A 144,179-nucleotide genomic window follows, 5' to 3' on the forward strand; every position below is an offset into this window, starting at 1 on the left:
TTTGATGCATTGTCTTTGTGGGTATGTTTGATGCATTGTCCTTGTGGGTATGTTTGATGCATGGTCCTTGTGCGTATGTTTGATGCTTGGTCCTTGTGGGTATGTTTGATGCATTGTCCTTGTGGGTATGTTTGATGCATTGTCCTTGTGCGTATGTTTGATGCTTGGTCCTTGTGGGTATGTTTGATGCATGGTCCTTGTGGGTATGTTTGATGCATTGTCCTTGTCGGTATGTTTGATGCATGGTCCTTGTCGGTATGTTTGATGCATGGTCCTTGTGCGTATGTTTGATGCGTTGTCCTTGTGGGTATGTTTGATGCATTGTCCTTGTGGGTATGTTTGATGCATTGTCTTTGTGGGTATGTTTGATGCGTTGTCCTTGTGCGTATGTTTGATGCTTGGTCCTTGTGGGTATGTTTGTTGCATGGTCCTTGTGGGTATGTTTGATGCATTGTCCTTGTGGGTATGTTTGATGCATTGTCCTTGTGGGTATGTTTGATGCATGGTCCTTGTGGGTATGTTTTATGCATTGTCCTTGTGGGTATGTTTGATGCATTGTCCTTGTGGGTATGTTTGATGCATGGTCCTTGTGGGTATGTTTGATGAATTGTCCTTGTGGGTATGTTTGATGCATTGTCCTTGTGGGTATGTTTGATGCGTTGTTCTTGTGGGTATGTTTGATGCATTGACCTTGTGGGTATGTTTGATGCGTTGTCCTTGTGGGTATGTTTGATGCATTGTCCTTGTGCGTATGTTTGATGCGTTGTCCTTGTGGGTATGTTTGATGCATTGACCTTGTGGGTATGTTTGATGCGTTGTCCTTGTGGGTATGTTTGATGCGTTGTCCTTGTGGGTATGTTTGATGCGTTGTCCTTGTGGGTATGTTTGATGCTTGGTCCTTGTGGGTATGTTTGATGCGTTGTCCTTGTGGGTATGTTTGATGCGTTGTCCTTGTGCGTATGTTTGATGCTTGGTCCTTGTGGGTATGTTTGATGCGTTGTCCTTGTGGGTATGTTTGATGCATTGTCCTTGTCGGTATGTTTGATGCATGGTCCTTGTGCGTATGTTTGATGCGTTGTCCTTGTGGGTATGTTTGATGCGTTGTCCTTGTGCGTATGTTTGATGCTTGGTCCTTGTGGGTATGTTTGATGCATTGACCTTGTGGGTATGTTTGATGCGTTGTCCTTGTGGGTATGTTTGATGCATTGTCCTTGTCGGTATGTTTGATGCATGGTCCTTGTGCGTATGTTTGATGCATTGTCCTTGTGGGTATGCTCATGTAATTTGAAATTTGAAATCTTTGCTCTGTGGTGATAATGTTTTTTCCCTGATGTTTCCCAAGATCCATGCAATGAATGTGAGTTGTGCTCGTACACGATTTGATGTTGGTGAAGAATCGAATCCGGTTCTGTATCCCTGAGTTTTTAAATGTTTCAATTGATTATTCACCCTTGAGAGATAAGGCTGATATAGCGATATATAGGATGATATCTCCAAAGGTTGTGGACGGATTTTGACTAAACTAGGTGGAAGAGTTTGTTTGGTGACAAGAACAAGCCGATTCGATTTCAGTTCAGATCCGAATCCAGATCCGACCTATCGGTGAGATACAAAACGTAAACTGTTCACAGGTGGAGGTGTGCGCCCTACCGAGTGTCGTTCTTGTTGTTGTTGTGAAATGTTCTGTAAAAGTATCAGGGGTATAAAAAAAGTCAATGTTATGGTTGGAAATCTGAGGCAGGCAAATGGATAAACAGCTTGAGGTTGTCTTGGTCGTGTCGGTCTGTCTCGTGTTCCCTTCTGAACCCAAGGCTCATGGAGTTGGGGTCCAAGGGTCAAACCCCATGATATACCGATTTGTCCATTGTCGACGAATGTCTTAGCAATGCAGTTAAATATACCATGATGTTACTCTAGTCCATGGAACATATGTCAAGGTGCACTATGACGTCTCCTAACGTCTTTGTCCTGCATATTACTTGTACACAAACTCAAACTCAACCATGATTAAGATTTAAAATCACTGAAACGTCCTTACATCACACAAGGTATGTAAGCAGTTTAGAACGTTCATGGTAATTGCAGTCACAAACGAACATGGTAAGCAACCACAAACGTAAGTGGTAACCGTTACAAACGTACATGGTCAGTAGTTACAAACGTACATGGTAATTGCAGTCACAAACGAACATGGTAAGTCACAAATGTACACGGTAAGCTACAAACGTTACAACGCACTTACAAACGTACTTGGTAAGCAGTTGCAACCGTAAGTAGTAGCAATTTCAAATGTACACGGCAAGCAGGTACAAACGTAAGTAGTAAGCAGTTACAAATGAACATGGTAAGCAGCTACAAATGTACGTGGCAAGCAGTTACAAATGTACGTGGTAAGCAGTTACAAATGTACGTGGTAAGCAGTTACAAATGTACGTGGCAAGCAGTTACAAATGTACGTGGTAAGCAGTTACAAATGTACGTGGTAAGCAGTTACAAATGTACGTGGTAAGCAGTTACAAATGCACGTGGTAAGCAGTTACAAATGCACGTGGTAAGCAGTTACAAATGAACATGGTAAGCAGCTACAAATGTACGTGGCAAGCAGTTACAAATGTACGTGGTAAGCAGTTACAAATGTACGTGGTAAGCAGTTACAAATGTACGTGGTAAGCAGTTACAAATGCACGTTGTAAGCAGTTACAAATGTACACGGTAAACCGTTGCAAACGTACATGGTAAACCGTTGCAAACGTACATGGTAAACAGTTGCAAAGGTACACGGTAAACAGTTACAAACGTACACGGCAAACAGTTACAAACGTACACGGTAAACAGTTGCAAATGTACATGGTAAGCAGTTGCAAACATCCATGGTAAACAGTTACAAATAAACATGGTAAACCGTTACAAACATACACGGTAAACAGTTACAAACATACACGGTAAACAGTTACAATCATACACAGTAAACAGTTATAAAGGTACATGGTAAGCAGTTACAAATGTACACGGTAAACAGTTGCAAATGTGCACGGTAAGCAGTTGCAAACGTCCACGGTAAGCGGTTGCAAACGTACACAGTAAGCAGTTGCAAACGTCCACGGTAAACAGTTACAAACGTACACGGCAAACAGTTACAAATGTACACAGTAGACAGTTATAAATGTACACGGAAAACAGTTACAAACGTACGCCGTAAGCAGTTACAAACGTACACGGTAAACCGTTACAATTGTACATGGTAAACAGTTACAAATGTACACGGTAAACAGTTGCAAACGTACGTGGTAAGCAGTTGCAAACATCCACGGTAAACAGTTACAAATGTACATGGTAAACAGTTATAAATGTACATGGTAAGCAGTTACAAACGTACACAGTGAACAGTTATACATGTACACAGTAAACAGTTACAAATGTACATGGTAAGCAGTTACAAATGTACACGGTAAGCAGTTACAAACGTCTACGGTAAGCAGTTGCAAACGTCCACGGTAAACAGTTACAAACGTACATGGTAAACAGTTATAAATGTACACCGTAAACAGTTACAAAAGTACATGGTAAACAGTTATACATGTACACAGTAAACAGTTACAAATGTACATGGTAAGCAGTTGCAAACGTCCACGGTAAACAGTTATAAATGTACACGTTAAACAGTTACAAACGTACACGGTAAGCAGTTACAAACATACACGGTAAGCAGTTACAAACGTACACGGTAAACCGTTACAAATGTACACGGTAAACAGTTCCAAACATACACTAACGAGTTGCAAACGTACATGGTAAACAGTTCCAAACATACACAGTAACGAGTTGCAAACGTACACAGTAAACCGTTACAAATGTACACGGTAAGCCGTTACAAACGTACACTGTAAAGTTACAAATGTGCACGGTAATCAGTTACAACCATGAATGGTAAGCTGTTACAAGTGTACACGGTAAGCAGTTACAAACATACACGGTAAATAGTTACAAACGTACATGGTAAGTTACAAATGTACATGGTAAGCAGTTACAAACGTGCACGGTAAGCAGTTACAAATGTGCATGGTTAGCAGTTGTAAACGTCCACGGCAAACAGTTACAAATGTGCACGGTAAACAGTTATAAACGTACACAGGAAACAGTTATACATGTACACAGTAAACAGTTACAAATGTACATGGTAAGCAGTTGCAAACGTCCATGGCAAACAGTTACAAATGTACACAGTAAACAGTTACAAACGCACACGGTAAACAGTTACAAACGCACACGGTAAGCAGTTACAAACGTACATGGTAAACAGTTATAAATGTACATGGTAAACAGTTACAAATGTACGTGGTAATCAGTTGCAAACGTACATGGTAAACAGTCACAAACGTGCACAGTAAACAGTTACAAATGTACACGGTAAACAGTTACAAACGCACATGGTAAGAAGTTACAAACGTACATGGTAAACAGTTACAAATATACATGGTAAACAGTTACAAATGTACGTGGTAATCAGTTGCAAACGTACATGGTAAACAGTCACAAACGTGCACAGTAAACAGTTATAAATGTACACGGTAAGCCGTTACAAACGTACACGGTACACAGTTACAAATGTGAACGGTAAGGAGTTGCAAACGTGCATGGTAAGCTGTTACAAATGTACATGGAAAGCAGTTACAAACATACACGGTAAACAGTTACAAATGTACACAGTAAGAAGTTTCAATCGTACACAGTAAACAGTTAGTAATGTACACAGTAAGCAGTTACAAACATACACGGCAAACAGTTACAAACGTACATGGTAAACAGTTACAAACCTAGGTGAGGTTTTCCTCCACCCGATCTCAACACCGACTGGTACTGATCCACATTCCTTTCCATTTCAAAGCCTGAGACATTGATTGAGTTGCTCCAATGATTTCCACATGTTGTTTATTACACAATTTACATAATTAACCTTCGGAGTGGAGCTTCCTGCTCTGAACACTCATGGAAATCAGGGTTACCAAACGGGAAGGGCCGCCTTAACGTGTTTCGTGTCAGCGTGCTTCGTGATGCAGCACCCCGCGTTCACAACAATGGGTGACTGAGAACGTTGCCGATTGCGATCCTATAAAACTTCCTTAAATACTGCACATCGTACATCATTAAATGGGAAACGAGTGTTCGTGAAGGACGCGGGATCAGAATGAGAAGTTGAATACACTGAACGTGCACAGCCATCCAAGTCCAGTGAGCCGTTTGCACAGATCTCCCCTGTTCTGTTCCTGTCAGGTTTCCACGGTTTTTCGGCGCTCGTCGTGGAGATCTCCCGCTTCGTCATCCACAGACCTCTTCACCACCCCCACCGAGTCCCCAATTCTTGTCCGATCCTCCCATTCATCACACCATCCCCTCGACACCTCGCTCTTCCTCTCAGTGCGCATGCGCACAAAGTCGCCATCTTGTGCGTCGCTCCCTTCCTTGGCCTGCCGGCGGCGCATATGTCCGGCCTGAACGGAACGTATCGCCAACTTCATCTTTCTGAGCGAATATTCAAGCGCCGAAATTAACGTCGCCACACTCGGAAGGCTCCGGGGTTTTAGCATTGGCTTGTTCGGCGCCCGAGGAAACTGCGTCTTCGGCTGCGGTACCAAGTGGAACGTTGTTGTATCGAAGAGTTGAAGACGGGAAAAGCGAGTGAAGAGCCCGCAGTGCGGTGAGTAATAAGAGCGAGAGAAGACAGGCACAAGGAAAGGGACAAATACGAGATGAAGGGGAAGAGAAAGGAAAACAGGAATGAGAAAGAGAGATGGTGTGAGGGACAATATACATGATGGGAGAGACATTGCAATGTAGATGATGGGACAGAGAGACAAACTGATCATGGGAAAGAGAGACGATGGAAGAGTTGGAAACAAAGATGATGAGAGATGAGTAGAGGGAGACAGACAAGATGATGCAAAGACATACCGAGACAGAGACATCGGATATGACGGGACAGTGAGATGATGTGAGAGACGGACAGTGAGATGATGTGAGAGACAGACAGTGAGATGACATGAGAGACAGACAGTGAGATGATGTGAGAGACAAACAGTGAGGTGATGTGAGAGACAAACAGTGAGGTGATGTGAGAGACAGACAGTGAGATGATGTGAGAGACAGACAGTGAGATGATGTGAGAGACAGACAGTGAGGTGATGTGAGAGACAGACAGTAAGATGACGTGAGAGACAGACAGTGAGATGACGTGAGAGACAGACAGTGAGATGACGTGAAAGACAGACAGTGAGATGACATGAGAGACAGACAGTGAGATGACGTGAGAGACAAACAGTGAGGTGATGTGAGAGACAGACAGTGAGATGATGTGAGAGACAGACAGTGAGATGACGTGAGAGACAGACAGTGAGATGACGTGAGAGACAGACAGTGAGATGACGTGAGAGACAGACAGTGAGGTGACGTGAGAGACAGACAGTGAGATGACGTGAGAGACAGACAGTGAGATGATGTGAGAGACAGACAGTGAGATGATGTGAGAGACAGACAGTGAGGTGATGTGAGAGACAGACAGTGAGGTGATGTGAGAGACAGACAGTGAGATGATGTGAGAGACAGACAGTGAGATTATGTGAGAGACAGACAGTGAGATGATGTGAGAGACAGACAGTGAGGTGATGTGAGAGACAGACAGTGAGATGACGTGAGAGACAGACAGTGAAATGACGAGAGAGACAGATAGTGAGATGACGTGAGAGACAGACAGTGAGATGACGTGAGAGACAGACAGTGAGATGACGTGAGAGACAGACAGTGAGATGACGTGAGAGACAGACAGTGAGATGACGTGAGAGACAGACAGTGAGATGACGTGAGACAGACAGTGAGATGACGTGAGAGACAGACAGTGAGATGACGTGAGAGACAGACAGTGAGATGACGTGAGAGACAGACAGTGAGATGACGTGAGAGACAGACAGTGAGATGACGTGAGACAGACAGTGAGATGACGTGAGAGACAGACAGTGAGATGACGTGAGAGACAGACAGTGAGATGACGTGAGAGACAGACAGTGAGATGACGTGAGAGACAGACAGTGAGATGACGTGAGAGACAGACAGTGAGATGACGTGAGAGACAGACAGTGAGGTGACGTGAGAGACAGACAGTGAGGTGATGTGAGAGACAGACAGTGAGATGATGTGAGAGACAGACATTGAGATGATGTGAGAGACAGACAGTGAGATGATGTGAGAGACAGACAGTGAGGTGATGTGAGAGACAGACAGTGAGGTGATGTGAGAGACAGACAGTGAGATGATGTGAGAGACAGACAGTGAGATGATGTGAGAGACAGACAGTGAGGTGATGTGAGAGACAGACAGTGAGGTGACGTGAGAGACAGACAGTGAGATGACGTGAGAGACAGACAGTGAGATGACGTGAGAGACAGACAGTGAGATGACGTGAGAGACAGACAGTGATATGACGTGAGAGACAGACAGTGAGATGACGTGAGAGACAGACAGTGAGATGACGTGAGAGACAGACAGTGAGATGACGTGAGAGACAGACAGTGAGATGACGTGAGAGACAGACAGTGAGATGACGTGAGAGACAGACAGTGAGATGACGTGAGAGACAGACAGTGAGATGACGTGAGAGACGGACAGTGAGATGACGTGAGAGACGGACAGTGAGATGACGTGAGAGACGGACAGTGAGATGACGTGAGAGACGGACAGTGAGATGATGTGAGAGACAGTGAGATGACGTGAGAGACAGACAGTGAGATGACGGGAGAGACAGACAGTAGGATGACGGGAGAGACAGACAGTGAGATGACGTGAGAGACAGACAGTGAGATGACGGGAGAGACAGACAGTGAGATGATGTGAGAGACAGACAGTGAGATGACGGGAGAGAGACAGACAGTGAGATGACGGGAGAGACAAACGAAACAGTGAGATGACCGGGAGAGAGACAGACAGTGAGATAACGGGAGAGAGACAGACGACAGTGAGATGACGGGAGAGAGACAGACAGTGAGATGATGGGAGAGAGACAGTCAGTGAGATAACGGGAGAGACAGACAGTGAGATGACGTGAGACAGACAGTGAGATGACGTGAGAGACAGACAGTGAGATGACGTGAGAGACAGACAGTGAGATGACGTGAGAGACAGACAGTGAGATGACGTGAGACAGACAGTGAGATGACGTGAGAGACAGACAGTGAGATGACGTGAGAGACAGACAGTGAGATGACGTGAGAGACAGACAGTGAGATGACGTGAGAGACAGACAGTGAGATGACGTGAGAGACAGACAGTGAGATGACGTGAGAGACAGACAGTGAGATGACGTGAGAGACAGACAGTGAGGTGACGTGAGAGACAGACAGTGAGGTGACGTGAGAGACAGACAGTGAGATGATGTGAGAGACAGACATTGAGATGATGTGAGAGACAGACAGTGAGATGATGTGAGAGACAGACAGTGAGGTGATGTGAGAGACAGACAGTGAGATGATGTGAGAGACAGACAGTGAGATGATGTGAGAGACAGACAGTGAGGTGATGTGAGAGACAGACAGTGAGATGACGTGAGAGACAGACAGTGAGATGACGTGAGAGACAGACAGTGAGATGACGTGAGAGACAGACAGTGATATGACGTGAGAGACAGACAGTGATATGACGTGAGAGACAGACAGTGAGATGACGTGAGAGACAGACAGTGAGATGACGTGAGAGACAGACAGTGAGATGACGTGAGAGACAGACAGTGAGATGACGTGAGAGACAGACAGTGAGATGACGTGAGAGACAGACAGTGAGATGACGTGAGAGACAGACAGTGAGATGACGTGAGAGACGGACAGTGAGATGACGTGAGAGACGGACAGTGAGATGACGTGAGAGACGGACAGTGAGATGATGTGAGAGACAGTGAGATGACGTGAGAGACAGACAGTGAGATGACGGGAGAGACAGACAGTAGGATGACGGGAGAGACAGACAGTGAGATGACGTGAGAGACAGACAGTGAGATGACGGGAGAGACAGACAGTGAGATGATGTGAGAGACAGACAGTGAGATGACGGGAGAGAGACAGACAGTGAGATGACGGGAGAGACAAACGAAACAGTGAGATGACGGGAGAGAGACAGACAGTGAGATAACGGGAGAGAGACAGACGACAGTGAGATGACGGGAGAGAGACAGACAGTGAGATGATGGGAGAGAGACAGTCAGTGAGATAACGGGAGAGAGAGAGACAGTGAGATGACGGGAGAGACAGACAGACAGTGAGATGACGAGAGAGACAGTGAGATGACGAGAGAGATAGTGAGATGACGGGAGAGACAGACAGTGAGATGACGGGAGAGACAGACAGTGAGATGACGGGAGAGACAGACAGTGAGATGATGGGAGAGAGACAGACAGTGAGATAACGGGAGAGAGAGAGACAGTGAGATGACGAGAAAGACAGTGAGATGACGAGAGAGACAGTGAGATGACGGGAGAGACAGTGAGTTGACGGGAGAGACACAGACAGTGAGATGACGGGAGAGACACCGACAGTGAAATGACTGGAGGGAGACAGACTGTGCGATGACTGGAGGGAGACAGACAGTGAGATGACGAGAGAGAGATAGGCAGTGAGATGAGGGGAGAGAGGGAGACAGACAGTGAGATGACTGGAGGGAGACAGACAGTGAGATGACTGGAGGGAGACAGACTGTGAGATGACTGGAGAGACACAGACAGTGAGATGACTGGAGGGAGACAGACAGTGAGATGACTGGAGGGAGACAGACAGTGAGATGACTGGAGAGAGACAGACTGTGAGATTACTGGAGGGAGACAGACAGTGAGATGACTGGAGAGAGACAGACCCGGAGATGACGGAAGAGACACAGACAGAGGGATGACTGGAGGGAGACAGACAGTGAGATGACTGGAGAGAGACAGACAGTGAGATGACTGGAGGGAGACAGACAGTGAGATGACTGCAGAGAGACAGACAGTGAGCTCACGGGAGGGAGACGGACAGTGAGATGACGAGAGAGACAGACAGTGAGATGACAGGAGAGACACAGTGAGATGACTGGAGGGAGGCAGACAGTGAGATGATGAGAGAGACAGACAGTGAGATGACGGGAGAGACACAGTGAGATGACTGGAGGGAGACAGATTGTGAGATGGCTGGAGGGAGACAGTCAGTGAGATGACGAGAGAGACAGACAGTGAGACAGACAGAGAAATGACAAGAGAGACAGACAGTGAGATGACGGGAGGGAGACAGACAGTGAGATGACGGGAGGGAGACAGACAGTGAGATGACGGGAGGGAGACATACAGTGAGATGACTGTCGAGACAGTGCGATGACTGCACAGACATGACAGTGCGATGACTGTAGAGACAGTGAGATGATTGCGGAGACATTGAGATGATTGCGGAGACAGTGAGATGACTGGAGGGAGACAGACAGTGAGATGACGGTAGGGAGACAGACAGTGAGATGACGGGAGGGAGACAGACAGTGAGATGACGGGAGGGAGACAGACAGTGAGATGACGGGAGGGAGACAGACAGTGAGATGACGGGAGGGAGACAGACAGTGAGATGACGGGAGGGAGACAGACAGTGAGATGACGGGAGGGAGACAGACAGTGAGATGACGGGAGGGAGACAGACAGTGAGATGACTGAAGGGAGATAGAGTGAGATGATGAGAGAGACAGACAGTGAGATGACGTGAGAGACGGACAGTCAGATGACGTCAGAGACGGACAGTGAGATTGTGAGAGAGAGACAGACAGTGAGATGACGTGAGAGACAGACAGTGAGATGACGTGAGAGACAGACAGTGAGATGACGTGAGAGACAGACAGTGAGATGACGTGAGAGACAGACAGTGAGATGACGTGAGAGACAGACAGTGAGATGACGTGAGAGACAGACAGTGAGATGACGTGAGAGACAGACAGTGAGATTACGTGAGAGACAGACAGTGAGATGATGTGAGAGACAGTGAGATGACGGCAGAGACGACGGCAGAGACAGTGAGATGATTGCAGAGACAGTGAGATGATTGCAGAGACAGTGAGATGATTGCAGGGACAGTGAGATGACTGTAGATACGGTGCGATGACTGTAGAGACAGTGAGATGATTGCAGACAGTGAGATGATTGCAGAGACAGTGAGATGATTGCAGAGACAGTGAGATGATTGCAGAGACAGTGAGATGACTGTAGAGACAGTGCGATGACTGTAGAGACAGTGAGATGATTGCAGAGACAGTGAGATGACTGTGGAGACAGTGACATGACTGTGGAGACAGTGACATGACTGGAGGGAGACAGACAGTGAGATGACGGGAGGGAGACAGATAGTGAGATGATGGGAGGGAGACAGACAGCAAGATGACGGGAGGGAGATAGAGTGAGATGATGAGAGAGACAGACAGTGAGAGGACGTGAGAGACGGACAGTGAGATGACGTGAGAGACGGACAGTGAGAGACGGACAGTGAGATGACGTGAGAGACGGACAGTGAGATGACGTGAGAGACAGACAGTGAGATGACGTGAGAGACGGACAGTGAGATGACGTGAGAGACAGACAGTGAGATGACGGGAGGGATCAAAGAGGTTACAGGAGAGAAGATGAGGTGAGGTGAAGGCGAAGCTGGAGTGGTTGAGGTGCGGCAGTGGTTTAGGTGGAGGCGATTGGGGAAGGGGTTCGGTGGAAACTGTGGGGGAAGATGTTTATATGGTGACGACAGGGGAGAAACGGATGTTGGGGGACAGAAATTGGGGGGTTGGGGAGAAGGAAAGAAATTTATAAGAATGTAGATGTTTCCTCCTCATATCTGACATGCTGTTTGCGTTTGTAACCAAGTTTCAGTAAAGTTGTTCTTCGTTGCGTTCTCTTCTCCTTCCGCTCTCGTACACCTGTCTGCTGTTTCCTCCATCAATCTGTCCACGTAACTATTTTCACTTTTGTTGTTTAACCACATTTCTCACTCCTTTAATTTGTTTTTAAAACGTGGTAGTTGAGCAGTGTAATCTGCTTGTGGTTCTGTTGTCGTCAGTTGTTGTTATACAGGTGTGGAAAATCTGAGGAATTCATTGTTTTGTTTTGTTTTCCGTGTGCCTATTTTAGCCTTTGCCCCCTTCTCTGTTCCCTTTATCTTTATTTATTTATTTTGTCCATGCCCATTGTCCTATTCACGATGTCATGTTGTGAGTTTGGTTCCCTTCTGCTCATTGAACGAGTGTATTGCTGCTGCAGTCACAGATTGTGTTGTTGTTTTGGTCATTGACGCAGCTCCTGCATCGCTTGTCAGATATCGAAGGTTGTTCATCTCTATTTTTTTTTTCTCTTTTTTTTTTGTCATTGCAAACATGCGTTTTGATGAATAATGGGAAACAACAAGCCTGAGGTTGTCTTTTGCAAGAAGCCATTTGTCGACTTTTCTTTGTTGGCCTCTTGAACTATTGTTCACGGGAATCCATCTTGCAAGGTAATGCAAATGATGTCACAGCTTGTTTTCCAACTGTTTCTAACTTGGAAGTTGCAACATGTGCTCCGATGTGTGACTTTATGTTGATGCAGTGACGGTTCTAGAAAGCAATGTTGAAAATTGCTCGCTCTTAATATATATTCACTGTCGTGGTATTTTCCCTCCCTGTATTTTATTTACTTCAGTAGGGAGGTTATTGAGCTGGAAGTTTGGACCTGGAGGTACACACACTCAGTGTTTCACAAGCAGGTGTATATACACACAACAACAACAGGCATTTTAAGGCCATTTTCCCTGCTAGAGTGGGGAAAGCATCTTCACATGCTCTTCACAGCATCCATCACAGGCTCTATTCCCATCATCTTTCGCAATTCATCATTTGTCTTCTTCTCTCTCAATGATACTCCGCACATCCACCGAACCATTCGCATTTCCACCCTTTCCAGCCTTCGTTGCTGCTCTACGTTCATTACCCATGTCTCGCTCCCATAAATCATAACACTTCTCACACATGCAGCATACACCTTTCCCTTCAGCTTCAACGACACTCCCCTCCTCGTCAGCACGCCACTCAGTTCCCGAAACTTCTTCCATGCACATCTCACTCGAGCAACCGTTGCCGAGTCTGATCCACCTTCTCCAGTCAACATGTCTCCTAGGTAGCAAAATGTTTTCACACCTTCCAGATTCATGCTGTCTCCAAGATCCAACTCAACATTTCCTTCATCTGCAGCTCCCTCTGTGCACACTTTACACTTGAATGTAGCTGCCACACTGGTTAATGACCCTCTCAGACCACTACATTTTTGATGAACCCACTCAGCGCACATTGTACATTGAATGGAGTTCACTCCGACACCCTTCCTGCACACAGCACACGGCCACTTCCCAGTTCTTTCCACCTCACCACATGCTTTACCACTTGCCATCACCTTCGTCTTTCCGATATTCACCTTCAGACCTTTTGTCTCCATACATTCCTTCCACTTGTTCATCTTCTCCTTCAGTCCATCCATACTTTCTGCAATCAACACCAGATCATCTGCATACAACAACTCTCACGGTAAACCCTCCTTTACGTTCCGAGCCAGCACCTCCAACACAGCTACAAACAAGTACACAGACATTCAGCGCGGCAGCGCGGCATATCCTACAGCGCGCGGCATTGCCGGGGCACCTCTGGCGCCCGGCAATACCGCAATGCAGCTCATAGAGGCTGCATTGGGAGGGAGAGGTGTACACTAATTGATTGATTAATTGTATAATTAAAATCAATAGAAGATTATCACAAAATATTTTTGTACACCGCACCTTTCCTGTGCCATCTCCAGGCATTGCAAATCGTCATTGCCGGGCACCGAAGGGGGCTCGGCAGTGACGCACGCTGAAAGGGAGTACTCAGTTTTCACTCTGGTTGTTTGTTTGTTTTCTTGCTTTCTTGTTTGTTTGTCCGGACGATATCTCAACCATCCTTTGAGCTAGGATGCTGAAATTTCGGCACAGTAGTGAGCAAGTCCTTTGTCAAAAACGGTACGTTTTGTTTTTTGAATAATCAATTAATTGAGGAGTTATTTAATTATTAGCGATTAATTAAGTACTTATTTAATTAATCAAATTTCCTTTCTCTTCTGACCATTAACTCAGGCACCTTTTGAGTTAGGAAGCTGATATTTGGACATGCCAATGACCAGGTGATTTGGCTGCAAAGGCTAGTTTTGATTTATTAATTTTTTTTTTTTTTTTTTTTTTTTTTTTTGTACACAAGATCGAGGCTCGTGAAAGAGCTAACATTAATCACACAAAAAGACAAACCGACACACAAAACACAAAAAACAAGGGGAGCGGCAGACAAGATTGGGAGAGAGGGGGAAGGACACAAACACAACGTTTGAGAGCAGGGACATTGGGGGGAGGTGGGAGAGGAATAAAACATATGAACACTGCAAGGACTCTGGGGTGAATTACCGGGGGTAGAAAAGATCAAGGTTTTCGATGGGGGAAGATAAGAGATGGTGGTGAACAGCTGTTTTAAAGACCTGGAGGGAGGAGTGGGATTGAAGGGAGTGGGGGATATTGTTCCAGAGGCGGGAGAAAAGGGGAATGAAAGAGTGAAGGTGAGCAGAGAGCCTAGACTTTGGCAGTTTAACCATAAGAGGGTTGCAGGCAGATCTTGTGCGACCTGAAGGAATATTGGGGGGACAGAGCACAGAGAGAGCTGGGGGCGCAAGGCCGGAGAGGAGTCGGTAGAAGACAGAAAGACCACCAACCTGCCTGCGGTGAGTGAGTGAAAGGCCCTCGGAGTTGACTACATCGCAGGAGATTCCAATGATTCTGAAAGCTTTGGCCTCAACAGCGTGAAGCCGAGCAAGGTGTGAGGCAGGAGCACCAGCCCAGAGGGGGGAACAGTATTCCATTGAGCTGCGGATGAAAGCCTTGTATGTGGTGAGGAGCTCAGGTGTGCCAAGGAAGGACTTCGCACGACGGAGGATGCCCAGTCGGCGACTGGCTTTGGAGGCCAGCTTGGAAATGTGGTTTTCCCAAGAAAGATCATGGCAGATAGTGAGACCCAAAAGCTTGAGCGACAGAACTTCTTGGAGAGGATTGTTGAGAAAGTAGATGGGAGGGTTGTCCAGTCGGTCCTTTCGGAGAGACATTGTAAGAGTGTGAGATTTGTCAGGATTGAAAGACATGTTCCACTTGTTTGACCAGTCTGTGATTTTGTCCAGGTCTGCAGAGAGTGAGGAGGCTGCAGACTGCCGATCTGAGGGATGAGGAATGGAGCGGCAGATAGTGGAGTCATCAGCAAAGAGATAGAGAGGATTTTCCAGAGAGTCGGAGAGGTCATTGATGAAGACCAGAAATAGCACAGGGCCCAGAACACTACCTTGGGGAACTCCAGACAGAACAGTAAGGGAAGATGAGAGAAATCCATTCAGGGCCAGACGTTGCCTACGACAAGAGAGGAAATCCGCAAGCCATGAGTGGAGATTTCCCTGAATACCATAGGAGGTGAGTTTGGTGAGAAGAGCTGGGTGCCAGACCGTATCGAAGGCACGTGATATGTCAAGTGAGACAGCTCTGATTTCCTGTTTGGCATTGAGGACCTCCATCCATTGTTGAGACAGCAGAAGCAACATGTCCAGCGTAGAATGACCTGGTCTGAATCCAAATTGATGATCAGAGATCAAGCCATTGGAGAAGAGGAAGGATTTGATATCTGAAGCAATGATGGATTCCATGACTTTGCTGATAATTGGGAGCAGGCTGATTGGTCTGTAGTTGCAAGGATCTGTTTTTGCACCTTTTTTGTGTAAAGCGGTAATGTTTGCTGATTTCCAAGATGCTGGCAGATGACCTTGAGCAAAAGAGAGGGTGAAAAGAACAGAGAGAGGGTGAGATAGAGCGGCAGAGCAGGATTTTAGGACCCGAGGGCTGATGCCATCTGGTCCAGTTGCAGAATCAGAGTCGAGGTTTGATAAAAACTTCTCCACCTTGTCAGGAGAGAAGGACACAGAGTCAAGGAGCAGTTGGGTTCGACTGGGAAAGGTGGGAACAGAGAGAGATGGGTTTGGGACACAAGATTTTGAGGCAAACACAGAGTTGAGGCATTCGGCTTTGTCGCGTGCGGTGTCAACTGTGTAGCCATTTGAGGTAAGGGAGGGGATGGAGGGGGAACAAACACCAGAAACGGATTTTACCAGACGCCACCAGGATTTGGAGGAAGGAGACAGGTTTGAGAGTTAAATCTTGAGTGTGGAGAGATAGTGCTTCCTGGCACTCCTGAGGGTAGAAACACACCTGTTTCGAGCTTGGTGGAAGGAACTGAGATTGCCTTCAGTTGGATTTGCCTTCCAAGACGCAAAGGCAAGTTGTTTCAGGGCAACTGCCTCACCACAAGATGCAGTGTACCATGGACGGGAGGAAGGGTAAGACAACTGAAGACGAGTTGGGATAAATCTGTGCATGAGACTGAGAGAGAGCAGTTTGCTTTGGAAGAATTCCCAGGAAGAATTGATGTCAGAGGCATTAGAGATGGGAGACCAGTCCAGTTGATTGATGGCTGCTTGCAGACCGTGCCAGTCGGCCTGAGTGAAATGCCAGACTCGTCGGCGCTGAGGAGGCTCTCTGAGAATGGCCAGTGAGATGTCCACTTTAACAAGCACATGATCAGAAGAACCGATTGGAGCAGAAGAAGAGCAGCAGACATTTGCAGGGAAGTTAGTCATAACCAAGTCCAGAAGAGAAGATACTCCATTGACTGAGATCCGGGTCGGGAAATTGACAGATTGTGTCAGTCCCAATGAGTCGCAGAAGTCCTTTGCTGAGGTGCCATGGCTGGTGAGAGATGAACCCACACCCAGCCAGCTGGCATGATGACAGTTGAAGTCGCCACATATGAGGAAGAGAGAGTTTGGATGAGTTGATAGAAGTTGGTCCATGTTGTCCGACAGAGAAATGTAAATGGAGTCATCACTGTTTGGACGACGGTACAGAACACATATGAACAAAAGGTGGGAGCGGAGAGGAAGCCGTAGCCAGAGGTACTCCTGTGGGTGGGGTGGAGAGAGGGCAGTGCAGGGAGAGTGAGGAAGAGAGTTTTTGATAAAGATAGCCACCCCACCACCAGGACGACGATCAGGTCTATCGTACCGGAGGAGGGAGTAACCAGGAAGAGATATTAAGGAATCAGAGACATCTTGAAGGAGGAAAGTTTCTGTTAAGCAGATCAAGTCTGGATTTTCAGAAGCAACCTGAATGGAGAGATCAATCAGGTTTGAGCGAAGGCCCCGGATGTTTGAGGTCCATACCTTTAGTGAGGAGAGAGGGGGAGCATCGGGTGCAGGACAGGGGAGGGGAGGGGTACGGTCAGATGAAGGGTGAGAGGGGGATGTAGGAAGAGTAGTTGATAGTGTGTCAGAGATTACAGAAGAGTTGCAAGAAAGGGAAGGATGAGGAGGACGAAAGGTTTGATGGTGATGGAATGAGGCACAGTGAGAGTTTGTTTGAGGGGGGGGCAGAGGAAAGTAGAAGGTTGGGGGAGGTGGAGGTATGACATAGGAGGGAGAGGAAGTGGGGAGGAGGCAGCTTTGAGAAGGAGGTGGGAGGAGGGAGAATTTGGGAGGGATGGTTGGGGGGGGGAGATTTGAAGGGGAGGGGCAAGGGGGGAGTTTAGAAAGTGGATGATTAATGAAAGATGAACATATATAACAAATTGGATTTGTTGTGATTTTCAAGTTCGCGATTCGTTTAAGAACGATGGAGGAGGGATGGAATGAATGAGAATTTAGAGCATGGAGTGATTTGGAATCATAAGAGATTGAATATTTTTTTGAAATGGAATGAGTTTAAGAGGAAATTGAAAGGAGCCTTTTAAATAAGAAGAAAAACAGCGTGTTGTAATAAACCACTGAATAAAACACTGAAGGGGATAGTTGAAACATATTTAAACAGAACTGTGAAGAACAATCTTGTATTCACAAAAATACCAATGGGGAGAGGAAGCCTAGAGCGACGACCACGAGTCACTTGAACAGGGCAAAAGGTGGAAGGCAAGGGGAAAATGGGGACGGGGCGAGACAGCGCACGTGGGCAGAGGCGCACACGAGGAGAAAGGGAAATAAAAGTTTTTTTTGTTTGTTTTGGGGGGGGGTGGGGGGTGGTGTGGGGGTTACAACGTTAGACAAATAGTAGATGTTTGGTGAAGCTTGGTGGAGAAGGGGAAATCAAAAAAGCTAGCAAAACAGCGAAGGAAGGAACAACCTTCGACAGGGGAAGCCTGAGGCTGCAAGGCCTTGCTCTCGACGCAGCAAACAAACGATTAATTTATGAAAGATAAACACCGAGAAACTTCCAAGGGGGACACTATAAGTTCACACACCGAACGATAAATACAGTTTCGACAAAATACAATTGTGAACAGACTTAACTTTGAAAAACGTGGAGACCGTGTGGACCGTCGTGTAATTATTCAATTAATAAGTTAATCGATTAATTATTTAATTATTCGATTAATGACTAATTTTTTTAATTTTTATTACAGATTCTGATGAAATGGTGGTGGTTTATGTGTTCTCTGACCGAATTGATTAATAATTTAATTTTTTATGATTATATTATTTATTTATTTTCATTATTAATCATTTATTTATTTTCTTTCATTTGGCCAATATCTCAGGCACCTTTTGAGCTCGGAAGCTAATATTTGGACATGAGTGACCAAGTGATGTGGCTATCAAGGATATTTTTCATTTATTGAAAACCGCAGTGCAGCTCGGCAATACCGCAGTGCAGCTCATTGAGGCTGCATTGGGAGGGAGAGGTGTACACTAATTGATTGATTAATTGTATAATTAAAATCAATGAAAGATTATTACAAAATATTTTCATAATCAATTGGCTAATAGCATAACTAAACCACTTGTGCTTCATCCGAAGATGTATCTTTTAGAAATGTAATTAAATAAGTCATTAATAAAAAATTAAATAATTAATTGATTAATCAATAAATAATTAATCGATTAAATGATTAATCAATAAATCAAAAATATCCTTGATAGCCACATCACTTGGTCACTGTCATGTCCAAATATTAGCTTCCCAGCTCAAAAGGTGCCTGAGATATTGGCCAAATAAGAAAGAAAATAAAGAAATAATTAAAAATGAAAAAAAAAAAAAAAACATTAAAAAATTAAATTATTAAACAATTCGGTCACAGAACACATAAACCACCACCATTTCATGAGAATCTGTAACTGATTTTTTTTTTTTTTTTTTAGTAATTAATCAAATAATTAAATAATTAATTGATACATTGATTAATTGATTAATCAATAAATCACTCGGCCTCTCCGGCCTCTCCGGCCTTGCTCCCCCAGCTCTCTCTGTGCTCTGTCCCCCCAATATTCCTTCAGGTCGCACAAGATCTGCCTGCAACCCTCTTCTGGTTAAACTGCCAAAGTCTAGGCTCTCTGCTCACCTTCACTCTTTCATTCCCCTTTTCTCCCGCCTCTGGAACAAACTCCCCCACTCCCTTCAATCCCTATCCTCCCTCCAGGTCTTTAAAACAGCTGTTCACCACCATCTCTTATCTTCCCCCATCGAAAACCTTGATCTTTTCTACCCCCGGTAATTCACCCCAGAGTCCTTGCAGTGTTCATATGTTTTAATCCTCTCCCACCTCCCCCCAAGTCCTCCCGATGTCCCTGCTCTCAAATGTTGTGTTTGTGTCCTTCCCCCTCTCTTTTGTGTCCTTCCCCCTCTCTCCCCATCTTGTCTACCGCTCCCCTTGTTTTTTGTGTTTTGTGTGTCGGTTTGTCTTTTTGTGTGATTAATGTTAGCTCTTTCACGAGCCTCGATCTTGTATACAAAAAACAAAAAACAAAAAACAAAAAAAAAATCCTTGATAGCCACATCACTTGGTCACTCATGTCCAAATATTAGCTTCTGAGCTCAAACGGTGCCTGAGATATTGGCAAAATGAGAAAGAAGACAAATAAATGATTAATAATGAAAATAAATAAATAATAATCATAAAAAAATTAAATTATTAATCAATTCGGTCAGAGAACACATAAACCACCACCATTTCATCAGAATCTGTAACTTAAAAAAAAAATAAAAAATTGTCATTAATCAAATAATTAAATAATTACTCGATTAATTGATTAATTGATTAATTCATAAATCAAAAATAGCCTTTGCAGCCAAATCACCTGGTCATTGGCATGTCCAAATATCAGCTTCCTAACTCAAAAGGTGCCTGAGTTAATGGTCAGAAGAGAAAGGAAATTTGATTAATTAAACATGTACTTAATTAATCGCTAATAATTAAATAACTCCTCAATTAATTGATTAATCAAAAAACAAAAAATACCGTTTTTGACAAACGACTTGCTCACTATTGTGCCGAAATTTCAGCTTCCTAGCTCAAAGGATGGTTGAGATATCGCCCGGACAAACAAACAAGAAAGAAAGAAAGAAAGAAAACAAACAAGCAAACAAACAAACAAGTACACATACATTCAAAGTACACCGCCCCCATGCCAAATAATTAAATATCCTACAGCGCGGCATTGCCGGGGCGCCTCAGGCGCCCGGCAATACCGCAGTGCAGCTCATAGAGGCTGCATTGGGAGGGAGAGGTGTCCACTAATTGATTGATTAATTGTATAATTAAAATCAATAAAAGACTATCACAAAATATTTTCTTAATCAATTGGCTAATACCATAACAAAACCACTCGTGCTTCATCCGAAGATGTATCTTTTAGAAATTTAATCAAATAAGTCATTAATACAAAATTTAATAATTAATTGATTAATCAATAAGTAATTCATCGATTAATCAATAAATAATGAATTGATTAAATGATTAATCAATTAATCAAAAATATCCTTGATAGCCACATCACTTGGTCACTGTCATGTCCAAATATTAGCTTCCCAGCTCAAAAGGTGCCTGAGATATTGGCCAAATGAGAAAGAAAATAAATCAATGATTAATTATGAAAATAAATAAATAATAATCATTAAAAAATTAAATTATCAATCAATTCGGTCACAGAACACATAAATCACCACCATTTCATCAGAATCTGTAACTGGGGGAAATTTTTTTTTTTTTGTAATTTAGCGAATAATGAAATAATTAATCGATACATTGATTAATTGATTAATCAATAAATCAAAACTATCCTTGATAGCCACATCACTTGGTCACTCATGTCCAAATATTAGCTTCTGAGCTCAAAAGGTGCCTGAGATATTGGCCAAATGAGAAAGAAGATAAATAAATGATTAATAATGAAAATAAATAAATAATAATCATAAAAAAATTAAATTATTAATCAATTCGGTCAGAGAACACATAAACCACCACCATTTCATCAGAATCTGTAAGTAAAAAAATAATAATTTTTTTTGTCATTAATCAAATAATTAAATAATTAATCGATTAATTAATTAATTAATTAATTAATAAATCAAAAATAGCCTTTGCAGCCAAATCACCTGGTCATTGGCATGTCCAAATATCAGCTTCCTAACTCAAAAGGTGCCTGAGTTAATGGTCAGAAGAGAAATGAAATTTAATTAATTAAATAAGTACTTAATTAATCGCTAATAATTAAATAACTCATCAATTAATTGATTAATCAAAAAACAAAACATACCGTTTTTGACAAAGGACTTGCTCACTATTGTGCCGAAATTTCAGCTTCCTAGCTCAAAGGATGGCTGAGATATCGCCCAGACAAACAACCAAGAAAACAAACAACCAGAGTGAAAACTGAGTACTCCCTTTCAGCGTGCGTCACTGCCGAGCCCCCTTCGGTGCCCAGCAATGACGATTTGCAATGCCTGGAGATGGCATAGGAAAGGTGCGATGTACAACAAGAAAGCAAAAAAAAACAAAACAACCAGAGTGAAAACTGAGTACTCCCTTTCAGCGTGCGTCACTGCCAAGCCCCCTTCGGTGCCCGGCAATGACGATTTGCAATGCCTGCGGATGGCATAGGAAAGGTGCGGTGTACAATAGTAGTGGACTTAGTACCGAACCCTGATGCACTCCCACCTTCACCTCAAACTCACCACTGTTCCCATCCTTCGTCATTCCAGCTGTGCGTATATATATGTATTTATTCATCAATGTGTGTGCCGTCCCTCGGATGGACATTAAACTGGGCGTCCCGTCTGCCGGCTTTAGGTGGACATTAAAGATCCCACGGTGTCCTCCGCAAAGAGTAGGCAAGCTATTGCTGGCACCCTGACCAAATTCAGAATTACTGCCCGAACTACTTAGTCGACCATCGGGCATGGTCAGCCAGTTCATGAAAGACTTTGGCCAAAAACTTATCGGCCAACCCCACAAGAACGTGCGAGTAATTGTGACCTTTAGAGAAAGAAAAAGAGGAGTAGGCAGGTTATTGAAGGCAGTAGTTTAAGCTGTAGTTTGTCTGAATTGGTATTACATACACACACTCACATCTGGGGTCTGCCTAGCAGGCACGTAAGACATCGTGCCTGCTAGGCAGACCCCACAGGCATCCGCGTTATCAACGGAGGTCCGTTGTTCGAGCCCCGCATTGATTCAGAATTTTTTCACACTTAGCCCCTCGCAGGAATTTGATTCCTGTTTATAAAAAAAATATATATATATATATATGTATATATATATATATAATTATATTGTTTTATATATATATATGTTACAGTATATATAATATATATATCGTTACAGTATATATATATATATATATATATATATATATATATATATATATATATATATATATATATGTATATGTATATATATATATATGTATATGTATATATATATATATGTATATGTATATATATATATATGTATATGTATATATATATATATGTATATGTATATATATATATATGTATATGTATATATATATATATGTATATATATATATATATATATATATATATATATATATATATATATATATATATATATATATATATATATATATATATATATATATACATATATATACATACATATACACATATACATATACATATATATATATACATATACATATATATATATATATATATTGTTACGGACGCGGTTAAAGATGTTATATTTGCCGAGCGGAGGCTCCGCGACCGAACAGTTATTCCCCGACTCTAAAACCCGATTTACCCCAAACTTTGGCCGGATCGCGCCACCGCTATTCAATCGGGAAAACTCTAAAGCGACCGAATGCAAAGAGGAAAAGGAATAAGACGAGAAAAGGGTTGAAAATACAACTAAATTTATTTACTATTTACAGGCTCAAAATAACCAAGGAAGAAGGAAAGATAAGAAAATAATTTACAGAAGATATTAGAGACACAGTGCAACGCTAGCTTACCTACAGTCTTAATTAACCCAGGGACAGAACAAACAAGGACAGACTCACGCGGGGAATGATGATAGGACTGGCAGGAGGTGAATGGCTGGAGGGAGAGGAAGGTCCACGGGTACGGCAGCACAATCGGCGCGTTTAGCAGCCGTCGTTCTTTCGCGGCCCTGCTCAAGAACTGCCGTCAAGGCCCCAAGCTGCTGTGGCTGCTGCTGTGGCTCGAGCTGCTGTAAATGCAGTTTCGGTGGCTCGAGCTGCAGCTCAACTCTGGACTTCTCTCGGACTCAACTCAAAGCGCCTCTCTTGGACTCAACTCAAAGCGCATCTCTTGGACCCAACTCAAAGCGCATCTCTTGGACCCAACTGCTTGGACTCCCTCTCGTCTGCACGGCTTGGACTCCCTCTCGTCTGCACGGCTTGGACTCCCTCTCGTCTGCACGGCTTGGACTCCCTCTCGTCTGCACGGCTTGGACTCCCTCTCGTCTGCACGGCTTGGACTCCCTCTCGTCTGCGCTTGGGAACGCCCCGCCGGCGGGTTATATAGGCCCCGCCCCTCAACCTTTTCGGACCTCCCCCAAACGTTCTCTCTCCGCCCTCTCAAGCCAAACCCCTGGCTCATGGTTGGTCGAGTGGGGCTGGCTCACTCCTCCCCTCTATGACGAGGTGGAGACACGCCTTTCTTCTCCGACCCTGCCTCGTGGTCAATGGCGGCAATTGGAGGGGAGGTAATTGCCAATCGATGAAAGGGGGAATGGAGGTTTTGGGAATGGGAATGAAGGGAATCTACCTCTTTCACTTGGTGCAATGGAGTATTTAAGTTAATGGGAGACACAGCCTTACTCTAAGACACATAATAAGATATAAGCTACTGAACAGGGGTATTCTATGATTGGCTGACGTGTATGCTTTTGGACTAATTATGGGACGCCCTTTGACCTTTACACAACTCCGGAGGCAGGAGGCGCAGAATAAACAATAATAATAATAATAAAACACACAATAAAAAAAATACAGTCCTCATATCCGCAACAATATTATATATATATATATATATATATATATATATATATATATATATATATATATATATATATATATATATATATATATACAGTGGAACCTTGACTTACGAGTTTAATTCGTTCTGTGACCGAGCTCGTAACTCAAATTGCTCGTTTCTCAAATCAAATTTCCCCATTAAAATGCATTGAAATGCTATTAATCCGTTCCAGCCCGCCAAAAACCACACCAATTTTTTTTTAAATATACAGTATATATAAAAATATCTCGCGCTTTATATTTCACCTGTATCCAGCATACAAGTTGGCAGGATGGCCTGGACTGGAGGTACGCACACTTGACTCTAAAGTCTAAACTGTCCAGCCTGGGTTTGAATCCCGACCCAGCTATAACCTGTCATGGGTGAATCACAGGCAGGGTGATTCATCAATGTGTGTACCGCTAAACTGGGCGCCCCGTTTGCGTCCCATTAGTTGTTGGATGTTAAGGATCTCACCGTGTTTTCCACAAAGAGAAGGCGAGCTATCGCCGGCACTCTGAACAAGTTGTGGCCTGGCATGCTCTTCTCCTCTGCCGTTATATACGTCCTCCTCGGCACCTCGCTCATGTTTTTCGACGATTGCGTGTTTTATATCCAAGCACAAGTTTTATATAAAACACGACGATTGCGTGTTTTATATCCACAAGTTGTGGCCTGGCATGCTCTTCTCCTCTGCCGTTATATACGTCCTCCTCGACACCTCGCTCATGTTTTTCGACGATTGCGTGTTTTATATCCAAGCACATCATCTTCTTCTTCTCAGTACCGTGTTTTCCACAAAGAGAAGGCGAGCTATCGCCGGCACTCTGAACAAGTTGACGGCAGAGATACTGTACTTGCACGGCAAGATAACCACGTGACCGGAACCCACCTGGTGGCGTAAACTCAAAATAACCAACATGCGAAAACAAAAATGCAGCGCTATACGACAGAGATACTGTACTTGCACGGCAAGATAACCACGTGACCGGGTGGCGAAAGCTCATAACTCAGATCTCGGCTCGCATCTCAAAGCAATAAACCGCCCGAGCGACGGCTCGTATCTCGAAAAACTCGTAAGTTGGGGCACTCGTAAGTCAAGGTTCCACTGTATATATATATATTTATATATATATATATATATATATATATATATATATATATATTTATATATATATATATATATATATATATATATATATATATATATATATATATATATATATATATATATATATATATATATATGTATGTATATATATATGTATGTATATATATATGTATGTATATATATATGTATGTATATATATATATACGTATATATATATATACGTATATATATATATATATATATATATATATATTGCTACGGAACCCAACGTCGGCCTCTGTTCCCCTTACCGAGGGGGGATTAATCCCCTCGTCTCTGACTGACCGACGGGGTCCCTGACGCTGCCCAGCTAACTCCGGAAAGGCAGGTGCACAGCCCCGTTCGTACCGCGGACAGATGTTAATTGCCGAGCGGTTTTAGCAACCGCGGCACGAACTATTAACAAGGACTAGACCCGATCCTTGAACGTTGGCCAAATCGTGCCACAGGTTTTCAATGGGGAAAAGACAAAGACGAAGGATGTGAAGAAGAGGAAGACAGCAGAAGGAAATACGAATATGATTTATTTCAACCTATTATGTGCACAATGAAAAGTAACCAAGGAGGAGGAAAGATAATAAAATAAAATACAGAAGAAGAAGAGACACAGTGCAAATTAGCTTACCTACGACAGTCTTACTTAACCCCAAGGACAAGACACACAGAACAAACTCACATGCACAGAAGGATGGAATGGAGGCAGGAACGAAGGACTGGAAGGAGAGAGGAAGGTTCAGCTGGAGCAGATGGTTCAGGCTTGATCCCGCACGGGACGTCGGGCTGGACCTCGACGGCCACCGATCCTGGTTCCCGCGTGGTAACGGGTCGAAGCTGCCTGGTGGAGCCAACGCTGCCTGGTGGAGTCAAAGCTGCCTGGTGGAGTCAACGCTGCCTGGTGGTACTGCTCGTGGGGCTCCGTCACTTTTCTCGCTCTGGACTCATCTTTTCCTGGTCTTCATCAATGATCTCTCTGACTCTCTTGAAAATCCTCTCTATCTCTTTGCTGACGACTCTACTCTCTGTCGCTCCATTCCTCATCCCTCAGATCGGAAGACTGCAGCCTCCTCACTCTCTGCAGACCTGGACAAAATCACAGACTGGGCAAACAAATGGAACATGTCTTTCAATCCTGATAAATCTCACACTCTTACGATGTCTCTCCGAAAAGACCGACTGGAAAACCCTCCCATCCACTTTCTGAATAATCCTCTCCAAGAAGTTCTGTCACTCAAGCTTTTGGGTCTCACTATTTGCCATGATCTTTCCTGGGAAAACCACATTTCAAATCTGGCCTCCAAAGCCAGTCGCCGACTGGGCAGCCTCCGTCGTGTGAAGTCCTTCCTTGACACACCTGAGCTCCTCACCACATACAAGGCTTTCATCCGCAGCTCTATGGAATACTGCTCTCCCCTCTGGTCTGGTGCTCCTGCCTCACACCTAGCCCGTCTTCACGCTGTTGAAACCAAAGCGTTCAGAATCATTGGAATCTCCCGCGATGAAGCTAACTCCAAGGGCCTTTCACTCACTCACCGCAGGCAGGTTGGTGGTCTTTCCGTCTTCTACCGACTCCTCTCTGGCCTTGCCCCCCCAGCCCTCTCTGGGCTCTGTCCCCCAAATATTCCTACAGGTCGCACAAGATCTGCCTGCAACCCTCTTATGGTTAAACTGCCAAAATCAAGACTTTCTGCTCACCTTCACTCCTTCATGCCTCTTTTCTCCCGCCTCTGGAACAAATTCCCTCACTCTCTTCAATCCCACTCTACCCTCCAGGTCTTTAAAACAGCTGTTCACCACCATCTCTTATCCTCCCCCATCCAAAACCTTGATCTTTTCTACCCCGCTAATTTCGGTCCCCATGTGTTTTATACCTCTCCCCTCCCCCCCCCCCTCCCCTTCCCACGCCTCCTGCCCCCAAGCTCTCTCCCTCCCACACTTCTCCCTGCTCTCAAATGTTGTGGTTGTGTGCTTCCCCTTCTCTCCCCATCTTGGCTTCCGCTCCCTCTTTTGTATATTTTGTTTGTCTGGTTGATTTGTTTGTGAAATAAATGTTAGCTCTTTCACGAGCCTCGATTCAGTATACAAAACAAAACAAAACAAAACAAAAAAAAAAAAAAAAAAAAAAAAAGAAAAAAAAAAAAAGAAAAAAAAGAAAAAAAAGAAAAAAAAAGTCTGCCGCATCTCTCTCTCCGACAACCTCAAAGGCTTCCGCGCACGCTTTTATAGCTCGCCTCCAGATCAACCCGCGCCACGCCTGAGCTGGCCTCTCACCGGGCCTGATTGGCGGGTCGGGGCTCGCTGGCTCCACCTTGTGATGACGATCGGCGGCCAACGCCCTGGATTCGGCGACTCCTCCCCCTTCTTCTCCGATCTGACCGCGGGTTCAATGGAGTTTTGCGGCGAAAACCACAAAGCAGCAGCGGCGAATGCAGAAAACCGCACGCCGAAAACCGCCCAATGCAGTTGGCAATTGATGACAAAAGGGGAATGCGAAGGGAATCTACCTTATTTGAATTCGGTGCAATGGAGTGTCAGCAATTTCTTCCCCTTCTCTCCCCATCTTGTCTTCCGCTCCCTCTTTTTGTATATTTTGTTTGTCTGGTTGATTTGTTTGTGAAATAAATGTTAGCTCTTTCACGAGCCTCGATTCAGTATACAAAAAAAATAAAAATAAAATAAAATAATGGAAGACAAAGCCTTAAACTAATACACATAATAAGGAGATAACTACTGAACAGGGAGAGCTATGATTTGCTACGTGATTGTAAATGGAATAACTACGGGAACGACCTTTGACCTTTATACACAACAAATGGAGGAAGGAGGGTGATATTTACAACAATTTCATTACACTTACAACGATAATAAAAACTACAACACCATTCTCAAATCCACAACAATATATATATATATATATATATATATATATATATATATATATATATATATATATATATATATATATATATATATATATATATATATTGTTACAGATCGCGGTTTAGATGTTATGATGACCGAGCGGTGGTGTATGACCGCGACCTAACAGGATCCCTGACTCACCCGATTCACCCAGAACTTTGGCCGTATCGCACCACAACTAGTCAATCGGGAAAAGACAAAGGCGACACGGATGTGAAGAAGAAGAAGTAGAAGACAAAAAGGTTGGAAATACCACTAAATTTATTCCTACTATTTACATGCTCAAAGTAACCAAGGAGAAGGAAAGATAATAAAATAATATACAGAAGGATTAGAGACACAGTGCAATTATTAACTTATACAGCTTAATTAACCCATGACAGAACAAACAAAACAAACTCACGTATACAAGAAGGGTGGAAAGGCAGGAGGTGGATGGTTGGAGGGAGAGGGAGGTCCAAGGGGGTCCCGCAGCACCACCGGCGTGTTTAGCAGCCGCCGTTCCTCTTCGGCCTTGCTCCAAACCGCCGTTCAGGCCCCCTTTGGCTGTTGGGTGCTCTTGCTGCTGCGGCCTCCGTCCGCTGCGTTCCCAGGACTTGTCTGGTCCAAACCCTCAACTCTTTCTTGTTTCTCTCACTCCTCACCACCGACTCCTCACCGTCACCAACTGACCACCGACTCCTTACCAACGCAACCACTGACCCTCCTCTGGCAACCGACTCAGACCAACTCAGACCAACTCCTTGTGACCAACTCAAAGTGCATCTCCGACCAACTCACTGTGACCACTTCCGTTTGCGCCTTTTATAGCGCCTCCAGCGATTACGCCGCCGGCGTTTTGGACACGCCCATCGGGGTGCTCACCTCGGCCCTGGTTGGTCGCGCGACCCTCGGGCTCCGCCCTGGATGACGACGGGCGGGCACGCCCCTCCTCCCCTCTGACGAGGTGGAGACACGCCTTTCTTCTCCGACTCAAAGCACATGGTCAATGGCGGTTATTGGAGGGGAGGTGATTGGGAATCGAGGGCTCAGCAGTGACGAGAGGGGATGTAATATGGAAATGGAGGTTTTGGGGATGGGAAGGAAAGGGAGATTTTTGGGGATGGGAAGGAAAGGGGATCTAGGGTCATTCCATGTCAAATCATCAAAGAATCTGCCGTCATCTCTCAGATTTTTGTAAAACTTTGGGAACCAATTGGGACCCATGAAAAACAGCTAGAACTCAAATATTTTTGCTAACAGCCTCTTAATTAGTGAGATACAGGTTAACGAACTTTGGACTAATTAGCGCGATGTCGCGAATTCAAATGGCCATATCTCTAAAAGTATAACACCTAGAGAGCTGGTTTTGGTGTCATTTTAAAGGTATTTTCATGCCCTATAAATTTGTCTGGGCAACATTTTCCTACCTCCAATCACAAAAAAGTTATCACAAAATATAAACTTCAATCGTGAATCCAAAAAAAATGTATCCTTCAAATTTCCTCAAATTCATCCCAGATGTACCTTATGATGTCAAGAAGCTTCCACATAAGTTTTGTGATGGGCACTCCAATAGTTTCTGAGATATGAGCAATAATGTACATGTACGTATGGCATATAGGTTCGAAAATCAGCATTTGTAATGTATTATACAATCATTCTAACCTAGCCATGACAGGGAACACAGGGAACAACCATCAATTGCTTTGAAGTATCATATACTTTCATTTTCAACTGGGCCTGAGGGGAATTCTCATCTGGGGAATTCCAACTGGGATTTCCCATGTGGGTAATTCGAGGTGATGCAACTTTCACAGTCTAAGATCCCCAGGGAAAGTCCAAGTTGGCTTAGTGTAATGCTTAGGCCTGCCACCAACAGAAATTGGCAGTTCACTTCTGAAGGAGCTGCAGAAAAATGACGACTGCCAAGGAAAAGTTCATCTTGAAGCAGAAATCCTGCTGCAATCCCTTTGGAGCTCATGAAAAACCAAAGTCGTCTGGCTTGAGAGCTGTTAGCCAAAAAGCCATAGCCGCTCATCCAAGCCTCAAACTGCAAAGTGCACAGAAAATCTGTACCCAGTGTCGTAAGAAACTGGCAAAAAGACAACCAGGTGTGGTAGAGACTCAGAGTGAAATACCATTACCAGTGACCAGCAGCGCTATTAGCAGTAGTGAGGACAATGATGGTGGAGGTGAATCACCAATACCAGGCAGTTCAGGGGAGTTTGAATTTCATTCTCCTGAAATGGAACTGAATACACTGAATGAGTCTTTGGGATTGATTGGAGAATCACCTATTCCAAAAAAGAGACTTGCTGCAGATAAATATGTGAAATCCAAAACCAAGAAAATCGGTGACACTGTGAAGAAAAAATTGGAAATCGCGACAGGATTGCCATCTAACAAACTCCAGGATGCAGGACAGGAGATGATAGAACAACTCAAGCACAAGTTTGAATCAAGTTTGAATCAAGTTTGAAACTTACACCTGGGATGATCGATCACAATGTCTCAGCCACAACTGGTTATGTTACAGTGGATTATGATGGTCACTGGTGGGTTGCATGTGTCATGGAACATACCCCAGAGAGGCATGAGGTGGATGTTAAGTTCCTCCATCCACATGGACCATCCCCATCATATACATTTCCGGAACCAGCAGACCCTCTCACTATTGACTACCAGGATGTGCTTACTACTGTTGAACCAACCACTGCAACTGGAAGGACATATTGTATTTCCAAGAAAGAAACAAGTGCTGCTGTTGCTGCATTGAAGAGGAAATTGAAAGCCTAAGTCAGGTTAGTGAACACTGTGTACTTGAACTCACTTATTGATTGTATAATACATTACAAATGCTGATTTTCGAACCTATATGCCATACGTACATGTACATTATTGCTCATATCTCAGAAACTATTGGAGTGCCCATCACAAAATTTATGTGGAAGCTTCTTGACATCATAAGGTACCTCTGGGATGAATTTGAGGAAATTTGAAGGATACATTTTTTGGGGATTCACAATTGAAGTTTATATTTTGTGATAACTTTTTTGTGGTTGGAGGTAGGAAAATGTTGCCCAGACAAATTCATAGGGCATGAAAATACCTTTAAAATGACACCAAAACCAGCTCTCTAGGTGTTATACTTTTAGAGATATGGCCATTTGAATTCGCGACGTCGCGCTAATTAGTCCAAAGTTCGTTAGTCTGTATCTCACTAATTAAGAGGCTGTTAGCAAAAATATTTGAGTTCTTGCCGTTTTTCATGGGTCCCAATTGGTTCCCAAAGTTTTACAAAAATCTGAGAGATGACGGCAGATTCTTTGATGATTTGACATGGAATGACCCTCTATTCTCTTTCACTGGTGCAATGGAGTATTTCAATTAATGGAAGACACAGCCTTACACTAATACACATAATAAGGATATAACTGTCAAAAAAAGATATATCGTGTCCTGCATGTATGTTTTATGGACTAACTATGGGAACGCCCTTTGACCTTTATACAACCACAAACGGAGGGAGGAGGGGTGATATTTTACAACAACCTTTTACAACAACATTTTACCACAACAATAAAATAAAAAAACATTCTCATATCCACAACACTGCACCCTCCTCCCCTTAGGCACGTACCGGGCCTATAACTTTTACCTTAGTGTGGCACGTAGGTGTAGTTCCCTCTACTTTTAACCTGACCCTGAGTGCGACTGTTTTAAAACATAAATAAATGTGTCCCGCTGCTCCATTGCACCCTGCCTAACAGACTTACGCCCACAGTTAACCGAATTGCGGAATGGTCTTCAAACTACACACTGACGGTGGGAAGCATTATTTACAATTGACGCTATTTTTATTTACAAAACTAACCCAGGACCTGTAATTGTTCTTTCTGGGGGGGAGACAGTCTGCTCTGCATCGACGCACCATGAACGCACCCAAAAACGCACCAAAGCACCCTCAAGCACCAATCGGTGCAGTCATCACTGTTCAACAATGTTCAATAAAAATAAAATCAACAACCCCTAACCCTGCAGGTGTCTCTTGCTCTTCGGCTCCCTCTGCTGGTGATTATTATTTGTCTTCCAGATGTTGTCATTTTCATTTTGCTTTGCTTACTGGCGGCCTATTTTCAATAAAGTGTGCCCAATGTGTCCTTTTTTATTTGCTTTATTTATGGCCCACAGGGCCGACTATGTGTGGTTCACCTGTGGGGCATCGGTGCCCTGTGGCCAAGGTCCGCCAGCAAGATTTCGGGCCCTCATGGCCGGTTCCAGCAGAGGGGCCATGCCCCAACCCATGGGGTCCATAAGTGGTGCTCGGCCACAGGCATGTGGTCCATAATGTGGTGCATCGATGCAGACAGCTGGTTCTGGGAATTTCGGGCGCACAATGGCCGACCCACGCACGCTCCCCTCGGCGCCCAACGGCGCACAGGTCATGTGGGAGACAAAAGGGGAAAGACAATTGAGCGAGGGGTAAGGTCACAAGGGTACACATCAATAAGGCAATGCAAGGCGAAATGCGTACGGAGGGCGAAGTGAGAAAGCTCGTCCCTACCGTACGTCACCCCCCTGTCACCTACCCTACCCTTGCCCTTACCCCATATGTACAAAAATCTACACATTTACAAATTCGTCACTACTGTCACGTCTTCCCCATATTCCCCTATACCAAATTCGTCTCTACAATCCCTCTACTTCAAAATTTGCCATCACCAATTCATCATCAATCCTCATAAGGAGGGAGAGATGGAATTACGCACAATGCCACACCCACGTCATGATGCGTCTCACAATCCAAACATTTGCATCATAAAAAATAATCAAAACATGGCATGGTGTGGAGTACCTGTCACCTCAGGTGAGTGGATGCAGATGGTGCGAGGAGATCCTTCATCCTAACTATCCTCTAAATGATTTTAACACACTTTACACTACCCGGGGTCTTTCCCTGCCAATCCATTGGCCAACTTACACTATGGGTTCTAAAAACCAATTCCCATTGACCAAACGGTGGTGCTTCTCAATTTGGGGTCTCACTCCCCCGATTCCTCTCCCGGTGCCTCGCACAATTTCTGGGCTGCGACGTGTAGCTCTCCCTGCAGGTCTACCCACCTGCACACCTCCACCACTGCAGTTGCCACCCGAGCTTACCTGCTCCTCACCCTAACCTATCTAACTGGGGACAGCCCCTCCTGGCTCTGTCACCCCACTCGGTGCCCTCTGGCACTGGGCTACCCGGGTCCGTCCTCCGGATCCTCGGGCCCCATCCACAACAACTACTACCGGCTCCCAGAGCCCACCTGCGGCCTCACCTGGCCGACATCCTCACAGTGGTGGAGTGCCCAAACCAACTACACACCCTAACAGGCTACACGCCCAGCCATTTCCACAACACTAATGCACCCATCCACATACCATTCTGCATCCGCACCACAGATGCCAATATCCAACCACAATTTACCTGTACCCTCTACCTAACACTTACACTACCCGCCCCGGGTATCCGTGATGGGGGTCCACTCTTCCCCCATTCACACCTTCGCACCATCCACTCCACTCCACAATTTCCACCATTCTCACTCCACGACCATCCATTCCAATCCTCCAGACCATTTATTCCATACACCTGTCTTTCATTCACCTGTCGTTGCACACCTGTGCAATCCTACCTGGTGCCACCTGCACCCTCCTCCTCTTCCTGGACCATTTGGTCAACACAACACGCAATCACCACAACTCCCTCATACACTGCTCCACACACCTGTTCAGTTGCACACCTGTGCAATCACACCTATTCAATTCTCAAACACACGGCATCATCTCAGCTAACTACTCCCCTCTGAAACTTGCGCTTCCCAGTCGTCCCTTTAAACTATTGCGCTCCCACGTCATTATAATCCACACTAATCTACCTGCGTCCCCACTACAGGTATCAGTCACTAACTAAACTTAACGTTACCTAATGTCATCTTCGCTAGATCCCTACAATTATCCAAGCCCTCCCTGGCTCGGTTGTCATAGCCACCCCATAAACTATTGCGCATTTGCCCCACTTCTGTGAGGGATGGTGGATTTGCCATCCCACCACATCGGGGGTCTCTCTATCAATTTTGCTCGTCCACATTCCAACCAATTCAAAAATTTTCCATTTACTGCCAATTCTACCCACTATTACAAATTTCGTATCGAATCACTACCATTATCACTATCACCCGTCTACTTATTACATCCTCTCGGTGTGCCAATTCACGTCTACAGCCCGGCTTCGTACAGCCGAGCAATGAACGCGGTTTCTTTTGTGCCGGCGGCTGGATGCGTCCCGCATTCGGGGCAGGGGCGGGGGCTTACCCGGGCCGAGATCCCACGCACCACCTCGGCGTGGAGCCATCCAATGTCCCGATCTCGACCTGCCGGCACGTCTCAATAGAAAGTGGTCGCCATGACGACCCGTCCTATCGGGCTGCCCGCTCCGCCTCGTGGAGCCCGGACGCGGCCGTTCCATGCGAGGCCCAGCGTGGATCGCGCACGGCGGTCCTTTCGAACCCGCCGTGGCTCGGATCCCCGCTGGTTCTCGCGGCACGCGAAGCCCGGCACGCACCGAGGGCCCGATTCGGCTATAAGTCGCCCTAACTGCTAAACCGGTTACCGTCGACGCCTCACCTGGATGCTTACAAGCATACGCTACCCCTTTCTTGCTCATACATGCAGCCGTCTCCATGCTCCTCGTCGTACCGTTTCTTACACACCTCGGTACACTCATTCCGCTCACCGACTTGGTCACACACCTGACCTCCGAACACCTTGGCACACATTCGTCGCTCGCACACCTCACCAACACACCTCTTCGCGCCCCTTTCTCGGTCACCTCCTTTGTGACAATCACAGGTGTGCTCTCACCCGCACACCCAACCACGTGCCTCACTACCAATTCCAGCGTGCATTCCCACTCACGCTCTACCATTCCAGGTGTGCATCCTTCCATTCCAGGTGTACATCCTCGCTCACCTGTCACAACCAACTCACGCTCCGTTTCACTCTCACTACTTCCACCTCCATTCTTGACAGCGCACTCACCCTTACTCTCGACGGCACACTCTTTCCTCATGCACCCGTCCGTTACACACCTTTCTCGCGCACACTCTCCCGTTACATCCTCTGTAACACTCACCACAGGCGTACACTTCCTCGTTACATCCTCTGTAACACTCACCACACCGCGCTTCCATGTACCCCCTCGCACACGCGCTTCGACCAACTCACTCTTGACGGCACACTCACTCCTCGGCGTGCACTTTTTTCCTCACACACCCCATGGTCGGACATTCTCGCACACCTCTTTTTTCGCACACCAGACCTGTCGCACACTTCACCAACGGCCTCTCACGAACACCCGGATCCAAACCAATCCCCAAGCCGACTGAAGTTTTCCTCACATCATATACATTGCCACTCACCTCCGTACCTCGTCTCCGCTCCTCCTTTGCCACCTGCAAACTCTTTATTTGGTTAGTGAGCATCACATTATGAGTTGAGCACCGACCTTGTACATATTCCGCTATCTCCTCCTTTATTTCTCTCTTAGTTTCTGTCCGTCTCTTCTTAATTTCACTCACCTCTTCTTCCACTTCCTCTAATTTTTGTTTAACCTCTTTTATTTCTCGGTGCGTCTCCTCAAGTTCGTCCTCTAAGGCTACCGTGACCGTCTCTATGTGCATCCTCACCTGCCAGTCCTTTGTCTCCATTATCTCTGTCACCTCGTCCACCCTCATTGTCAGTTCCTCCCGTACCATCTGACATTGCCTCTGCGTCGCTATTAATTCGTTTTTAATTTCTTTTTGTGTCGCCTTTAACCCTCCGAGTACTGCAGTGTTCCTTTGAACCTGCTCCACTAACTTCGTTTGTCCCTCTGTCAGCTGTTCCACCTCCTCCGTCAGATCTTCTATTCCCCCTTGTAACTTTGCCGTATTATTTCTCACCTCTTTCTCTATACGCTTTTCGCCTCGCTTTACCTCCTCGCGTAGCCCCGAGACCTCCTCACCTACACCTCGTCGTATCTCCTCCTTCATCTCCTCTCTCTCTTTTGTAGATGCCACCCTCATCTGTCCCAATTCATCCCTCTGAGCATCCAGTTTGGTTTCTACCCCTATTTTCACCTCCTCTATCTGCTCTCCCATTTGTTTAATTTCTCGGGCGGATTGCTCCCCTATTTCCCGCAATTTGCTTTCCATCCTATTTTCTAACCCCATTAACCCATTTTTCACCCCCTCTATCTGATTCTCCTGGGCAGCCATTCTATTTTCCACCCCCGTTAACCCATGTTTCACCCCTTCTATCCCATTGTCTAACCCCTCAAATTTCTTGTCTAATCCCTCAAATTTCTTGTCTAATCCCTCACCGGTACCCCTCGCTTCGTCCCTCATTACCCCCAATTGCTCACCCTGAGCATCCATCCGGTTCCCCATTTGTCCCATTTGGCCCTCCAATCGCTCACCCAGTCGCTCAATTTGGCTCCCCATACTCATCTGTACAGCTGCCTGTAGCTGCGCAATGAGGGCCTGCATGTCAATCCCTCCCACTTGTGCAGCGGGCGCGGCCGCCGTAGCCATGTGCGAGGCGCCATTTTGCGCGCCTGAAACCTCCTCAACCACCTCCTCATTGCCCTCTTCCACATACATTTCCCCGAGGTCCTGGGTCGATTCTACCCCGTCTATCTCTCCCACCGACATCCCATCGCCTTGACCAGCCATGGCGCGATTTCAAAATTCGGGTTTTGTAAAACAAACCAAATTTCGGCCGCTTCAAATTTTGACCAAATTTTTTTTTTTTTAGCTGTTTTAAAAATTTGGTTCGGGCCTCGTATCTCACTCCCTGACACCAATTGTTACAGATCGCGGTTTAGATGTTATGATGACCGAGCGGTGGTGTATGACCGCGACCTAACAGGATCCCTGACTCACCCGATTCACCCAGAACTTTGGCCGTATCGCACCACAACTAGTCAATCGGGAAAAGACAAAGGCGACACGGATGTGAAGAAGAAGAAGTAGAAGACAAAAAGGTTGGAAATACCACTAAATTTATTCCTACTATTTACATGCTCAAAGTAACCAAGGAGAAGGAAAGATAATAAAATAATATACAGAAGGATTAGAGACACAGTGCAATTATTAACTTATACAGCTTAATTAACCCATGACAGAACAAACAAAACAAACTCACGTATACAAGAAGGGTGGAAAGGCAGGAGGTGGATGGTTGGAGGGAGAGGGAGGTCCAAGGGGGTCCCGCAGCACCACCGGCGCGTTTAGCAGCCGCCGTTCCTCTTCGGCCCTGCTCCAAACCGCCGTTCAGGCCCCCTTTGGCTGTTGGGTGCTCTTGCTGCTGCGGCCTCCGTCCGCTGCGTTCCCAGGACTTGTCTGGTCCAAACCCTCAACTCTTTCTTGTTTCTCTCACTCCTCACCACCGACTCCTCACCGTCACCAACTGACCACCGACTCCTTACCAACGCAACCACTGACCCTCCTCTGGCAACCGACTCAGACCAACTCAGACCAACTCCTTGTGACCAACTCAAAGTGCATCTCCGACCAACTCACTGTGACCACTTCCGTTTGCGCCTTTTATAGCGCCTCCAGCGATTACGCCGCCGGCGTTTTGGACACGCCCATCGGGGTGCTCACCTCGGCCCTGGTTGGTCGCGCGACCCTCGGGCTCCGCCCTGGATGACGACGGGCGGGCACGCCCCTCCTCCCCTCTGACGAGGTGGAGACACGCCTTTCTTCTCCGACTCAAAGCACATGGTCAATGGCGGTTATTGGAGGGGAGGTGATTGGGAATCGAGGGCTCAGCAGTGACGAGAGGGGATGTAATATGGAAATGGAGGTTTTGGGGATGGGAAGGAAAGGGAGATTTTTGGGGATGGGAAGGAAAGGGGATCTATTCTCTTTCACTGGTGCAATGGAGTATTTCAATTAATGGAAGACACAGCCTTACACTAATACACATAATAAGGATATAACTGTCAAAAAAAGATATATCGTGTCCTGCATGTATGTTTTATGGACTAACTACGGGAACGCCCTTTGACCTTTATACAACCACAAACGGAGGGAGGAGGGGTGATATTTTACAACAACCTTTTACAACAACATTTTACCACAACAATAAAATAAAAAAACATTCTCATATCCACAACAATATATATATATATATATATATATATATATATATATATATATATATATATATATATATATATATATATATATGTATATTGTTACGGATACGGGGGACGGTTCTCCCATTAGCAAGGGGTGATTAGCCCCTTGTCCTGTTAAGCTGGCCGTCTCCCCGGTCCTGGTACTTGTAACGCTCTCCCGCGGGATGGAACGGATCAGGGTTATGGGTCCAGGGTTTATCCCGAATACCTTTATCCGTCCCTCCGCAGACTAGGGAGACAAGTACCGCTCAAACCCCGGTTTTAGATGTTATATTTGCCGAGCGGTGTTAGCAACCCGACGTTCGAGCCATTAGCAAAGACTAAACCCGATCCTGCAACGTTGGCCAAATCGTGCCACAGGTGTCTAATGAGGGAAAATCACAACGACGACGGATGTAAGGGAAAGAAAGGCAAGGTAGGAAGAACAAATCTAATTTATTATTATTATTTACAACTCATCAAAATAACCAAGGAGAAAGAAGGATAAGAAAATAACGACAGAAGGGAGCAAGGAGACACAGTGCAATTATTAGCTTAACTATACAAGCTTAATTAATACCCCAGGACAACGTGAAAGACAGACGAACGATCACACTTACATGGGGAATGCAGGCAGGAATGAATGGCTGAAGGTGGATTGCTTGGAGAGGCAAGGAAGGTCCAGCGGGGACTGGGCACGGTCGGGCCGGAAGGCACCGCCGTCAAAAAGCCGAGCCGCGGTCGTGCGAACTCCCGCGGTTCCAAACTGCGCGGGCGAAGTTCCTTTTTCCGCACCGCTGCGTCGCGCGCTCCTTGAGTTGCCTCCTGCCGTATCTCCTCTGCAGCGCGGCATGTATCTCATCTCCATAGCTCATCTGCTTGGACTCATCTGATCTCATCTGAGGTGGTGGCGTCTAAGCCCCACCCTTGAACCTTCGCGAACCTCCCAGATCGTTCTCTCTCCGCCCGCTCAAGCCAAACCCCTTCGTGCTGGGTTGGTTGAGCGGGGCAGACTCACTCCTCCTTTCTATGATGAGGTGCGGAGACACGCCTTTCTTCTCCCAACCGACCGCGTGCTCAATGGAGTCCATTTGCGGCGAAAACCATCCAAACCCGGCACTTTGAAGATGGGACCTAATCTTATTTAATTCGGTGCAATGGAGAGTCGACTATTGGGAAACACAGCCTTAAACTACATAGAATAAGGGAATAACTATTTAAAAGGATATATGGTGCCCTGCGTGTATGTTTATGGAATTAACTAAGAGGACGACCTTCGACCTTTCTTTACATTACGGAGGGTGACATTTACACACAACAAAACCATAATTCTCACATTCGTTACACTTTCTCAAATTCGTTACAATATATATATATATACATATACATATACACACAAGTTCAAAACACACCTGGTCAGTCGAGGTCCTCAGCATCATCCCGTTTCGGCCCTTCAACCTCGATACGGTCAGCTAAGGTGGGCCAGCAGGGGCACATACACATCCACATGCAGCAACTACACCTGGATGCGTACATACCCCCCCCCCCCCAGCCAGTGCGAATGCAGATTACAACAGCAACACCTCCACATCCAGAATCCACAGCACCAAACAAACATGGTGGAACACTCAAACACCCACCTTTATACCCTTCACCACTCACCAACAAAACACACCAGATTATTCATACACACATCCACACACATACACACACAACACCAACCAACCACCTACACACACAACACCAACCAACCACCTACCCTTACAACCTACACCACTCAACATACAAAAACACACACACACACTCGTGCAAAAATTCATTCATGCAAAAACACACACCCTCACCCACTCACTCACTCACATACACAAAATAAGAAATAATAATAGTAACAAAAACAAACAAACAAACAAACAAAAAAAACCACACACAACCAACCACCTACCCTTACCAACATGCACCATTCATGCAAAACCACACCCACTCATGACCCACTCCTGCAACACACACACACACACACACACACACACACACACACACACACACACACACACACACACACACACACACACACACCTCCATTTCTATTCTGTAACCTAAACCGGCACCGTTCGACGTGCCTCCCTCCATAAACTTCCTCGAATATATATATTGACTGTAACATATATATATATATATATATATATATATATATACGTATATATATATATATATATATATATATATATACGTATATATATATATATATATATATATATATATATATATATATATATATATATATATATATATATATATATATATATATATTAGTCAGGTCAAAATACAGTTTAACCCCCAAAAAATTGCTACAAAAGGTTTCTCAACTGATTCTGGTAGGGTTTAGCGTACGTTATAACATACTAAAAGTTTACCAAAGTAGGACCCCTGGAAAAGTGTTTTTTTCAAGATGGCGTCCAAGATGGCCGCCGAAACCTCTTAATGATCATAACTATGTAACTATCAACTCAAATTTGATGATCTTGGTGTCTATCCCTAGGTTTTTGGGGGCAAGGAACACATTAAGACCATTAAAAATGAAAGTGGGCCATTATATGTAACACAAAAATCCAATATGGCGTCAATAATGGCCGCCAACACCTCCAAATGACCGCAAGTCCATAACTATTGACTCAAATTTGATGATCTTGGTGTCTATCCCTAGGTTTTTGGGGGCAATGAACACATTAAGACAACTTTGGATATTACTGAGCTGTTGAATCATTATGAAATTGAACTCATGACCTTCAGCTGTCACCTAATGCACAAACACCTTTGTCCATAGAATAAGTTTCAGAGCGTTCAGTTTTGAGTGTCATCCTCCTCCTCAGTATCGACCTCTTGAGTGTTGTTTGGATTGTCAGTTTTCAGTTTGGCAAGGGCCACATGCAGCAGTGCAGCGGAGTCCATAGCGTCTGCAGCTGCATCGAGAGGATTTGCATCCCCCCAAACAGTTGCAATGGATAATGTTCAAGAGTTCGTCAGGCGCAGCATTGTTTTGGGTCATAATTGGAATTAACTGATCATTTTCCTGTTTCCATTCCCATTCAGTTGGGTTCATTTCATTTGCCATCCCCATCCATACCATAATTTTAAAGTACACACGTTGGCTATGGAATATTGTTGCAGGTGATGTTGGGGGGAGCCGTTCAGAAGTGACAAATGCTTGAGCAGTTGCCACTTTTTTGGTGAAAATGATATGGCGCAGTGATGATAGCGTATCATTAGACTTGCCACCAAAGAGATCAACCATCAGGTCTTTGCCAAGATCTGATATGTCCTCTTGAGATTTGTTTTGAAGGATGAATGCACTAGCACAGGACTTCATGACAGGATCAGATTTCACTAATTTCCGGAAGGCTGACTTTTTTCCGATGCCGAAAATCCTTGAAGTAGAATCACATCCTGAGTAGGCATGTACAAAGAGCAACTCATTGCACACATCGTCTCCTAAAGTTTCTTTCAACAGGTTAATGTTATACACTCTGTGTTCTTTTGACTGCTTGTTTGCATCAGAACGGAAGTAGATGATCTCATTGTCTGTTCTGGAGTAATGAAGGAGCAAGATCAGCAAATCTGTATCCTCACCGACCAACGTTGTGGTGCAATGACGGGATCGTTCAACAGTTGCCTTAACGATATCAACGTCTGCATCCCCTGGTGACTGAATGACATGGCATCCCCTTTTAGTTAGTGCTGTGCTGATGAGAGCAATCATGTCTGCCTTGTTTTTGTCACGAGACAAAAAGTCGTCCTTTTTGCCTGCAAACTCTGTTTCTGCAGTGAAACTAACAATAGGGTGCAGGTTTTTTCCTCGTCTCTGATGTGTGTTGTCTTTTATGGAGGGACCTTCACCATAGCCATCGAACACCACTGTCGCTTGTCCGTAATGTCTCACAGTGAAGTCTGCATAAGACTCAGCTATTGCATTATATGAGTCGCCTTTGTTCCACGGTAAACGATGGAGCAAAGAGCCACCATCAAGCACGTAACAATCTGTTTTGGGAATAGAGTTCATCACAGCCTCACTTGATAAGTCCGCAGCATGGTCTCGAATTGCCTGAGCAAGCTGAGGTTTGTCTGCTTTTCGAAGAATGTTCCTGGTGTCAAAGAGGGCTGGAGGGTAGGGGCTTAGTTCATACGTCAAAACCTCTTCAAGGGAAAGATCTCCTGACCTTGACACCAGAAGGAAACGCTGGAACAGAAGGGCAGGATCAATGGTACGATCAGGAGCAATCTTCACAGCAGAGATATTCCCAAGGGTTTTGGCTCTGTCTTTCCGCTTGAATTTGTAAGTAAATGCCGACTTTCCGATTATATCTTCAATGATCTTGTTTCCAACCGATTCAAAGTCATGTACATTCACATCTGGCCCAGCCACTATCCCGTTGACAATGTTTCTCAGAGTAGGATCAGATGTGAAGGGTGAGCAGGCTGCAAGCTTTATCCGAATTTTCTCGAGATCAGATGCATCTCTTTTGATGCGCGCCTCAGTTGAGTCTTTGTGTTGCGGACTTGTAGTATAGGTTAGGTTTGTGAAATCCTGCATCGCAATGTTGTACTCGGATGTTACAGGTGCAGATAAGGTCCAAAGGTTTCGCATGTCCTCGGTCATCCCACTGCCGCGAGTTAGACCACCAGTGCTCTTCAGAGACCTCATCAACGTTTGTTCGATGACAAGATCACTACTATGACAGCTCGTGGGCAATGACAGCTCGTGGGCGAACTGCCTGAATTATGGCATGACCAACTGCCGCAACCTTGCGTCTTGTGTCTTTCCCAACGAACAATGTTTCCAGTGCTGTCCGCAGACTAGTCGGAATGAACGATAGGGCTGAATCAAGTTTTAAATCATCACTACTTGGATACTGATTTGTCACGGTAGAAACCTGAGATTTTATATCACTTCTGATTAACCTAGCAGCAGTTTCAATAATAGCACGTTTTTGGGACTCTTCATCGCCTTCCTGACACGTTTGCTTGTAGTATGATCTCAGAATCTGCGACGTTTGTTCTCTCATCGTAACAATATCGTCCAAGCCTTCTCTTTCACCAAAAAAAATTGAGTCCTTAAAGCGTTCTTTAAGACGCTTTTTCAAACTGTAATTGTCATACGGTTCCGAATCAGGATTACAAAGATACCCTTTCATTATGAGGCTCAAAGATGTAACAGTTAGTTGTTCCTCACTGTTCAGTTCTAGGTAAGCACACATTTTCTGAAATGCTTCATACTTATCTTCATCTTTAGGACGACCACACTTTCTGCGCTTGGCTTCGGGGGCTTTCTGGAACTCTAAAGGCACAGACTTGAAGGACCGGAAATTTCCACTACACGAATGATGATAAAGTCCGTCTGCTGCATGTAAATCTCGTAAATAGTATTCAATCCGACCCTTTACAGTATGTCCCCAATCATCTGAACGGGATTCACAGACCTCCACAATTGTCTCCACAAATTTGTCAGTCCGTACCCAGCTAAAGTGTCCCTTGTCCAAATCAATTGTACATCCACAGAATACGCAATCCTTTTCACTGTCAAAACCTCCACTTGATTGTCTTGTGGTTCTCTTTGGTGGCACAGAACCACTACTTTTCTTTGCAACATGGCTTTTAATGTTTTTATCATTTATGTACTGTTGACGACAGCTTTTATGCACTTTAGTACTGGCTTCAACTACAAGATCGTCCTTCCGCTTTACACTGGCTTCATTTATTCCCTTCGCCCCCTTCCACTGAATTGCAACCCAGTTATCACTGGAATCCTCGATCTCCTCCTTACAGATTGGACAAAAAGCTTGACTGGCTGTGCTTGCACTCATTGTTGAATCATGTCTGAAAAAGAGAAAGATGAGAATTAGTTATTCAGTTAGATCCAATTCGACACATTCTTCAGGTCAATATATGGAAAATGCCCCCTCAACCTGTTAGATAATGGCCCACTTTCATTTTTAATGGTCTTAATGTGTTCCTTGCCCCCAAAAACCTAGGGATAGACACCAAGATCATCAAATTTGAGTTGATAGTTACATAGTTATGATCATTAAGAGGTTTCGGCGGCCATCTTGGACGCCATCTTGAAAAAAACACTTTTCCGGGGGTCCTCCTTTGGTAAACTTTTAGTATGTTATAAAGTACACTAAACCCTACCAGATTCAGTTGAGAAACCTTTTGTAGCAATTTTTTGGGGGTTGAGGGGGTATTTTCCATATATCGACCTTACTATATATATATATTGTTACGGAACCCAACGTCGGCCTATGGTTCCCCTTTGAGGGGGGATTAGTCCCCTCGATTATTGCTGACCGACGTGGTCCCTGAAGCTGCACCGCGACCTCCGAAAAGGCCGGTGAGCAGCTTCGTTCGTGACCGCGGATAAGATGTTAATTTGCCGAGCGGATGGCAGCCGCGGCCCGAACCGTTAACAATGACTAGACCCGATTCTGAACGTTGGCCAAATCGTGCCACAGGTATTCAATTTGGAAAAGAAAAAGACGACGGATGTGAAGAAGAAGAAGACAAGAGGTAGGAAATACGAATATGATTTATTATTACTATTTACAACCAAAAGAAACCAAGGAGAAGGAAGGATAATAAAATAAAGGCAGAAAGAGGGACGGACCAGAAGGACACAGTGAAACTTAGCTTACCTATGCAGTCTTACTTAACCCAGGACAGAACAAACAAAGATGGACTCACACGAATGGGGAATGGAGGCAGGAACGATTGGCTGGAATGGTTTGGGACGGCAGAGAAGGGGAGGAAGGCACGGAGCTGGCTGGAGCTTGATCCCGCACGGGACATCGGGCTGGACCTCGACGGCCACCGATGCCACCGCAATCTGGCTCCCGCGGGGTAACAGGTCGAAGCTGCCTGGTGGAGCCCACGCTGCCTGGTGGAGTCAACGCTGCTTGTGGAGCCAAAGCTGCTGGTGGAGCCAAAACTATGGGTGGAGCCAAAACTGCTGGTGGAGCCAAAGCTGCTTCTCTGGCTCACCTCAGGACGCGTCTCCCTTCTCTCTCCGAGGGCTCGTCTCGACTCATCTGCCGTCTCTAGCGCAACTCTCGGTGGGGGCTGATGCAACGGGTTTTATAACCCCGCCCTCTTGAGCCATACCCACTCATTCTTGGTTGGTCGTAGGGGCTTCTTGGCTCCACCTCTTGATGCCGATGGGCGGGCCACGCCCTTCTTCTCCGAGTTGGAGCACATGGGCAATGGCGGCGAATGCAGTTGGCAATAGAGGCTTTGGGAATGGGGCTTTGGGAATGAAAATGAAAGGGGATCTACCTTATTTCACTTGGTGCAATGGAGAATGTCAACTAGTGGGAACAGAGCCTTAACCTACACAGAATAAGGAAATAACTACCAACAAGGAGGAAATCTATGATTGGTTAACGTGATGGTATATGACCTAACTAAGGGACGCCCTTTGACCTTTATACACAGAATGGAGGCAGGAGGGTGGTCTTTACAATTCATTACACAATAAAAAAACACAATTCTCATATCCACAACAATATATATATATATATATATATATATATATATATATATATATATATATATATATATATATATATATATATATATATATATATATATATATATATATATATATATATATATATATAGTTATGTCTGGTGGGTAGTGATATGTAGAGCAGATAGAGCTGAGTAGGTAACATGCTTTGAGGTGTCGCGGTAAGGAAAACTACCTGTAATAAGTTCATGTGTAGGTGTTTTGTCGGGTTAAGATGTATAATTGTCAATCTACCAGGAGGTTCGAGTGATAGGTAGTGTAGGGATTAAGAATAAGCCCCTGTGTGTCCTCACCTGGTTAGCCAAACCTTTGTCCTTTTTGGCAGTGCACACCACATAGACATTCCGACAAGTCCTTAGTGCAACACTAAATAACACCCTCCCCCTGACATGATTTAGGAAGAAACCAGGCCTGGACACCGCCGCATGGCCGCCGCCATGTACACCTCCGACAGGCCTATCCACCTCGAATAGCACGCGCTATGACACCAGGAGCAAGGAGCGCGAGTGGGAGTGACGCAGTGGGCGTGCACCTGAGCGAGCCGGCGAGTCGGTGGAGGAGACTGATTGGTTGGCAGTGCGCCAAGGCTGACGTCAACGGCCAGCAGATATTAACGAGGGCCGAACGCCATTTTCGGGCAGTAGAGGGCAGTTGGATTTTCGAGTGGAGTTGAGCTGAGTTGGATTTTCGAGTTAGTTGGGTTCGCACAGGAGAGAGTTCGTTTTGAGCAGTTGGGTTTGAGATGCGGCAGGACTTTGGTCCGAGTGAGTGAGTTGCGTGCAGATCCCTGGCCCTGGCAGTCTCTAGCGGCGCTCAGTCGTCTTCGTCTTGCCTAGGCCGAGTGGAGTTCGCTGCTTCTGACACGTTCCTTTCTGTTGCTTGGACGTCCTTTTGCTTGGCTGGAAGCGTGCAGTCGCACCTGCGTTCTCTCCGTTCCTGTCTTTTTGTGCTTCGTGTGGAGATCGACCTCGTGTGGAGCCGCTGGCCTGCGTCGGACGTGTGGTGCTTGGAGCGAGGCCTTGTGGCACTTGGAGCGAGGGACCTCGTGGTGTGCGATCGGGGCTTGTGGAGCTTGGAGCGAGGCCTCGTGGGTACATCGGGGCCGAACGGAGCGGTGTTGGACGGCAGCCAAGAACAGGACGACAAAGACGAGATAAGGCCGCATCCTCGATTACATTTTACACAACGAACGTGTTTCTTTTCCTTAATTCATCCTCCTTTGTTCGTTTCTGAGTCCGGTGTGTGTGGGATCCCAATTTAGCTACCTTATTTTATTATCGGCGCATATTTTCTTTCCTGTCCTTGCTTTTATTTTAACTAGGGCATGCCCGTACTATATATATATCTAAAATTATATCCCCCCCCTCTATTTACATGAAATGGTTTGGTCCAAAGCGAACGGCCTGCGAGTACGGTGACAATCCCCCCCCTCTATTTACATGAAATGGTTTGGTCCAAAGCGAACGGCTTGCGAGTACGGTGACAATCCCCCCCCTCTATTTACATGAAATGGTTTGGTCCAAAGCGAACGGCTTGCGAGTACGGTGACAATCCCCCCCCCCCTCTATTTACATGCAATGGTTTGGTCCAAAGCGAACGGCTTGCGGAGTTTGGTAAAGAAATCGCCATAGCTCGGTAACTACTTGTCCGAATAATATGAAACCTTGAAAAGGCACATCCTCGGGTCCCCAGCAATATACCTGGCAAGTTTCAAGTATATCGGACCCGTGGTTGTCGAGAAACAGCGGTCACAGACAAACACACAGACACACACACAGACACACAGAGATTACTGGAATTATAGATAGATAAACCCTTGTATTATTTTGCATCCCCTGTTAAACCTGTGCTCGCTTGAGTTAATTTCCTCTTGCAGGATCGAAGCTATGCCAGTGCGCTGCAGTTAAGCGCTTCTGCAGCCTCCATTTTCCTTCTTCCTCCCGCACGGCCATACCAGAATCCGTGTTTGGGTAGTTGCCTGTTTGGGTAGTATCGGCGTTTGACATAAGACTGTTTAGGCCATCCGCGACTCTAGTGTTAATCGGAGTTGCGCGACAATATGTTACAGTCGATCTGAGAATGCAAGATCGATATTAATGTATGTCTGCATGCGGACTCTCACACTCGCTGTCGTGTAGACCGATTACAATAGCCTCTCCCAGCCCTTCCAAAGGATTACCAAGTTGTTGTTTTTTTTGAGAATTTTAATCTATGCACACCCTGTTGTTTGTTTTCTTGCCTTGCACATTTCATCCTCACATTGTTTAATAACCAATTTTGGTTTCATATTTTAAAAGCACCTTTAGTTCTTGCATGGTTCTTAAAGATGCCAATTGATGGGTTGATACCGTTTATATCGATCGATACTTCGTGTAATCAGAAAGCTGATGTGATAGCTCTCTAGTCGTTGAAATCCAAAAGTGCAGTTATACTTTATTACTATAATCCAGAAGTGTATCAATGCTTCAAAAACAGGTGATGTATTGGTTTATGTTACATTTGTGTTTACAGGTGTTTTTCTTTTCCTCTTTTATGCAGAAAGAAAAGTTGAACACCACAACATTTGAAGACTTGTGAACATGGATAATTTTTCGTGAAAAGCACATTGCAAGACACGGCTGCTGAAAACTGATAGACATATATGGAGATACCATTCTGGTAGTGCGTGTTTCCTCCTTGCAGAAAGATGGGATAATAATTATGGCCAAAAACACTCGCACGGTCAACATTGCCGTTGTGGGACTATCAGGCACCGAAAAGGAGAAAGGCACGAGTGGCGTTGGAAAGTCGTGTCTGTGCAACCGATTTATTCGCCAAAATGCCGACGATTTCTATGAAGTACACACTTCACTGATCAGCCAAAGTGATTTTGGTGGCCGTGTTGTAAACAATGATCACTTTCTTTATTGGGGCGAAGCTCAAAGAATCGACGAAGGGTGCGTGTACACATTCCGGGTGGTGGAGCAAACCGAATTCATTGATGATGCCACTTTCCAACCACACAGAAGTACGAACTTGCAGCCGTATTTCAAGCGGGCTGCGGCAACGAAGCTTTGCTCGGCTGAAAAGCTCATGTACATTTGCACAGATCAATTGGGCATTGAGCAAGACTTTGAACAAAAGCAAATGCCTGATGGGAAACTGAACATCGATGGTTTTCTGCTTTGCTGTGATGTCAGTCTGGTCCCTAGCAGGAAACTGGATTGCCAGCTGAATTTTATTAGCAACCTTCAGAAGCAGCTTCTCAAGACAAAGAAGCCAGTTCTACTTGTCGCGACAAAATGTGATGTAGTCGTGGAACAGTTTATTCGGGATTTGCAGCACTGTTTGTCCAGGGGTAAAATGACGATTCCGATCATCGAAATATCGGCGTTTGACAACATCAATGTTGAGTTGGCATTTGTTGCGTTGGCACAAATGATCGACAAAACAAGGGGGAAGCCCAAGATCATTCCGTTTGCCGAAGCGGCAAGGCAACAGAAAGAGATAGTTGCGGCTGCTGCGGAAAAGTTTTCTGAGCTTCTCGCTGAGAAAGTGCTCGATTTGAACGCTGAGTGGAGGAAGGAAAAAATGACGATAGAAGCTAATAAAGATTTTCAAGAGTATGTGTTTTTGAAAGGTGAGAAGTATGCAAAGGATTTATTCAGGAAACATATTAAACATCTTAGGGATGAATTTGTTTTTAGGAAGAAGAGAGAATACAAGAAGTCATTTTCCAAAGCATGTGAAGTTCTCATTCCTGATCTGGATGAAGTTGAAGGTTTATCTCGGGAAGAGGTACAGAAGGTCTTGCAGAGTCGACAGAAATTTGACACGTATTTCATGGTGCTTGGCAGGGATGAGCAATGGTACCAAATTGAGCGTATCAAAAATGGCGAAGAACAGAGAATTCCTTGTGACTTTCTGAGGGATAAAGAAGCCGAGGATGTTTATCAGGAACATTTACGTATTCTTAAAGCCTTGAGGTGGAAAGAGGAGATGAAAGTGCGTTTCAAGAAAGTGCTCGCTGAGTGCAATCAGGTATCACCAGGAAAAATGATGGAAGAGGTCAATGTCTTCCTCCTTGGTGATGAATCCTACCAGCATCTGACTGAAGCAGAACGTTTGGAAATTTATACGACACATGAACGGGAGATTTTTGAAAAAGCTAAAGATGAATTTCAGGAAATGTTACTCGAGCATTCAGACTTGTTTGTGGACCTGGACTTGAATGCCACTCCAAGTAAAGAGAAAATGGGAGAAATCAATAGAGAGCTCAATGATGATCTGAGATTCCAGGCTTTAAGGCGATTACCTGGTGAGAGCCACACTTTGCTTCTTCGACACATAGGCTTTATTTACCATCCTACCATTCAAACGTGTTTTAGTGGCAAGAACTGCATGGACATTCAAATTAAGAATCAGTTGTCCTGCAGGTCGGCTGAAGAAGCTTTACGGCCAAAGTTGATGGTTGGGAATAGCAGCCAAATCGACAAGATAAACATCGTTTTGCTGGGTCGAGATGGCCTTGCGGATGAACTTGCGAAGGAAATCTTGGCCCAGTCTTCTGACAACGAATACACATTGGATGGACGGATATATGAGCTTGACCTCAAAGCCATAGACGACGATATGCTTCCCGCAAAGTTTTTTCGAGGCACAGATTTCAAGCCTCACGGTTGCTTTTGTGTATATAATTCACCTGACTCTCTGAACTACATTGAGCACAGCCTCCAAAAACATTCGGAGTGGTTGCATGGAGGTAAAAAAGAAAAATCGCTGTTGCCAGTGATTTTGATCATGGGTCCAAGCGAAAAGAAGATAAAAAACGTTGTGATGGCAAGCCTACGGATACAGGGCAAACAGTTTGCAAGTAAGCTGCAATACCACTTTGTCGACTTGCCTTTGGAGGAATGCCCAAGCCAAAGCCGTTTTCATGAACACCAGATCAAGCAGGCTCTGCAGCAATTGTTGGAAGCACGAAAACGCCGCCCGGCTGTGGTCAGCCCAAGTGCAATATTGAAGGAGCCCACAGAAGCAGATCTCTGCATTCAAATGTGCGTCATGTGTGGCGATTCATTCAGTGGGTCTCAGATTCTTGCACCTTTCGTGGAGTCCCAATTCTGTAGCATCACCAAGAGAGAGGAATGTTACTGTGCCGCTTTGGATGTGTTCCTTGGAGCACATAGGAGGCGTGTTGAAGTGTCTGTACTGTCTTACCACTCTGCAATGTTGCAGAGAGACCAAGGGGTCCATGGCTACGTGCTGGTTTACTTCGCAAAACGACGTGCCTCACTCGCCATGCTTCGTGCTTTCCTCGGAAATGTTCCTGATGTAATTCCTGTCCACTTTCTAGCGATGACAAACACTGACAACGACCTTTTCAATTGTCCAGTCACAAAGGAACTGGTCACCGAAGGCGAGCAAATTGCCACCGATATTGGCGCAAAGTTCAAAATGACATCTCGACTCGATAAACAACCAGAGATCTTCACTTTTTTTTTCCAAGAAGTGTTTGAACAGAAGTCATTGATTAATGAGTCAATTGCCTTGTGGGAAAGGAGCAAATCGGATCCTCTGCTTGCCAGTGATTTGTTTGGGAGTCTTAGTTCCAGCACCTCTGGGCTTTTGGAAGAAATGACAGGATCGATGCCAGCTTTGGCATTATCTAACAACGGTCGACTACAATGCCCTTCCTTAGAATCGCCATTCATCAATGAATTTGAATCCTTTTTCAGCCCACAAGACACGACCACTCAAAGCCGACCGGGCCTGTATGGAACATCCCGGTTGTGTCCCACCACTTTAGCACTTGAGTTTGAGGATAGGCCGCAACATCGACGGTTACCTCTGAGCCCATCCAATGATCACGACTCCATGCCATATGCTGAGCCGATGGATGTAATAGTCTCAAAGAAGCATCAAGAGGAAACCATCTACTCTGACCCTGTTGACAGCAGGACAGGGAGGATTGTAAAAATTAAGGCACGGAGCTTCGATGATAGCATAGGGAATGGAGTTGATCCCACTGCTACAGAGAACAGGTTGCAGCAGGTGAGGATTCCACAACTATACAAGCTACGCTCTGAACGTTTACGCCCCCGCAGAACTGCCATCCACGGTATGGTAACCATATCTCCTGACACCACTCATCGGCCACGCAAGGAATCCGAAGACACCGAAGATAAAACGAAGAAGTCCAAATGGGACAGATCATTGAGGAGTAAAAAAAAGGTGATGATTATTATTATTATTTTTGTATAAAAGACGGAGGCTCGTGTAAGAGCTAACATTAATCACACAAAAAAAGGACACACACAAGTACAACAGTAGAGCACAGGGACATCAGGAGATCTGTGGGAGGGAGAGGGCTTGGGGAAGGGGAGGGGGGTGGGGGGTGGGAGAGGTATAAAACACATGGACACTGCTCGGAGTTCCAGGAAAGAAGTTGGTATTTCAAAAAAGTGGATCTGGGGTGAATTAATGGGGGTAGAAAAGATCAAAGCTTTGGATAGGGGAAGAGAAGAGAAGAGATGGTGGTGAACAGTTGTTTTAAAGACCTGGAGGGAGGAGTGGGATTGAAGAGAGTGAGGGAGTTTGTTCCAGAGGCTGGAGTAAAGAGGAATGAAAGAGTGAAGTTGAGCAGAGAGTCTTGTTTTTGGCCATTTCACCAGAAGAGGGTTACTGGCAGATGTTCTGTGACCTGTAGGAATATTTGGGGGACAGCGCAGATAGTGCTGGGGGAGCTAGGCCAGATAGGAGTCGGTAGAAGACAAAAATACCACCTACCTGCCTGCGGTGAGTGAGTGAAAGGCCTTCACAATCAGCTTCATCGCGGGGGATTCCAATGATTCTGTTGTATTCCATTGAGCTGCGGATGAAAGCCTTGTGTGTGGTGAGGAGCTCTGTTGTGCCAAGGAAGGACTTCGCACGACGGAGGATGCCCAGTCGGCGACTGGCTTTGGAGGCCAGCTTGGAAATGTGGTTTTCTCAGGAAAGATCATGGCAGATAGTGAGACCCAAAAGCTTGAGTGACAGAACTTCTTGGAGAGGATTGTTGAGAAAGTAGATGGGAGGGTTGTCCAGCAGTCTTTTCTGAGAGACATAGTAAGAGTGTGAGATTTGTCAGGATTGAAAGACATGTTCCACTTGTTTGACCAGTCTTTGATTTTGTCCAGGTCTGCAGAGAGTGAGGAGGCTGCAGACTGCCGATCTGAGGGATGAGGAATGCAGCGGCAGGGAGTGGAGTCATCAGCAAAGAGACAGAGAGGATTTTCCAGAGAGTCGGAGAGATCTTTGATGAAGACCAGAAAAAGCTCAGGGCCCAGAACACTGCCTTGGGGAACTCCAGGCTGAACAAGAAGGGGAGATGAGAGAAATCCATTCAGGGCCACACGTTGACTCTGACCAGTGAGGAAATCCGCAAGCCATGCGTGGAGATTTCCATGGATACCATAGGAGGAGAGTTTGGTGAGCAGGGCGAGGTGCCAGACTGTATCTAAGGCACGTGATATGTCGAGGGAGACAGCTCTGATTTCCTGTTTGGCATTGAGGACCTCCATCCATTGTTGAGACAGCAGAAGCAGCATGTCCAGAGTAGAATGACCTGGTCTGAAACCAAATTGATGATCAGAGGTCAAGCCATTGGAGAAGAGGAAGGATTTGATATCCAAAGCAATGATGGATTCCCCGACTTTGCTGATAATTGGAAGCAGGCTGATTGGTCTGTTGTTGCAAGGATCTGTTTTTGCACTTTTTTGAGTAAAGCGGTAATGTTGGCTGATTTCCAAGCTGATGGCAGATGACCTTGAGCAAAAGAGAGGGCGAAGAGAATAGAGAGAGAGGGTGTGAAAGAGCGGCAGAGCAGGATTTTAGGACCCGTGGGCTGATGCCGTCTGGTCCATTTGCAGAATCAGAGTCGAGGTTTGACAGAAACTTCTCCACCTTGTCAGGAGAGAAGGACACAGAGTCCAGGAGCAGTTGGGTTCGACTGGGTAAGGTGGGTACAGAGAGAGATGGTTTGGGACACAAGATTTTGAGGCAAACACAGAGTTGAGGCATTCGGCTTTGTCACATGCGGTGTCAACTGTGTAGCCGTTTGAGGTAAGGGAGGGGATGGAGGGGGAACAACCAGCAGAAACAGATTTTTGACCAGACACCACCAGGATTTGGAGGAAGGAGACAGGTTTGAGAGTTCAGTCTTGAGAGTGGAGAGATAGTGCTTCCGGGCTCTCCTGAGGGTAGACACACACTTGTTCCGAGCTTGGTGGAAGGAACTGAGATTGCCTTCAGTTGGATTAGCCTTCCAGGAGGCAAAGGCAAGTTGTTTCAGGGCAACTGCCTCACCACAAGATTCAGTGTACCATGGATGGGAGGAAGGGTATGACAACTGAAGATGAGATGGGATAAATCTGTGCATGAGAGAGAGCAGTTTACTTTGGAAGAATTCCCAGGAAGAGTTGATGTCAGAGGCAGTAGAGATGGGAGACCAGTCCAGATGATTGATGGCTGCTTGAAGACCGTGCCAGTCGGCCTGAGTGAAATGCCAGACCCGTCAACGATGAGGAGGCTCTCTGAGAATGGCCAGAGATATCCACTTTAACAAGCACATGATCAGAAGAATCGATTGGAGCAGAAGAGCATCAGACGTTTTCAGGGAAGTTTGTCATAACCAAGTATGGAAGAGAAGATGCTCCGTTGACTGAGAACCGGTTCGGGAAATTGAAAGATTGTGTCAGTCCCAATGAGTCGAAGAAGTCCTTTGCTGATATCCCATGGCTGGTGAGAGAGGAGCCCACACACAGCCAGCTGGCATGATGACAGTTGAAGTCTCCACATATGAGGAATAGAGAGTTGGGGTGAGTGGATAGAAGTTGGTCCATGTTGTCAGACAGCGAAATGTAAATGGAGTCGTCACTGTTTGGAGGACGGTACAAAACACATGTGAACAAAAGGTGGGAGCGGAGAGGAAGCCATAGCCAGAGGTACTCCTGTGGGTGGGGTTGTGAGAGGGCAGTGCAAGGAGAGTGAGGAAGAGAGTTTTTCATAAAGATAGCAACCCCACCTCCAGGACGAGGCTCAGGTGTATCATCCCGGAGGAGGGAGTAACCAGGAAGAGATATTAAGGAATCAGAGACATCTTGAAGGAGGAAAGTTTCTGTTAAGCAGATTTTCATGTCAGAGATCAGTTTTAAAACGATAGAGGAGAGGTGGAATGAAGATGAGTTTAGAGAATGTAGGGATGAAGTACTGTAAGAGATTGAATTTTTTTTTGAAGAGGAAATTGAAAAAAGCCTTTTAAATAGGAAAAAAACGGCATGTTGTAATAAACCACTGAATAAAACACGGCAGTGGAAAGTTTAAACATATTTAAATAATATTTAAACAAAACCGTGACAAACAATCTGGGGAAAGTCCCTGAAGTGAGGATGTGGATTTGAGAAAGAAGGAGAATGGGTTGAATGAGTATGGTGGAAACTCGAGTTGGAAAGGAGAGTATCGGCTGGAGAGGTGGAAGAAAAACGGGATAAGGGGGTGAGGCACAACGCGAGACATGGGGGCGAGGCACAAGGCGAGACAAGGGGGCGAGAGAACAAGCACGTGTCCGCGAGGAGACAAGGAAATATTCTAAGGATTTTTTGGATTTGGATTTTTGGAATCCTTTTTGGATTTAAAACAGACAAAGGGTAAGATGTTCGTGGGAGGTAGTGGGGAGAAAAGACAATCAAAGAAACAAGTAAATACAGCGAAGGAAAGAACTTGTTTTCACAAAATACCGACGGGGGGAGGGAGCCTAGAGGGACCAGAACGCGCACGAGGTGCGAACAAAAAACGACTAATTACACACAAGTTTGCAATAATTACAAAACCAAAACGAACTAGAAACACAGAATAACACATACACAATAAAATAACCAGTGGAAATTTGACAAAGACACGAATGGGAAAATACTTTAACTTTGATGCCGTGGAGAGATCGAAGTAAGCTTCCTCGCTCGAGGGACTGGAAAGAAATCTATATATAAAATACGGTATGTATAAAAAAAAAAAAAAAAAAGTTATATACGGTATATAAAAAATATTTATATATATAAATGTATATACTGAGTTGTATATTTATTTTTGATGATCTATTTAATGGTGGCATTAATACTGTTAAAACTTTTTCAACATTCATTTTTGTGGCTTTGTCTTTTTCTTGTAGTCTATGAAAAAGCAAGAGAAAAAGGAAAGCAATTACTTTGGACATCCACTGAATGAATTGGTTCAGTCAGAACAACCAATTCCTTTGTTTGTCGAAAAATGTGTGCACTACATTGAGGCCAAAGGTAAGCTTATTGGACATTTTGTGAATGTGTGGTTGGCTTTCAACAGTTTCCCAATCCAAGGATTTCCAGGTTTATTTTTAGCTCTTAAATTATCTAACTTATTTGCAGGCATTAGGTCATATAATGTTGTTCTTGAAGTTTATTATTTTTCTTTTTAAGCTTAAAAAAATGTTCTTGCTTTTATGACACTGGAAAGAAGTGTTGGCACCAATATGCTATTATCGTGAGGTGGCCCCTTTGTTGTCATAGTATTTGTGCTAATTGCTTTGTTATGGTTTTGTGGTTTCAAACTGCAGGGACTTGCAATATATGTGGATCACTGCTCTTGTAGAGTTGAGTTTTATGAACACAGATGGGACTGTGTAATGGGTTCAAGAGACTTCCTCCCTCTCTCTAAGGAGTTCTGCAGCCATTTCCGTACAAAGCAAGTGATGCGAAGAAAGAACCAAGAAGAGTTGGAAACACTTTTACCATGTTCTATTTTTATTATTTCTCCAACATTTTGGTGGCATGTCATAGTGGTGTGTGTGTGTGTGTGTGTGTGTGTGTGTGTGTGTGTGTGTGTGTGTGTGTGTGTGTGTGTGTGTGTGTGTGTGTGTGTGTGTGTGTGAGAGAGAGTGTGAGAGAGTGTGAGAGAGTGTGAGAGAGTGTGTGAGAGTGTGTGAGAGTGTGTGAGAGGGATGGAATTGTAAGGAACAGAAATGAAAAAACGAGATGTGTGTGTGTGTGTGTGTGTGTGTGTGTGTGTGTGTGTGTGTGTGTGTGTGTGTGTGTGTGTGTGTGTGTGTGTGTGTGTCCAAGATATCCATATTGAAGGCTAACCCCCGCTCTTGCAGGGAAAATGGCCTTTAAAATGCCTGTTGTTGTATATATATTGTTGCGGTTTTAGAACCCACACTCTTGTAAATACGACATTATTAAAAGGTTAAAGGTTGCACCCCATAGTTAGGCCACAAGCAACACGTAGGTCACCATAGAACTTCAGTTATTTCATTAATATGTGTTTTAGATAAGGCCGTGTTTCCAATAGTTGAATCTGCGTTGTGTCAATCAAATAAGAAGAAGGCCCTTTCATTCATTTTAACCAACCTCTCTCTCCAAGCGACGCCATTACGCGCCCTCCAGTCTGCCCATGGCCCCTCCCAATTTGTTACGCGCCTTTGTTAGCAGCGTTCGCTGCCTTAGCGCTCGCTCAACGCCGCGGTGAGGCCCGAGAAAGGAGGCGGAGCGCCAAGAAGAAGGTGTGGCCACGTCATCCAGTCGTCAAAGACGTGGCCGGTAAGCCCTCACCAGCCAACCAGGGCTGAGGTAACATCACCGACAGGCGTGGCTTTGGGGCCCGCGGAGTGATTGCGCGGAGAGATATAAAAAGCGAGTGCAAAGCCCTTTCACAGGACTGCGCGGGGGACTTTGAGGGGAGAGCGCTTGATGTACGAGACTTGTTGGAGGCGCGCGCACGTTGTAAGAGGACTCTTTGGGAAATGCGCATTGAACAGGACTGAGAAGAAGAAGGGCGCGCTTGATTAAGAGAACATTGGAGAGAGGGCGTTTGGCACAAGTGTGCGTCTATTACGTATGCCGTAGGACACAAGCAAGGTCCGGTCGCGTTCAACTATACGCGGAACTGCCTGTCGGGCTTCGCCGCTGGACCGGAGCCTGGACTGGAGCCGACTGAAGCCTGGACAAGCCGGTGACCATCTACAATCCAGCTACAATCCCCGTGTGAGTGTGTACGTTTGTCTGGGATATTAAGCATAAGACTGTTTTAAGACTGCCATGTGTTCTGCTTCTTCCTCTTCCTATCTTGTACATTCTTTCATTTCCTCTTCTTTCTTGTAAATAATTAATAAACCCATCTTTGTTCTTCCTATACTCTGGTTTCCTCTAATCCGATCGCATCCGTCCTTTCTTCCAATGGGTAAACGTGGCACGACAGGAACCGCTATCATCGGGTTTAGCGTCATTGTTAACGGCCCGAGTCGCGGCTCGCTTCGCTCGGCGTATCCACTAACGCTGCGGCTCGGGTGGGAGGTTATCTCCTTGCTTCACGGTCGGTGTTGGTAATTAGGTAACAGGACCAAATTGACCAGCAACCCTACCTAATACCGACCGGGAGGAACGGGGTAACTTCAGGATCACGTCGGTCAGTAATAGTCAAGAGGATTAACCCCCTCTTGGTAAGGGGAAAAGGCCGACGTTTGAGATCCGTAACAATATATATATAATTATATATATATATATATATATATATATATATATATATATATATATATATATAGATAGATATATATATATATATATATAGTTACGGAACCCAACGTCGGCCTATGGGTCCCCTTTGAGGGGGGATTAGTCCCCTCGATTATTGCTGACCGACGTGGTCCCTGAAGCTGCACCGCGACCTCCGAAAAGGCCGGTGAGCAGCTTCGTTCGTGACCGCGGATTGGGATGTTAATTTGCCGAGCGGATGGCAGCCGCGGCCCGAACCGTTAACAAGGACTAACCCGATTCTGAACGTTGGCCAAATCGTGCCGCAGGTATTCAATTGGGAAAAGACAAAGACGACGGATGTGAAGAAGAAGAAGACAAGAGGTAGGAAATACGAATATGATTTATTTACTATTTACAATCAAAAGAAACCAAGGAGAAGGAAAGATAATAAAATAAAGGCAGAAAGAGGGACGGACCAGAAGGACACAGTGAAACTTAGCTTACCTATGCAGTCTTAATTAATACCCAGGACAGAACAAACAAAGACGGACTCACACGAATGGGGAATTTGCAGGCAGGAATGATTGGAAGGAGGAATGGGAAGGTTCAGCTGGGGCAGATGGTTCGGGCTTGATCCCGCACGGGACGTCGGGCTGGACCTCGACGGCCACCGATGCCACCGCAATCTGGTTCCCGCGGGGCAACGGGTCGAAGCTGCCTGGTGGAGTCAACGCTGCTTGTGGAGCCAAACTGCTGGTGGAGCCAAAACTGCTGGTGGAGCCAAACTGATGGTGGAGCCAAAGCTGCTGGTGGAGCCAAAGCTGCTTCTCTGGCTCACCTCAGGACGCGTCTCCCTTCTTTCTCCGAGGGCTCGTCTGGGATCATCTGCCGTCTCTGGCGCAACTCTTTCTTGGAACTTCCGGCGCAACTCTTTCTTGGAACTTCCAGCGCAACTCCTTAGAACTCCCAGCGCAACTCCTTAGAACTCTCAGCGCAACTCCTTAGAACTCCCAGCGCAACTCCTTAGAACTCTCAGCGCAACTCCTTAGAACTCTCAGCGCAACTCCTTAGAACTCCCAGCGCAACTCCTTAGAACTCTCAGCGCAACTCCTTAGAACTTCCAGCGCAACTCCTTAGAACTCAGAACTCCTCTGCCTTTACCAAGCTCGTCTGGACTCTTTTTCCAAAGGCTTCCGCGCACGTTTTTATAACGCCGCGGGCGATCAAGCCGCCGGCCTCCAGGACACGCCCATCGGTGAGCTCACCTCGGCCCTGATTGGTGGGCACGGGCTCTCTGGCTCCACCCTCGATGACGATGGGCGGGCACACCCTTCTTCCCCGAGTTGGAGCACATGGGCAATGGCGGCGAATGCAGTTGGCAATAGAGGCTTTGGGAATGGGGATGAAAGGGGATCTATCTATTTTAATTCGGTGCAATGGAGTGTCAATTAATGGAAGACACAGCCTTAACCTACATAGAATAAGGAAATAAACTACCAACAAGGAGGAAATCTATGATTGGCTAACGTGATTGTTTATGACCTAATTACGGGACGCACTTTGACCTTTATACACAACTGGAGGAAGGAGGGTGATATTTTACAATGTACTACACAATAATAAAAACACAATTCTCATATCCACAACAATATATATATATATATATATATATATATATATATATATATTAGGGTGGGCTTCAAAAAATCAAAATGCAGATTTTCTCCGGGACATGGTCTATTTTTGTTCCTTTTGGTGTCAAAGGAAACCACACCAAATTTGAATGGAATCCAATAATATTTAGGGGTGCCACATCAGTGATGAATTTTCCCCCATGCAAAAATAGGAATTCCCATTTTTTGGGCTGTATATACACAAAATAAATACATAAATATATATATACATTAAATATAATATTAAAAATAAATATATAGTAAATATACATTAAATAATAATAATATATATTATATTATACATTATATATACAATTATACGATAGACAATTATACAAATATAGACAAATATAATACATTAAATAATATATTAAAAATAAATATAATATATTAAAATTTAAATATAATAAATAAATATATAGTTATACAATATATATACATTATAATTAAATATACATTAAATTTATACATAAAATATACATTAAATAATAAATATACATAAATACACATTATACATTATATATATAGTTATATACAATATATTATACATACAGTTTTGAGACTTCCTATGATCACTATCTGGGCAATTTTCATGCATGTTTTGTACAGGTTCCCGGGGTCAGGGGTACACTTTTTTAGTGTGTAATATGTTGGCCTAACTTATTGACTGTGGCTCTTTTGTAGAGAGTGACCCTGTGGAGTAAGAATTAACAGGATTTTACCCACATTCTTGCGTATTTTGTAGATATGGCATGTGCTAGTACCAGTGTTTCATTGAAAACTCGGGCTCAGGATAATGTGTATCTCATTGGGTCCACTTCTGGAGATGCCATCAAAGGTGCCAAGCTCCCGACTGTGCATCAATCTCTTGTCCTGTTTTTCCATCACCTGAAGAAGGAGAATCGCACTGCCCGGGAGAGTGCAACCCTCACCATTGAAGAGGTTGTGAAGTTCTGGGAAAAAGCTCACCTACCTACAACGACGAAGCAGCACTGCATCCATCGTTTGGAGAGGCTATATGAAGAATGGAGGAGCCTCCAAAAACGTGCAAAGCGGGGTGGTGCGACCCAAGAGAAAAAGGAAGCATCCTTCAAGGCCTCCTTGGAGAAGACGTTTGATCTTAGGCATGCAGATTCGGAGGCCATAATCACCAACCCCGAGGACAGGAAGTTTCTTCACGATCAATTCTCAGAGAGGAAGGCTTCAATGGGATCTGTAGACACTGTGTTGGAAGCAAAAACGAAGCGAAAGAAAGAAAGGGAAGAAAAGGAGAAGACTAAGGCAGAGAAGGAAAATAAGAGACAGGAAATGGTCATGAAGGGTGCTACTGCTATGGAAGTCACAGACTCTGACTCTGAGACCACGGCACAGGCTGGTTCTTCATCATCTGATGGTGGGATATCTCGTCCCAAGAAAAGAAGGCCTATCAACATTGTCACTCCTGAAGTCGCAGCTTCTTTGGATCGTACGAAAACAAGTGACCGAATGGCTGTCCACAACTTGGCATCCATTTGTAGAGCAGTAGGATGGGATCCTGCAGAGCTGGCACTGAACCGATGGACAGTGTGGTGGAATCGCATGATGCATCGATGCAAAACCATGGACGAAATAAAAGAAGCATTTCATCATAATGTGCAGGGTCCTTTAGTGGTCCATTGGGATGGAAAGCTTCTTCCCGATGTCACTGGAGATTTTGTGCATGTGAAGGTGGATCATCTTCCAATCCTTGTGTCCAACCAGTACCATGGAATGGAGCAGCTGTTGAATGTTCCCAAGTTACCTGACGGGGGAGGAGAAGCTATGGCAACCGCTGTAGTGGACACATTGAAGAGCTGGAACCTTGTGGGCAAGGTGAAGGCTTTGTCTTTTGACACAACGGCCAGCAATTCAGGTGTTCGTGGAGGGGCTGCTGTCCTCATTGAAAAGAAGCTATAGACTGAACTACTTCATTTGGCTTGCCGCCATCATGCGCACGAAATCATTCTGGGAGATGTTTTCACCACTCTTTTCGGTCCTTCATCAGGCCCTGACATCCAGCTTTTTAAGCGGTTTCAGGCGGAGTGGCCGTCCATTGCCCATCACCAACCAAAAAATGGATTCACAGATCCTGATACGGCAGCTGAGTTTGCACAGAACAATGACATGATGGATGAAGCTCTGGAATTTGCTCTTGTGTGTTTGAAAGATCAGCAGCCACGAGATGATTATCGTGAACTCCTAGAACTGACTGTCATCTACATGGGAGGAATCCCACCTCGTGGAATCCGGATCATGGCTCCAGGAGCAATGCACAGAGCCAGATGGATGGCAAAAGCACTATATTCACTACAGGTGTTTCGGTCAGAGTTCCACTTGACACTTTGAGAGGTGAGAGAACTCCGAGCCTTCAACATTTTTGTCTGCCTTGTGTATGTACAGGCTTGGTTTCGGGCTCCACAAGCTATTGAGGCTCTCCTGAATGACATTAACCTCTTCAAGAAGTTGGAAAGGTTTGAACAAATCAATCAGAAGATGGCTCAGGCAGCCTTGAAGGCACTTGGCCGCCACACGTGGTACATGAGCCCAGTACTAGTGGCATTTGCATTCTTTGACACCAGAATTGACAAAGAAAGCAAGATCAATATGATTGAAGCATTGAAAAATGACGGTGAAAACCCCTCTCCAAAGAGACCAGCTATCAAACGAGGAACCGCCCTGTCAATCGCTGGCCTCATAACAAAACACACCAAGCATTTCTTCAGCATCCTAGGGACCCCAACTGATTGGATGGATAAGGATCCTGGTTCATGGGAGCAAGAAACCAGCTTTCAGGAAGCAAAGAAAGCCGCCAGTGGCTTAGTCATGGTGAACGACAGGGCAGAAAGGGGTGTCGCATTGATACAAGACTACAATAAGCTCCTTACAAAGGATGAAGAGCAAAAGCAAGCTCTGCTCCAAGTTGTTGCTGCTCACAGGAAGATGTACCCCGATGCCAAGAAGGCAACAGTGGTGAAACAGGCCCAGAAATAGGAGTTACATTTCTCATTATATTTGGGTTTTTTAATATTATGTGATATGGTGTCTCTTCATTTTATGAACTGAACATTTGGATTGTTATCATTGAATTTGAGTTTTCATAGCAATATAGTGCTATTTGTGCAGCTATTGTAACTTGTGTTTGCTAGAATACAAAGAAAGTGAGTGGAGGGTGGATTTTCATAAAACAAACTTCTGGTTTTGCTTTCGATCCATATATAGAAAAGTTTTGTAGACACCTTTAGTTTGAAGGCTGATGTGGCACCCCTAAATAAAATCAGATTGCTTTCATATTTGGTGTCTTTTCATTTTGGAACAAAAGGAACAACATAAAGCCATGTCCCAGGAAATATTTAAAAAAAAATTATTTTGAGCACCACCCTAATATATATATATATATATATATATATATATATATATATATATACATAAAAAAAAATATATATATACAGACTTGGCATTTAATATGGAATATTTTTTTTCTTGACTTGGGTTTACTTTCTTAACTCAGTATATCAATCTGGTGAGTTTCTTTTACACTTTGGTGATTTATTTGTTAAAAGACCCATGTCACTGATTGTCTGTCGCAGCAAGAAGTCAACAACAGGATTATATCACAGGTGGCGTGGCAAAATGTACGGACAGGTGCATTTGATGATTGGCTTCACAGTCGGGTATACAAGGGTTGTTGCGTTCTGTATTAGTGGAAAACAACTGCTGCACGTCTCCAAAAGTTATTGCCACTTCCTCTGAAGATGGTCCGTCAACTCGACAATGCTGTTTGTCATGGAGTGGTGGTTTTACGAAATTACGGCATGAAACAGCGTGCTATTACTCGGCAGCATGGCATCACTCAAGGTCAAGTGTCAAAGATCCTGAAACGAAATGCTCAGAGGGGTGTCCCTACTCCAATACCGAGGCCAGGACGTCCCCGCAGAACCCCAAGGAGGGATGATCGCCAGCTGAACCGGTTAGTCCGCAATGGCCGAACCAAGTCAGCTAATCGGCTTAGGGATGAGTGGCAGCAACTGACAAATGTGCCTATATCCAGAAGGCTAGTCAACCAACGACTGGTTCAAGCAGGCTATCGTGCCAGGCGTCCCCTGAGAAAGCCACGCCTGACCAGACAACACAGCCAGCGCCGATTGCAGTGGGCCAGAGAGCACCGTCAATGGCAGCCAGGACACTGGAATCATGTGACCTTCAGTGACGAGTCTAGATTTCTGGTCTGTTGTCAAGATGGCCGCGTCCGAGTGCGCAGACAAGTGCATGAAGCCCACAAGGAAGATTGTATAGTGCCAAGAGTCCAACCTGGAGGTGGTGGGGTGACCGTTTGGGCTGCTTTTCATGCAGGGGGCAAAACTGACCTGGTTGTTCTGAATGGAAACCTGAACCAGTTCAAGTACAGGGCCATTCTGGAAGAAACATTGCTTCCATTTGCTCGTGCAGCCTTTCGAGGAAACTTTGTCTTCCAAGATGACAATGCACGGCCTCATCGTGCTCGCATGATCCAACACTTTCTTGCTGACCGTGGTGTAGAGCATATGGAGTGGCCTGCCATGTCCCCGGATATGAATCCGATAGAGAACTTGTGGGCAGAATTAACGCGGCAAATCGACCACTTGGACCAGCAGCCGACCTCTGTGCGTGAATTGCAGCAGGCTATTGTCACTGCATGGCAAGCGATTCCTGTCCAAACCTTGGCAAATCTCGTGAACAATGTGTGCGTGCTCTCCTGAATGCTCGTGGGGGTTACACGAAGTACTGAACTGTAATTTTACTGTCCGTAATCCCAGTCGTAATTTAACTTTTGTTTTTGTTAAAAAAGAATTTGGCTAATGTGCAAAATAAAGAGATACTTCTGGAAAACGTACAGAAGTTTAACACAGTACTGTCCATGAATTGAGTTCGATATCAGTTTCCATCACTTTCAAGGATCAATTTATTTGTTTCGAAATGTCAAATGTGGTTTTTGTTTCTTTTAAAGGTCACATTAACAAAATCTAGAATAATTTCAACATAATTCCAATGAACTTTTGGTTCTAAGACATCTTGAAAAGTAAGTTCACCCCCACAAAAAAAATATTCCATATTAAATGCCAAGTCTGTATATACAGTATATACACTATACAGTGCCTATAGAAAATCTACACCCGCTTTCAAAATTTTCACCTTTACTTGCCTTATAGCCTGGAATTAAATTGCATTAAATGAGACTTTTTCCACCTTTATTTACACATCGTAACCCACAACTTCCAAGTGAGAAACAAATTCGACAAATTTCAGGGAGTTAATTAAAAATAAAAAAGTAGAATATCTTGGTTAGATAGGTGTCCACTCTCCTGAGTTAATACTTGGTGGAAGCACCTTTGACAGCAATTACAACTGTCAGTCTGTTGGGATAAGTCTCTACCAACTTTGCACACATTGATTGGGCAATATTTACCCATTCTTCTTGCCAAAACTGTTCAAGCTCAGTCAAGTTGCGTGGGGAACGTTGATGGTCAGCAATCTTCAAGTCATGCCACATATTCAGTTGGATTTAGGTCGATTTTCTATTGGATTAGGATTTACAGTCACGTGAAAAAGTAAGTACACCCCATGTAAAGTTTTGACTTTTTCAACATATTTCAACATACAGCTATTTGATCTTCATTTCAACAATATTGATAGATAAAGGTGATATAATATAACAAATATCACGAAACATTTACATTTTGTCGTCCATTGTATAATTATTTAAATAAACATAAATGCAAATTTCACATGTGGAAAAAGTAAGTACACCCCTACATTTATCACTACTTCAAATACCTAAAATTAGAATCAGGTGCACCAGCTCAGGTGCAAATGATTAGAACATCGTTAGAGAGGATCTTGGAGGAACCTGTCTTATTTAAACCTCAGACATTTCGTTTGGTTTGCTCTTTGTTGTTGAAGTGTGCGGCATCACCATGCCTCGATCAAAAGAGCTCTCTGAGGCCTTCAGAAAGAACGTTATAGATGCCTACGAGTCTGGGAAGGGATTTAAAAAGATCTCCAAACATTTGAAATCGATCATTCGACTGTCCGGAAGATCATCTACAAGTGGAGAAGATTCCAAACAACTGCCAACTTGTTCAGGCCAGACCGCCCCAGCAAGTTCAGCCCGAGAGCAGACCGCAAGATGCTGAAAGAAGTCTCTAAGAACCCCAGAATGTCATCACGGGACCTACAGGTAGCTCTTGCCACTGTTGATGTCAAAGTGCACAAGTCTACCATTAGAAAGAGAATGCACAAATTTGATCTACATGGGAGGTGTGCCAGGAGGAAACCTTTTCTGTCCAGAAAGAACATCAGGGCAAGACTAAAGTTTGCCAATGAACACCTAGGCAAAGACCAGCACTTCTGGAACAATGTGCTCTGGACAGATAAGTCGAAGGTAGAGTTATTTGGCCACAGTACCAGCAGACATGTTTGGCGAAAACCAAAGACAGCATTTGACCACAAGATCCTGATACCAACTGTAAAGCATGGTGGTGGAAATATTATGGTTTGGGGCAGCTTTGCTGCATCAGGGCCTGGGCAGCTCACCATCATAGAATCCACTATGAATTCTTCATTGTACCAGAGGGTGCGTGAGGATAATGTGAGGCCATCTGGCAGAAAGTTGAAGCTCAACCGAAGGTGGACCTTGCAACATGACAATGACCCTAAACATACCATTAAATCCACCAAGGAATGGCTGAAAAGAAAGAAATGGAGGGTTCTGGAATGGCCAAGTCAAAGCCCGGATCTAAATTCCATCGAGATGTTGTGGGGGAATTTGAAATGAGCTGTGCATGCAAGAAACCCCTCAAACATCGCACAGCTGAAAGAATTCTGCATGGAGGAGTGGGCAAAAATTTCTCCCAGTCGATGTCAGAGACTGGTAGACAGTTATAAGAAACGCCTACTTGAGGTTGTTTCTGACAAAGGGGGCAATACCACCTATTAGAGCCAAGGGTGTACTTACTTTTTCCACATGCGAAATTGGCATTGATGTTTATTTAAATTATACAATGGACGACAAAATGTAAATGTTTCATGATATTGGTTATATTATATCACCTTTATCTATCAATATTGTTGAAAGGAAGATCAAATAGCTGTATGTTGAAATATGTTGAAAAAGTCAAAACTTTACATGTGGTGTACTTACTTTTTCACGTGACTGTAGCTCTGACCTGGCCACTCAAGGACATTTATCTTTTGTTCTGTAGCCACTCTAGTTTCACTTTGGCTGTTTGCTTCTGGTCGTTGCCATGCTGAAAGGTAAATTTCCCTCCAAATTTCAGCTTTTTGCAGAGGTCAGCAGGTTTTCCTCTAGGATTTTTCTGTGTTTTGCTCTATTCACTTTCCCTTCTATAATGACAAGTGCCACAGTCCTTGGTGATGATAAACATCCCCATAACATGATGCTGCCACCACCATGCTTCACAGTAGGGATGGTGTTCTTTGGGTGATGTGCTGTGTTGGGTTTGTGCCAAATGTAACGTTTTGCATTTAGACCAAAGTTTCCATCTTGGTTTCGTCAGACCACAAAACTTTTTGCCACATGGCTTCAGAATCTGTGGAGTAATTTTTTTTGCATACCTCAAATTTGCCTCAAGGTGGGCTTTTTTGAGGATTGGCTTCCTTTTTGCCTCCCTACCGTACATACCAGCGTTATGGAATGCTTGGGATATTGTTGTCCAATCACACAGTGACCAATCCTTGCCATAAAGGCATGTAGCTCTTTCAAAGTTGCCATTGGTCTCTTGGTGGCCACTCTGATCAGTCTCCTCCTTGCTTGGTCCTCCAGTTTGGAGGGACGGCCTGATCTAGTTAGGGTGTTGGTGGTATCATACGCCTTCTACTTCTTAATGATTGTCTTGACTGTGCTCCAAGGGATATTCAAGGCTTTTGAAATGTATTTATACCCATCGCCTGATCTGTGCCTTTCCACAAATTTATCCCAGAGAGCTTTTAAAAGCTCATTGGTGCTCATAGTTGAGTCTTTGCTGTGAAATGCACTACCCAGTAGAGGAAACCTACAGGAACAGCTGATTTTATTCTGAAATAATCGGAATCGCTACAATTTAACACAGGTGGAGGCCAATTAACTTGGTGTGCAATTTTGAAGGTGATCGGTTACACCTGAGCTAATTTACAATTGCTATTATAAGGGGGGTTGACACTTATCCAACCAAGATATTCTCGTTACCTCCACCACCAAAGGCGAATGGAGGTTATGTTTTCACCCCTGTCTGTCGTTTTCACTGTGAACAAAATATCTCAAAAGGTTGTGGACGGATTCGGACGAAATTTCGCAGAGAGGTAGCGTATGTGACAAGGAGGAAATTATTAGATTTTGGTGAAGATCCGGATTTGCATCTGGCTATTATCATTTTTTAAGTGGTTCTTCACCATTGGGAGACGGGGCCAAAAACGATATATAGCAGGATATCTCAAAACGTTGTGGATGGATGATTCTGATTAAATGTGATTCTGTATTGTGATTTTCTGGTTTACTCTGGGATACAAAGTGTCAACTGTTCACCTGGCGGAGGTCTACTCTCTATTTAGGGGCCGTTCTAGTTTTGTATTTTTACATTATTTTTCTGAAATTTGTTGAAGTTGGTTTTCACTTGGAAGTTGTGGGTGACGATGTCTAAATGAAGTTGGATTTAATGCATTTTTTTTCCAGGCTCTAAGGCAACTAAAGTTGAAATTTTTTAAAGAGGTGTGGACTTTTTTTAGGCATTTTATATATATATATATATATATATATATATATATATATATATATATATATATATATATATATATATATATATAATCGGGAGGTTAAATCAGACGCGGACGGAGCTAAAGCTACGTCCGCGTCTGATTTAACCTCCCGATTATTTATTTAATGCAAATGAGACGCCCTGCTCGTACTGTGGAGTTTCTACTATTTCTCACAGTTATATATATATATATATATATATATATATATATATATATATATATATATATATATATATTGTGGATATGAGAATGTTTTTTTATTTTGTTGTTGTGGTAAAATGTTGTTGTAAAAGGTTGTTGTAAAATATCACCCCTCCTCCCTCCGTTTGTGGTTGTATAAAGGTCAAAGGGCGTTTCCGTAGTTAGTCCATAAAACATACATGCAGGACACGATATATCTTTTTTGACAGTTATATCCTTATTATGTGTATTAGTGTAAGGCTGTGTCTTCCATTAATTGAAATACTCCATTGCACCAGTGAAAGAGAATAGATTCCCTTTCCTTCCCATCCCCAAAACCTCCATTTCCATATTACATCCCCTCTCGTCACTGCTGAGCCCTCGATTCCCAATCACCTCCCCTCCAATAACCGCCATTGACCAAGTGCTTTGAGTCGGAGAAGAAAGGCGTGTCTCCACCTCGTCAGAGGGGAGGAGGGGCGTGCCCGCCCGTCGTCATCCAAGGCGGAGCCCGAGGGTCGCGCGACCAACCAGGGCCGAGGTGAGCACCCCGATGGGCGTGTCCAAAAACGCCGGGGGCGTAATCGCTGGAGGCGCTATAAAAGGCGCAAAACGGAAGTGGTCACGGGAGGAGTTGGTCGGAGATGCGTTTTTACAGAGGAGTTGGTGAGAGATGCACTCTGAGTTGGTCTGAGTCGGTTGCCAGTAGAGGGTCTGAGTCGGTTGGTCACAAAGGGTTGGTCTTGGTGAGAGAGGTCTGAGTTGGTCTGAGTTGGTCGTCAAGAGAGTGGTGGTAAAGAGTGAGGGACCAAGAAAGAGTTGAGGGTTTAGACGAGTGGGACAAGGCCTGGCAAGGCAAGTGGAGGCGGCAGCAGCAGCGACACCCGGCAGCCGCTTGGGGCCTGGGCGGCGGTTTGGAGCAGGGCCGAAAAGGAACGGCGGCTGCTAAACGCGCCGATCGTGCTGCATGACCCCCCTTTGGACCTCCCTCTCCCTCCAGCCCTCCACATCCTGCGATTCCTGCAATTCCCCGCGTGAGTCAGTGTCTTTTGTTTGTTCTGTCCTGGGATAAGTTAAGCCTGTAGATAAGCTAGTATTTGCACTGTGTCACCTGCGTCTTATGTGTTGTAAATAAACTTAATTGCTCCTTTTTGCTTGTGTGTGTAAATAATAAACCCCATTACTCGTCTGTACGTCTTCTCGTTTTAATTCCTTTTCCTCTTTGCATTCGTCGTTTTTGTCTTTTCCCTCATTGAGCAGCTACGGTGCGATACGGCCAAAGTTCTGGGTGAATCGGGTGAGTTTTGTTAGGTCGCGGTCTTACACCACCGCTCGGTCTATAACATCTGTCCGCGACCTGTAACAATATACACAGTGAAACCTTGACTTACGAGTGCAACAACTTACGAGTTTTCCGAGATACGAGCCGTCGCTCGGGCGGTTTTTTGCTTTGAGATGCGAGCCGAGATCTGAGTTACGAGCTTACGCCACCCGCCACCAGGTGGCCCAACGAGCGTTCCGGTCACGTGGTTATCTTGCCGTGCAAGCATCTCTGCCGTATATCGCTGCTGCTTTGTTTTCGCATGTTGGTTATTTTGGAAAATTTCTTAGTTTTAACCATGGGTCCTAAGAAATTGAGTGCCAAGGGCAGTACTGAGAAGAAGAAGAGGATGATGTGCTTGGATATAAAACACGCAATCGTCGAAAAACATGAGCGAGGTGTGCGTGTTGTCGACTTGGCGAGGCAGTACGATCGTAGTACTTCTACGATATGTACGATTTTGAAGCAGAAGGAGTCGATAAAGGCTATAACGCCAGCCAAGGGCGTTACGATTATTTCAAAGCTCCGGACCTCTATCCATGAAGAGATGGAGAATTTTCGAAACATTTTGAAAGGGAGGAAGAAACAAACCTCGTTGGACAGGTTTTTATTGAAACGCCCTGCAAGTGAAAGCGAGGAAAGTGTGGCGAAAAGGGCAAAAGTTATCTCCTCCACCTCCGCCAGCATCTTCATCTGATCTTCAAGGTAAATACACTGTAGCGCGATGCTGCGCGCGCTAATGCTTACGCAAGGAGCAAGCGGACAACGCGGTTCATACAAGTCTTTATTCAAACTGCAGCACTAAGCTGCTCAAGGCTGCGCGCCCCGTCTATATCCTGAGGCCACGCCTCTCTCCCCGGCGTGGCCCACCCCCACTTGGTGTGCGGGGTGATGTCACCACGTCAGTGCTTTCGCGTCCGCCACAACACTTAATAAAACCAGTTTATTTCTTTACATTGAAGGAGTCTGGACTCCAGCAGAATACGGATAAAAGGATGGCAAGGCACAAACTCGTCCGAGAAGATGTTTATTCGTAAAACCAACTCGGGAACACTAAAAAGCCCGTTTATCGGGCTGCCTTATAAAGCAAAACCAAGAACCCAAACCGAAACCGAAAGCCACGCCTCTCAAGCGAGGCGTGCTTCGGTGGTCACGTGATCCACAGGTGTAGCTCATTATACCCGCACGCGCGGGACGCTTTGGCGGTCACGTGACCAGCCACTAGCGCCGGGGATCCCCGCCGGTGACGTCACCGGCGGGAGCAAGGAGATTCTGATGCCGGTCTTGCTTGGGGGACCCATGGGTCGCTACAACATTCTCTTTTATTATGAACAGTATATACGAGGTCGTGCTTGTTTATACATTATTTGTTATTTATAAAGTACATTTTTCTTATTTAAAAACACGTAACAAAAAGAATTGTTGTGGTTTTTTGGGGGCTGGAACGGATTCATAGCATTTCAATGCCTTTTAATGGGGAAATTTAATTTGAGAAACGAGCAAATTGAGTTACGAGCTCGGTCACAGAACGAATTAAACTCGTAAGTCAAGGTTTCACTGTATATACATACATATATATATATATATATATATATATATATATATATATATATATATATATATATATATATATATATATATATATATATATATATATATATTTACATACATATATATACATATATATACATATATATATATATATATATATATATATGTATATATATATATATATATATATTGTTACGGTCCGCAGATTAGGATGTTATTTTTACTGAGCGGTGGTGTAACCGCGGCCGAACAGTTTGTTCCCTGACTAAAACCCGATTTACCCAAACGTTGGCCGTATCGCGCCACAGCTACTCAATCGAGAAAACTCTAAAGCGACCGAATGCAAAGAGGAAGAAGACGTACAGAAGAGTAACGGGATTTATTATTATTTACACACATAAGCAAAAAGAGCAGTCACGATTATTTACAGGGGACATGAGACGCAGGTGACACAGTGAAAATTACTAACTTATACAGACTTAGTTACTACCCAGGACAGAACAAACAAAGACGACTCACACGGGGAATTGCAGAGTGGATTGGCTGGAAGGAGGTGTGTGGCTGGAGGGGGAGGACGGCACGGAGCTGGCTGGAGCTTGATCCCGCACCGGACGTCGGGCTGGACCTCGACGGCCGCTGATGCCACTGATCCTGTCGTGTGCGCGGGATCACGGGTCGGATCACGGGTCGGACCACGGTCGGAGCCGACGCGCTGGTGGGGGGTCTGGCGTGACGGGTTCTCTCCTCTCTCTTTCTTGGTCCAACCACTCTTTCTCCACCGACAACTCAACACAACCAACGCAACCACTCAACGCAACCACTGACCACCCCTGACGACCAACTCAGCTCTGACCAAAACCACACAACTCAGCTCTTGTCATGGACCTCTCTTTTCAGACTCATCTCCTTGTCTCAGTAAAAGCGCATCTCTCTTGGGGGCGTCTCCGCGGCGGATTATATAGGTCCCGCCCCTCAACCTTTGCGAACCTCCCCCAAACGCTCTTCCTCCGCCCTCTCAAACCAAACCCCTCGTGCTCGGTTGGTTGTTCGGGGCTGGCTCACTCCTCCCCTCTATGACGAGGTGGAGACACGCCTTTCTTCCCCAACCCTGCCTCGTGGCCAATGGTGGTTGAAGAAAACCGCCCAAAATGCAGTTGGCCATTGAAATGAAATGAAAGGGGACCTATTCTTATTTCACTTGGTGCAAGGGAGTATTTAAATTAATGGGAGACACAGCCTTACCCTAAGACACATAATAAGGAAATAAACTACTGAACAGGGGTATTATCGGGTCCTGCAATGTGGTGTTTATGGAATAACTACCGAGACGCCCTTTGACCTTTACACTACGGAGGTATTTACAAGGAATCATTACATTTTACAGAGGGTGATATTTACAACAATTTACTATACAATACAACACAATAAAAAAAACACAATCCTCATATCCGCAACACTGCACCCTCCTCCTCTTAGGCACGTTCCGGGCCTACAACTTTAATTTAGTGTGACACGTAGGTGTAGTTCCCTCTACTTTTAACCTGACCCTGAGTGCGACAGTTTTAAAACATAAATAAATGTGTCCCGCTGCTCCATTGCACCCTGCCTAACAGACTTACGCCCACAGTTAACCGAATTGCGGAATGGTCTTCAAACTACACACTGACGGTGGGGAGCATTATTTACAGTTGACACTACTTTTATTTACAAAACTAACCCAGGACCTGTAATTGTTCTTTCTGGGGGGGAGACAGTCTGCTCTGCATCGACGCACCATGAAAGCACCCATAACGCACCAACACACCCTCAAGCACCAATCGGTGCAGTCACCACAGTTCATCAATGTTCATGAATAAAAATAAAATCAACAACCCCTAACCCTGCAGGTGATCTCTTGCTCTTCGGCTCCCTCTGCTGGCTATTATTATTTTCTTCCTGTTGTCATTTTCTTTGCTGGCGGCCTATTTGTATTAAAACTTGCACCCAACGTGTCCCTTTTATTTATTTATGGCCCACCAGGCCGACTACGTGTGGTTCACCTGTGGGGCATCGGTGCCCTGTGGCCAAGGTCCGCCAGCAAGATTTCGGGCCCTCATGGCCGGTTCCAGCAGAGGGGCCACGCCCCAACCCATGGGGTCCATAAGTGGTGCTCGGCCACAGACATGTGGTCCATAATGTGGTGCATCGATGCAGACAGCTGGTTCTGGGAGTTCCGGGCGCACAATGGCCGACTCACACACGCTCCCCTCGGCGCCCAATGGCGCACAGGTCATGTGGGAGACAAAAGGGGGAAGACAAATGAGCGAGGGGTAAGGTCACAAGGGTACACATCAATAAGGCAATGCAAGGCGAAATGCGTACGGAGAGCGAAATGAGAAAGCTCGTCCCTACCGTACGTCACCCCCCCTGTCACCTACACTACCCTTGCCCTCACCCCATATTTACAAAATCTACACATTTACAAATTCATCACTACTGTCACGTCTTCCCCATATTTCCCCGAAACCAAATTCGTCTCCACAATCCCTCTAGCCAAAATTTGCCATCACCCAATTTATCATCAATCCTCATAAGGAGGAAGAGATGGAACAACAAAGCACAATGTCACACCCACGTCATGATGCGTCTCACAATCCAAAACATTTGCACATAAAAAATAATCAAAACATGGCATGGTGTGGAGGTACGTCATCTCAGGTGAGTGGATGCAGATGGTGCGAGGAGACTTCATCCTAACTACTTTCTAAATGACTTTAACACACTTTACACTACCAGGGGTCTCTCCCTGCCAATCCATTGGCCAACTTACACTATGGGTTCTAAAAACCAATTCCCATTGACCAAACTGTGGTGCTTCTCAATTTGGGGTCTCACTCCCCCGATTCATCTCCCGGTGCCCTTGCACAATTTCTGGGCTGAGACGTGTAACTCTCCCAGCAGGTCTACCCACCTGCACACCTCCACCACTGCAGTTGCCACCCGAGCTTACCTAGCTCCTTAACCTAACCTATCTACTGGGGAAGGCCCCTCCTGGCTCTGTCACCCCTTGGTGCCCTCTGGCACTGGGCTACCCGGGTCCGTCCTCCGGATCCTCGGGCCCCATCCACAACTACCGGCTCCCAGAGCCCACCTGCGGCCTCACCTGGCCGACATCCTCACAGTGGTGGAGTGCCCAAACCAACTACACACACTAACAGGCTACACGCCCAACCATTTCCACAACACTAATGCACCCATCCAATCACCATTCTTCCACCCGCACCACAGATGCCAATATCCAACCACAATTTACCTATACCCTCTACCTAACACTTACACTACCCGCCCCGGGTATTCGTGATGGGGGTCCATCCTTCCCCCATTCACACCTTCGCACCATCCACTCCACTCCATAGCTTCCATCATACTCACTCCAGGACCATCCATTCCAATACTCCATATACTCCACACTACCATTTATTCCATACACCTGTTCCTCATACCTGTTGTTGCACACCTGTGCACTCACACCTGGTGCCACCTGCACCCTCCCCCTTTTCCTGGACCAGTTGGTCAACACAACACACCTCACTCCTTGGCCATCACTCAAACACTGCTCCATTCACCTGTTCAGTTGCACACCTGTGCAATCACACCTGTTCAATCACACCTGTTCAATCCTCACACACTGCTCAATACACTTGAATACACCTCCAACACTCACACGGCATCATCTGAACTACCTGTTGCCCTGCTAACTTAGTGCTCCCCATCTTCCCTTTAAACTAAGCACATACCACGTCATTATCATCCACACTAATCTACCTGCGTCCCCACTACAGGTATCCTTGTCAATAACTAACCTTAACGTTACCTAATGTCATCTTCGCTAGATCCCTACACACGATATATCCTAACCCACCCGGGCTAGTTTTCACTGCCATCAACCCCATAAAACTAGTGCTCCTTTGCCCCCCCGCTGTGAGGGATGGTGGATTGGCCATCCCATCACATGGGGCATCTCTTACTATTAATTTTGCTCGTCCAATTTCCACAAATCAAAAATTTGCCAATCATCTGCCAATCACTGTACCATTACCAATCATCACTCTGCCAATCCTTTGCCAATCTTCAAATTTTGTTTTTCTAATTTCGGGGCCAAAACACTATTCTCGTCATCAGTCTTCTCAATAGTGCCTCTCGGTGCGCCAATTCACTTCCACAGCCCGGCTTCGTAAAGCCGAGCAATGAATGCGGGTTGTTTGGTGCCAGCGGCTGGATACGTCCCGCATTCGGTGCAGGGACGGGGGCTTACCCGGGCCGAGATCCCACGCACCACCTCGGCACGGAGCCATCCCATGGCCCGATCTCGACCTGCCGGAACGTCTCAACAAAAAGGGGTCGCCATGACGACCCTTCCTATTGGGCTGCCCGCTCCGCCTAGTGGAGCACGGACGCGGCCGTTCAAAGCGAGGCACAGCGTGGATCACGGACGGCGGTCCTTTCAAACCCGCCGTGGTTCGGATCCCCGCTGGTCCTCGCGGCACGCGAAGCTGCCCGACGCGCACCGAGGGCCCGATTCGGCTAAATGTCGTTCTAACCGCTAACCCGGTTACCGTCGATGCCTCACCTGCATGCTTACACCCCGCAGCCCGTTCCTTGCTCATACATCCAGCTGTTCCCATGCTCCTCGTCATTGGACCTTCTCTTACACACCCAGGTGCACTCATTCCGCTCACAGACTTGGTCACACACCTGACCACCGAACACCTTGGCACACATTCGTCGCTCGCACACCTCACCAACACACCTCTTCGCGCCCCCTCCTCGGTCACCTCCTCTGTGACAACCACCGGTGTGCTCTCACTCGCACACCCAACCACGTGCCTCACTACCAACTCAAGTGTGCATTCCCACACACGCTCTACCATTCCAGGTGTGCATCCCTCCATTCCAGGTGTACATCCTCGCTCACCTGTCACAACCAACTCACGCTCCGTGTCACTCTCACTACTTTCACCACCACTCTTGACAGCGCACTCACCCTTACTCTCGACAGCGCACTCTTTCCTCATGCACCTGTCCGTTACACACCTTTCTCGCGCACCCTCTTGCGCACACTCTCCCGTTACATCCTCTGTAACACTCACCACAGGCGTGCATTCTCCTTTACTCTTGACAGCGCACTCTTTCCCCATGCACCCGTCCGTTACACACCTTTCTCGCGCACACTCTCCCGTTACTTCCTCCGTAACACTCACCACAGGTGTACACTCTCTCGTTACATCCTCTGTAACACTCACCACACCGCGCTTCCATGTGCCCTCTCGCACACGCGCTACGACCGACTCACTCTCGACAGCACACTCACTCCTTGGCGTGCACTTTTTCCTCACACACCCCAGAGTCGGACATTCTCGCACACCTCCTCCTTCGCACACCGTACCTGTCGCACACTTCACCAACGGCCTCTCACGAACACCCGGATCCGAATCAACCCCCAAGCCGACTGAAGCTTTCCTCACATCATATACATTGCCGAATATTTCGCCACTCACCTTGGCACCTCGTCTCCGCACCTCCTTCGCCACCTGCAAACTCTTTATTTGGTTAGTGAGCACACCATCATGATTTGAACACAGACCTTGCACATATTCCATCACCTCCTCCTGTATTTCTCTCTTAGTTTCTGTCCGTCTCTTCTTAATTTCACTCGCCCCCTCTAACACCTCCTTTAACTTTTGCTTCACCTCTTTTATTTCCCGGTGCGTCTCCTCAAGTTCATCCTCTAAGGCTATCTTGACCGTCTCTATGTGCGTCCTCACCTGCCGGTCCTTCGTCTCCATTACTTCTGTCACCTCGTCCAACCTCGTTGTCAGTCCCTCACGTACCATCTGACATTGCCTCTGTGTCGCTATTAAGTCATTTTTTATGTCATTTTGTGTCGCTTTTAACCCTCCTAGTACCGCAGTGTTTCTTTGAACCTGCTCCGTTAGTTCTTTTTGTGCCTCCGTCAGCTGTTCCACCTCCTCCGTCAGGTCCTCTATGCCCCCTTGTAACCTAACTGTTCCATTTCTCACCTCTTTCTCTATACGCTTTTCACCTCGCTTTACCTCCTCGCGTACCCCCGAGACCTCCTCACTTACACCTCGTCGTATCTCCTCTTTCATCTCCTCCATCTCTTTTGTAGATGCCACCCTCATCTGTCCCAATTCATCCCTCTGAGCATCCACTTTACTTTCTAACCCGATTTTCACCTCCTCTATCTGGTTCCCCATCTGTTCGATTTCCCGGGCGGATTGCTCCCCTATTTCCCGCAATTTGTCTTCCATCCTATTTTCTAACCCCATTAACCCATTTTTCACCCCCTCTAACTGATTCTCCTGGGCAGCCATTCTATTTTCCACCCCCGTTAACCCATTCTTTACCTCTTTTATCCCGTTGTCTAACCCCTCAAATTTAGCTTCTAGCCGTTCCCCCATTTCTCCCATTTTGCCCCCCATTTCGCCCCCCATTTCGCCCATTTGCTCACTCTGAGCATCCATCCGGTTCCCCATTTGTCCCTCCAATCGCTCACTATTAGCCCTCATTTCGTTCCTTATTTGCTCACCCATTTTGGCTTCCAATCTGTCCATAAGGGCCCCCATTTGTAACATAAAAAGGTCCGAATCCCCCAGCGGCGCTGCTACGGTCACGGGCGCGGCTAGATTTGGTGCCGCTGTAACCGCTTGCGCAAAGGCACCATTTTGCGCGCCTGAAACCTCGTGCGCGAGAGCGCCATTTTGTGCACCTGATACCCCCTCAACCACATCCTCCATATACATTTCCCCGAGGTCCTGGGTCGATTCCACCCCGTCTATCTCTCCCACCGGCATCCCGTCGCCTTGACCAGCCATGGCGCGATTTCAAAATTCGGGTTTTGCTTTAAAACAAATTTTCAGCAGCTCGTAATTTTGAGCGCGTTAAGCACGCTTCGGGCCTCGTATCTCACTCCCCGACACCAATTTGTTACGGTCCGCGGATTAGGATGTTATTTTTACCGAGCGGTGGTGTAACCGCGGCCGAACAGTTGTTCCCTGACTAAAACCCGATTTACCCAAACGTTGGCCGTATCGCGCCACAGCTACTCAATCGGGAAAACTCTAAAGCGACCGAATGCAAAGAGGAAGAAGATGTACAGAAGAGTAACGGGATTTATTATTATTTACACACATAAGCAAAAAGAGCAGTCACGATTATTTACAGGGGACATGAGACGCAGGTGACACAGTGAAAATTACTAACTTATACAGACTTAGTTACTACCCAGGACAGAACAAACAAAGACGACTCACACGGGGAATTGCAGAGTGGATTGGCTGGAAGGAGGTGTGTGGCTGGAGGGGGAGGACGGCACGGAGCTGGCTGGAGCTTGATCCCGCACCGGACGTCGGGCTGGACCTCGACGGCCGCTGATGCCACCGATCCTGTCGTGTGCGCGGGATCACGGGTCGGATCACGGGTCGGATCACGGTCGGAGCCGACGCGCTGGTGGGGGGTCTGGCGTGACGGGTTCTCTCCTCTCTCTTTCTTGGTCCAACCACTCTTTCTCCACCGACAACTCAACGCAACCAACGCAACCACTCAACGCAACCACTGACCACCCCTGACGACCAACTCAGCTCTGACCAAAACCACACAACTCAGCTCTTGTCATGGACCTCTCTTTTCAGACTCATCTCCTTGTCTCAGTAAAAGCGCATCTCTCTTGGGGGCGTCTCTGCGGCGGGTTATATAGGCCCCGCCCCTCAACCTTTGCGAACCTCCCCCAAACGCTCTTCCTCCGCCCTCTCAAACCAAACCCCTCGTGCTCGGTTGGTTGTTCGGGGCTGGCGCACTCCTCCCCTCTATGACGAGGTGGAGACACGCCTTTCTTCCCCAACCCTGCCTCGTGGCCAATGGTGGTTGAAGAAAATCGCCCAAAATGCAGTTGGCCATTGAAATGAAATGAAAGGGGACCTATTCTTATTTCACTTGGTGCAAGGGAGTATTTAAATTAATGGGAGACACAGCCTTACCCTAAGACACATAATAAGGAAATAAACTACTGAACAGGGGTATTATCGGGTCCTGCAATGTGGTGTTTATGGAATAACTACCGAGACGCCCTTTGACCTTTACACTACGGAGGTATTTACAAGGAATCATTACATTTTACAGAGGGTGATATTTACAACAATTTACTATACAATACAACACAATAAAAAAAACACAATCCTCATATCCGCAACAATATATATATATCTATCTATATATATATATATATATATATATATATATATATATATATATATATATATATATATATATATATATATATATATATATATATATATATATATATATATATTTATATATGTATGTATGTATATACAGCAATACCCCGTTTTACGCCATTTTGACCTACGTCAAATCCGACTTTACGCCACTCTTCTAGAGTAAATTTCAGTTCGGCGAACGTCATTATGTGCGACTTTACGTCACTCCTACATCATAATAGGAGGACGTGAAAAAAATTAATTTTTCCTTTAAAATATATTTAAAACAAGTACAAATACATTCAAAGTACACCGCCCCATGCCAAATAATTAAATATGCTGCAGCGCGGCATTGCCGGGGCGCCTCCGGCGCCCGGCAATACCGCAGTGCAGCTCATTGAGGCTGCATTGGGAGGGAGAGGTGTACACTAATTGATTGATTAATTGTATAATTAAAATCAATAAAAGATTATCACAAAATATTTTCATAATCAATTGGCTAATCGCATAACTAAACCAGTAGTGCTTCATCCGAAGATGTATCTTTTAGAAATTTAATTAAATAAGTCATTTATAAAAAATTAAATAATTAATTGATTACTCAATAAATAATTAATCGATTAATCAATAAATACTTAATAGATGAAATGATTAATCAATAAATCAAAAATATCCTTGATAGCCACATCACTTGGTCACTCATGTCCAAATATTAGCTTCCCAGCTCAAAAGGTGCCTGAGATATTGGCCAAATGAGAAAGAAAATAAATAAATGATTAATAATGAAAATAAATAAATAATAATCATAAAAAAATTAAATTATTAATCAATTTGGTCAGAGAACACATAAACTACCACTATTTCATCAGAATCTGTAACTTAAAAAAAAAAAATTTTTTTGTCATTAATCGAATAATTAAATAATTAATCGATTAATTGATTAATTAATAAATCAAAAATATCCTTTGCAGCCAAATCACCTGGTCATTGGCATGTCCAAATATCAGCTTCCTAACTCAAAAGGTGCCTGAGTTAATAATGGTCAGAAGATAAATGAAATTTAATTAATTAAATAAGTACTTAATTAAACGCTAATAATTAAATAACTCCTCAATTAATTGATTATTCAAAAAACAAAAAATACCGTATTTGACAAAGGACTTGCTCACTACTGTGCCGAAATTTCAGCTTCCTAGCTCAAAGGATGGCTGAGATATCGTCCGGACAACCAAGAAAGAAAGAAAGAAAACAAGAAAACAACCAGAGTGAAAACTGAGTACTCTCTTTCAGCGTGCGTCACTGCCGAGCCCCCTTCGGTGCCCAGCAATGACGATTTGCAATGCCTGGAGATGGCATAGGAAAGGTGCGGTGTACAATAAATGAAATAGTACATAAAAATTAACAATAAAAGAAGAACCACCTTTAGAGGCCATTTTTCCCCGCAGAGCAGGGGTTGGCCTTTTTCAGGCACCGTGGTCCCCTTTTTGAAGCAATGTTTTATGGCCGGATGCCCTTCTTGCCGCCAACCCTGTTAGTCGCCTCTTGCGACACACAGGGAATTGCCAGTGAATGGTACTCAATTTGCCGACCTCGGAAGGATGACAGGCTGAGTCAACCCCCCTGGTGTTAATTCAGCGATCGACGGGGATTCAAACCCAGGATCCTAGGATCCCAAGCCGGCACCCTAACCGCTAAGCCAACACCAGGCTCTTAACAATAAAAGATAACAATAAAAAATAACAATAAAAGAAGCTAAAAAACAATTTAAAATACAATAAAAAGCACATTAAATATATTTTTAAAATGTACGTACAGTATACGTACGCGTAGCTGCTGGTTCTCCTTCAAAACAAAGGTGACGCCATATGCATTTTGTCCTGTGCTGCGGTTGCGTGCTTGCTTTGCCTTTCGCTGTTATTTTTGTGATTATTCCTTTACTGTGTCTGTGTTCGCCATGGGTCCTAAGAAGGATAGTGCTGGTGTTTCCAAGCGTAATGTGGTTACGATGGAAGATAAGTTAAATCTGATTAAAAGGTGTGAAAAAGTGTCGGTGATAGCACATGCCTTAGGGCTGCCACGGTCGACGGTATCGACCATCATTCATGATAGGGAACGTATTCTCGCATACGTCACTGAAAAAGCGCCGTCGGCGAAGACTGCTGTGATGAATGTGAAGAGGGGTCAGATTTTTGACGAGATGGAGAGACTCCTTTTGTTGTGGATCGAACGCCAGACCCATGAACGCATACCAACGAGCCAGCTGCTGATACAGGAGAAGGCGAAGTCTTTGTTCCAGGATCTTCTGAAGAAGTACCCGGAGGATAAGGACACAACCTTCGTTGCAAGCTCTGGATGGTTTGCACGCTTTAAACGGCGCTTCAGCTTGCACAACGTCAAGATTCAGGGCGAAGCCGCAGCTGCCAACACCGTAGCCGCCAAGGAATTTCCTGCCACATTGAAGAAGATCATTGAGGACGAGGGATTCTTGCCCGAGCAGATCTTCAACGTCGACGAAACGGGCCTTTTTTGGAAGAGGATGCCCGACAGATCCTTTATCTCGAAGGAGGAGAAGATAGTCAGGTTCACTTTGTCAATAAATTATATTTCGTTCAAAATCATGGTAGATTAGCAAACCTATACATTTTTGGAAAGGTTATAGCATAAGGAAACTAAAAATCAATGTTTACATTTGGAGAGATACCTATATGGCGGCCATTTTGGATTTTCAAAATGGCCACTGTAAAATACATATTTTGTTCTATTTCTGCCTCTAATTACCCTAAAAACTTTTTAAAATATACTAAACCTATATTTTCAGGGACAAGGAATCCAATGAAAGTATCAAATTAGTGCTATCGGGAATGGTAAGACACGAATCAAAGGTTTTGAATTGCAAAATACTGTCTTTATATTCGCGATAAGTTGCATAATCAAATACATGTTATCATTTTGTACAGGCAGTTAATAACATCAAAATGTGTCACAATAATTCATATCACCAAACATACACAGGCAGTCAGCAAAATCATATATACACATGCAGTCAGTATAACTTCACATCTACACAGGCAGTCAATGACAAAATATACACAGGCAGTCAATGGCATCAAACATACACGATTACAGAATATGCCATTTAGAGTTCGTCATCACTGTCCTGTGTGTCGTATCCGACAATATAGTCCGCATCGTTTTCACAGTCCGTTCCACACAAGCAAAGGTCGGTCAAATTGATTGGCAAATCGAATTGGTCGAATGGTCGATCGAATCGAATTCGATGAATCGAATTGAATCGAATCGATCGAATTGGTCGAATGGTCGAATGGTCAATCGAAGCAATTGGTCGAATGGAATTGGTCGATCGGTCGAATTGGTCGAATCGAATTGGTCGGAATTGGCAAATGTAAACATTGATTTTCAGATTTTCCATGTAATAACGTTTCCAAAAATGTATAGGTTTGCTAATCTACCATGATTTTGAACGAAAAAACATAGTGAACTTGACTAAGACCATGCCAGGCTACAAAGTCGCGAAGGAGCGGCTAACGCTAATGCTTGGGGGTAATTGCACCGGCGACTTCAAGCTGAAGCCGCTCTTGGTGTATCATGCGGCGAACCCCCGGACACTTAAGAACATCCCGAAGGCATCTCTTCCCGTCATTTGGATGAATAATATGAAGGCATGGGTAACCGTCATAATTTTTGAAGAATGGTTCATCAATCATTTCATCCCGGCTGTCGAGAGCTATTGTCGAGAGAAGAAAATTCAATTTACATTGCTGCTGATTTTGGACAATGCACCTCGCCATCCCACTAACCTCGGTGATTTTGACCCCAATGCGAAGGTGGTGTACTTGCCACCCAACACCACAACGCTCATCCAGCCTATGGACCAGGGTGTGATAGCACTTTTTACGCACTACTATCTCCGCCGCACTCTTCGTCAGGCTGTCGATGCAACGTCGGAGGAGGAAGGCATCAACATCCGGCAGTTTTGGAAAAACTATAACATCTACCAGGCAGTGCTTAACATTAATGCTGCATGGTTGGAGGTTACGCAGTCGGCGATGAATGGGGTGTCGAAGCGTTTGTGCCCCCACCTTGTTAATGATTTCACGGGGTTTGATGCGCCAGTCAAGGCAGTGTCTAAAAACTTGGTTTCCCTCAGCGCTGACCTGGAGATGGAGATGGAGTTGGAGGAGGAGGATTTCGACGGTTTGATCGAGGCAGACAAGCAGCCTTTAACTAATGAGGACTTAATGGCGTTGAAGAAAGAGCGCTGCGAAGAGGATGAGCTTCCAGAACCGGAGACAAGGAAATTCACCGTAGCCGAAATGCAGAAAGGTTTTTATCACCTCTCCAAGTGTCTTGCAATATTTGAGGCACAAGACCCAAACGCCGAGTATTTCGCAAAAATGATGAATGGCACCAGTGACCTTTTTCTCCCGTATAGGACCATCTTAACTGAGAAGAAGAAGCACACAATTCAAGGGACTTTGGATCAGTTCCTACTTAATGTCGAGAAACGCAAGGCCTCTACTAGTTTTGATGAGTCGCCGAAGAAGCCCCGCATATAGTGTTCATTACTCTTTTAAAAATATGGCAAAAATGTGTTTTTTGTGTTCAGAAGAGACGCCAAGTTTAAGGTGAATAACATAATTTTATTAATTTTATTTATTATTCTTTACAAATTCATTTATTCATTGTGTTCACTACTAATTAAAAAATATTACCAAAATGTGTTTTTAGTGTATTTACTCTAGTTTCACGGTGTTTGTCTTCATTTTAAGGCATTTTAAAGGCGTTACGCCCGGTTTACGTCAAAAACCGAGTTACGTCACGGCTTAAGGAACCAATTAATGACGTAGGCCGGGGTATTGCTGTATATATATATATATATATATATAGTCGTGTCAGCCCTGTGGTGAACACCTCATGGCGATGGAAAGCCGAACGTTGTTAACTCTGAGGCGTATTTCGAACCTTGGTGGGATTATCATATCTGGTGGAACCGTGGTCAGTGGGAAGAGACAATGTTCACAGATGAGTCACGCTTCTCGCTCCAATTCAATGATGTCCGGGCTCGTGTTTATCGTCGTCAAGGAGAGAGATTTGCTGACCTCAACATTGCTCAAAGTATTTGGAGGAGGAAGTGTGATGGTGTGGGCGGTGATATCCATGAACCACAGAACCCCTCTGTATGTCGTCAACGGAAATTTGACTGGTCAGCGTTATCTCAACGAGATTGTTCAGCCTCTGGTAAATCCGCTTCTGCAGCGGATTGGACCAGGAGCTTGGTTCCAGGACGACAACGCAAGACCTCATCGTGCCAGGGTGGTGACCGACTTCCTGCAGCAGCAGAACGTTCAGCACATGGATTGGCCTGCATATTCACCCGACTTGTCACCCATTGAGCATGCGTGGGATGAACTGGGGCGGCGAGTTCGATCACATCACGTCCCTGCCGTCAACCTCCGGCAACTGGCTCAGCGATTAGTCGCAGAATGGCAAGCGATCCCTCCACGTTATTTCCAATGCCTGATGAACAGCATGCGCCAACGTTGTCAAGAATGTGTGAATGCTGACGGTGGCTACACCAGTTACTGAAGCTTCTGCGACTTGTGTGAACATCATTTTGGGGGATGCTTGACTTTTTTTCATCAGGGTAATAAACTAGTGTCTAATCAAAAGTTTTTGTTTTGTGTTTTCTGTTCTTGAGCCATCAAAGAATTATTTTGTCATTAGTCATCACCATTATAGCTCATTAGCTTATATTTATATGCACAAATATTTTTGACCCTTAACTTCTTTTGAGTAGTATATATATGAGAGAAGAAAATTGAACTCTTTGGCCCTGAATGCAAAGCGCTATGTCTGATTGAAACCTAGCACAGCTCACACCCATTTAACACCATCCTACTGTGAAGCATGGTGGTGGCAGCATCATGCTATGGGGATGCTTTTCAGTGGCAAGGACTGTGATACCTGTCAGGATAGAAGGAACAATGAATGGAGCAAAACTGGCAAATCCTTGAGGAGAACCTGCTTCAGAGTACAAAAGACCTCAGACTGCGGCGAACATTTACGTTCCAACAGTACAACGACCCCAAGCATACAACCAAAGCAACACTAGAATGGCTTTAGAATAAGAACATGAAAATCCTTGAGTGGCCCAGCCAAAGTCCACACTTGAATCCCATTGAGAATCTGCAGAAAGAGTTGAAGATTGCTGTTCACTGACACTCCCCATCGAACTTGACAGAGCTTCAGCAAATCTGCAAGGAAGAATGGGAGAAACTCCCCAAATCCAGATGTGCAAAGGTGTGATACAGACATGCCTAACAATACTCGAAGCTGTAATCACTACCAAAGGTGCTTCTACAAAGTATTGACTCAGTTGGTTGAATACTTATGTAAATTAGATATTTTTGTATTTCATTTTTAATTATTTTGGAAAAAAGATTCAAATTTTTTTTCCCCCAATTTCACATTATGGTGTATTATGTGTAAATCAGTGACAAAAAATCTCAATTAAACCATTTTAAATTCAGGCTGTAACACAACAAAATGTGAAACAAGTCAAGGGGTGTGAATGCTTTCTCAAAGCACTGTATGTATATACATACACTACATGACCAAAAGTATGCGGACACCCGAACATTACACATCTCATTCCAAAATCATGGGCATTAATATGGAGTTGCCCCCCCACCCCTTTGCTGCTATAACAGCCCCACTCTTCCGGGAAGGCTTTCCACCAGATTCTGGAACATTGCTGCGGGGATTTGCTTCCATTCAGCCACAAGAGCATAAGTGAGGTTGGGCACTGATGTTGGGCGATTAGGCCTGGCTCGCAGTCGGCGTTCCAATTCATCCCAAAGGTGTTTGATGGGGTTGAGGTCAGGGCTCTGTGCAGGCCAGTTAAGTTCTTCCACATTTTGATCCACAATTTTTGATCACACATGTTCTTCCACAATCTTGACAAACCATTTCTGTATGGACCTCGCTTTGTGCATGGGGCCATTGTCATGTTGAAACAGGAAAGGGCCTTCCCCAAACTGTTGCCACAAAGTTGGAAGCACACAATCGTCTAGAATGTCATTGTATGCTGTAGCGTGAAGATTTCCCTTCACTGGAACTAAGGGGCTGAGCCCGGACCATGAAAAACAGCCCCAGACCATTATTCCTCCTCCACCAAACTTTACAGTTGGCACTGTGCATTCGGGCAGGTCACGTTCTCCTGGCATCCGCCAAACCCAGATTTGTCTGTCGGACTGTGTTTCCAATGCTCCAGAGTCCAATGGCGACGAGCTATACACCACTCCAGCCGACGCTTGGCATTGCGCATGGTGATCTTTGGCTTGTGTGCGGCTGCTCAGCCATGGAAACCCATTTCATGGAGCTCCCGATGAACAGTTGTTGTGTTGAAGTTGCTTCCAGAGGCAGTTTGGAACTCGGTAGTGAGTGCTGCAACCGAGGACAGAAAATTTTTACGCGCTTTAGCACTCTGTGGTCCCGTTCTGTGAGCTTGTGTGGCCTACCACTTCGCGGCTGAGCTGTTGTTTCTCCTAGACGTTTCCACTTCACAATAACAGCACTTACAGGTGACCGGGGCAGCTCAAGCAGGGCAGAAATTTGACGAACTGATTTGTTGTAAAGGTGGCATCCTATGACAGTACCACATTGAAAGTCACTGAGCTCTTCAGTACGGCCCATTCTACTGCCAATGTTTGTCTATGGAGATTGCATGGCTGTGTGCTCGATTATATATACCTGTCAGCAATGGGTGTGGCTGAAATAGCCGAATCCACTAATTAGAAGAGGTGTCCGCATACTTTTGGTCATGTAGTGTATCTGCTTGTCGCATACATGCCACGATGTATCCTTCTGATTATATTGGAGGTTGCATTCCTCCCATTCTTCTGGCCTGTTAATCATGCACACAAATAAATCTGCTGCATCTCCAGCTGGTAAAACATTCGGGTTTAAATTATTTTTTTGTAGCCCCTCTTTATTAGTTTTTTTTTGGGGGGTTGGGGGTGTGTTGTCGTACATTGGTGCTCTTGTGGGTCATTTAGCAATCTCCTCTTGTTCCAGGTTTGTCTCAAGAAGGGCTGTATCGTGTGTGTGGCAACAAAGCTGAGCAGGATGCTTTGCAACGAAAGTTTGATGCAGGCAAGTGCCTTTACTGACGCGCACTCATGCCATGTTTGCATTATCTTTTTATTGCACATGATTTTCAAACATAAAGTACTGTGACCTTGTCTGAGTAGAAAGCTTTTAACCACTCGATATCGCACATGAAGGGAACAGGCTTTTGGTTAACATTGAACATTATCATGTGACATTGTTATGTACTAGGGCATGCCCGTACTATATATATATCTAAAATTATATCCCCCCCCCTCTATTTACATGAAATGGTTTGGTCCATTCGCAAAGTCAAAGCGAACGGCTTGCGAGTACGGTGACAATCCCCCCCCTCTATTTACATGAAATGGTTTGGTCCAAAGCGAACGGCTTGCGAGTACGGTGACAATCCCCCCCCCCTCTATTTACATGAAATGGTTTGGTCCAAAGCGAACGGCTTGCGGAGTTTGGTAAAGAAATCGCCATAGCTCGGTAACTACTTGTCCGATTAATATGAAACCTTGAAAAGGCACATCCTCGGGTCCCCAGCAATATACCTGGCAAGTTTCAAGTATATCGGACCCGTGGTTGTCGAGAAACAGCGGTCACAGACAAACACACAGACACACAGACACACAGAGATTACTGGAATTATAGATAGATGTTGGAGAAATATTTTCAACAGTAGCAACTTTTCAGCATTTATGTAATCGTGCTCTGGGAGCTCCGGGAGTACTTTTGGCACTCAAAGCCAAAATGTGTGCTTCTAATGATTTACCATCGTGAACGTGTCACCCTGTATTGTATTGATTGTGCAGTCGTGATTTGCTCCTACATGATATAGGCTAGAAGCAAATCACTTTTGTCATATTGACTTCTAAGGTGGAGCCCTTTTGATAAATATTTGCAACTGCTTAACAGAAGCAGGGCTGGTGGGATGCCCTATAGGCATGCATATTTGCCCCTAAGCTATCTAGCATGGGTTTGAATCCAGACCCAGCCAAAATTGTCTTCCTGTTGTTTCACAGGCAGGGTGATTCATCAGTATGTGTCTTCCCCCGGGTGGTCATTAAACGGGTGTCGTGTCTGCTAACATTATTTGGTGGACGTTAAAGATTCCACGGTGTCCTTCACGAAGAGTAGGCAAGCTATCACTGGCATCCTAAACAAATTCCTGCCTTGACTGATTTCTGGAAAGGCAACGGCAGACCACCCAGTATGACCCTTGCCAAGAAACGTCTCAGCAGTACTGAACGTGCCTTCGGGTTGAACGTCAAAATACGAATGCGAACTGGAGCACCGTAAAGGTGTTTTGCATAAACATCAAAAGCCATGCGAGATGGTTCTTTAAAAAAAAATTTCATTGTTTACGGAAAAGTGTAACCTCAATTAGAGACATGAGACTGTTGTTTGTTTCTGTCATATCAGATTGTTTCAATCTGTCCTGCAGCCTGGTGTTGGCTTAACGGTTAATGTGGCTGGCTTAAGATCTTAGGGTCTTGAGTTTGAGCTCCTGTCGTGCTGTTGAAATAACACCAGGTGGATTGACTCAGCCTGTCACTGGCATCCTTCCGAGGTGAGCAAAAGGAGTAACAGCGTACTGGTAACGGGGCACTGCATCAGTGGCACAGCCACGCTTCCAGAAAATGATGCAAGCAGCAGCTGTAGGCTGCATACGAAACAACAAATGTGTCCTGCGCTTCTCATCTGCTGAACCAACAATTGGATTTTTGTTAAATAAATGGCCTGTCGGTGGGCTCGGTAGTGCGGTGCAAAGCAAGTCGCTATGTAAAAGCGTACGTAGCGTCTTGCTAGAATGTTGTGTGGAAGGTGCTGCAGTACAACACTAAACAGCATTGGTGAAGATGGCAATTCTGCTTCACTTTCACCATTCAACACATCAGTTGTACTGATGTAATAACTCACGACTGCTTGTGGCCCCTGTTGCTGAAGGTGGGTACTGTGCATGCATTTTATGGGATATGGGAAATGAAATGATCTACGTTCTCCCTTATTTGCCATGCCTTTAAAATGTGTGAACCAAGGAAGGCGCTGGTAGACATATGTCAACTGGAAATGTGACAGGTATTTAACGCGTGAAATCTCTGGCAGTCATGGTTCGGTCAGAGTACGTATGTGCTGCTTCCTTGATGCTCAGCATTTCGAGGATAGAGCTTGGACAAACTCCGTTACTTGGCATCCCATGGGGGAGGGGGAATGGGTGGGGATTTCTTCTTGATTGCCCCGCTGACTGCAGAGAGAAAAGCGATGTCACAAGATGGCCTCACCAGCACCCAGAATGTTTCTTGGACGTTCCATCACCAGGTGGGTGAGTTGGTTTGATGACAAGAACAAGCAGATTCGATTTTCCTTCAGGTCTGGATCCAGATCCAGCCTATCGGTGGGATACAAAACGTAAACTGTTCAGCCTGGCGGATGTATGTGGACCAGCGAGTGCCGTTCTAGTTTCTTAGTGTATTTCATAATAATTATATGGAACTAGCCGTGGTACCCGACGTTGCCCGGTGCTGCTCTGATCCTGTTCGCATTGTGAAAAAATCAAATTTTGTTTTTTATCTTTTTTGTGAGGGTCTAAAACAATTCCCTACCCCTTTTACCTATTAAGGAATGGAATTGGGGATCATTTATTATCACATTTCACTGGGGGCAAAGGCTTAGGTACTATAGAACGATTTTTTTAAATCCAACTTAAAATTTTTCCTTTTTCCATAAAACACCCCCGGCACTCCCTGATGAACCGCTGAAAGTTTGAAGAAGATCCATTTGGCCATCTCTAAGAAAAATGGCGACACCGACACAGACAGACAAACATCTCTTTTATAAGTGGAAGGCAAGATGAGAACAACTGATCTGGCTTCAACAGTTTATTGAGCATTGCAGGTGGAGAGGGATGAAAAACCTTAAAGACACAATGAAAACTCTGTCAGGATGCAATCGTTGACAATTTAGGAACTTACAAACTTCAGGGCAATACTTTCATGTATTCAATGATAAACTCTGTTACCATTACCGTTACAATTTACTACAGTTGAAGAGTAAATATTTTACCAATGCAATCTACTAGCAATTGAACAATTCCGATCAACTATCCTCTGTCATTAATTCAGGTGTTAACTAATAAAAAATGTTATGGCTAACCATTTAAGACTTTATAGTTAATAACAATTCAACATTCCAATTTCACTAATGACTACAATTATTCTGTAGTAATAATATGAATGATCGTTTTAAGGCCATTTTCCCCGCTAGAGCAGGGGTTAGCCTTGTGGGCCCCATGGCAATCATGGTTCCCTGTTTGAGGCAATGTTTTTTATGGCCAGATGCCCTTCCTGACGCCAACCCTTGGTCGCCTCTTACGATGCGCAGGGATACGGTGTACCTATTCTAAGCCGGGGTACACACCGGGATCATTCATCCCAGCAAGCTGGTACTCAATTTGCCGACCTCGGAAGGATGACAGGCTGAGTCAACCCCCCTGGTGTTAATTTAGCGATCGACCGGGATTCGAACCCAGGATCCTAGGATCCCAAGCCGGCGCCATAACCGCTAAGCCAACACCAGGCAATGTATTGCCTGTAGTTGACCGGCAATAATATTACCATAAATCAACCAGTAACCAAAAGTAAAATTATTCTCCAATAAATGAACAATACATATAGTACTTCTTGTTATTAATGAATATAACTGTATGTATCAGTTAATATAACAAGACCCAGAACAAGATATATATAATACCCTGAGCATTCGTATTTCCATAGTAATGCAAACATTATAGCCATAAGAGACGAAACAGTCAATTAAAACAAACATACATTACGCCATAGCGTGATCAATGCAACACTCACCCCCGGTGACTGCTACACGGACATGGTAGAGATAACGGACTAGTCCCAATGTCCACGACTCATCAGCCATCGACCGCATGGCTCGCATCAAGATGGCAGCACCCGTGACAATGAGGATCATGGGAGTTTATAAGTTTTTGCTATAAATGCATTGCAAGTGTTTTACTTATCATGGTCATCTCACAAGGATCATCCGAATATTCTCAAGTAACAACTTTAAAAAAAACAAAAAAACATTTGCTCAACTGGCCACTCCTGCCATAAAGCCCAGATCAGTGGAGTGTTGCAGTGATGGTTCTCCTTCTGGAAGTTTCTCCCATCTCCACACAGGATCTCTGGAGCTCAGCCAGAGTGACCATCGGGTTCTTGGTCACCTCTCTTACCAAGGCCCTTCTCCCCCGATTGCTCAGTTTGGCCGGGCGGCCAGCTCTAGGAAGAGTCCTGGTTGTTCCAAACTTCTCCCATTTAAGAATTATGGAGGCCACTGTGCTCTTGGGAACCTTCAATGCAGCAGAACATTTTTTTGTAGGCTTCCCCAGATCTGTGCCTCGACACGATCCTGTCTCTGAGCTCTGCAGGCAGTTCCTTCGACCTCATGGCTTGGTTTTTGCTCTGATATGCATAGTCAGCTGTGAGACCTTATATAGACAGGTGTGTGCCTTTCCAAATCATGTCCAATCAATTGAATTTGCCACAGGTGGACTCCAATCAAGGTGTAGAAACATCTCAAACATGATCAAGAGAAATGAGAGGCACCTGAGCTAAATTTCAAGTGTCATAGCAAAGGGTATGAATACTTATGTCAATGTGATATTTCAGTTTTTTAGCCGCGTCGCAGACGCTGCTCATAGAGTGCCCTCTGCTGTTGTTGTTCTTCTTCTTCTTGTTGTTCTTGTTCTTCTTGTTCTTGCAGAGAAGACAAAACCTCAAAGCTCCACCCATTCTGGGAGAGCCTTCATATAAACAAATATCCACCATTTTATTAACTCGCATAGCTTTGAGGCCTGTTTTGTAGGCCCGTGGTGTCTTCCTCTCTCACACAGTTTTATTTGAAATCAAATTCGATATATCATTTCATTTTTCACAGTCGCTAACATAGTTTTAGACTCGGTTGAAAAAAAACCGGAAGAAAATCCAATGAAAGTTGCCCTTTATAGAACGAAATGAATTCTCAAAGGCCTGTAACTTCAAGTCCATTGAGATTTTTTTTTTTTAAATCGCGGCATGGTCAGTCATACACCGCCCGAAATAACAGACGGGAAAATGCCGAGATATATTAAAAATTCGTCCATTTGATGACAATCGTCACGATGAAATATTTAATTTATACGTCGTCACAATAATGTGGAGAGAGGAGCATATATAGCTTCGTTCACGTGTCGCGACACACGGGAAATTGCCAAGATATATATTTTTAAAATTGCGGCATGGTCAGTCATACACCGCCTGAAATAACAGATGGGAAAATGCCGAGATATATTAAAAATTCGTCGCCACACACGGGAAATTGCCGAGATATATTTTCACTTTGCACAAAAATAACATCAAGTAATCGAATCAATAGGAATGTCCTGTGCCTATAACATCGACGTTATAGGCACAGCTGCATCTAGGCATTGTGTAACATCGACGCGGCTTTTGTTTTAATTAAAACTTTTTGTACTTGTTTTTAATAAATTTGCAAAACTTTCTGCAATCCTGTTTTCTCTTTATCATTATGGGGTATTGAGTGTAGATTGATGAGGGAAAAAATGAATTTAAACGATTTCAGCATAAGGCTGCAACATAACAAAATGTGAAAAAAGTGAAGGGGTCTGAATACTTTCTGAATGCACTGTAGAATATAGATTGCACATAAATAGTTAAAAGCATGTGCCATCTCTCCTTGCAAACGAAGCTGTTGCAGTCGAGCTCTTTTTCCACATTTTTCTCCATGGAACTTCTGACACACAAACTTAGGAAACGCTCAGCACCGATTTTCATTAATCAAAGGGTCAACTCTGGGAACATGAACTGCAGACTTACCTTTTAGTTTTGAAAAATACAACAGTGCTGTATTAGCTCTCCCCAATATTTCTGTGCGGGCCGTGTAACTTGAAAACATTTTTGTTTTATGTTTAACTTGGCCCAATAAATATATTACTTCCTTGTTTTGCATTCTTGCTCTATCTCGACTGTTGATATTTTTGCAGGATTTTCAAACACGAGTCTGTCTCGTTTTCTCCTTCATTATTATTATTATTATTTTCCTCCTGTTAATCGCTACTTTCATTTTGCGATTCTCTTTAAAGTATATTCTCGTGGAATTAAAAGAAAAACTTCCCTTGCAGTGACGGACAACATTGGCAGGAAGTGATGGTGGTGAAGGATAAATGAAATGACTTCCTTTATTTTGCCCTCAGTTTTGTAACAAATTTGCTAATTAATCATTCTCATTTTCTCCATGACTCGAATTGCAAACCGCTTTTTTTCACAACAGCTGAGATTTCGTTTTTGTAATGGTTGGGACTTTCCAAATTCATCGTTACCCATTTGCAGTGATAGTTGTCAAAACCAAACAAGTCTTTCTGCTTTCCTTTTGAGTGAATAACAAGTTTCGCAAATTTTCAGCTGATGGTGCATTTTACAGGATCGTGCACTTTTGAAACGACGCTATCAATTCAATGAGTCAGTATATTGTGGCTTTGTTGACATTATGGTGATATCGCTAGATTGGGCTATTGTGAGTAATCTTTCCTACGTAAGCTTTATAAGCCTTTTACTAAGGAAGCCTGCCCCCAATCCCCTCTTCCCTGCAGCCCTCCCGTCCTCTCTCTCTCTGGAGAGGAATCGGTGCACGATCATGTTTTTTGGGGTCACTGGCTGGCATCATCTGCTTCCTCGTTTCGCCTTTGTATGGGGTTAGGCCTTATGGTACCAAGCTGCTGCTGCTGTGCCTTTTGTACAATACTCCACTGCCCTCTATGCTCAGACAACTCTCTCCACTCTACTACTACCTACACATCGCTGCCTCAACCCATCTGCCTTCTTTGCCATTCTCTCTTCCTCCATCCACACCAGGTTCCCATCCCGCTTCTGCCAGCTCTTTACCAACCTTCCCGTCAAGGTCATCCTCACACCTATCCCCTCCCTCATTATGTCCATCCTTCTTTTATCCACCCTCTTCATTCCCATTATGATCCTCCTGTCCCAGTTGTTTTAGCCGACCTGCAGCCTCTGTTGGTGCTTCTGTCAGTATCACCGTCTCCATACCGTAAAGGGAGGCTGGCGCTGCACAATAACTGTCCGTTTCAATTTCCTTGACATTTCCCTGTCCTCCATGAGTCCCCCGACCTCCTCCATATGCACATGCACCCACCTGTATCCTCCTCTGCACCTATGCATCCAAACTGCCATCCTCGGTCATTGTTCCATCTGGAATGTAGATGCTCAAATCTGCTTCCCTGCCAAATCTTCTTCCCTTCTAAATGGATGTTCAGTTCCTTTCTCTGCTATCGACCAAAATTACCTCGGTCTTCTCCAGGCTCATCCTCAATCCACGTCTCTTGAGCGAATCCTTCCACTCCTCCAACACCTTCTGCATTTCCAGCCCTCTCTCCGCCACAATAACTAGATCTTCTGCATGTATTATCTTTCTCAGAATGCCTTCCTTGCTGACCCTCCTGCTCACTAGATCCATCCACATAAATAAACAGTTGTGCACAGAGTGAACTTCCTTGTCTCGTTCTGATGTTCACGCTTAACTCTTCTCAGAACCCTTGACCAACCAAAAACACTTCCCTCCGTTACCTCATACCAACCTAACTCTTCCCATCCATCTTCACGTTGCCATCACCATCTCTCTCGGGACAGTGCCGTAAGCCTTCTCAAGGTCTACAAACAATACCATTTCACCTTGTTTATAAAACCTCTTCTCCACCAACTGTCTCAGTGTAAACATCCAATCCGTCGTCTCTCTACCCTCTTTAAACCCCCTGTTCTTCACATACCTCCTGCTCTACCCTTTTCCTTATCCTCCCATCCAGAATCCTCTCTAGTAGCTTCATGGCATGACTTAAAATCGTGATGCCTCTCCTCCTTCCCGGATCTTGTACATCTCCTTCCTCATATATCATATATATAATATATATATATATATATATATATATATATATATATGTATCATATATATAATAATCTATATAATAAAACCGAAAAACACGGTAGGTATGTGAAACTGAAAAACATGGTAGGTTGGTGAAACCGAAAAACACGGTAGGTATGTGAAACTGAAAAACATGGTAGGTAGGTGGTTGTTTGTCATCAACCGTGATGTGTACCGTTTACTATAATGCCACCGGTGGTGGTGGGAGAGGGTATTACAAATCGGCTGCGGAGACAACTTACAATTTTGTACTGTTCACGTGGTAAAGTGCAAGTGTTTTACTGGCCCCCACCAGAGGGAGGGAGTATCGCTCTCCCGTTGGGGGAGGGTGTTTCATACGAGTACTACCTTGAGATTCCCTGCCTCGTTCATTTCCTGGGATTCCCTGCCTCGTTCATTTCCTGGGATTCCCTGCCTCGTTCATTTCCTGGGATTCCCTGCCTCGTTCATTTCCTGGGATTCCCTGCCTCGTTCATTTCCTGGGATTCCCTGCCTCATTCATTTCCTGGGATTCCCTGCCTCATTCATTTCCTGGGATTCCTTGCCTTGTTCATTTCCTGGGATTCCCTGCCTCATTCATTTCCTGGGATTCCCTGCCTCATTCATTTCCTGACATTCCCTGCCTCGTTCATTTCCTGGGATTCCCTGCCTCATTCATTTCCTGGGATTCTCTGCCTCATTCATTTCCTGGGATTCCCTGCCTCATTCATTTCCTGGGATTCCCTGCCTCATTCATTTCCTGGGATTCCATGCCTCATTCATTTCGTGGGTTATCCTGTGATTCATGCATGTTTATATTTAGAATCGATCAAAAAAAGGTTTAATATCATTTTCATGGCATATAATGCAAAATATGACACCACACAAACATCCATCAAATTTTATTTACAGCATATACTTTATTCAGAAAATGATTAATTCACACTCCATTCTCCTGAAGGGTGGGTAAACTGTTAGTATGATACATAAAGCTCTTTGTAACGACTGACTGACTGACTGACTCACTCGTGAAATGCTTCGGACTTTTCTAGGTGGGCTAAAAATTTGAAAAATTGCACAGTGATGTAACTTGAAGCCATGATTGCAGGAAAAAATCACAAAACTGTCCGTAAATGAAGATATCTGAAAATAAAAGTCAAACCCTCATTGCCTCCTGACAACGCAATAGCTCTGCTCATGGAGGGTCATGTGACCAAAGTAAGACAGTGGCACGTGGCACCAAAGAAAGACTTCCCAAAAGGTTGTTTTTACCTCTGCCACCAAAGGTGGATGGAGGTTATGCTTTCACCTCTGTCTGTTTGTCAATTGCCTACAGGTCACAATTCTAAACCGATCGTCATGAAGCTTTGCTAAGTTGTAGAGGTAGTCACAACGAAGAAGCATATTGATTTTGAGGTCAAAGATGAAAGGTCATCTTCAGGTCAAATTTCGAAAATCATCATTTTCCATCCAATTGACTTGAAAGATGAACAGCATTTGCATATTGAGTCACTAATTTGGAAAACCAACTATTTTTGAGGTCAAAGGTCAACACAAGGCAAACTTATAAAATTATCATTTTTCATCTGATAAATCGTCAATTTTCGTCTGATTGACTTGAAATTTGAAGAGGATTTGCACATTTGGTCATTGAATTCAACCAGCAATTATTTTTGAGGTCAAAAGGTCAACATTGGCCTAGTTTCTAAAACTGAGTGATAGGGCCAAAAAGTTATGGACGAGTTATGACAAAACTAAGTGGATTTGAGTTCGTTAGGTGATGAGAACAAGCCAATTCGATTTTTGTTTAGATCCAGCCTATCAGTGGGATACAAAACGTAAACTGTTCAGCCTGACAGAGGTATGCACTCTGCCGAGTTAAATTCTACTTTCTTCGGTTTTGCCAAGTGCCTCTCTGAGTGATTGTTTTTTCATCTGTTTGTCTGTCTGTCTGTCTGTCTGTCTTTGTCTGCATGTCAATCGCCTACCGGTCACAATTTTAATCCGATGTTCACGAAACATCACCAAATGATGTTTGGTGGTCCCTCGCGGTCCCCCTGTACTGTCTTTCCCTCGCAGTCCCCCTGTACTGTCTTTCCCTCGCGGTCCCCCTGTGCTGTCTTTCCCTCGTGGTCCCCCTGTACTGTCTTTCCCTCGCGGTCCCCCTGTGCTGTCTTTCCCTCGCGGTCCCCCTGTGCTGTCTTTCCCTCGTGGTTGTCAGCTCTTTCACGAGCCTCGATTCAGTATACAAAAAAAATAAAAAAAATAAAAATGATAGAGTTGGTCATAAGGAAGATGTCTATTGATTTTTAGGTCAAAGGTCATTTTCAGGTCTAATTTCAAAAATTGGCATTTTTCATCCGATTGACTTGAAAGTTGAACAGCATTTTGCATATTGAGTCACTAAATTGGGAAACCAACTGTTTAGGTCAAAAGGTCACAGGTCAAGCTAACGACAACCTTCTAAAATGATCGATTTTCATCTGAAAATGATCAATTTTCATCCTTTTAACTTGGAAATTAAACAGCAATTGCATAGTGCATCATTGAATTGGGAAACCAGCTATTTTGAGACCAAATTGTCAAAGGTCAACTCAAGGTCAAACTTCTAAAATCATCAATTTTCGTCTGAAAAATCATCAATTTTAATCCGATTGAACCAAGCTTTTATTAAGATCGTCAATTTATATCTTAATGAAATGGACAATTTGATGTATCCATGGCAACTTTTTGGGGGATGGGGAGGAGTGTAGATATTGCAAGTATCATGCTCGTGCTCTGCACGACGTCTTTCTTGTTTGTCACTCACCTGCAGCTCACAATTCCAAACCGATTGTTCTGAAACTTTACGAAGTTGTCGAGGTAGTGACAACTGAGAAGCCTATTGATTTTGAGGTCAAATTTCTAAAATCAATTTTCATCTGATTAACTTCAAAATTAAACAGCAATTGCATTGTGCATCACTGAATTGGGAAACCAGCTATTTTAAGGTCAAAAGGTCAAAGGTCAACTCTAGGTTAAACTTCTAAAACCATCAATTTTCATCCAGTTGACTTGAACATTTAACAGCATTTGCATAGTGCCTCACTGAATTGGTAAACGAACTATTTTTGAGGTTATTTTAAGTGATTCTTCACCATTGAGAGATGGGGCTAAAAACTATACATAGCAGGATATCTCAAAGTTGTTGACAGATTCGGACGAAACTTGGTGGACAGGTTGGGGTTTGACAAGGACGAGTTGATTCGATTTTGGTAAAGATCCAAATACGGATCTGGATACGAGAATCTACCAAGTGATTCTTCACCATTGAGAGATGGGGGGGGAAACGATATATAGCATAAGCATGACATTTCAAAAAGTTATGGACGGATTATGACAAAATTTGATGGATGAGATGGTTAGGTGACAAGAACAAGCCAATTAGAGTTTGGTTCAGGTCTGAATCCATATCTGGCCTATTAGTGGGATATAAAACATCTGGTCAATAAAATATTAGTGGGATACATCCAGTTTGGAACAGTTCAAGTCACACCAAAGACTTTAAAAATGGTACATGCTGTTTCCTTGCTTGATAGAGCACAAAAATTCCTCTTGAGGAAATGCCCTTTTGAGGATGGTGAGAAAAGCGGCGCCATTGTTGTCACATCGCTGGTATCCCAGGAAGTGATGGTAGTGACGGCACTTCCCCTAAACTGTGTGTGTGTGTGTGTGTGTGTGTGTGTGTGTGTGTGTGTGTGTGTGTGTGTGTGTGCGCGCGCTGAAACAGAAAAAAGTTGTACCTGAATTAACTACTATTTACATTTTTGTCATAGCAGAACACAGGGAGTGACATCTGACAAACAGGGCCACTGAGCTTGGGGGAAGCTGCTTCCCTTAACACAATGGGTGACATTGGCGTCGTCTAGTGGTAAAGTTTCTCTATCTGCAGTTAGCAGGGAATTTTTAGGGAACCCCTCCCCTCCCACCCCCTCTTCCCTGCTGCATGGGATGCCAACTTCTGTGGGTTATCCGTGTTTTGTACTCCAAATGCTGATGTTCCAGTGTGAGGAAACGCTTACCATTGTAAAGTCTGTTTGACTTAGTTTGGTATGACTCCCGAGGAGAGTCCGAATCGAACCACGAACCTCCCAGACTCAGAGTGAATGCGCTATCCACAACCCCTCTGAATCACAATCTTGATTTCAAGAATGTTTTTTTATTTCTATTTTTATTTTTAATTATCAGACCTTCACGTACATCACTGTGCCAGGCCTTGAGATTACATGCATTTCAGCGAGCGTAATGACCGAGGGTGGACGGAAGGGGATTGGGGGGACAAGGAGGGAGTCATATGATGTGGGGAGGGGGTTCTTCTGCTGAAAGCGATTATTTATCTTTTTTGGGGAGGGTCAGGGACGTGGGGAATGACAATATAATCATGCTGTCACAGAGCATTTTGAAAGCTCCATTTACTTACTTCTTCCAAACATTTCCACGTGAATTTGTTTTTGACAACACTGTTTTTTTTTTTGTTTTTTTTAATCAACTGTTGGCAGTCATCAATTGATAACGGATCTGGACTTAAGCCACTGTATCACCATTCTAGCCACATATTCAAACCATGTCACTTGACGGTCACGATTGCACAACGTCGGAAAGATTTGAACATTCATATATTTACAGTGCAATCTACACGATGGCGAGTCATGAGAAAGTATGATTTGCTTGCCAAAATTCAGAAATACCTCAAAGAAAGCAGTGTTTCCTAACATATAGTCCGAGGACCTCTTGGGGTCAACATTGGGGATTTGAGGGTGGGGGGCAGGCGAGGTCCACGGGGAAAAATACCAACACATTAGCGGCCCCTACACTGCGCCGTCAAATGACTTCACACACTCTGACTCGCCACACATCAGAAGCAACCATTCATGGAAGGCCACGGTTCATCCTGCATGTGGCCAAGCATGAAGTGGCTATGTCACCATTCTAGTCATACCTTATGGTCTGCAAGATATTCGGAGGTTTGGAAGGGATTTGCACACCAAAAAAGGCTGGAAGCACTGCCTTATAGGATACGTTTTAGCACCTGGAATTATCACATCAGTGTGTGGTCTGGGATCGTTGGATTTGGTACTATTTGTCTATCGCTTGCAGATCACAGCATAAGCTTTGAGGCCTTGGAGGCCAACGTGAACGTGGTCGCCGGCTTGCTCAAGGCCTTCTTCTCGGAGCTACCCGAACCCCTTCTGCCGTACGACATCCACCCGGAGTTGGTTGAAGCTATCGGTCAGTTGAAGGAAGCAAACTAATGCTGCATTTGATTAAAATGGTTCCTGTCCGTGTTTTCTTGCAGCTTTGAGTGCGACCATTGCAGAGTATGGTATTGTGAATTTTCAGGTGTGTGCTTTTGTTTGATATATTTATATCTTTATTCTGCAAATTCCATTTTACACTTGCGGACCTTGCTGGGGCCACTTGCCTCACGCAGACAGTTTGGCCTGGTTTAACATATCCTGCGACAAGTGATCAAGATGAACAAAGCAGATTTCTGGTGGCTTGGTCCTTGCGGCTGATTAGCACGTAGCATCTATGAGTTCCTGGTGTTGGCTTAGCGGTTAGGGTGCTGGCTTTGGATCCCTAGGATCCTGGGTTCGAATCCCGGTGGATCGCTGAATTAACGCCAGGAGGGTTGACTCAGCCTGTCATCCTTCCGAGGTCGGCAAATTGAGTACCAGCTTGCTGGGATGAATGATCACGGTGTGTACCCCGGCTTAGAATAGGTACACCGTATCCCTGCGCATCGTAAGAGGCGACCAAGGTTTGGCGTCAGGAAGGGCATCCGGCCATAAAAACATTGCCTCAAACAGGGAACCATGATTGTCATGGGGCCCGCAAGGCTAACCCCCGCTCTAGCGGGGAAAATGGCCTTAAAACGATCATTCATTCATATTCATTCATTCATTCATTCATTCATATTCATCTAAAATACAAACCTTGGATATTTATTTATGCAAGGCCATGCACTGCAAGGCATTCCAACAGCAGTCCTTTCACAAACTTTGAATCTCTGCTTAATGACGTTCATTTTGCATTTGCAGGCTGCCCTGATAGAACATCAAAACTTGTAGCACTTCAAAAGAAGATCAAGAAAACATCATCCATAAATCAAGAAGTCTTCAAGTACATCATCACTCATTTGCACAAGTTAGTTTCGTCGTTGTTGTTGTTGGTATATTTAGATTGCTTGCTGTCTACTTAACAATGTTATGCGCTGTTTGTGACTGTTGAAATGTTTTTGTGCGTGCGTCCTCCCTAAACCAGAGGGTTTCCATTCTCCTGGGAAGAGTTTCTAGATTCTCATTTATGAATCCTGACAACAATGCCACCCCCTTCCTTCTCCAGCCCCCTTTTTTTAATTTCACGGCGGGGCTGCTCATTTAATTTGAAACACGATTTTATTTGCTTGCCTTGATTTGAACCAACACGAGGATATCTCCCTCTTTAGGGTTACACAACACAGCACTTTGAACAGGATGACAAGTGAGAACCTGTCCATTTGCTTTGCTCCCACACTGATGCGCCCGGACTACAGCATTTGCATCCTGACGGCGACCAAGAACAGCAACATAATCATTGAAATGTGCATTCGTCAATGCCCGTACATCTTCTACAACCAGCCAGAGGTCGCTGACTCTGCAAACTCGCCTCCTTCCTCCCCAACATCCATGTCTCTGGTGCCGCTGCCGTACTCACCCACATCCATTTGTTACCCGACCCTGACGGAGCCTCCTTGCGACTGAGGAAAGACTCGAAAGACTCGGGTTCTGCGTTGGAGCAAACAGAGATTGTCCTTTTAATTGTACTCTTCACCATGAGAAGGAAGGGAGAGAGAATGCTGAAAGTGGAAGAATCCTTGGATTCCGATCCAGCAGGATTGCTTTGGAAGGGCCTTGCACCGTTATGTACTAGCCACAATTTCCCTGTGCCTTTTCAAGCTCACTTTCACGGGACCCTACCGGCCAAGGTCTCGCTCGCCGGCCGCACGGCGAGCGATCGTGGTGGCCGGCTTCGGCCTGCCTCTGCACGTACTTCCGCCATTTTTAATTCACAGGGAGCACTGCAAAACGTCAAATTGCACAAAAGTGTCTCGACCCAGCAGCATGCACCACCCCAGCAAAGAAAGCCACTTTGGGAGTCGTGTACTTCATTCGTGACCAACGGAAATGGATGCTTGGAATAACGGGCAGATGGCAGGATGTAAATGAATGCTTTGCAGTTTACTTTTTCAATCTGTTACTTTATTCTGTTACTCATTCCATCGGTTCTTACATTCCCTCTTTCGATCACTTTTCCAAGGCTATACACTTTTTGACAGAAACGGCTGTTTCTGCGCGCTCGCTACAAGTGCATGCTGTATGACTGCACCGTCATCATTTTAAATGTTTAACCACTACTCTCGCAGGCTGTTGCACAGTACGTTTTCATATTGTATCAGGGTCCTGGGAATGGGGGTAGAGGGTGATTGGGTTTGGTCAGTTGGTTGGTAAGGCAGAGTTTTTGCACTCTTGCATCATTATGGCACACTAGTAAGCTCAACGTGAGCCGTGGAATTTGCTGTTTTGAATTGGTATACAGTATAGTCAGACATTCGTTTCGATACGTCCATGCCGTTGTTGAACAAAATGGTTGCCTTAGTCTTTTCGAACAATCGATCGGGCATGCTGTGTCACGGTTCGCCTCGATTCGTATAGCAATATCGAACAAATGTGCCGTTTTCCGTTGCTTTCAACACCAATCTCAAGCTGAAACAATGCAAACGTAATTAGTGCAATTTCTTTAGTCTTTTGTACTTGCACCCGACGATTCCTTTTCATGTATCGGGGCAGCCATAAGGGTTCCAATGTACACAAGTCCTTAAATAACTGTGAACTTGGCCAAGTGGCCTTGTTAGCTGCGTTGGCATTCTTTCGCCGTTCTTCCCATGCCAGATTGTCCTCCATTTTAGAGTAATGAATGCTGTTTTATCCCAAGGATTGGAGGAATGTGTTTGCGTTTTATCAGCTTGTTACGGCTGTTCAAAAAGCTGGAAGTATTTGCCGGTTTCCTCCGTCGATTTTTTTTTTTTTTTTTCTGGTTTCTTCGTTCCATATTCCAAAATCCAAAGAGCCATTCTTTCTTGGCAAGATCCTTCAGTTTTGGGGGATTTTGTTGAGTGGAGTAGTGCCTCCCCTTGGGTAGTTATGGGCTCTTTATCATCGCAGCATTTTGTGACGGTCATGCAATGAAAAATGTGCCTTAAGTTAACTTCATTGTCATAGGTGAGAGCAGGCGAGCCATCGCCGGCATGCTCGCAGAGTTCCAAATTCCCGCTGTGATCAACGGGGCACTGCATCAGCGGCACAGTTGCACCCCGGCAAATGATGCTGCCGGCAGCCATGCGCCGCACACAAAATAAGAAGTCTCAAAGGTAGTCGGCGGCACCATTTTGGTATTCAAGTTCTGTATATTTAACAATGCTTGCATTTCCCTATTAAAATCACTGGGTTGTAATTTGTACTGCACATTTATATTTACTGTAAATTTAACAATGCTGTGTATTGTAAAAACAAAAGCACGATTCGGCTACACTGTGTTTATACAGTATTCGCATTTTGCATTATCCAATTTGAGTTTGTTTCACTCACTGTTCTTCCTTTGAACATCTTGTCGAAATTTCATATGTTTCGATACTGCCATGAAGACCGGAGATGACAACTTTGTTTCTACATCTGGAAGGTTACTTCTGACCAGTTGTAATGATGATGCCAATTTGTTTCTCCAACTATGTACAAATATGAAATAAATTTTACTTTGGAGGTATTTTGCGAAAACGGATTATTGATTTTAGGCCGGGTTATCTGAGCCAAATGCCGCCCACATGCTCCTATAACAATGGAATACTTTTCTTACTCAAAACTTGTTCGGCCATTATCATCTCCCAGGACTTTACTCCATTGCACGACTTTGATTGTTTTTACAAACGCCACCTTTAAGTGTTCTATAAATGAACAAAAACATTGTCTGCTTATAATTAGCAAAAAACCCGTCCTTCCAGACGGCTTATTTCCCCCAGAGAATTACAGACTGGTACATTCCCCCAGAATTACAGACTGGTACATTCCCCCAGAATTACAGACTGGTACATTCCTCCAGAATTACAGACTGGTACATTCCCCCAGAATTACAGACTGGTACATTCCCCCAGAATTACAGACTGGTACATTCCCCCAGAATTACAGACTGGTACATTCCCCCAGAATTACAGACTGGTACATTCCTCCAGAATTACAGACTGGTACATTCCCCCAGAATTACAGACTGGTACATTCCCCCAGAATTGGCAAGATTCTACCCCCGCTAATTTCACCCCAAATCCACTTTTTTGAAATACCAACTTCTTTCCTGGAAGTCCTTGGTGTCCTTGTGTTTTATACACTTCTCCCACCCACCCCCCCCCCCCTTTCCACGCCGCCTCCCACCAAGCCCTCTCCCTCCCACACATCTCCCGATGTCCCTGCTCTCAAATGTTGTGTTTGTGTGCTTCCCCTTCTCTCCCCATCTTGTCTACTGCTCCCTCTTTTTAATTATTTTGTTGGTCTGTTTGATTTTTTTTTTTGTGATAAATGTTAGCTCTTTCACGAGCCTCGATTCTGTATACACAAAAAAAAAAAAAAAAATTACAGACTGGTACATTCCCCCAGAATTACAGACTGGTACATTCCCCCAGAATTACAGACTGGTACATTCCCCCAGAATTACAGACTAGTACATTCCCCCAGAATTATAGACTGGTACATTCCCCCAGAATTACAGACTGGTACATTCCCCCAGAATTACAGACTGGTACATTCCCCCAGAATTACAGACTGGTACATTCCCCCAGAATTACAGACTGGTACATTCCCCCAGAATTACAGACTGGTACATTCCCCCAGAATTGGCAAGATTCTACCCCCGCTAATTTCACCCCAAATCCACTTTTTTGAAATACCAACTTCTTTCCTGGAAGTCCTTGGTGTCTCCCGATGTCTCCCGATGTCCCTGCTCTCAAATGTTGTGTTTGTGTGCTTCCCCTTCTCTCCCCATCTTGTCTACCGCTCCCTCTTTTTATATATTTTGTTTGTCTGTTTGATTTTTTTTGTTGTGATAAATGTTAGCTCTTTCACGAGTCTCGATTCTGTATACACAAAAAAAAAAAAATTACAGACTGGTACATTCCCCCAGAATTGAGGTGTTTTATTAACACTTGTAATACCTCTTCCCCCTGGGTGCAGCGCTACAGATACACATTTTTATAGAGAGAATTGGGGTTCTCACTGGGTATCCCCATCCTGAACTCCCACGATTATTACAACAAAATTAACCCCCTAAAACCTCCCCCTGCATGCCACAAGTACAATCACCAGTTTTCAACTCATTCTTTCCAGTAGTTCAGGAGTGCATAGAAGTGAAACAAACAAACACACTTCTCAAATTATACCATGGCAAGGTAATATAAATAACCCCGAGTGGGCTGACAGTCATTTCTTGACGTTGTAGTTGACACCTCTGCTGATTTGGGAGAACCTCCCTGGGAGCCGCCTGATCCACCAGAAGACCCCATTATCTGAATTCGAAAAATACGAAAAAGAAAAATGTAGGACTGACCGATCCTGCGGACCATCAAGTAGAAGGACTGTATCGGGTTTCAGAGCAATCGGTTGGTAAATAAGGGACGAGTGGGGATCCGAAGTTTCAGGGGGTAAAGAGAGCCCCCATGATCTGAAATCGAAAAATCAAAGCCTGGGCGATTGTTGGGGCCATCGAGTAGAAGGGCCCTGGTGCTCCTGCCTCACCTAGCTCGGCTTCAGGCGGTTGAAACCAAAGCATTCAGAATCATTGGTATCTTCTGCGATGAAGCTGTTTCTGAGGGCCTTTCTCTCTCTCTCACCGAAGGCAGGTTGGTGGTCTTTCTGTCTTCTCCTCTCCGGCCGACTCCTCTCCGACTCCTCTCCGGCCTTGCTCCCCCTGCTCTGTCTGTGCTCTGCCCCCAAAATGTTCCTGCAGGATGCACAAGATCTGCCGTCAACCCTCTTCTAGTGAAACTGCCAAAATCAAGACTCTCGACTCACCTTCACTCTTTCATTCCTCTTTTCTCCCACCTCTGAAACAAACTCCCACACTCTCTTCAATCTCACTCCTCCCTTCAGATCTTTAAAACATCTGTTCTCCACCATCTCTTATCTTCCCACATCCAAAACCTTGATCTTTTCTACCCCCGTTAAAACACCCCAAATCCGCCTCTTTCAATCCTCAAATTCTTTCCTGAAATTCCTAGCAGTGTTCATTTGCTTTATACCGTGTACCCCTTCCTCCTCCCTGAAGCCCTCCCCCTTCCACAGATCTACAGACGTCCCTGTTCTCTTCTGTTGTTGTGCTTGTGTGCTTCCCTCTCTCTCCCCTCTTGTCTCCTGCTCCCTTCATTGTATGTTTTATGTGTCTGTGCACGTTTTCATGTTCAATGTGTTAGCTCTTACACGAGCCTCGATTCTGTATATAAAAAAAATAATAAGAATTTTTTTTAAAAAGGGCTGTACCGGGTTTCAGAGCAATTGGTTGTTAACTAAGGGACGAGTATGGATCCAATATTTTCAGGTTAACCCACCCTGGGAGCCTCCACGATCGGAAATCGAAAAATTGAAGCCTGAGCGCTTGTGTGGGCTACTGTCTTGTATTCATGTGTCAAGTTTCAGAACAATCAACCTGGTGATATGGGAGGAATAGGAAAAAGTTAATGGACAGACAGACATCCGGACATCCTGACCCATTTTAAAAGTTCACCTCTTGACTATCGAGATGAGATGACCTAATAGTAACAATAATAACAGGGAGAATTGCTTTGCAATACATGTCCCCTACTGGTCCCAATGAATGTTTTTGTTCCAAGCAAGAAGGGCACAACTCTGTGAAAAATTGGTGAAATGCACTGAAACTCGAACTTGTTCTCTAACTTATATCATAATAAAACCATGCACCAAGTTTCAGTTGAATATGCTAAAGGGTATGTAAAAAGAAAGTCCAGAAAACCACAGGTGGGATGGACAGACAGACAGACAGACAGACAGACGGAGAGCAAACCTATAGTCCCCTCCGGGTAGGGGACTAATGACTAATACTAACTATAACTGCTGTTACTTAAAAAGATAAGAGCATGCAACACCAGAAAGGAGGCGGTACAAGACAGAGAGACCACCGACCTGTCTGCGATAAGGAAAGTGATAGGCCCATAGACTCAACTTCATAGCAGGAGAATCTAATAATCTTAAAGGGCTCGGTTTCTACGGGATCAAGTGGAGCAAGATGTGAGGCAGGGGTCAGCACAGACAGGAGAGCAGTACTCCATCAAGCTGCAGATGAAGGCCTTATGAGTGGATAGGTGTTCAGGTGTGTCAAGGAAGGACTTTGTATGACAGAAGATGCCGAGTCGGCGGCTGGCTCTGGAGGCCAACTTTGAAATGTGGTTTGCCCAAGAAAGATTATGGCAGATAGTGAGACCCAGGAGTTTGAATGACCGAACATCCTCAAGAGGATTGTTAAGAAAGTAGATATGAGGGTTTGACAGACGGTCCTTTCGGAGAGAGATAGTGGGAATGTGAGATTTGTCGGTATTGAAAGACATACTCCAAGTGTTGGACCATCTTGTGATTTTTTTTCCAAGTTCTGAAGAGAGGTATGAGGTTGCAGCCTGGCTGACTGGAGGATTAGGGATGTCAAGGCAGAGGGTAGAGTCATCAGCAAATATATAAAGGGGATTTTCCATTCAGATAGATCATTGATGAAGATGAAGAATAAGACTGGGCCCAGAACAATGCATTGGGGAACTCCAGCCTTGATTGGGAGAGATGAAAGGATTCCATTGAGAGCCAAACGTTGGCTACGAGAGTAGAGCAAGTCAGTAAGCCATGTGTGGAGTTGGCCATGGATGCCATCAGCAGAGTTTGGAGAGAAGACAGGATGACAGACTGTATCAAAGCAAGAGATATGTCCAGAGAGACAGCCCTGATGTCATGTCTGATATTGAGGGTGTCCATCCATTGTTGGGTGAGTAGGAACAGCATGTCCAAGGAGGAGTGACCTAGTCTGAAACCAAATTGGTGATCTGGGATGAGGTTGTTGGAGAAAATGAAGAATTTCCTATCAACTGTGATGATGGAATCCAGTACCTTGCTGATGATGGGAAGTAAGCTGATAGGTCTGTAGTTAAAGAGATCCGTTTTTGCACCTTTCATGTAATGCAGTGATGTTGGTGGATTTCCAAGTAGATGCAAGATGACCTAGCCGGAACACGTGAGCTGATGCCGTCCGTAGCAGAGTCAGAGTCGAGGGTTTAAAAAAAACTTCTCCATCTTTTCAGGTGCAAAAGACACATAGCCCAGGAGCAGTTGGGTATAACAGGGAAAGATGGGTACTGAGAGTGATGGGTTCTTGATGCAATATTTGGTAGCAAACACATAATTGTGGCATTCAGCCTTCTCACAAGCGGAGCCGGCTGTGGAGTCATTTTGAAGAGAGGGAAAGGATGTCAAGGTGCCACCGGAATTATCAAGGTGCCACCGGAATTTAGAAAAGGGAGACAAGTTTGAAAGTTCATTCTGGAGGTTGGACAAATGTTGTTTTCTAGCTGCACTGAGAGTGGACACACACTTCTTGTGGACCTTTTGGAATGCACTGAGATTGCCTTTGGTCGGATTAGCCTTCCAGGAAGAGAAAGCAAGTTGTTTCAGGCAACTGCCTCACCACAGGATTCAGGGTGCCATGTTGGGAAGAAGTGTAGGATAACTGAAGACGTGATGGGATGAATCTGTGCATGAGAGAGAGAGAGCAGGTTTCTGTTGAACAATTTCCTGGAAGAGTTGATGTCAGAGGCAGTAGAGATGGGAGACCAGTCCTGATGATTGATGGCTGCTTACAGTCCCTGCTATTCTGCTTGAGTGAAATGTCAGACTCGCCGGCGTTGAGGCCGGTCTCTGAGAATAGCCAGAGAGATGTTGACTTTCACAAGCACATGATCAGATGAACCAATTGGAGCAGAGGAAGAGCAGTCCTGAGACATTTGCAGGAAAGTTAGTAATCACCAAGTCAAGAAGGGAGGATTTGCCATGGGGATACATCCGAGATGGAAAGTTCACAGATGGAGTCACACAACTCCTTTCCTGAAGTGCCATGGCTGATGAGAGAGGTACCAACACCCAGCCAAGTTGCATGGTGACAATTGAAATTGCCACATGTGAGGAAGAGAGAGTTGCGATGAGTTGTTAAATGTTTGTCCATGTTGTGTGAGAGAGATGTAGGTTGAGTCGTCATTGTTAGGACTGGACAACACAGATGAACAAGAGGTGAGAGGGGAAGTCACAACCAGAAGGACTCCTAAGGGATGAGAGGTATAATGTCAGAACAAGGGCAGCGGGAAATTGAATTATTGATGTAAAGAGCAACTACCCGCCAGGGCGTTGTTCAGGCCTATCAAATCGAACGAGACAGTAACCGGGGAGAGACACTAAAGAGTCGGGGACATTCTGTGGGAGGAAGGCTTTGTCGGCGTTATTGGAAATATGGTCTGCCAAAGAAAAAGCAATGGTTGATGGTGAGACACAAAAGGTTGAGTGACTTAACCTCTTTTCAAGTGGTTTGATTAGGAAATAGGGTTTGCCAGATGTTCCTTTCTGAGACACGGTGTGTGTGGGATATGTCAGGTTTATTATTATTTTTAAATACATGGACTAAGGCTCGTAATAGACATATTGATGAGACAAACACTTAAAACCACTGAGCTTGGGGGAAGTGCCGTCACTTCCCGGGATGCTCTGGGTACCAGCGATGTCACAATGGCACCGTTTTTTCACTGCACTCAGCGCGGCATTTCCTCAGGAGGAATTTCCTCCTTCCCATGGATGCCAACCGATGGGGATTGTCCATACTCTATCCTTTTAAATGCTGAACGTCAAGCAATGAAGCAGCATATACCATTTTTATGCCTTTAGTATGACTCAAACCGGTCCAATCCGGATGGGTGTTTTTTAGGAGACACCCTCTCCTTACTGGATGGCCCTTCTGGAGCTCATCCGCCCTTTGTCAGGTGTTGTTTTTGGTCCTGGCAGGGTGTCACAGTGACCCTTCCCATTAGTAAAGCCAGTGAGGGGTGTCGGTTTAGTCGCCGATAACCCGACCATGCAACAGGGAGCACTGGGTTACATGTTACCAGTGGTAGTCCCAACATACTGACCTGTTTGAAAGACATATTCCAAGTGTTCGACAGGCTCCTGATTCTATCTTGGTCTGCAGAGAAGGAAGAGACTGCTGCCTGCCTATTTGACTGATGAAATAGGCACTGAATATGGGAGTGAAAGGTCAGTGCTTTTGGCCTTGGATGCCATAATCAGAAAGTTTGGAGATCAAGGTGATAGCAGACTGTATCAAACACTCGAGATATTTCCAGAGAGATGGCCCTGATCTCATGTCTAACATTGAGAGCTTGCATCCATTCTTGGTAAAGTAGAAGCAGCAGGTCCAAGGTAGAATGACCAGGTCTGAACTTCAACTGATGATCTGATATCAGGCCGTAGGAGAAAAGGAAGGATTTGCTGTCAACTGCTGTGATGGATTCCATGACCTTGCTTATAATCGGAAGCAAGCTCAGAGGCCTGTAGTTAAAAGGATCCGTTTTTGCACCATGTTTGTGTTCTGGAGTGATGTTTGCTAACTTCCAGGCAGACGGAAACTGACCCAGAGAGAACTGGAATGGCATATCGGGTATAGAGCGCATACCTGCATCTAGAGTCTAGACTTTAACCAAAATCGAATCGGTTTGTCGCTGTCACACATCCAACCTGTCCAGGCTTCGTCCAAGTTTCGTGCTATAGGCTACAGTTTATTGTTTTTGGCCACATCTCTCCTGGCGTTGACAGAAAAAGCTGGTGGGATGGGGAACTTGGTCCCGCCATCTTTGTTATCAAAAAGTTTTATCTCGACGAATAAACAATAGAAACACAGGATGAGCGTCAACGTGACTCGTCTATTGTAGTTATTGGAAACGCAATACCGGCGAGACAGGTCACGTGACCCACGATCAGCTGGTGTATCATGTGACTAAGCAAACAAAACAGAGGTTTTCCAGAAACCTCTCCACCTTCTCAGGTAAGAAAGACAGTATGTAAGACCAGTTGGTTACGAGAGGGTAGGGCAGGTATAGAGACAGTATGTTAGACCAGGTAGGTATGAGAGGGTAAGGGTAGGTATGGAGACAGTATGTAAGACCAGATGGGTACTAGAGGGTAAGGGTAGGTATGTAAGACCAGTTGGGGATGGGAGGGTAGGGTATATGTAAGACCAGTTGGGGATGGGAGGGTAGGGTAAGTATGGAGACAGTATGTAAAACCAGTTGGTTACGAGAGGGTAAGGGTAGGTATGGAGACGGTATGTAAGACCAGTTGGGTACGAGAGGGTAAGGGTAAGTATGGAGACAGTATGTAAGACCAGTTGGTTACGAGAGGGTAAGGGTAGGTATAAAGACAGTATATAAGACCAGTTGGGTACCAGAGGGTAGGGTAGGTATGGAGTGAGTGGTTGGGTACTCACACGATTTGCAGGAAACACAGAATTGAGATATTCGGCCTTCTCACGAGCGGAGTCGGCTTGGTTCTATTCGGAGGGAGGGAAGGGATGAAAGGGAGGGATCATCCGCACACCGGAGTCGGGAGAGACACTTGGCAAGGTGCCACCAAGTTTTAGAGGAGGGAGACAAGTTTGAAAGTTCAGCCTTGAGGTTGGTTTAAGTCGTGAAAACGCTTTCTGGTGATATTGTTGGTCTTAATTTGAACTTACACACCATGGTACAAGTAGTTTATGAATATATGTATATATATACACACACACACACAAATGAGTAGCACTAATGCAAGGAATGAATTCATTTTACAGGAAAACCACCGTCATGTTATGGTTTCCCTTCGTAGCCGAATGTGGTTGTCCACACGTGACCTGTGAACACCATGGAGCGTGACTTGTTCATGGTGTGGGATCTGCTGATCGCACAGCAACCCGAGGACACATGGCAGTGAAACTGCGTGACCTCCTCGCCATACTCTCAGACTATAAACCACTGACGTAATCAATGAGTTTGTTTGAAAGCTTGAACGCCATCCCATCAATAATGCAGGAGATGCTTGAAGGCATCAAATGAGGTCATGGCTTGGGTACCTGATTGTTGTTTATCTGCAGGGTTGTCGCATTTGGAGAGAAAGAAGTGCGCTACAACCTGGTGTCGTCACAATAGGTCGATCCTGGAAGGTCTCCAACTGTAGTGTCAGTCCTAATGAAGGCTTTGATCGAGATCTTATTAGTCCCCTACCGGTGTACACCGGAGGGGACTATAGGTTTGCACTCTGTCCCTCAGTCCGTCAGTCCGTCAGTCTGTCAGTCCGTCACGCAAAGAACAGTTTTCCAGACTTTTTTTCTAAACGCTTAAGGCTAATGATTTCAAACTTGGCACATGGTTTCCTCATGATAAGTTACAGGTCAAGTTCGAACTCCACGACGTTTCGATCATTTCTGACAAAGTTATGGCACTTTGAACTTTGGGAATTCTGATAATTCTGATGATCCTTAACTTAGTGTCATTTTAAGTTTTAATTTCCTTTAAAAACCAATTTCTCTGCAATAATAGGACCGATTGAGATAAAAATTTTCACCATATGATGGACTCGGTCTGTAGAATATTTTAATGGTAATTATGACGTCACAGGTCACTTGGTTCGGTCGCCATATTGTTTTTCGTGAAAACACGAAAACCACTTTTTCTCTGCAACGGCTGAACAGATCGAGGCCAAACTTTGCAGGCAAAATCGCATACCCATGACGAACAAAAAAGTCAACGAGCATGACGTCATGCGTCACATGGTTTCAGAGTTATGACGTTTTTTAGCATGAACCTTTAAAACCGAGCTCCTCCCTCATTTTTCATCCAATCGAGGGGAAACTTCACAGATCTGTTCAGCACTAAAATGTCCTTTTGGAATTTGCGATAGGGCACGTGGTTTGGCAGATATCGTTAATTAAACGAAAATATTTTTAAAAATGGATATCTTGTTTATTCTCGAGTTCTCCTCAAGCCGCACCACGCGTCCTCAGCCTCGTCTCGCGAACGTCAACAGCGCGACACAGCGCGCGCTTTCCGGAGGGGCAGAGCCAAGCCGAGCAACATATATATACACCGATCATTGATCGTGAACCGAAAAATATAATAAATTACTGATGGTTTCAGAGTTATGACGTTTTTAAGCATGAACCTTTAAAACCGAGCCCTTCCCTCATTTTTGATCCAATCGAGGGGAAACTTCACAAATCTGTTCAGCATGTCAGTCTACTAAAATGTCCTTTTGGAATTTGCGATAGGGCACGTGGTTTGGCAGATATCGTTAATTAAACGAAAATATTTTTTAAAATGGATATCTCGTTTATTCTCGAGTTCTCCTCAAGCCGCACCACGCGTCCTCAGCCTCGTCTCGCGAACGTCAACAGCGCGACACAGCGCGCGCTTTCCGGAGGGGCAGAGCCAAGCCGAGCAACATATATATACACCGATCATTGATCGTGAACCGAAAAATATAATAAATTACTGATGGTTTCAGAGTTATGACGTTTTTAAGCATGAACCTTTAAAACCGAGCCCTTCCCTCATTTTTGATCCAATCGAGGGGAAACTTCACAAATCTGTTCAGCATGTCAGTCTACTAAAATGTCCTTTTGGAATTTGTGATAGGGCACGTGGTTTGGCAGATATCGTTAATTAAACGAAAATATTTTTTAAAATGGATATCTCTTGAATCGCTAGTACCTCAGACCGTGAGTTGGTAATAATTTATATAATTCACACAGTGCAATACGTGCAGGCCGCTCCACGAGGCGACCTTGCGGGCTTATCAACGAGGTGAGGCATGACACACGTGTCTCAGCATACCTCGGATCAAGTTTGAAAACCAGCATCAACCGTGCATAAATTTGCATATTCGATCATTTTTGACAAAGTTATGGCACTTTGAACTTTGGTAGGGGACATGTATTGCAGCGCAATACTCAGAATGCTTGTTACCTGTATGATTTGATATTCACCTACACAACGGTATTTTGTATTTAATACGTACACTCGAGGTAAACTTGTCTCGACACGTCATGCTCTTGTCGCCCATTCTCAAATAAAGATAATAAAAAAAATATATATATATGTAAATATACTACACCGGTAAATATGATATGGGATATATGTAAATAAATAAATAATAAAATATAAATAACAAGTTTGATCACTATAATAATAATAATAATAATATTGTTGTGGTTTTGGAATAAAGGATAATTCCCCCTCGTAGGTAGACGCACCACAACATGAAGCCTTGCGATACTTCAGTTATTTCTTAGTGAATGTAAGCGTAGTCCTTTTCTGCGTTTAGTTTTGCGTTGAGCAGGCCCGTGAGTAGGGCGGTCTTTTTGGCGATAGCATGCCACGTGGCAGGCCTGAACAAGTCTGGCGAGGCCGAAGAGAGGCGCTGCAGGAGGGAGTGGCTGGTAAGCACGAGCCGCCAATCAGAGCTCGAGGGGAGTGGCTAACCACGACGATGAGAGGTGGGGCTTGGAACATTTGAGTCGAGCCGAGGAGGAGCCAGAAAACCCTGCTCCGAGCCCCCCCCCCACCTCAGATGAGTTGAGAGAGTTCCCTGGGAGAGTGAGTGGAGTTGAGTTGAGCTTGAGAACGCTCCGCAGAACGAGTGCATTGAGTTGCCGATTATCGAGATTGTACACGGACTTGCCCCGTGCCCCGTGCCCTGCGCTGTATTAATCGTGCTCGGGAAGACGACCGTTCCGGGCCAAAGACGCACGATCTCCTCCTGCCTGCCTTCTCCTGCATACGTGCCGTGAACATCAGAGAGCCACGCCGGGCGAGCTGCCCCGGAGCGACCGACGGCAAAGCGCGTTTGACGCGCGAACTTCTTCTCTTCTTCTCCCCGTGTGCACGTCTGGAGATAAGTTAAGATTGATTAAGGTTCTGCTCTGTGTCCCCTTTCATCCTGAATCATTGTACATTGTAAATAAATTGTGTTCTTCCTCTGATTTGACCGTTCCCGTCCCTTCCATCCATTGGCCTCGCATGGTACGACTAGAACCGCTCGAATCGGGTTCCATAAAAGTAACGGCACGAGTCACGTGGTACGCATACCGCTTGGCGTACTCGATTAAGCATGGCTTGTGCGAGGTTCGGTCCCCGCTTTCGTGGCAGCATGGGTAAAGGAACGTGCGACGTTGACCCGATACCCTTTTTCACGTTTGCTCCGGAAGTGGCGATTCGGCCTCGTGGACCCGAAGACCCAGGGGGAAAAAAGGGGTTTAATCCCCCCTTTGTAACAGGAACGGGTTTCGGGAGATCCACAACAATATTTATGAAACTGCACTACTGTAAATACGACTTGTACGTATACGAGTATATTATACGAGTATATAAATAGTGTAAGTATATTATCGTGTAAATATAAATAATAAATATATTTAAATACAAGTACAGATACATTCAAAGTACACCGCCCCCATGCCAAGTAATTAAATATCCTACAGCGCGACATTGCCGGGGCGGATCTGGCGCCCGGCAATACCGCAGTGCAGCTCATAGAGGCTGCATTGGGAGGGAGAAGTGTACACTAATTGATTGATTAATTGTATAATTAAAATCAATAAAAGATTATCACAAAATATTTTCTTAATCAATTGGCTAATAGCATAACTAAACCACTAGTGCTTCATCTGAAGATGTATCTTTTAGAAATTTAATTAAATAACTCATTCATGAAAAATTAAATAATTAATTAATTAATCAATAAATAATTAATCGATTAATCAATAAATAATTAAGCGATTTAATGATTAATCAATAAATCAAAAATATCCTTGATAGCCACATCACTTGGTCACTCCTCAGTCACATTTGCTCTACGGCTAGGATACGGCGGCCGTACCCCCCCTAAATTGACAGAAACGTGCGGCGGCCACAGAGTTTCTGAGGTGGCCCTAGGGCGTATGGCTATCTTTTACAGGCCGTAGGGGTCGCCGTGGAATTATAGCGCGGAGTTATAACTTTTTTCATTTCTAGGTTGGTCGTAGCAATTCGACAAGCCGTAGCCATGACAACTGTAAGTGCTGTTATACATATGAAAAAGAACTGGTATATATACCCACTCGTTACCGTCCGTCTGGCCGCACGTTCGCCTTAGGGCCCCCCTGCGGTTGCCTTGCGGGCACCTTGAGGCTACCTTGCGTCTGCCTTGAAAATTATATGGCCGCCACAGGGATGCCCTAAGGTCACCGTGCGACATCAAATCAAAGACCGTACGGCACCCCCACGTTTTCGGTCTCCACAATTTCTAAATACCCCGTGCGGCTACCCGAAAAATAAAAACATATGTGACTGCTACATTGTGTGACCGTGGAAATACTGCGGCCGCCCTATAATTGCTAGTGGCCGTAGATTTTTTAGACTCTACGGCCGCCGAGCCAAATGTGACTGAAGCATCACTGTCATGTCCAAATATTAGCTTCCCAGCTCAAAAGGTGCCTGAGATATTGGCCAAATGAGAAAGAAAATAAATGAAAGATTAATAATGAAAAGAAAAAAAAAAAATCATGAAAAAATTAAATTATTAATTAATTCGGTCACAGAACACATAAACCACCACCATTTCATCAGAATCTGTAACTGATATATATATATATTTTTAGTAATTAATCGAATAATTAAATAATTAATCGATTAATTAATTAATTGATTAATCAATAAATCAAAAATATCCTTGATAGCCACATCACTTGGTCACTCATGTCCAAATATTAGCTTCTGAGCTCAAAAGGTGCCTGAGATATTGGCCAAATGAGAAAGAAAATAAATAAATGATTAATAATGAAAATAAATAAATAATAATCATAAAAAAATTAAATTATTAATCAATTCGGTCAGAGAACACATAAACCATCCGTCTGGCCTCTTCGCTCTTTCACGAGCCTCGATCTTGTATACAAAAAAAAAAAAAAAAAAAAAAAAACCACCACCATTTCATCAGAATCTGTAACTTAAAATAAAAATAAAAATTTAGTCATTAATCGAATAATTAAATAATTAATCGATTAATTGATTAATTAATAAATCAAAAATAGCCTTTGCAGCCAAATCACCTGGTTATTGGCATGTCCAAATATCAGCTTCCTAACTCAAAAGGTGCCTGAGTTGATGGTCAGAAGAGAAAGGAAATTTGATTAATTAAATAAGTACTTAATTAATCGCTAATAATTAAATAACTCCTCAATTAATTGATTAATCAAAAAACAAAAAATACCGTTTTTGACAAAGGACTTGCTCACTATTGTGCCGAAATTTCAGCTTCCTAGCTCAAAGGATGGCTGAGATATCGTCCGGACAAACAAACAAGAAAGCAAGAAAACAAGAAAGAAAACAAGTACACATACATTCAAAGTACACCGCCCCATGCCAAATAATTAAATATGCTGCAGCGCGGCGTTGCCGGGGCGCCTCCGGCGCCCGGCAATACCGCAGTGCAGCTCATTAAGGCTGCATTGGGAGGGAGAGGTGTACACTAATTGATTGATTAATTGTATAATTAAAATCAATAAAAGATTATCACAAAATATTTTCATAATCAATTGGCTAATCGCATAACTAAACCACTAGTGCTTCATCCGAAGATGTATCTTTTAGAAATTTAATTAAATAAGTCATTTATAAAAAATTAAATAATTAATTGATTACTCAATAAATAATTAATCGATTAATCAATAAATAATTAATAGATGAAATGATTAATCAATAAATCAAAAATATCCTTGATAGCCACATCACTTGGTCACTTATGTCCAAATATTAGCTTCCCAGCTCAAAAGGTGCCTGAGATATTGGCCAAATGAGAAAGAAAATAAATAAATGATTAATAATGAAAATAAATAAATAATAATCATAAAAAAATTAAATTGGTAATCAATTTGGTCAGAGAACACATAAACTACCACTATTTCATCAGAATCTGTAACTTAAAAAAAAATTTTTTTTGGGTCATTAATCGAATAATTAAATAATTAATCGATTAATTGATTAATTAATAAATCAAAAATATCCTTTGCAGCCAAATCACCTGGTCATTGGCATGTCCAAATATCAGCTTCCTAACTCAAAAGGTGCCTGAGTTAATAATGGTCAGAAGATAAATGAAATTTAATTAATTAAATAAGTACTTAATTAAACGCTAATAATTAAATAACACCTCAATTAATTGATTATTCAAAAAACAAAAAATACCGTATTTGACAAAGGACTTGCTCACTACTGTGCCGAAATTTCAGCTTCCTAGCTCAAAGGATGGCTGAGATATCGTCCGGACAACCAAGAAAGAAAACAAACAAACAAGAAAACAAACAAGTACACATACATTCAAAGTACACCGCCCCATGCCAAATAATTAAATATGCTGCAGCGCGGCATTGCCGGGGCGCCTCCGGCGCCCGGCAATACCGCAGTGCAGCTCATTGAGGCTGCATTGGGAGGGAGAGGTGTACACTAATTGATTGATTAATTGTATAATTAAAATCAATAAAAGATTATCACAAAATATTTTCATAATCAATTGGCTAATCGCATAACTAAACCAGTAGTGCTTCATCCGAAGATGTATCTTTTAGAAATTTAATTAAATAAGTCATTTATAAAAAATTAAATAATTAATTGATTACTCAATAAATAATTAATCGATTAATCAATAAATACTTAATAGATGAAATGATTAATCAATAAATCAAAAATATCCTTGATAGCCACATCACTTGGTCACTCATGTCCAAATATTAGCTTCCCAGCTCAAAAGGTGCCTGAGATATTGGCCAAATGAGAAAGAAAATAAATAAATGATTAATAATGAAAATAAATAAATAATAATCATAAAAAAATTAAATTATTAATCAATTTGGTCAGAGAACACATAAACTACCACTATTTCATCAGAATCTGTAACTTAAAAAAAAAAAATTTTTTTGTCATTAATCGAATAATTAAATAATTAATCGATTAATTGATTAATTAATAAATCAAAAATATCCTTTGCAGCCAAATCACCTGGTCATTGGCATGTCCAAATATCAGCTTCCTAACTCAAAAGGTGCCTGAGTTAATAATGGTCAGAAGATAAATGAAATTTAATTAATTAAATAAGTACTTAATTAAACGCTAATAATTAAATAACTCCTCAATTAATTGATTATTCAAAAAACAAAAAATACCGTATTTGACAAAGGACTTGCTCACTACTGTGCCGAAATTTCAGCTTCCTAGCTCAAAGGATGGCTGAGATATCGTCCGGACAACCAAGAAAGAAAACAAGAAACCAGAGTGAAAACTGAGTACTCTCTTTCAGCGTGCGTCACTGCCGAGCCCCCTTTGGTGCCCGGCAATGACGATTTGCAATGCCTGGAGATGGCATAGGAAAGGAGCGGTGTACAACAAACAAGAAACCAGAGTGAAAACTGAGTACTCTCTTTCAGCGTGCGTCACTGCCGAGCCCCCTTTGGTGCCCGGCAATGACGATTTGCAATGCCTGGAGATGGCATAGGAAAGGAGCGGTGTACAACAAGAAACCAGAGTGAAAACTGAGTACTCTCTTTCAGCGTGCGTCACTGCCGAGCCCCCTTTGGTGCCCGGCAATGACGATTTGCAATGCCTGGAGATGGCATAGGAAAGGAGCGGTGTACAACAAACAAGAAACCAGAGTGAAAACTGAGTACTCTCTTTCAGCGTGCGTCACTGCCGAGCCCCCTTTGGTGCCCGGCAATGACGATTTGCAATGCCTGGAGATGGCATAGGAAAGGAGCGGTGTACAACAAACAAGAAACCAGAGTGAAAACTGAGTACTCTCTTTCAGCGTGCGTCACTGCCGAGCCCCCTTTGGTGCCCGGCAATGACGATTTGCAATGCCTGGAGATGGCATAGGAAAGGAGCGGTGTACAACAAGAAACCAGAGTGAAAACTGAGTACTCTCTTTCAGCGTGCGTCACTGCCGAGCCCCCTTTGGTGCCCGGCAATGACGATTTGCAATGCCTGGAGATGGCATAGGAAAGGTGCGGTGTACAATACTTTAAATACTCACGATATGGGATATATGTAAATAAATAAATAATACAATATAAATAACAAGTTTGATCACTATAATCTATATAATAATACCGTAAGGACTCGACTTTGTTATCCCTTTTACGCCGCACCCAGTGACCCGATGCCCACGGCACTAATGGATTTACGATCTACGAACCGCGCTCTTTGTTTATCACGTACAGCCATACTCGAAAAATCTGAATTAGCCGACGTTGGGGCCCAAAAGCATCCGATTAACTGCCGATAGGACGCCATCTTACGACGCCATCGTATTGGCGTCTGCTGGGCGAAGGCGAAGCGAGCCGTCCGCTGATTGGACAGTCGAGTGGTGTGAACATGGGTGGTGTGAACCAAATGGTCTTTTTATTCCCTTGAACATTTTAAATTAGGATATATAAGGAAACGTCTTTATCATCATTTTAATAAAGTTAAATGGAGTGACGTTGCAATACTCGGGGTGCGTTGCATAAATCCTCGTAACTCAGAGAGGTGTAGCAGGTGGCGAGACGTAAGGAAGCTTAAAGATAACGAGCTGAAAACAGACGAACGACATGTCAATCTCTTTCTACACCGAACGGAAATAAAAGTATGAGAGCGGGAAGGCATGGCCTGAGCACTTCGAGCAGAGAGGACTGATTGGACTTAACCTAAAGAGAAAAAATTGGAGCTTAACGGAAGAAGAAGATCCCATGAGCGCTCCCCGATGCCATCCATAATGGTACACTCTATCCATACACCACATCCTCCCTCCCGTGGATGTTCCACGGGTTTCGGCTAGTAATAATAATATTTATGAAAATGCACTACTGTAAATACCAGTTGTAAATATATATTATCGTGTAAAAAAAAAAAAAAAAAAAAATGTAAATATACTTTAAATACTCACTATATGGGATATATGTAAATAAATAAATAATACAATATAAATAACAAGTATGATCACTATAATAATAACAATAATATTTATGAAACTGCACTACTGTAAATACTACTTGTAAGTATATATTATCGTGCAAATATAAATAACAAATATATTTAAATATACTTTAAATACTCACTATATGGGATATATGTAAATAAATAAATAATACAATATAAATAACAAGTTTGATCACTGTAATCTATATAATAATACCGTAAGGACTCGACTTTGTTATCCCTTTTACGCCACACCCAGTGACCCGATGCCCACGGCACTAATGGATTTACGATCTACGAACCGCGCTCTTTGTTTATCACGTACAGACATACTCGAAAAATCTGAATTAGCCGACGTTGGGGCCCAAAAGCATCCGATTAACTGCCGATACGACGCCATCTTACGACGCCATCGTATTGGCGTCTGCTGGGCGAAGGCAAAGCGAGCCGTCCGCTGATTGGACAGTCGAGTGGTGTGAACATGGGTGGTGTGAACCAAATGGTCTTTTTATTCCCTTGAACATTTTAAATTAGGATATATAAGGAAACGTCTTTATCGTCATTTTAATAAAGTTAAATGGAGTGACGTTGCGATACTCGGGGTGCGTTGCATAAATCCTCGTAACTCAGAGAGGTGTAGCAGGTGGCGAGACGTAAGGAAGCTTAAAGATAACGAGCTGAAAACAGACGAACGATATGTCGATCTCTTTCTACACCGAACGGAAATAAAAGTATGAGAGCGGGAAGGCATGGCCTGAGCACTTCGAGCAGAGAGGACTGATTGGACTTAACTTAAAGAGAAAAAATTGGAGCTTAACAGAAGAAGAAGATCCCATGAGCGCTCCCCTATGCCATCCATAATGGTACACTCTATCCATACACCACATCCTCCCTTCCGTGGATGTTCCACGGGTTTCGGCTAGTAATAATAATATTTATGAAAATGCACTACTGTAAATACTACTTGTAAGTATTTATTATCGTGTAAATATAAATAATAAATATATTTAAATACACTTTAAATTCTCACTATATGGGATATATGTAAATAAATAAATAATACAATATAAATAACAGGTTTGGTCACTATAATAATAATATTTATGTAAATGCACGACTGTAAATACTACTTGTAAGCATATATTATCATGTCAATATAAATAATAAATATATGTAAATATACTTTAAATTCTTATGACATGGTATACCAGCTGAAAGCACCCGGCGTTGCCCGGGTTCTTTTTGAATGAATTTACTACTATAATTCAGCTTTTACTCGCGGTCGTAGAAGATTGACTACTATAATTCAGCTCAGCTTTTAATTGTGAAATGGGCTCAGCCCGGCCGATGCGGCCTCGACCGGCCTCGCCACCTAGCCTATAACCTTCCCGGGGCCCGTCCCGACATTTTTGGTTCTTTTTGAATGAATTTACTACTATAATTCAGCTTTTACTCGCGGCCGTAGACGATTGACTACTTTAATTCAGCGCAGCTTTTAATTGCGAAATGGGCCCAGCTCGGCCGAAGCGGCCTCGACCGGCCTCGCCACCTAGCCTATAACCTTCCCTGGGCCCGTCCCGACATTTTTGGTTCTTTTTGAATGAATTTACTACTATAATTCAGCTTTTACTCGTGGCCGTAGACGATTGACTACTTTAATTCAGCTCAGCTTTTAATTGCAAAATGGGCCCGGCCCGGCCGAGGTGGGCCTTGACCGGTCTCGCCACCTAACCTAAAACCTTCCTGGGGCCCGTCCCGACATTTTTTGTATTACAGGTTTCCTCCTATCTTTCACCGTTCAGGAGATTAGCTTGCGCAGACAAACAAACAAACAAACAAACAAAAACTTTCTTTTATATGTATAGATATGTAAGTAAATAAATAATCTACATATATAAAAGAAAGTTTTTGTTTGTTTGTTTGTTTGCACGCGCTAATGTCCTGAACGGTGAAAGATAGGAGGAAACCTCTGAAACAAAAAATGTCGGGACGGGCAGACTACAATAGGTTATAGGCTAGGTGGCGAGGCCGGTCGAGGCCGCTTCGGCCGGGCTGGGCCCATTTCAGAATAAAAAGATGAGCTGAATTATAGTAGTCAATCTTCTACGGCTGCAAGTAAAAGCTGAATTATAGTAGTAAATTCATTCAAAAAGAACCCGGGCAACGCCGGGTGTTTTTGGCTAGTGCAATATAAATAACAAGTATGATCACTATATTAATAATATTTATGTACATGTACTACTGTAAATACTACTTGTAAATATATATTATGCTGTAAAAAAAAAAAAAAAAAAATATAGATATAGATATATATGTAAATATACTTTAAATACTCACTGTATGGGTATATATGTAAATAAATAAATAATAAAAAATAACAAATATGATCACTATAATAACTAGAACGGCACTCAGTAGAGAACATATCTCCGCCAGGTGAACGGTTTACGTTTTGTATCCCAGAGTAGACCAGAAAATCACAATACAGAATCACATGTGATCAAAATCATCCGTCCACAACTTTTTGAGATATTCTGCTATATATCGTTTTTGGCCCCATCTCCCAATGGTGAAGAATCACTTTAAAAATTCTACTAGTCGGATCCGGATCTTCACCAATATTGAATCGATTCTTCCTTGTCACACACACAACCTGTCCACCAAGCTTCGTCCAAATCCATCCATAACTTTTTGAGATATCCTGCTATGTATTGGTTTTAGCCCCTGTCACTCAAGGTTCAGAATCATTTAAAAAATTAAATAATCCTCATATCCGAATCCATATTCAGATCTTCACCAAAATCGAATCCAATCGTCCTTACAACACACCCGATCTGTCCACAAAGTTTCATTCGAATCCGTCCACAACTTTTTGAGATATCTTGTTCACAGACAAACAAACAGACAGACAGACAGGGGTGAAAACATAACTTCCATCCACCTTTGATGGCAGAGGTAATTATATTTATGTAAATACAATACTGTAAATTGTACGAATAAATATATATTATCATGTAAATATAAATAATAAATATATGTAAATATATTATAAATATTCACTATATGAGATATTTATAAATAAAGAATATAATATAAATAATAAATATGATAACTACAATAATAATATTTATGTAAATACGATACTGTAAATAGTAGGCCCAACTAATAAATATATATTATCGTATAAATATAAATAATAAATATATGTAAATATACTATAAATACTCACTATATGGGATATATATAAAGAAATAATATAATATAAATAATAAATATGATCACTATAATTATCATATTTATGTAAATACAACACTGTAAATACTTATATATTATCGTGTCAATATAAATAATAAATACTGTATATGTAAATATACTATAAGTACTTACTATATAAAGATTAAAGAAATAATAAATATGATCTCTATATTAATAATAATATTAATGGTATTTATTGAAATACGGTACTATAAATATATACTATGGTGTAGATATGATATTATCGTGTCATACAGCTCATGAATGGTCATGATTATATTTATATTCATATTATTAATATATAAATCCATCACTGCACATTGGAGATCACACGGTGCTCGTCTTGCTGCTCCAACTAAAAAAAAGTCAAAAGGTCTCATGATGGTCACTGTACGCAGTCTCAGCGCCCTCCAGTCATTGGCTGCCGTAAAATATGGAGGCGGGCCCTCTTTGCTCCGCCCATTACTTGCTCCGCCTCCAGCCCTCCACCGTCCCCGTGTTTTACAGTTTACACGTAAGGAAGAATGCCGCGTTGCGCCTGGAGTTGTTCATTGCACAGGTTTGCGTTCGTGCCGAGGTGGGTAAGGTAAGAAGGTAGAGATTTTAGTCTTCATTTGAACAGTTTAACGGATGCGATATTTATATTTTGTCGTTTCGTTGAATTTTCGCTCGGGCTTCGCAATTTGAATTTTATTTTTAAACTGTTTTGTTTAACCGATTTAAACTGCCCGGCGCTTGTCGGGAATCTTTCATCCTCCATTTCGACGAGGAGAACGCTTCATCCTTCAGCTTCATGTCTTCCAACATTGCTAAGTTTGCGCTGTATTATTTCGGGCGAGCGCACAGCGTTTGTTCCCGGGAGCTAACCCCCGGGATTCGGGAGAGGCGAGGCGGGAGATTCCAAACGGACCGTTACGAGCTGGCTCAGCACGCGCTGTGACGTCATCCTATACCACGTGACGCGTGCGTGCCTCACGTTCCGTGCTCCGATGTTCGGCTGGTGCTGCCTGTGTGCCGTGGTACAGCGGACACTCGGACGGAGTCAGACATATTCGTTTGTCCGTATTATATTATGGAGAGTTTTGCGCTCTCGTTCAAAAAGGATTGATGCATTATTCATTCTTTCAATATTCATTCCATATACAGTACAGTACGGTACAGTATTAAACTATTATTCACTTAAGTATTCTCATATAGCCATAATTTGTACAATACAATAATTTGTTCCATATACAGTATTACTATCGATTTACAGACTTGGCATTTAATATGGAATATTTTTTTTGTGGGGGTGAACTTACTTTTCAAGATGTCTTAGAACCAAAAGTTCATTGGAATTATGTTGAAATTATTCTAGATTTTGTTAATGTGACCTTTAAAAGAAACAAAAACCACATTTGACATTTCGAAATAAATAAATTGATCCTTGAAAGTGATGTAAACTGATATCGAACTCAATTCATGGACAGTACTGTGTTAAACTTCTGTACGTTTTCCAGAAGTATCTCTTTATTTTGCACATTAGCCAAATTTTTTTTAACAAAAACGAAAGTTAAATTACGACTGGGATTACGGACAGTAAAATTACAGTTCAGTACTTTGTGTGACCCCCACGAGCATTCAGGAGAGCACGCACACGTTGAGGCATGCTGTTCATGAGATTTGCCAAGGTTTGGACAGGAATCGCTTGCCATGCAGTGACAATAGCCTGCTGCAATTCACGCACAGAGGTCGGCTGCTGGTCCAAGTAGTCGAATTGACGCGTTAATTCTGCCCACAAGTTCTCCATCGGATTCATATCCGGGGACATGGCAGGCCGCTCCATATGCTCTACACCACGGTCAGCAAGAAAGTGTTGGATCATGCGAGCACGATGAGGCCGTGCATTGTCATCTTGGAAGACAAAGTTTCCTCGAAAGGCTGCACGAGCAAATGGAAGCACTGTTTCTTCCAGAATGGCCCAGAGCTTGAACTGGTTCAGGTTTCCATTCAGAACAACCAGGTCAGTTTTGCCCCCTGCATGAAAAGCAGCCCAAACGGTCACCCCACCACCTCCAGCTTGGACTCTTGGCACTATACAATCTTTGTTGTAGGCTTCATGCACTTGTCTGCGCACTCGGACGCGGCCATCTTGACGATAGACCAGAAATCTAGACTCGTCACTGAAGATCACGTGATTCCAGTGTCCTGGCTGCCATTGACTGTGCTCTCTGGCCCACTGCAATCGGTGCTGGCGGTGTTGTCTGGTCAGACGTGGCTTTCTCAGGGGACGCCTGGCATGATAGCCTGCTTCAACTAGTCGTTGGTTGACTAGCCTTCTGGATACAGGCACATTTGTCAGTTGCTGCCACTCAGCCCTAAGCCGATTAGCTGACTTGGTACGGCCATTGCGGACTAACCGGTGCAGCTGGCGTTCATTCCTCCTTGTGGTTCTGCGGGGACATCCTGGCCTCGGTATTGGAGTAGGGACACCCCTCTGAGCATTTCGTTTCAGGATCTTTGACACCTGACCTTGAGTGATGCCATACTGCCGAGCAATAGCAGGCTGTTTCATGCCGTAATTTCGTAAAGCCACCACTCCATGACAAACAGCATTGTCGAGTTGACGGACCATCTCCAGAGGAAGCGGCAATAGCCTTTGGAGACGTGCAGCAGTTGTTTTCCACGAATACAGAACGCAACAACCCTTGTATACCCGACTGTGAAGCCAATCATCAAATGCACCTGTCCGTACATTTTGCCACGCCACCTGTGATATAATCCTGTTGTTGACTTCTTGCTGCGACAGACAATCAGTGACATGGTTCTTTTAACAAATAAATCACCAAAGTGTAAAAGAAACTCACCAGATTGATATACTGAGTTAGGAAAGTAAACCCAAGTCAAGAAAAAAAAAAAATTCCATATTAAATGCCAAGTCTGTATATACATTATTGTCCCCCGCCTCTCGGACAAGGTCTTAGACGGGGACATTAAATTTAAAATGAACTCCGTCCAACCGACCGATCATCTGTCCATGTACTTCTTCGTTCGCAATATTTCAAAAAACCGTTCAACAATTATCTTTCAGATTACAGATATCTATTCCTCGTGACGTGATGTCAACCTGGTCAGATCACGGCGATGATTGGCTGAATTGTGTTGCTATGGCAACCATCTCGGTAATTTGGCTTGTGCAGGTGATATTTGAAAAACTGTTCAAGATTAACATTTCACATTACAGATATATTCCTTATAACCACCCAAAAGGTGGGGGACCTCGAGTATCGGCTCCTTGTATACATCAAGTCAATACCTTCATTAAACGATTCAAGAGAAGAAAGTACATCATGGAATGAATGAATACTGTATATCGAATAAATATGAAGTGTTCATTTATTACATATCGTACAGTATTATTGATTCCATATACAGTACAGTATGTAATGTATAAGGGAATAAATAAATGAATTAATGAAATGGTACATAATGAAACTGATATCCCTGGTGTTGGGCTAGCGGCTCGGGTGCCGGCTTAGGATCCAAGGATCCTGGGTTCGAATCCCGGTCGATCGCTGAATTAACGCCAGGGGGGTTGACTCAGCCTGTCATCCTTCCGAGGTCGGCTAATTGAGTACCAGTTCACTGGTAATTCCCTGTTTGTCGTTAAAGGCGGCAAAAAGGGTTGGCGTCAGGAAGGGCATCCGGCCGTAAAACATTGCTTCAAATAGGGGACCGAAAAACAACAACAACCACTGTTCCCGAAAAAGGCCAACCCCCGCGTTGCGGGGAAAAATGGCCTCTAAAGGTGTTTTTTTTTTTTTTTTTACATAATGAAACTCGAGCGGTACTCTGTAGAGATCAAACCTCCGTCAGGAACAGTTCATGTTTTGTATCCACTGATAGGCCGGATCCGGATCTTCACCAAAATTAAATCAATTCGTCCTTGTCACATGCCCAGCATGTCCACCAAGTTTCATCTGAATCTGCCCATAACTTTTTGGGATATCTTGCTCATAAACAGACAGACAAAAGGGGTTGAAAACATAACCTCCTTCCACCTTTGTGGTGGAGGGAATTAATGTTGCACTGTATATGGAATGAAGGATACTGTGTTTAGAATGAATGTGTACAGTATTCATTACATATATATTTACATATCAATGTCAAAGGGAGGTGCAAAGCACCCCTTCCTTTATATCAGGGATTTGTTTCTCTGGATGCAGCTTTTACATGGGGACTATTATATTGTTACGGATCTCGGTTACGGCGCTCCCCTTACCGAGGGGGGTTTAATCTCCTTGTCTATTTCACTGGCCGTCCGAGTCCTAGAAGATATCGCGCTCCTTTGTGGGGTTGAGGTTGACCAGGGTGACTGGTCAATGGAGTCCCAGATACCTTCGCCCACCTCTCCGCAAAGCAGGACGATACTTCTGCTCGAGCCACGGACAAGATGGAAGATTGCCGAGCGGTTTAGCAATCCGAGGCTCGAGCCGTTAGCAAAAAGACTAACCCGATTCTGAGCGGTTCCTATATCGTGCCACCGATATTCAATTAGGGACAGGACACAAGCGATCGGATGAGAGGAACCAAAGAATAAGAAGGGTAAAGGAAGAACAAATATGAATTATTACTATCTAAAAGAGGAAACGAAAGAAGGGAATATACAAGAAGAGGAAACAAAAGGACATAGGGCAACCTTAGACACTTATATAACACGCCCAGGACAAACAGACAGACTCACACGAAAGGTAGCTGGTAGGGGAGGAAGGTCCAGGCAGATGGTTCCAGGCTCCGGGTCCGCCGCGAAGAATGGCAGGCAGCTGGCGTCGTTGGCGCTCGACCGGACCTTACAAATGCGAGGGGCTGGAATGCGCGTACGTGTAGCGTGCCGAACGCTCTCAAAACCACGGCAGTTCGTATCGAAAACGATCCTCCCAAACGATCCTCCGCGCAATGTTCTTGTATTTTTTTTTTTTTTTTTTTGGTATACTGAATCGAGGCTCGTGAAAGGCCGCCTCTGTGCTGTTCTCTCGCATCTGCTCTCTGCGCATCTGCTCTCTTGTTCATCTCTGTGAAAAGGCTTTGTGCTCGCGCTTTTATTGCAAGCTTCGCGTATTAAGCCGCGTCCGCTTTGCTCCACGTACCGGTGAACATGCCTCGGCCCAGATTGGTCACGAGGGTTCATCAGTACCTCCCCTCGTGATGCGTTGATGGGGCCACGCCTGTGTTCCTGGCCGCTCCTCCCTTTTCCTCCCACTCTGACCGCGTGCGTAATGGCGGCGGGCAGGAACAAACCAAAAGGGAGCGACGCTGCTGGCAATGGCGGCTTGGGGCGAGCTTTAGCTCCAAGGCAGCGAACGCTGCCATACGGCTACTTGCACTTCGGAGAGAGAGAGAGAGAGAGAGAGAGATTGGGTATAATTCGAAGGGGCCTAGGTTATTTGATTAATACAACGCAGTCAAACTATTGGAAACAGACCCTTAACTGAAACATAGACTAAGGAAATAACTAAAGAAGATCCTATGGTGTCCTACGTGTTGTACATGGCCTAACTAGGGTGCAACCTTTACAGAGGGGGATATTTACAAGAATTATTATTTTACAAAGTGAAGGTTCTAAAAACTGTAACAATATATATATATATATTTTAATTCTAACTTGCTGGCACAATGGCCTAATGGATAAAGCATCAGACTCCCAAGCTGGGGATTGTGGGTTAGAATCCCGTCTGGGTTGAATTTTTTTTTTTTCCCTTTACTTTTTAAAGTCTTTTATATCGTCGTGAATAAAGTCTTGTATGATGAACCAATGCATTTTGTTTGTATTTAAAATGTATCTTGAAAAATGCCAGGGGCATAGCAAAGGCCCCTTTAAATGGTATGTACCATGTGGCAAACTATAGAAAAGAAGGGACATTCCATAGCTTGTAGAAAATTGCAAAGAATACAAAATAAGGGACATTCAAAAAAATATTGTGGGCATGCTGGACTACCCTTGTGTTCTCAGGAGGAACCAAGTAATGCTCTCGAAAAGTTCATATAAAGGGACGCCCTACATCTGGCAAATAAAATACATTTACTTCTTCATGCAGCTTCAGAATCAAATTGGCTCCCCTTTATCACGTGATATGGGCACCATCTTGGAAAAATCCGAAAATAATTGCACCTCTATATCTCAGAAAGCGCTGCATAGAAAAAATTGAGACATGGCTCATTGTAAAGAATTCTTCATAGGGAATAGAATATGTTAACTAGAACAGCACTCAGTAGAGAGCATACAGTCGTGGGCAAAAATATTGGCTCCCTTGTACTTTTTTCAAATAATGCACCATTTCTTCCAGGAAATTGTTGAAATTAAAATATGTTTTGGTATCCACAAATGTATTTCTTTGGTTTGCAGCGGAACAAAACAAAAAAAGCTGAAATAAAATTACTAAATCTTAGCTTATTCCACACAGAAATCCTAAAATGGCCCGGACATTTTAGGATTTCTGTGTGGAATGTGTGGAATAATAAAATATCACTCATTCAACCAGTTATAATGGAGAAAATGAGTCATTCTGCTGTTTTGTTTCACTGTGTGCACTGCAATGAGCATGGAGAAAATAAAGAAAATCAGAGAATTGTCTGAGGAGGTCAGACACAAGATTGTAGCCAATCATGGACAATCTCGAGGCTACAAGTCCATCTCCAGAGACCTTGATGTTTCTGTGTCGACTGTACTCATTGTTATCAGGAGGTTTAAGGCCCATTACACTATAGCCAACCTCCCTGGACGTGGCCGCAAGAGAAAACTTGATCGAAGATTGCAGCGAAGGATTATTTGAATGTTGCAGAAAGCACCTCGATCAACTGCCAAACAGATTCAAGCTGACCTTCAGACATAAGGAACGACAGTTTCAACTCACACCATCCGTCACAGCTTAATGAAAGGTGGTTCGATGGTAGGAGACCCAGGAGGACCCCACTGCTGAGAAAGCCTGACTAGAGTTTTCCAAAACACACCTGAACAAGCCAAAATCCTTCTGGGAGAATGTCCTGTGGACAGATGAGACCAAATTAGAGCTTTTTGGTAAAGCACATCATCTCTATGTTTACAGAAAACAAAATGAAGCCTTCAAAGAAAAGAACACCTTCCCCACAGTCAAACATGGAGGAGGTTCAATGATGTTTTGGGGTTGCTGTGCTGCCTTTGGCGCTGGGTGCCCTGAATGTGTGCATGGCATCATGAAATCAGGAGATTACCAAGGCATTTTGGAGCACAGTGTTCAACCCAGTGTCAGAAAGCTGGGTCTCCATCAAAGGTCATGGGTCTTGCAGCAGGTCAATGACCCCAAACACACTTCAAAAAACACCCAGGAATGGTTCAAGACAAAACGCTGCACTATTCTGAATTGGCCAGCAATGAGTCCAGATCTAAATCCCGTTGAGCACCTGTGGGGAGATCTGAAAACAGCAGTTGGGAGAAGGCACCCTTCAAATCTGGGAGAACTGGAACGAGAATCACTTAAAAAATTCTAGTAGCCGGATCTGAATCCTGATCTTCACCAAAATCTAATAATTTCGTCCTTGTCACATATGCTACCTCTCTGCCAAATTTCATCCGAATCCGTCCACAATTTTTTGAGATATTTTGTTCACAAACGAACAGACAGACAGACAGACAGGGGTGAAAACCTAACCTCCATCCACCTTTGATGGAGGAGGTAATGATGATGTCATAGGTTCAGCTGCCATCTTGGAAAAAATTGAGACATGGCTCATTGTAAAGAGCTCTCCATGTGGAATAGCATATGTTAATGATGATGTCATAGGTGCCTCCTTTATGACATCATAATTCGACAAGTACAAAACTTCTTCCGATCAAGATGAAATTTTTTGAGCGTCATCTAGGGATAAATTGGTGGAGGGAAAAAAAGAAAAAGATGACGTCATCAGTCACGTGGTTCTGCCGCCATATTTGTTTTGTCACAAAAGCCTTAAAACACGTCGTGGTGAGGGTCGACAATCTCTGATTGCTCTTTCTTGTTTATAATTGTGTATGCTCTTGTGTTGATTTTCTGTCCTTTCATTTTCAGTCTTTCATTTCAGTCATTCAGTTCAGTTATTGTCATTGGTCCTTCGAAGGAAAATCTGTTTCTTTCTCGGAAATGTTTTTGGCCAGGGAATGATGGATTTCTTACATATGCACGGCAGCCTAAATTGAGAGAATTTGAATTGAGATGAATTGAGTAAAAGCGAGGAGAAAGGAGGCACAGCGAGTGTGGGGAGAGAACTGGAGAGAGATAAATAAAGAGCAAGGGAAGGTAAGAGCATCGGGTTGGGGATGGTGGTGTGGTTAAGATGTCAAAGATCAAACCAAATTTGCATACATAATAAACATACGATCCACAATAATAAGTCCCCATGCCAAATTTCGATTTTGATTGAGGGTCAACTCTGGTGTTGGCTACAGAACGTCACTCAGACATCCTGGCCGATAACCACTGCATTCACTCCACGGGTGTCTTTAACTCATGAACCCCAACATGAAATCAGATCAAATTTCATCAAAGATACTGGATTGTTGTCTTGTAGGAGTATAGCTGCTGGTTGACCATATCTGCCCCACTCTATCATTTTGGCATGATGGACCAAACATCATGACCAAACAAACTATTTCATGATTGAATTTTCGTGTTGCCTACGCCACCGAAGTTGGACAGACGTTATGTCTTCACCCGTCTGTTTGTTTGTTTGTTTGTCTGTGAGCAGGATATCTCAAAAAGTTACAGATGGATTCGGACGAAACTTGGTGGACAGGTTGGGTGTGTGACAAGGACTAACTGATTCGATTTTGCTGAAGATCTGCTTTATTGTGGACCATCTTGTAGCTTCTCCCAATGCGTGCTCCTGCTATATGTAGAGTGGTAGACCTTGCATTCGTTGAACAGGCACAAGGTATTGTTTCTTGCTCACCCAGAGTCAACAACTCTTCGTTGAACCCAATAATCGTTTCCATGTGCAAAAATGATGTCGCAATAGTCTGGCGGGGAAATGGGTGGGACGCCAAATGTAAACTTCATCACTGTCAGTGAGAAACAATCCTGTGTGTGATTGCTTGCTTCCGGCGGTCCCATTTATTATGAACACAAAGCAGCAGTGACTGTGTAAATTGTCAGGACACCACCAAACCAAAACATAAATAAAACGAAAAAATAACCTGGGTTGGACACGTCTGTCAAGCGAGCGAGCAGCCAATCAGATTCAAACCTTGGCATGTGATAGGCGTGTCTAAACTACACCCATTCCATCTATATGGGTTTACTCTTTATTCTGTTACTCCTCTTCTCTCTCTCCAAGTTGATACTTTTTAAATGTTTGGCATTGTCTTTCGCTGCCATTTTTACTCCTGCAACATCACGACATAATACTTTATATTAATTTTCACTGCAAGCCTTTAATGGCAATGACATTATGAGCTGTGCAGGCAATTTGCTCTTTTTCTTCACGCAATAACAGTTGAATGTTGTTGCAGCAAGTTGAAAATGCCACTTCTATCACTTGAACCAGTCAGTGCACATTATTATGGCATCAAAGCTAACGGTGCCGCGTGTGGTGTCGTGAAAATGGGGACGCAGCCTAATTTGGCTGGTAGCATGCCTATGGGGTTGCGGATGTATGATGTCAGGAGATCAATGGGTTTAACACTTCCTGGGCCATCTTCGGATTTGCTGTTGTTCGCCTTGCTTTGTGAATTGTCCCAGATTCTGTTTCCAAACCGAAGTCTTGCAAAGCAGTTTCTTCCTGCTCTGAGCGGACGTCGTTTTTCATCCCATGACCAAACTTGGCTCTGACTAAACGTTCTGCGTAATTTTGTGCACCGTAAATAACGTGTCTCTCAGCATTCACCATCTCGTGTTTCGTCAAATGAGAAGCCATTGTTGATAGTTCCAACACTAGTGCAGCATAATATGTACTTGCGACTTATTTATGCAAACAGGGCGGCGTATTTATGTTAGGTTCAAAGCTCTCAACATTACTGGCATCTCTCACAAAGAGCCTGGAACACAAGACCTGGTGCTCTCATGTCGCAGTGATAGATGTATGCGGTCATTATCATTTTTAGTGCATTTCCTCCCATCTAGCTCCCTCTGCTCTTTCTCTGCACTTCCTCCACGATGCGTTCCTCCGGTAACTCATCCCAGTTTGCCTCCCAAAGTCCAGGTTTTCCACGGAGCCCAACAATTTAGTTCCTTTTTGTATACATAGTCGAGGCTCATGGAAGTGCTAGTACAGTGAACGGATCAAGACATAACAGACAAAAAATATGACACAAAACACGCACTCATTAGGTGGACAAAATACATTAGGTGGATAGAGAAGGAAAATCGAAGGAGGGAAAACTCGAAAATTGGAAAGAGGAGGGATTGGGTGGGGTTAACAAGGGTAGAAAGTATCATGGTTTAGGTTTGGGGATGATCTGAGACGGTGGTGAACAGCTGTCTCTGAAGACCTGGTGGGAAGAATGAGATTGAAGAGGATGTGGAAGTTGATTTCACAGGTGGGAAAAAAGAGGAACGAATGAATGGAGGTGAATAGTGATTGTGGATCGAGGTAGATTCACCAGAAGGGGGTTTATGCTGAACTGTGTGAGCACTGCAGAAACCTGGAGGCAAGAAGGCAGTATGCGACAGAGAGGCAACCGACCTGTCTGCATTGTGAAAGTGATAGGCCCTGGATAGACGGCTTCATCGCGGGACATTCCAATAATCTTAAAGGCCTTGCTTTCCACAGAGTCAAGCTGAGCAAGGTTTGAGGCAATGGAGCCAAGCTGCAGATGAAGGCCTTGTAGGTGGATAGGAGTTTACGTGTCCCATGGAAGGACTTTGTATGACAGAGGATGACCAGTTGCTGGCTGGCTTTGGAGGCCAACTTTGAAATGTGGCTTGCCAAAGAAAGACCATGGCTGTTTGTGACACCCAGGAGTTTGAATGACTGAACTTCCTCAAGAGGATAGACTTTTCTCCTGCTTCAAGTGGAAACTTCATTCCAGGGTATTCAAGCAGGCGATGCAACGTTCATTTCGTGGCATATCCCCAACCCCACCCACAATCGTGTCTACCCCTATTAACCCGACCTAACCCATCCCTCTTCCTGGAAAGTTACTGTGTTTCTACCACCCCAATTTCAGTAGGTTGCTCATTGTCAATGGCACTGAAGAGCGATCCTGGCCAAGAACCGCTGTTTACAAGATATCACTTGACTCTTCCATGCAGCTAGATTTCTTCCATGCAGCTTCCATGCAGCTAGATTTTGTTTGACAAAATAAAACTCAAGAAAAGGTTTTAAATCTCAGGATGGTAAAAAGTTGATATTTTTCAGTATAACCTTTTCGATGTTTTCCCGTTTAACAAGATTTTTTTCAGATTTAGTTTTCTCAAACAGTTAAAAAAACAAGATAACTTTCAATTGTTCATCAAATTGATGTAAAAACATGAAATGATGGCGCTTTGGACGATCGAGCGTCGTACGTCGGATGATTCCTTCGGCGGGGAGAAGGTCGGAAAGTTACTGTGTAACTTTACTGTGTAAGTTACTGTTATTTGGTCGGAAAGCTTTGACTGCTTTTTAAAGTTGATGTTCTATCAATAATTATCAAACCAATTGCATTAAAATACGAGTATTTATTATTCCTTATGCAGAATCTATATAATTTAAATAAAAGCCTTAGGTATGTTTCCAAATGTGTCTACAAAGACACACCATCGAGGTCCAGGTAATAGATGGATTAAACTAAGATACTGTTCTCATACCGTGCATACCTCTCATTCCTTCTGATACAAATGTATATTTTTTTTTTACAAAAACACCCAGAAGACTCTTTAAAGACAGCCGGCTTCAATAGTGCATAAAATACCCTAAGGACCCAAAAGATCCAGAAAACCCCGAGGACCCTAAAGACCCTTAATGACCCTGAAGACCTTTCGAAACCTTTGTTCAGTCATGGGCAACTGTATGTAGCTCTCTCAAGAGTTCGATCATTGGACTCATTAAGTGTTGTATCTGAGAAGAACAAGATTGATACAGTGAAATATATGAATAAACGTGTTCGCAAACACTAGGTCGCGTATGTTATGCGTGGGTATAGCTAGTCTCTATACAGTACAATACAGGGAAAGTAGGTTGTATTTTCATCTACTCCTCCGAGCGGATTCAACCGAGGAAGCTGAAACTTTCAGGGATTAATGGGGTACCCTGGAGGTTTTCCGGGACAAGTTTTGTTTGATTCCATCAAGTTTTCAAGAAAAACAAACAAAATCCTCACCCATCTTGGCATTTTCTTCCTTTGGGGGAGGGGACGGGTTCAATTGGAATGATCCGACTTTTATAACCACGGTGTATTATATCTTTACATAACTAATACGCATGTCTTTGCTTCATATAGGTAATCTGGGTTATTTTTTATTTATTTCCGGGAGCGATCCAGCAGCAGTCTGTTGCCTATACACCGCCAAAATAAAGGGACCTGTCAGAAGAACGTGTTGTGCGCTTGGAACAAGATCGCTGTAGTGTGGGTGATCTGCCAGTGGAAATTAATATACAAAGGGTTCTCAGTCTTTTTGGGACTACACTGAGTCCAACAAATGGCCAACCAATCCTATACGATCTTAAACAAGGAAATGAAGCAATTTTGGCCATCATTGCCATGTTGCACTCCCGAGTTAATTTCTGCTGCAGGAGCAAATCGTCCATTTCTGGGTTCAGATGTTTATTTTTCTGTGTGTCTATCTACCCTGCCATTGGTGTGTTTCCTTCCTTTCTACTGTGTTGGAATGGATTTGCGTATTTATGGCTTGATCTTGGCAAATAAAAAATTTATTAATGCTTTACTAATGTCTAAATAACCCAATCTTGATCAGGTCACCCAATTTGTATAAAATATATTCGGCATCTCTGCAGAATTCAACAAGTCTTTTGCAACTTTTTCTGCAGGTGCTCGTGGGTGTTTCTCGCTCAAAGGCCAAACTAGAATTGTTGTGCCTGGACCATCTGAGAAAGGACCTGGAACCGTGGGAGGAGGACTGGAGGACTTTTCACAAAGAATCTCTTGTTTGTACTGGAGAAGAACAGGAAGCAGTTACACATTGGGTCTCATGACGGCTGCCTAGGAGAGAATGCGAATACTACTAGAGACGTTTTACCTCCAAAAAATTATTTCACATCCGGGTTGATGGACTCTTCAACAGGAGTTTTTGCAGAAAGTTTTGAATATGTTTGCGGAGACCATCCTTTTTGTGGGCCACAGGACAGATGTGCTCAGACGGGTTTCAATGGCAACAAGCGAAAAATGGATTCCAGGGAAGGAATTGGTTGCGATGCTATTGAAGTATCGATTTCGGATGATCTGGATCAATTTCATATTGCTGCTTGCCATCTAATCATGCACATGCCCAGCGCTACAAACGGTGCCATTTGCAACAACCAGAATTGTGCAATTGTTCGGCCTCCAAACTGCACGATTTTACAAGACAGCGCCCAGGCCTACACACATGAATCAGAGATTTATGCAAACAATGAATTTGACAATCGCCCGAGACCTTGTGGGAAACTGATTGACTTCTGTCCTTGGAGCAATGACATTATTCCACAAGCAGCAAAATACCACAGTGCAGGTGCGATAGATTCCTGCATCGTTCAATGTGGTATCCTCAACCCTATCATTAAGTTTAACGATGCTGACGGTAATTTGACGGCTTGCCAGCTACCTGCTTCAAAGCTAGGAGAGACTGATAACATGTCGAGTGCTTTTGGTCCTCGGATCAAATTGCCCAAAGATGGGAAAACTGTCACGTGTTTCGATATGGAACCACTGTCTCAACAGTTGGACGGTTGTGGCATGAATTATGATGAACAACAGAAAGGGAGAGCAATTCCAGAACAATGCTGTGCTTGTGAAGGTGACTGTAAAATTCCTGCAGATGAACCCATTGTGACGACATCGCACTTGGAACCAGTCTGCCAAACAGATTTTAAGTTCTCCACGGGTCGGAGCCAATTGATGAGTCCCCCAATTCAATCGCTGTCTTCTGGAGCTTTGAATCCATCTCAAAATGTATTTTACCCGGGCGTTTCAGAGCACTCGTCACGAGAGCCTAAATCGAAGACGTTGACAGATCCGACAGAGATAGGACGCGTTTGTATGTTAGGAGGGTATCGGTCTTTAAGTAGGTCGAGTATAGATTCTGACTCTCTTATGACAGAAATGGGGATAAAGGCAATTGTGGGACCGGAGGTAACCATGCACACCTGTCTCGATGTCAGTAGGGAGGAAGAAGAGTGTTCTCCCTGCCAATTAATTCGATTTTCCTCATGCCAGAAAGACTTTTTAAGGCCTGCCACAATGTGTCCTTTGCTCTCGGCAGAAAGTGACGACTGCGAAAGCCATTTGGGGAGAAGGTGGGGGGAAACCGGTTGCCGGGAGGCAATGGGTAACGAGGAGAAGGAAAGGTCGAAAGTGGCTTGGGAATCCTGGCCTTGTGGTCCTGCTTTGTGGGAACCGACTGCGAAAAGTCTGGAAGAGAATGGAACCTTTGCCGGAGTGGAGGTGCCCACCGGAGATTTGGCGTCCGTCCAGATTTCTTCGATAAAAGAACAGCTGCTGTCATCCCATTTCCATGGGAATGGCACTCTGTTCAGTGAAAAGGCAAAGGTAATGCTTGTGATTCCCACATTTGTTATTGTTTACGATGCCCAATCCTTGTACGTTTTTTTTTTTTTTTTTTTTTTGGTGTAAATGTTTACAATTATGTCTAAATTTTGTCCGTACCATTTGTTCCTCTAGTTCATGTCCATGCATTTTTTTTTCACTCATTTATTGTGCAAAGTTTTTTCTTTTTGTTTTCTTATAGTATAGATTATCTGATTGAGTTTGGTAATTGCATCCATAGGTTATACCAAGGGAATGGGTGTACTGTATTCTACTGGGTTTTTAGTATATAAGAGTGTAAGGTCGCGGAGGAGTTGAACGACAATGGGCAGCAGGTTCACAAACTGAGAAGGAAGAATAAGAATGACGAACTGCGAGCAGTGATTATAGGCTTCCAGGCAAAATGGCAGCCAGGCCACGTCACTGATGACGTCATTGTTTTAAATAAATTTTCCTCATGGGTAGTTGATCATAACTGTAAATTTTGGGTTGGGTTGGTTAAGCGGTTATGGCGACATATAATTTTTTCCCTTAAATCCAGGATGGCTGCCAAACCACGTGACCTATGACATCAAAAATTTACACTCTGCCTACGTTTGGGGAAGAGATCATGTGTGTGAAGTTTCGTGTTGATCAGATAAAGTTCGTTTTTCCATCCAATATGACTGCCAAACCACATGACCAATGACTTTTTTGCAAACTTTTATCCCCATGGCTAGGCAATCGTATTTGTAAAATTTCACATTGATCTGTTCAGCGGTTCTGGAGAAGATGTTTAACGTTTATGACGTCATGGACAATGGCAGCCAATGTAAGTCAAAATTGCAAAAACAACATTCATGATACACTAAGCAGGAAATTTCGTTCCGCCGGTTGTACCGGACTGCTCCTAACATGTGCCCATTGGCTGACGTGGCCTATCAGGTGAAGATTGATGACTAGTGCTAATTGGTGGGGCAAGCTGAGGAAATTCCATATTACGTGTGGTCCATTGGCTTGGAGTGCACTGCATGCCCATATATGAGGACGTCCCCATCATGTTGTGACCTTTTGCACAGTTATGCTCCACATCCACCGGGTAAATTTTTTTTTTTTTTTTTTTTTTTTTTTTTTTTTGTATACTGAATCGAGGCTCGTGAAAGAGCTAACATTTACTTCACAAACAAATCAACCAGACAAACAAAACACACAAAAAGAGGGAGCGGAAAACAAGATGGGGAGAGAAGGGGAAGCACACAAACACAACATTTGAGAGCAGGGAGATGTGTGGAAGGGAGAGGGCTTGGGGGGAGGAGGCGTGGGAAGGGGGGGGGGGGTGGAAGGAGAAGTATAAAACACAAGGACACCAAGGACTTCCAGGACAGAAGTTGGTATTTCAAAAAAGTGGAATTGGGGTGAAATTAGCGGGGGTAGAAAAGATCAAGGTTTTGGATGGGGGAAGATAAGAGATGGTGGTGAACAGCTGTTTTAAAGACCTTGAGGGTGGAGTGGGATTGAAGAGAGTGAGGGAGTTTGTTCCAGAGGCGGGAGAAGAGAGGAATGAAGGAGTGAAGGTGAGCAGAGAGTCTTGATTTTGGCAGTTTGACCATAAGAGGGTTGCAGGCAGATCTTGTGCGACCTGTAGGAATATTTGCGGGACAGAGCCCAGAGAGAGCTGGGGGGGCAAGGCCAGAGAGGAGTCGGTAGAAGATGGAAAGACCACCAACCTGCCTGCGGTGAGTGAGTGAGAGGCCCTTGGAGTTAGCTTCATCGCGGGAGATTCCAATGATTCTGAATGCTTTGGTTTCAACAGCGTGAAGACGAGCTAGGTGTGAGGCAGGAGCACCAGCCCAGAGGGGAGAGCAGTATTCCATTGAGCTGCGGATGAAAGCCTTGTATGTGGTGAGGAGCTCAGGTGTGCCAAGGAAGGACTTTGCACGACGGAGGATGCCCAGTCGGCGACTGGCTTTGGAGGCCAGATTTGAAATGTGGTTTTCCCAGGAAAGATCATGGCAGATAGTGAGACCCAAAAGCTTGAGTGACAGAACTTCTTGGAGAGGATTATTCAGAAAGTGGATGGGAGGGTTGGCCAGTCAGTCTTTTCGGAGAGACATCGTAAGAGTGTGAGATTTGTCAGGATTGAAAGACATGTTCCACTTGTTTGCCCAGTCTGTGATTTTGTCCAGGTCTGCAGAGAGTGAGGAGGCAGCAGACTGCCGAACTGAGGGATGAAGAATGGAGCGACAGAGAGTAGAGTCATCAGCAAAGAGATACAGAGGATTTTCAAGATAGTCAGAGAGATCATTGATGAAGAACAGAAAAAGCACAGGGCCCAGAACACTGCCTTGTGGAACTCCAGCCTGAACAGGAAGAGGAGATGAGAGAAACCCATTCAGGGCCACACGTTGACTACGACTAGAGAGGAAGTCCGCCAGCCATGCATGGGGATTTCCATTGATACCAAAAGAGGAGAGTTTTGTGAGCAGAGCGGGGTACCAGACCGTATCGAAGGCACGTGATATGTCAAGGGAGACTGCTCTAATTTCCTGTTTGGCATTGAGGACCTCCATCCATTGTTGAGAAAGCAGAAGCAGCATGTCCAGAGTAGAGTGTCCAGGTCTGAAACCAAATTGATGATCAGAGATCAAGCCATTGGAGAAGAGGAAAGATTTCATATCTGAAGCAATGATGGATTCCATGACTTTGCTGATAATTGGGAGAAGGCTGATTGGTCTGTAGTTGCTGGGATCTGTTTTTGCACCTTTTTTGTGCAAAGCGGTGATGCTGGCAGATTTCCAAGCAGATGGAAGATGACCTTGAGCAAAAGAGAGGGTGAAGAGAACAGAGAGAGGGAGTGAAAGAGCGGAAGAACAGGATTTTAGGACCCGTGGGCTGATGCCGTCAGGTCCAGTTGCAGAATCCGAGTCGAGGGTTGACAGAAACTTTTCCACCTTGTCAGGAGGAAAGGACACAGAGTCCAGGAGCAGCTGGGTACGACTGGGTACGGTGGGTACAGAGAGGGATGGGTTTGGGACAGAAGATTTAGAGGCAAACACAGAGTTGAGGCATTCAGCTTTTTCACGCGCGGAGTCAGCCGTGTGGCCATTTGAGGTGAGGGAGGGGATGGAGGGGGAACAAACACCAGAAACAGATTTGACCAGACGCCACCAGGATTTGGAAGAGGGAGACAGATAAGAGAGTTCGGTCCTGAGAACGGAGAGATATTGTTTCCTGGCTCTCCTGAGGGTGGACACACAATTGTTTCGGGCTTTGTGAAAGGAAATGAGATTTCCTTCCGTTGGATTTGCTTTCCAGGAGACGAAAGCAAGTTGTTTCTGGGCAATAGCCTCACCACAAGATTCCGTGTACCATGGACGGGAGGAAGGGTAAGACAACAGA

General features: G+C 44.2%; 2 protein-coding genes across 10 annotated transcripts in view; both read left to right on the forward strand.

Moving 5' to 3' along the window:
* Positions 1-5,207: 5,207 nt before the first annotated feature.
* Positions 5,208-105,552, forward strand: LOC137435042 (rho GTPase-activating protein 5). The gene is made up of 7 exons (XM_068128421.2): positions 5,208-5,695; positions 48,807-52,481; positions 56,452-56,575; positions 88,690-88,767; positions 101,848-101,979; positions 102,792-102,897; positions 103,199-105,552. Exons 2-7 carry the CDS (start codon positions 48,969-48,971, stop codon positions 103,491-103,493), a joined length of 4,248 nt encoding a protein of 1,415 aa, XP_067984522.1. The 5' UTR covers positions 5,208-5,695; positions 48,807-48,968; the 3' UTR covers positions 103,494-105,552.
* Positions 105,553-126,548: 20,996 nt separating this feature from the next.
* Positions 126,549-144,179, forward strand: part of LOC137435041 (uncharacterized) — an 85,008-nt gene continuing 67,377 nt past the window's right edge. For 4 of the 9 annotated variants that reach the window (XM_068128413.2, XM_078784809.1, XM_078784807.1 and 1 more), the window contains exons 1-2: positions 126,618-126,707; positions 139,088-140,804. In XM_068128413.2, the coding sequence (XP_067984514.2) occupies positions 139,326-140,804 (1,479 nt within the window). In that variant the 5' untranslated portion in view covers positions 126,618-126,707; positions 139,088-139,325. Of the gene's footprint in view, positions 126,717-139,087; positions 140,805-144,179 lie in introns of all 9 variants that reach the window. The other 5 variants (XM_068128414.2, XM_068128418.2, XM_068128411.2 and 2 more) reach the window with 4 other exon arrangements.

Source organism: Myxine glutinosa, chromosome 9, assembly GCF_964187855.1.
Source record: "Myxine glutinosa chromosome 9, kmMyxGlut1.1, whole genome shotgun sequence".
NCBI classification, from domain to species: Eukaryota; Metazoa; Chordata; class Myxini; order Myxiniformes; family Myxinidae; genus Myxine; species Myxine glutinosa.

Excerpts from the sequence above, each read along its gene's own strand:
- LOC137435042 (XM_068128421.2), top strand. The coding sequence starts at position 48,969 with ATGGCCAAAAACACTCGCACGGTCAACATTGCCGTTGTGGGACTATCA. Across the intron at positions 52,482-56,451 it reads CATTGAGGAGTAAAAAAAAG|TCTATGAAAAAGCAAGAGAA; the intron begins GTGATGATTATT and ends TTTTTCTTGTAG. Across the intron at positions 88,768-101,847 it reads GCAACGAAAGTTTGATGCAG|ATCACAGCATAAGCTTTGAG; the intron begins GCAAGTGCCTTT and ends TATCGCTTGCAG.